Raw genomic sequence first — 135,240 nt, 5'->3', positions numbered from 1 at the left:
CTAACTAAAATTTGATTAGACTAAACTTTTATATCTAATTTGACTTGAAATCAAAAGCCTGATCATGTTAAAAAAAAAGCCTTATCCTAACTAGTAAAATAAAATCAAATTAAAAGAAGAAGATCATAGCAAAAACAAAAAATGCACCTACCACAAAAAAAAAAAAAAACACACTGTGATAAGGCTTACTGTCAAAATTCGTAAATTGTTTTATTCAAAAAAAAAAAGAGCATGCCGCCACACCTAAGCTACACTTGAGTTTTCTTTATGCAATATCACATTTGAGAAGAGAAAAATTACCTTGTGTAGATAGAATACCAAAGCCATTGTGTGCTCTTGCCAATTGAAACCCAATCCCAGGGAAGTTGAGCCGCAGCTTAGTTTTACTCTACACGGATAACTCAGTCCATTAACACCTTCATTCTTTCATCTTAACAAACCCTAAGATATATTATTACTAAATTCAAGAATTTATCTTTTTAGGTATCTCGATTTCATGAGTTAATTATTACTTTACATTCTATTAAAATATTACAATATTAAAAAATAAATATTAAGTAAATTGGCTTACTTTTTCCTCCATCAATACATACTAATCAGCACCCTATACCCCATTAAGGTACGCACTTTTTTTCTTTTTTAATGTTTTCAGATGTCTAGGATTTCTTATATATATAATTATTTTTGGCTTTACGTCTTGATAAGCTTTTCATTTCTGTAAATTCTTGAATCTTTTAGTAACCATAATTAAAGTACATTTCAATCGACTATATTGTGAATTTTTCAATAACCATCATTGAAGTATACTTCAATGACTGTATTGTGAATATTTTAGTAACCATCACTTCAATGATGGTATCATGAATTTTCAGTAACCATCGTTGAAGTATACTTAATGATTGTATTATGAATTTTTTAGTAACTTCTATGACTATCAACTTGACTATCAGTATTATTTTTATTTTTTATATTCTTCAAATTAGTATTTTTTATTAGCATTTCTTCAATTGTACTTCAATTGATTGTATTGTGAATTTTAAGGTTTAGAGTTTGTGAATTCTAAGGTTTTAGGATTTAGGGTTTGATTATATAAAAAATACTTATTTGACGAAAATAAAAAATAAAAATAATATTGATAGTGAACTTGATAATCATAGAAGTTACTAAAAGATTCATAATACAATTGTTGGAGTATACTTCAACGATGGTTACTGAAAATTCATAATACAATCATTAAAGTACACTTCAATGATGATTATTGAAATATTCACAATAAAGTCATTGAAGTATACTTCAATGATGGTTGCTAAAAAATTCACAATATAGTCAATTGAAATATACTTCAATTATGGTTATTAAAAAATTCAAAATGCAAAATTATGATACAACTAATGATGATAAAATTCAAAACAAATTGGGATGAAGAAGAATGCGTGAGATAAATAAACTTTTTGTAGAATAAGGAGATAATCAAGTTAAGTGAGCAAGAGCTAAGGACCGATGAGAACATATTGATTTTTTCATTTTATTTCAAACCAACTCTACTTATATATCTATGAACCTCAATCCCAAGATCCATATTAATTAAACAAGAGGTTGCCTTAAGGATACAAGCTACAGTGGAGTCATCATAGTCAAGAAACCTCCTCCACTAATAATCTAAAAGCCTCAAGAGTATCAAAGTAGAACATGTTATGAACATAAGAAATTAAATCTTCCTCGTACATCCCATCAATTACACGTCTCAATCCTTCCACATCCCCTCATTTTGCATAAAAATCTTTTAGACTATTCTCCTAAAATAAGTGATCCCCAAATCTCATCTTAACTGATGAACCTGTTGAATAAAATCCAAGTCCTCTAAGTTTGCACAACCAGTTATTGTAATGAACACATGCAAATCATCATGACAGTAAAAGAAACAAAAATTCTTCCTGTTTACAATGAAACTTCATGTCAACCCTGCAGCTGAAAGCGTTCAATGAACTTTCTTGTAGCTAGCTTGTAGTTTGGGGACCCTTTTGGTGGGAGGTAAGAGCTGTCGACCTCGAAGATAAACATTCTCAACTTATTTTTTGCTTGCAGCCAGTTAGAATGGAAACTATTGGTTGATAGGTGAGATCCTAGCCCACTCCAATTCAGTGAATCTTTCTCTACAAATTTCTTTACTCTCTTTGCAAGGGTCTTTGATGTACCATATTTATTTACTAGACATATAAGCATTCCTTTAAAACTTAGAAATGTATCTAATTTCAAATCCCTTTATATAAGCTTGACTGAAATGTTTTAGGATATCTTTTTCAGGACCTCCAATTGGATATCCGACCACAAATCCAACAGGTACATATTTTTCTTTCACTTTGTGCATCTTTTTTTCTATGCCTTCTTTGAGGAAGGTAGAATCAGTTTCGATAGCGTGATGCCAACTCCAGTAAATATCTCATTGACATACAGTGTAAGTTGTGTATTTGTTTATAACAAAAAAATCTTTCTTCAAAGCTCAATTTAAAGAACCACAATACTCTTATAGAGCAAAGGCGAATATTGTCCCATTTATAGCAGAGTAACCCCATCAAAGGCAGAAGTTTATTATCCAGTTGATTGGTATCGAACAGAGATCTGACGTTGTTCACCGATGAAAACAATCCAGCAAGGACAACCAGTGAATAATATGAATTAATTGAAATAAAAAAATTCAATAACTATAATTGAAGTACACTTCAATTGATTATATTGTGAATATTTTAATAACCATAATTGAAGTGTACTTTATTGATTGTATTATGAATTTTCAAAAACCATCATTGAAGTATACTTCAATTATTGTATTATGAATTAGTAACTTCGATGACTATCAAGTTCACTATCATTATTTTTTTTTTCTTAAGATTAGTATTTTTTATATAACCAAACCCTAAACCTTAAAACTCACAATACAGTCAATTCAAAAAAAAATTAACAAAAAATACTAATTTGAAAGAAATAAAAAATAAAAAAATATTGATAGTCAACATGATAGTCATTAAATTTACTAAAAGATTCATGATATAATCATTTAAGTATACTTCAACGATGGTTACTGAAAATTCATGATATAATCAATGAAGTACACTGCAATGATGGTTAATGAAATATTCACAATACTTGCACTGAAGTATACATTGAAGTATATGTCAAATATAGTCAATTAAAGTTTCCATTAATTATACTTCAGTGCAACTATTGTGAATATTTCAGTAACCATCATTGAAGTGTACTTTAATGATTGTATTATGAATTTTCAAAACCCCTTTTAATAACTTCGATGACTACCAAGTTGACTATCAATATTTTTTTATTTTCATTAAATTAGTATTTTTTATATAACCAAACCCTAAACCTTAAAATTCTAAAATTCAGAAAGCCTAAGCCTTAAAACTCACAGTACAATCAATTAAAGAAAAAAATAGTACAATCAACTAATTTGAACAAAATAAAAAAATATTGATAGTCGACTTCATAATCAATTTTTAGTACACTTCATACTTCAATGGTTGTTTTTGAAAATTCATAATATAGTCATTAAAGTACACTTCAATGATAGTTATTGAAATATTCACAACACTTGCACTGAAGTATACATTAAAGTATACGTCAACGATGGATACCGAAAAATCATAATATAGTCAATTGAAGTGTACTTCAATTATAGTTACTGATTTTTTTTATTTCAGTTAATTTATATTCTTCACTAGTTGTTTTTCATCAGTGAACAATGCCAGACCTCTATTGTATATTAATCAACTGTATATCAAACTCCTGTCTTTCATAGGGTTACAATGATTTAAACGGAAAATATACTCATTTGCTCTATAAAAGTATTGTGGTTCTTGAAATTGAATTTGGATTATTTTTGTTTTTGTTACAAGCAAGTACATGACTTGCACTAGATGTCAGTGAGATGTTTCTGGAGTTGGCATTATGGAATCGAAGCTGATTCTATCTTCTTCAAGAAGTTGATCCATCTTGTTAATTTTGTTTAAATATATTAACCCATAAATTGTTTTTCATACTACGTGTGAAAGTAACTAAAATAATTACCGTATGCTCTGGAAATTGTATCAACCATCACCAGTTGTTAGACTAGTATCTTGTCTTCATGATTAAGTAGACGGCCTGCAAAGTCCACTGCCTCATTTTGACCATGCGGATGATACATATATATTTCACTCGGCATCACATGATTCATGAGGCCAAGTGAATTTGTTCTCCGAGCGACTTCTGCTTTTAATTGATCTACGCGATCCACCAGTACACATGCTCCACATTACTTGGAGCCAATGCACAAACAAACTATTTTAACATGTTCTTCAACTTTAGGATCGTTTTGTAACATGCGCCTAAAACCTTTGTTCCCGATGATTTTGTCATGTCCTGTAACATTGACCACTCACCCTCTTTTGTCTCTTTGAAATCCAATGCATCCTTTCTAGTCACTAGATCAAACCCAAATCTTCTTCCAATTACACTGAGAAAAAAAAAATCAAATTGATTTCAAAATTAAAAAAAAAATTATGCTAATAACTCAATTCTTACATTTTTAATAATTGAGCATCAAATTTCCCATTCTCTTGGTCAAAGTCTGCTACAATACGTGTTATGATATCATCTCCAGAGGGTGCTGATGAACTAGACCCTGCATATGTAGAGTATGACCGCCGTGATGGTTCCAATGGAGTTGGTTGGCTTCTCGCCATTGACATGGTTCTTGTCAGCGATGGTACCTGGTATAATACACATTAATGCACTATGAATTTTTATAAATATATCATAAAACAAAAAATGAAAAATATTAACAACTTGTCGCGAGGCACCATCTTCCTTCTTTTTATTTCTAAATTTTTCTTTCAATAAATGACTTACTTTAGAGACAAAATGTTTCAAAAACATATTTCCTAGAAGCAAAAAAACGAGGTGAAAAAAAGGTAGTGTTGGTGAATGTAGAACTGAGGAGAAGAAAGCAAAATTTGTGGGGAATAAAAGCTGGGACAGAGAGGCCTCTCTGAAAATGGGTTTTGACGGCAAAGTTTCTATGGCAGCTAACTGTTAAAAACAAGTAAAGAAGGCTTGTCTAAAATAAATGCCGTTAAAATTATAAATACACCGCGGATTTTTTTTTTCTACTGTTGAAAATAAAAATCAATTTCTTTTTAATGGCGGACAAATAATAATTGTCATGGAAACAATTTTTGACGGAATATATACTACTGCCATTGGTTAGAAGTTTTTTAATGGCATAAATATATAGACCGTTAATTACACACCGATTACGGCATTTAGATTATGTGGTTAAAGGTAAATGTTAATTACTATTAAAATTAAATGTTAAGTAATTTCTTGGTGCCTACTGTTCATATTGTTAAGCCAAATCTCTCCGCTTATTTTACAACTTCTCCGCCTCTTTTGCCTTTTTTGATAACCATTAATTTGAGTAGTTCTTCATCTAATCATCCCCTAGCAAATTCTGCAACCTTCATCTCTCATTCCTAATTCTTTCTTTAATAAGGTATTAACTTTTCTTCTTAATTTTTATTTTTTATTTAATTTAATCAATGTAATTCGCTGTATAGATTCATTCGATGGATTTGTTCTTCGATTCAGGGTTGCTTTAGTTTCTATCATAACGATTATTATTATTTTTTTTGTTTTTTGAATTCATTATTTATTTATTCAATGCATAGAGTTTCAATAATCTATTCAGGTTTGTTTGTTTACTATAACATATCTAGTTTTGTTTGTTGCTATAAAACTTTAACGACGCACGATTTTTTTTTTTCACCTTTATCATGTTCTGCATAAGTTGCAACGGCCAATTTGCCCATACCAGTCCCATAGTAAATCTTACAGTAGTTTATTTCATACTTTTTTGATGTACAGTTTTAGTAATAACATCATGCTGCATCATCAATATATGTATCGTTTACTTTTTAATTCATAGCAGAGATTTCTAGCATATACATGAAAGCAACGAGTGATGTTCAGGAGCGACAAGAAATGTCTTTCCTTTCTTTTGATTGCTCGGCTGAATGCGTAAGATGTTGAGTGTCGTAGTTTGAGCGAATCATCATTCTCTTTTTTTATTATAAATTAACAGTTAATTCTAATGGGCCCCGCATTCACGTGACAATTGATTACATTTTCCTTATTGAGGTCATCTCCAATGTGACACCAAAACTAACACCAAACCACCTTTTACATCATTTTTGGTGTAATATGCTTCTCTAATGTAACACCAAAACCAACACCAAAATGGTGTTATGAATAGTATTGCACCAATCAGATATCCGACCACAAATCCAACAGGTACATATTTTTCTTTCGCTTTGGGCATCTCTTCTTCTATGCCTTCTTTGAAGAAGGTAGAATCAGTTTCGATGGCTTGACGCCAACTCCAGTAAATATATCATCGACATACAGTGTAAGTTGTGTAACAAAAGAATCTTTCTTTAAAGCTCAATTTCAAGAACCACAATACTCTTGTAGAGTAAAGGAGAATATTGTCCTATTTATAGCAGTGTAACCCCATCAAAGGCTGAAATTTGATATCCAGTTGATTGGTATCGAATAGAGATCTGACATTGTTCACTGATGAAAACAATCCTGCAAGGACAACCAATGAAGAATATGAATTAACTGAAATAAAAAAAAATCAATAACTATAATTGAAGTACACTTCAATTGACTATATTGTGAATATTTCAATAATCATAATTAAAGTGTACTTTAATGATTGTATTATGAATTTTCAAAAATCATCGTTGAAGTATACTTCAATTACTGTTTTATGAATCAATAACTTCGATGACTATCAAGTTGACTATCAATATTATTTATATTTTCAAATTTTCTTAAAATTAGTATTTTTTATATAACCAAATTCTAAACCTTAAACCTCTAAAATTCAGAAAGCCTAAACCTTAAAACTCACAGTACAGTCAATTAAAAAAAAATTAACAAAAAATATTAATTTGAAGAAAATAAAAAATAAAAATAATATTAATAGTCAACTTAATAGTCATTAAATTTACTAAAAGATTCATAATATAATCATTGAAGTATACGTCAACGATGGTTACGGAAAATTTATGATATAATTAATGAAGTACACTTCAATGATGGTTACTGAAATATTCACAATACTTGCACTGAAGTATACATTGAAGTATACATCAACGATGGATACTGAAAAAATCACAATATAGTCAATTTAAGTGTACTTCAATTATAGTTACTGAATATTTTTTAAAGCTTGATAATTTATATTCTTCACTGGTTATCCTTACTGTATTGTTTTTATCAGTGAACAGTGAACAATGCCAGACCTCTATTGGATACCAATCGACTGGATATCAAACTCCAGCCTTTGAAAGAGTTACAGTGATTTAAACGGGAAAATATTCTCCTTTGCTCTATTAAAGTATTGTGGTTCTTGATATTGAGTTTGGAAGAAAATTTTTTTGTTACAAACAACTACATGACTTGCACTAGATGTCAGTGAGATGTTTACTGGAGTTGGCATCAGGGCATCGAAGCTGATTTTCCCTTCTTCAAGGAAAACATAGAAGAAGAGATGCCCAAAATCAAAGCAAAATATGAACCTGTTGGATTTGTGGTCGAATATCCTGAAGAAGATACCCAAAACATTTCAGTCAAGCTCATGTAAAGGGATTCTTTTATAAATTAGATACGTTTCCAAATTTTAAATATGTTTGGTTAATGATTTTTTTTTTTAGCAAGAGCTAGAATTTTTAAAATTTGTGTCACCCTAGAATTGAGTGATTTTATTTTTATTATAAAGCACCATAAGGTTAGATGAAACACCCTTATTTGCATATTAAAGTAAAAATGAAAATCAAAACATTTGAATGAAGATATAGACCAAAACCTCCAAGCTAAAAAAAGAAATAGCCAATAAGAGAAAAATAGCAAGCAAATAAAAGAAACGAAATATAAACAAAAGAACACCATAAGACAAAGTCTAACAAAAAAAACCATATGAAAATAAACTAATGCCTAAAGTGTCGCTTGTGATACTTTTATCTAATGACTAATTTGAAGTCCTACTTTGAGCCAAAGGCACGTAGGTTAGCAACACCAAAGTTGGGGCTAAGATCATGCCCCCTAGTACCCTCAGGCTCAGAAAAAAAATATTTATCAACTATAGCATTCCCTCTAGAACTAAAATCCTCATTAGAATGAGAAGAAATCTTCATAGAGTAGGAATTGAAACTCATAACCATTTTATTAATATCATACCACAGAACCCATGGATACCCTATGAACTGAGTGAGGTTGAACCAAAGAATTCGCGTGCTTCACATGTCTCATTACTGTTCATTAGCAATGATGTCATCTAGGGATGGCAAAAATCCCCACAGGGACGGATACCCTCGGGGATTTTCCCCATTTGGGGAGGGTATGGGGATAATTTCATACCCAATTTCTTATTCGGGGAGGGGACGGGGATGAGGTGGAATCCTCATCCCCTACCCATTTCCCCATTTTAATTTTTAATTTTATTTTAATTTTTTAAAATTACTAGTAAATAAATTATAAATTATAAATTATAAAATTATAAATATTGGTAAAAATAAAAAACATCAAAATATTTATATTATTAAACTTTGAGGCCTAATTAATTAATTAAAGTCCTAAATTTTTATTTAGGACATTAAAAAGACCGAGTAGATTCTATTAGCCCAAATTTTTTTTAATTTTAATATTCTTTAAATATTTTAAACTTAAATCTATTTTTTATTTATTTTTAGATGTTATAATTGCCCACAGTGAATCACAATTTTAATATCTAATCTAATCTAATCTAATATTTGCTCTTGATTTGCTCCGATTTAACTATTGTGTTTATAGTCCACATTTATAAAGTGCCCATGCCACCATTGAAAAAGTTAATTTTGAATCTAAATTAGATTTTATTTGTAACAATTTTGTATTAGACTATTAATTTGTTCATGATAGTTTGTGAAAGAAATTTGTATCCCTTGCATGCTGCGTTACTTACTAATTTAATGTATGTGACTTTTGTAATGGATATTAATGTAAGATATATTTCGAACTTTACTTTTATTTGAATTTTTTATTTGAATATGATTAACTCAAAATCGAAAATAAAAAAAATGTATTAGTTATTCGGGGATCGGGGACCCTCGGGGATCCCCTGTTATTATTCGGGGAGGGGATGGGGATTCTCTCAAGTAATTCTGACGGGGACGGGGAGGGGACGGGGACATACGCAAAATATCGGGGATGGGTACGGGGAGATTGGTCCCCTCCCCTCCCCTCCCCATTGCCATCCCTAATGTCATCTCTCTGATATTGCTTAATTATGAGAAATAAAAGATTTTCAAGTACTTTAGACACTTTTGAATGATATTAAAACTAGTATCTGTATAGGTTTCAACTTTGGACATTGATTCCAACTAACTAGCTTGGAGCTTATAATGAATGTGCTACGGATCTTTTATATGGGATGCATATTGCTGATACTAATGACTTTACCCTTTAGTTGACACTTAAAAAATTAAAAAAAATTGTCAGGGTAGATTACAGTTTAACTCAATTTCATTCCGTGATATGATTCAATAATGTAGGGATGGTAAAGTTATGAAATGATCTCTCACACAACATTTTAATTTATATTTTTTTAGCCATCGCACTTTATCTTTAAATACATAATCAAATAGAGATTCCAAATATTAACAATGTAATAATTTTTATTTGAAATATTACAATCTAATAATTTTTATTATTAAAGAAGAATACAACATACCAGCAAAACTTATGAGACGGTTGTAACAAGATCAGTCCAAAGTAAGGAGCATCCATCGCAAAGCAGCCTTTCATTCCCTTGTTTCGTCGTGGCACACCCCCCCCCCCACAAGCACCCCGTCATTTAAGAATTTTGTTGTATCGTACATTACTCTCTGCTATTTTAGTTTAAAGGGAGGTTTAATGACGTGTTAGATGTGGTGGCCGTCATCGAAATATACAATGAAACCAGGAGAAATTCATTCAAAATAGAAGGAAACAATGTGGAAAAAAAAGTATTTTCATGGGGAACCCAATATTGAGTCTAACGTTTTGTTGTTGTGCATTAAACCACTTTAGAGAGTTGTCTTAAGTTTTTCTTTCATTTACACATTTTTTGATTCACCTACTTGTTGTTATATGTCATACAAACCCTGGCTTATTATGTAGAGGAGAATCCACTTAGTTTAGTTCTAATTCAGTGTTAATCAAATTTTTCGTCACGATCGAAGGACAGCGGGAGAGAAAGAAATCTAAGTGCAGTAGCATGTTATGTTTATTTATTTTATTTTATTTTTTCTTAATAATACACAACACTTTATCAATAGTTCAATTCTTTATTTTTAAATCTTTAATTTTTTCAATGAAATGGGCAAGTCAATAATAATAATAATTAGAGTTCAAATTAACCTTACTAAATTAGACTCACTAGGTGGTAATTTGGGTCAATGAGTGGAACTTGTGTCTTTAAATAAAGAGCGGAGATATTGGCACCACTCCAAACTCTCGATGAAACACCTTTTATTTGTGTTTACAGATTAAACCCAAAATTGAATTACATCCATTCCTCTTGTATCTTTTGCACTTTTCATTCGTATGGTGAAAACATAGTTGTTGGCTATTGGCTATTATAGATATCAAAATATTTTAAGGCTTTCACTTCCAATATTCAAATCAATATCAAACATTGGAAAATAATAAATAAAAGATTAGAACGAGAATTTAACAACGGAATGGAGATACTATTAACAAAGTTGAGGACTATTCAAATTGAAAGATAAGTTTGAAAGGAGAAAGAGAAGTTAAAATTAAGAAACCATGGTTGCATTACCATTCCATCTTTTTTAGGAGACTGTTAATCCAACTTGTGATGATTATAAAAATATTTTGTTATGAGAAGGGTTAATTGTGGAATAAAAAAGGACATTTTGGAAGTGATCGATATTTTCAATTAGTTCTATTGGTGTATTTAAAAAAGATGTTTTGTAAGGATTATGAAGGGGTGCCAATAGCTCCTCTCTTAAATAATTGGAGTCAAAATTTGATAAATTTATGTTCGACCTTTTTATTAAACGAATCATAATAATAAACTCATTTAGTAAATAAACAAACAAGTCAATTTATTTAACTTAAATTTTATTTTTAATTTAACTTAAAACAATATATAATATCGCTTGAATATTATATAATATTTATTATTACTTTTCTTCTTTTTTTTTTATCAATCAATTACAAAATTACCTTTAGAGGTAAATAAAAATAATTTTGATTTTGAAATTATAAAACTAAATAAGTGATTTCTTAAACGAATCATTGAACTCGAATAATCCATTTATTAAATGAGACTCATTTATTAATTGAATCAATATTTTCATACCCGTATCTATTTATTTCTAATCAAATCATGTGCCAATTCAGACCTAAATTACTATCACTAAGGCCCGGGCCCGAAGAAGTCAAATCTATGTAGCCCTCACTTAATGTAAAATAGGATCATACCGGAGATTATAAAATTACTAATGTACATCATCACTTTACATTAAAATTACTAGCTATGGGGCCCGCGCACGAAGAAGTTAGGTTTGTATAGCTATCACTTTACATTATAAAAAATTTTGGGAGACTATAAAATTATTAATGTTCATCATCACTTTACTTTATAATTATTAATAAAAATACGAATGTTAAATGTCAATCACCATCAGAGAAATTGACGACCATCATGGTCCCCTCCCTGTGACAATCACTTCTGAGTAATCGCCAAGACATTTGGAGTAAGGAACATTTTTAAAGTTTACAAAAATAATCATGTATTTTCTCACAATTTTAATAAAAGACACTAATTTTTTTAAACTATAATATCTTTAATAAATGGCAATTAAAAATTAAAAATTGAGTTTAAAACTTTTAGTAAATATAAATATAATTTAAGTAGTTTAATTTGTCTAGTAAACCAATAATATTAAAATATTTTTAATATATAAAATAAATTTTAAAATATAAATTATTATATTTATTTTAATAATATATTTTTAATTATTATAAAAATTTTAAATAAATATTTGGGTTAAATAGATTTTATAATTAATAAAATATATCCCATGTATTAATAATATTAAAATTATTTTATATGATATTGAAAATAATTTAAATTTTATGCATTTATTTTAATATTATGTTTCTGTTTCTTATAAAATTTAATTTAATATAATATAAGATTGTAAAGTGTTAAAATATTTTTCTAAATATTGAAATTATTTTAAAATATATGTTACATTTATTTTAATATTATATTTTTATTTATTATAAAATTTTAGAGTCAATTTTTTTTAAGTTAGTAGAATCAAAGAGTATTATGGTTAAAAATAAGATCTTAATGTCTTTTATTAAAAACTTGGGGTCCACACGTGACTATTTTTCTAAATTTTGAGAATGTATGTCTCTTTTTCTCTTAGAATTATTGGGCATAAATACAACAATAATTGAAAGTTTCATTCACCAAAAAAATAATAATTGAAGTTTCTGCCTCAACAAAATGCTAAGTTTTACCATCCATTCACTATTTATTATATGATGATGTATATTCTTAGGTTATGTTTGGGAGGTAGGATAAAGTATAGGATTGGATTAATTTTGGAACTAATTATTTATCTTATCTTTGGCAAGCTCCACTTTGGATTAGATCATGGGACTAAATTTGAATTTAATCATAAGATCATGGGATTAGTAATCTCAATTAAAACATGGGTTTAGTTAGGATTAACTTAAAAATAATTGTCTATTTAATTAATTATTACTTGAAAATCTAATGAATATTTAATTTAATAATCACTATACTAAAATTAATCATGAAAATTAATAAATCAGTAATTGGTTGCTCTTATATAATTTGCTAACTTTGTGATAAAATAAAATCTATTTAAAATATTGAATAAAAATTAAATCAAATGTTTAAATAATTTTTAATTTAATTTAATTTAATGTAACATAATTTAATTTATATATTTTTTATTATAATTATGATTACCCAATAACTAATTTTCTGCATATTTAATCTTAATTAATTGTCATTTAAATTAATATTAATAATTATTTTATTATTAAATATTCACAAATAGTTCATATTTATATTTAAATGTCAAATTAAATGCTATTTAATTTCATTAAAAAATAATTTAATATAATCCAATCCAATATTGTACCAAACATAAGACAGTATTATATAATCCAATCTAATCCAATTAAATTTAATCCAGTCCAATCTTGATAATTAATCTAATCCAATCATGCGTGCCAAACGTAACCATATAATTAGTTGATAAAGAGTGAATTACAAAAAAAAAAAGTAGCACTCCAGGAGCACCCATAACATTTCTTAAATTAGAAGACGGTTGATATAAGCTCTATGATCTACATTAGAGAATGGTTGGTTATACACACCAAGAAGACACGAACATACATAAGCCGTTCAAATCATATGGGCAGTATTGTTGTTTGGAAACTGTGCTTTTCCTAATAAAATTATAAGCTAAGCCCTAACTAGATACCTTGACAAGCTACATCAACTTTTCTACCACATTGATCGCTTTACCATCTCCTTTCTTCTTCATGCTCTCACTCAGTTCTTTAGGTTTTCTTCTTATTTGTTGCCCTTCTTCTTGCACTACAACTTGTTTAATAACCCTTGCCAACTCCTATTTTCTAACCATTTGATCGATCTCCTCTCTTGGCACCTCCATGCCCACACCTATATCTGCAACTATCTTGGCATTTAATAGCTGATCAAGCACCATCGGCACCACTATGATTGGTACCCCATACACTATTCCCTCAACAGTAGAACCCCAACCACAGTGACTCACAAATCCCCCATGCTTCCATGCCCTAAATTTTTAGCCTGCGGAGCACAACCTTGCACTACCATCTCCTTAATATAATCAACCTGCATTGTCTGGAAAAGTCCTAGTGCCTTAGCATACCACCCATTCAAAGAAAACCCATAAATCACCAAGATCACGAAGACCCATCTTCTTGAAGCCCATTCTTCATGTACACTTAACAATGAGCTCCCAGCAACCAAATCCAGCCACTTAACCCCATCAAGAAACAACAGCATCACCAAGATTCCCGCAACGCATACATATTCACCAATGCTCACAACCTCATCAATCACATCTTGTCTTTTCAAAACAAGTGCACAAATTCCACACCCAAAACTCAAATCTTTCGCCTCACCTCAATTCACACACGCAAAATAATAGAGTAAACAAACGTAACAGGCCGCACAAACACATTATATAACATATCAATAAACAACATCAATGTCACATGAATTAGAGTATGGCACATACAAGCAAATATTCTCAACAATCAGTAAATCTAAAATCATGATTAAAATTGGTAATTTGATGTCAAATATCGCTAAAACCTTATATTAAACAAAGTTGCGAATGTAAGAAAACTGCTATCTGCTAGAAAATACAAGTGATTTAACAATATAATTGATTTATTAGAATCACTATTTGCTTTATTCGAAGCTAGCATTCTTGTTCAGCAAGGTCCCAACAAAAGCATAGAAGAACGTTGCGGCAATGAACACATACAAAGAAATATAAATAATTCCTATTTATAGTGAAACTTTATGTCAACCCTGCAGCTCGAAGATGTTCTTGAGGATGCAAATGTCTCCTTGCTTCAAGTATGAGATTCTTCATCGTTAAGTGTTGGATAGTCAGTGCTATCAAATACGAGAACTTGGAAAATTGAATTGTTCTCATATTCGAAAACTAGGAAATTACAAAGGGAGATTGAATTATCCGCTACAAAATCCAGCCAGCCATTATCAAACCAAACCGGTCTCCCTTCTTTTTTCAAGCTCACTTGCCAAACACAGCAATTAGGAAGTTTAATTTAAGCCACAGCAGAAAGTTCTCTAATCTTTCTCACAATCTTTTTTAAAATTCTCTACAGTTATAAAAAATGAAGTCAGAGAAGAAAGCTTAAGAAAAAAAATGAAGTATACCAGTTTCTTCTGTCAAAGTCATGGTTGGCACTATCTTTCTAGACGTGCGGTGACAAACCATTAACATTTTTCAAAATGGCCACCCAAATTAAAGTCCAAATAGGTGTCGCCCAAGGAAAGAAAAAAAAGGGAAACTTTGACAAATAAGAATGAATAATGAAGAAGATGATGCAAATGGTGGTTGGCACGCCAAAATGGAAGAAAGAAAATATTAAAATAATAGCCAATTTTGGCTATATAAACGAAGCTCCCCATTTTCGTTTCTGCATCTAATTTTGTGAGAAAGAAATGAGAGAGCTTGAGTGATTATTTTTAAGAACTTAAAATTATAAAGTTCTTGTGAGTAATTAGTGAGTGAGAGAATTGGGTGTATTGGGATATTGAGTTATGAGACAAAATATTTCAATATTTGTATACTCCACATCACTAGTAAAATATTTTCCTTCTATCTTCGCCCGTGGACGTAGGCTAAAAGCCGAACCACGTAATTTTCTGGTGTCCTCTTTTGTGCTTGTTCTTTATTTTCTTCCAATTTCATTTTAGTTGTGGTCCTTCTTCATCCACCAATTTCCAAACAGTAGTATTAAAGCTATTGGTTGTATTTTTAGAGTCGGAATATTATTCAAGTATACGGTACTGTTCACGTATATGATACTATTCACATATACTGAACTATTCATATATAAGGCACTGTTCACGAGAAACGGTGGGAGCAATCTAAGAATTTTGTGGTGCAAAGCAGGAAATAGTGGTGTGAGTAGAGTAACTATGTGGTTTTGTACATGTCTAGGAAAGTTCTGTCACAAAGGCGATAAGAGCCTAAGGAGTCTGAGTTTTAAGTGGAACCATTGTGACCCCTCCAGTCTTTCCTGAAAACTTTCCTGGTGTGCATATTCACACATACTCGCAACTATTTGAGGTGATACACTAGTTTGTGTACAATTTTTATCAACAAAATGGCGGCAAAGTATGAAATTGAGAAGTTTAATGGAAATCATTTTTTGTTGTGGAAAATGAATATGACAGTTATATTGAGGAAAAATAATTGCTTTGCAGCAATTGAAGAAAGGCCCATGAAGATAGCTTATGACAAGTGGAACGAGATACATGGCAATGCCATTTCTGATCTACACTTAGCACTTGCGGATGAAGTATTATCTAGTGTGGCAGAGAAAAATATAGCAAAGGAAATATAGGATACTCTCACAAAATTGTACGAGGCCAAGTCGCTGCACAACAAGATTTTCTTAAAAATGAGACTCTATACTCTTCGAATAACGGAATCTACATCGATGACCGACCACATCAACACCTTGAAAATTTTATTTTCACAACTCACAATGTTATGTCATAATATAGAGGAAAATGAACGTGCAGAGCTTCAACTTCAAAGTCTACCAGATTCGTATGATCAACTCATCATCAACCTGATGAACAACAATATAGCGGACAGTCTGGTTTTTGACGATGTTGCAACCTCTGTATTAAATGAGGAAAGCAGGCGAAAAAATAAGGAAAACAGACAAGCAAGTTCGCAGCAAGCGGAGGCGCTATTGGTGACGAGAGGGAGATCAATGGAACGTGGCCCTAGTGGGAGTCACAATCATGGTAGATCAAAATTCAGAAGTAAGAAGAATGTTAAATACTACAACTGTGGCAAGAAAGAGCATGTCAAGCAAGAGTGTTGGAGTAACTAGAAGAGAAAAGAGGGCAAAGAACCTGAGTCATCAAATGCTCAGGGGTGTGTAGCAAGTACCTCGAATGATGGCGACATTCTCTACAGCGAGGCAATAATTGTTTCAAAAGACAGAAAACAATTATCTGATGTCTGGCTTATAGACTCAGGAGCTATTTGGCACATGACATCTCGGAGAGAATGGTTCTACACATATGAACCTATCTCAGGAGGATTTGTATATATAGGAGATGATCATGCCTTGGAAATCACTGATATTGGTACTATCAAAATAAAAATGTTTAATGGTACAATTCGCACAATTGAGGAGGCACGGCATGTCAAAGGCCTGAAGAAGAATCTATTGTCTTTAGGACAAATAGATAGTCATGGGTACAAAACTCATGTAGAGTATAGAATTATGAAGATTGTTAAAGGCGTGTTTGTATTGATGAAGGGAGAAAAGATCGGTACTAATCTATTCATGCTTAAATGAAAAACACTACAGGAGGCTGATGCGTGTGTCGCATCAAATGGAGAAGAGTCAACAATTATGTGGCATCTCAAACTTGGTCACATGTTAGAACAAGGTTTGAAGATTCTCTCTGAGCGAAAATTGCTTCCGAGGCTCAAATCGGTAAGCTCACCATTTTACGAGCATTGTGTTACAAGTAAACAACATAGATTAAAGTTTAGTAGACCTATTGTTAGAAGTAAATGCATTCTAGACTTGGTTCACTCTGATGTTTGGGAATCACCAGACATATCCATGGGAGGTGCAAAGTACATGGTGACTTTCATTGATGATTATTCCAGGAGATGTTGGGTGTATCCAATCAAGAAAAAGTCATATGTATTTTCAGTGTTTAAAGAATACAAAGCGCGAGTGGAACTTGAATCCGACAAGAGAATCAAGTGCTTGAGGACATATAATGATGGAGAGTTTCTTACTTTTTGTAAGCAAGAATGTATTCAGAGGCAATTCACGATGGCATACACTACTCAATAAAATGGAGTGGCAAAGCGGATGAACATGACTCTTACAGAAAGGATAAGAGTTATGTTGATTACTACTGGTCTACTCAATTCATTCTAGGCAGAAACAACCAAAACTGCATGTTATATAGGAAATCGATTGCCATCCACAGCAATTAGGTTGAAGACAGCGATGGAGATGTGGACTGAAAAGCCAGCTGATTACTCCTACCTACATGCATTTGGATGTCTTGTGTACGTGATGTACAATGCCCAAGAAAGAGCAAAGTTATATCCAAAATCTAGAAAATGTATCTTCTTGGGATCTGATGATGGAGTAAAGAGGTATCGTTTGTGGGACCCCACTGCCCATAAGATCATCATCAGCAGATATGTTATCTTTGTAGAAGATCAACTGCAAAAAAGAGATATGGATGATAGCACTGTAAAAGAAAAATCAGAGACTGTACCGATATATGTGAAAAATAATCTGGAAAAAGAAGATTCAGATTCTTCTTAAGCAACACTAGAGCACGAGGAACAAGAACCAATCGAGTCCGAGGCTCTAGAAGTTCGTCGGTCAACTCGTAAGAGACGACGGCCAACGTGGCACTCAGAGTATGTCATAGAGATCAATATTGCATACTGTCTTCTAACAGAGGATAGAGAGCCATCAACTCTCCATGAAGCTTTAAATAGCTCAGATGTTGCTTTGTAGATGACAGCAATGCATGAAGAAATTAAAGCTTTACACAAGAACAAGACATGGAAACTTGCACCACTACCACATGGAAGAAAAGTCATTGGAAATAAATGGGTCTACAAGATCAAACGTAATGGCAATAACCAAGTGGAGCAGTATCGTGCAAGATGGTGGTCAAATGATATGCTCAGAAAGAAGGTATTGACTTCAACGAAATATTTTCTCCGGTAGTTCGACTCATAATAATCAGAATAGTCTTGTTAATGTGTGCTACATTTGACCCACATCTAGAGCAGCTAGATGTGAAAACTGTACTTTTTCATTGAGAACTTGAATAAGAAATTTATATGCTCCAATCAGAAGGTTTTGCCAAAAAAGGAAAGGAGAATTTGGTTTGCAGGTTGAACAAATCTCTATATGGTCTCAAATAGGCGCCAATGTGTTGGTATAAGAGATTTGATTCCTTCATCATGAGTCTTGGATACAACAGACTCAATTTAGACCATTGAGCACATTACAAGAGGTTTAAGGATAATGATTTCATTATTTTGTTTTTGTAAGTGGATGACATGTTGGTAGCAGGCCCCAATAAAGATCGAGTCCAAGAATTAAAGGCACAGTTGGCTAGGAAGTTTGAAATAAAGGACTTGGGACCAACAAACAAGATTCTAGGGATGCAAATTCACCGAGACAGAAATAATAGAAAGATTTGGCTTTCTCAGAAGAACTACTTGAAGAAAATCTTACGACGCTTGAACATGCACGATTGTAAGTCAATTTCTACCCCACTTCTTATTAATTTCAAATTATCCTCAAGTATGTGTCCTAGCAATGAAACAGAGAGGAAGAAGATGTCTCGAGTACTGTATGCATCAATCAGCAGTGGGAAGTTTGATGTTCGTTATGATATGTACTAGATCGGACATTGCACAAGTAGTGGGAGCAGTCAGTCGATACATGGTGATTCCTAGTGGAGAGCATTGGATAGATGTAAAGAGGATTCTGAGATATATCAGAGGAACTTTAGATGTTGCATTATGTTATGGAGGATCAGAATTTATTGTCAGGGGTTATGTGGATTCAGATTTTGCAGAAGATCTTAATAAAATGAAATCCACTACTGACTATATGTTTACACTTGCAGGAGAGTTGTAAGCTGGGTTTCAAAATGGCAGACCGTTGTGGCCTTATCTACAACAGAAGCAGAGTACATGGCAACTACACAAGCTTGCAAGGAAGCTATTTGGATACAAAGGTTATTGGAGGAGCTTGGGCACAAACAACAGAAAATTCATGTGTTTTGTGACAGTCAAATGTCTTGCATATTGCAAAGAATCTAGCTTTTCATTCCAGGACAAAGCATATAAGGGTACAATATTACTTTGTTCGTGAAGTAGTGGAAGACGGAAATATGGATTTGTCGAAAATCCATACTAAGGAGAACTTAGCAGACGTTTTGACCAAGCCAATCAATACTGACAAGTTTGTTTGGAGTAGATCATCTTGTGGCCTAACAGAAACATAGGCAACATGATTATGGCAAAGTAGAAATGATGGTGTGGAGATTGATTGATTCTCAATCTAATATCCAAGTGGGAGAATGTTAAAGTCATGGTTAGCACCACCTTTTTAGATGAGCGGTGCCAAACCATTAACATTTTTCAAAATGACCACCCAAATTGAAGTCCAAGTAGGTGCCGCCCAAGGAAAGAAAAAAAAAAAGGGAAACTTTGACAAATAAGAATAAAGAATGAAGAAAATGCTGCAAATGGTGGTTGGCACGCCAAAATGGAAGAAATAAAATATTAAAATAATAGTTAATTTTGGCTATATAAAGGAAGCTTCCCATTTTGGTTTCTACATCTAATTTTGTGAGAAAGAAATGAGAGAGCTTGAGCCATTTTTTTTAAGAACTCAAAATTATAAAGTTCTTGTGAGTAATTAGTGAGTGAAAGAATTGGGTGTATTGGGATATTGGGTTGTGAGAAAAATATTTCAATACTTGTATACTCCACATCACTAGTAAAATATTTTTCTTCTGTCTTCGCCCGTGGACATAGGCTAAAAGCCGAACCACGTAATTTTCTGTTGTCCTCTTTTGTACATATTCTTTATTTTTTTTTAATTTCATTTTAGTTGTGCCCCTACTTCACCCACTAATTTCCTAACATCTTCTCTGTAGACGGGGAAGAGTGCGTGGAATCTTGGAGGAGTCTCTGGCGAAGAACTTGGCGAAATGGCCTGACATCTACTGCAAGAATCCATTGATTCCCTTAGTTATCTAAGCTATAGGAGCATCTAAAGTTTTGTTTCAAGTTATGTAAGCCTGCATGGGGTTTTCTTCTTTTTAAAAGCAAGAGTTAATACAATCAACAACCAGCATTTTGAGTTCCCATAAGTCAAACTGTAGAAGTGCAGTTGCGACAGCTTTGGGTAATGGTTCTGCAGTTCTGCTTCTAAACTCTGTTTCCATTTCGTCTACTCCGCTGATACCCTTTCGTCCGATATTTCTCTCCTGTCGTGCCGTGTTTCCTTTTTCTTCTTTAAAGCTTTGCCTTTTGAAAAAGAAGCCAACTTTCAATTTACCTCAATTGGTGAAAAAAGAGATGTACGTGTCATATTACACCAGCTGTCTCTCTTGTTAATTTGTTAACGCAAGTGTTTGGAGATCAATCATCAAACTCACCACCCACTAGCAGACACAATTAGTTCATTAATTAAAAAATAATAATTAAATATTAGTTCCAAGTTCTTCATTTGTGGGAATAATTGCAGTTCCAATTCTAAATTAATTGAACTTCCGTAAATTAATTATTTACCTAGAGGCTAGCTTGAGCATATGTTTCATCAACCACTTTGTAAAGGATGTTTATTTTATTTTTGCCATCAAGGGATTTGAAGTTCCAATTCTAAACTTCTGCAAATTAATTAATTAGTCTAAGAAAATTTCAAATAAATTTTTAGGTCAATAAAAAATATGACACATGATAACACGTTGACATAGAATAACTTTATGTAGATCAATTTATATTAAGTTAGGAGAAAGAAAAATCAATCCTTGCCTTTTGGGGTGCGACAGGTTGGTTGTAACTTCATTACATAGATGATATGTCATACCGTTAGTTATATAGGATTTGTGTGATTTGCAAGTTATATTTGCCATATCCTATGATTTTTACCCTGAGTAAAATTTATATGGTACGTCGTTTGTAAAGTTATTATATATATGACATTTCATACAATTTTATATGACACCGTTTAAGGCAGTAGATAATTTATCCTATGTCATCTTAGGAGATGGTTTTGTGGTGAGACTGTGTTACGAAGAGAAGGGGATTTTGGTCTTCGCAAAGAAACACTTTGAACAATAATACTCATAAATTTGACAATCTACTGCTTTCTCCCACCAACATGCACTTGCACTACTAGTGTCTGTTTCAAGTTTATGAGCAAAAGTAATATTTTACCATCTAAACACGACTGATTAAAGCTATTTCTCATTCGGCAAGAAACTTGACTCGTGCATCACTCAAGCATCAACAAATTATGAACCAACGCTTTCTTTTTAGAACTCGTGCGAGAAGAAAAAGAAAATTGCAAACTAGCTAAAAGTGCTTCTTGTCTGCTTTAATTTTTAGGCTCTCTGAAAGTAATAAGCACTTTGTGCAAATAGAGATAGATCAAAATCAGATCAAAATCCTAGAAGATGGATTAATTTGATCATAGCATCACAAAAACATTACGGAACACTCACAAACAAACAATAAGATGCCAAAGAAAATTGATAAAGTGTAACTCTATCAAATAATCAGTAATAGATATATATAGCTCAAGAAGTAGTCATCTACAAGAAACTATAAAAAAAATAAGAAATAAAGAAAAATTCATAAATGGTATAAAACTAAATCTATAATAGCATAAATGTTAAGACCATAACGAATGCTAAGATCCCAAGCGAGGGGCTTGAAGAATAAGAGGAGAATAAGAGGAAGAGTGAGAAGAATAGCTGGGATCTAATTGAATGATAAAACTGCATCACCCTTGTGAAAGATTCTGCCTAGTAACCTCGCCCAAACCTTGGTAGCCACAGGCCAAGTCATCCTGATTCTTTATATGGTAGTACATATTAAACGCATACGAAGCATTCCCATTAGCATCCAAGTTATTACAAGAAGAGCTGCATCCAATTGCTGTGCAATCTGACCAGGTGCAAGCATAATTTATGTTATCGACAACTTTGCTCATATCCTTGGCACCCGGAATAAGCACACACCATTGGCTTGGCATATACTTCACACCACTTACACCTATAAGCATTTTGTTTTCACCCTGACTGAAGATCCATCGCGCATTTTGTTCTCAACCAAGTGTCCTGAGAATAAGAACAACTATTGCAACTGTGATATCAATCAAGCATGTTCCTTGTAAAGTAAACTAGAAGTACAACCATAATACAGCATTTCTATCTTATAATAATAAGCACTTTCAAAGACAAGCCTGGAATCTTGTTCCTTTCACCACTGACAAGAAAGGTTTTCTTAAACAATAAAAAGTTCCAAGTCCATTCTTCAACAATCGTTTCTTATGATAACACTGTGAAACAAGAATCGGATACTTCATTCAACCTTAGAGTAAGGAGTATCTAGTTAACAACATTCCTTTTACTTATGTGTAACATTTCACAACACATAGAAAATTTCCTGGTTACTGTTTAACACACAAAACAGAATAACAACCTTTCCCGTTCGCATTCAGTTTTCCCTTAAAAAAGCATAGATAAACCCTTGGTTGAGGTCTAGCAAATCAGTCAGAGATGACAAGTCACAATATGAAAAGGACATAAGCAAAATAACCAGACGGCTGAGTAAAGAAACTCCTCATGTATTTCACTCTTTTACATCACTCCAACAGCCAGCAAATCGGCTTGGCGAGAAGAGTTAAACCTTCAACAATCCATCAAAAATACCCCTAAATTTAATGAAAAAATAAATCTCAAACAAAGGTACTCAGTTATTTTTATTTAATATAGATTTTGCAAAATTTTAATAATTATTTTTATTAAAAATTATAATTTTACAAATTTTTAATAAAAATGACTGAATTTATTTATTAAAAATTATAAATTTGTAAAATTTTATTAAAACAACTGAATTTATTTATTAAAAAATAAATCCCAAAATTTTAATAATTTAGGGGGTTTTATTAAATCCCAAAATTTTGTAATTATTTTTATAATTATAATTTTTATTTAGATAAAAATGACTGACTTTATTTATTAAAAATTATAATTTTGCAAAATGTTATTAAAATAACTGAATTTATTTATTAAAAAATAAATCCCAAAATTTTAATAATTTAGGGGATTTTTATTAAATTCCAAAATTTTGTAATTATTTTTATAATTATAATTTTTATTTAGATTTTTATTAAAAATAAAATTTCTAATTTTGAGATTTATTTTTTTATTAAATTTAGAGGTATTTTTATAATTATAATTTTCTTATTTTTCAAAGTTTTTGTAAAATAAAATGATCTTTTAATTTATTTAGGGGTAAAATTATCATTTCATTTAAATTATTTAACGGTATTAGTTAAAAAGTGTCTAGTTGATACAAAATTTAAAAAAAAATAGTATAAGAAATATTTTAAAATTTTTTAATAATTGGATGAATATAAGGTAAAAAAGAGATGGTACAGTGATAATTTCTAAAAACAAGAAACACAGGATAGAAAGGGCATCAGTACAGCATGGAGATAGAGTGTAGAAGCAGCGCTACAGCACCATTATCAAAGTTGTCGCAGCAGGAGGTTTGACTCCTGGGGACTCGAAATGATGGTAGTTAGTTGGATTGAGTCCTGTTTTTATAAAGAAGAAAATCTCGGCTTTCATAACTTGTTTAAATAAGGCTTTAGATGCTTCAATGGCTTCTAGACCGGAGAATCCTCCGAGTTCTACAATTAGAGACAACAGACTGGTATTCGATATATTTAAACAAGTTATAAACCTTATCCATTTTTCTTTATTTAGGGAAAATCGCTATTTCGATCAGTTTCACCAAATGATCGTGTACTTGGCTTAAGTTCATGGAAATTTTAGTGACCACTCCTATAATTTCAATTATTCTCACAATTTCACTTGAATATCATATTTCATTTAATTACACAAAATTTATAGGAATGTTTTCATAATTTTATTAAGTAGTAATTTCAAGCCAAACAGGAAACAATTTCAATATCTAATTAATTTAAAAACTCAATGTGAAACTCAAAATTACTAAAATAATACTTAAATTATATCCTTAATGTTATAAGATAATTCGATTATCATGTAATCAAACTAATTTCAAAATTTATTTTGAAAGCATGCGATCAGATATAGTCTCTACTGTGAGATTGCTTTATTGTAATGTATGATCATAGAAGAGTACCAAAAGATATATAATTCTCCATGGTAAAATATAAATAACAGCCTTCAATTTCTCATGATATATTTTGTTGTCTTATTAGCTTGTAAAACCATATGCAAATGCTGAAAATTGAACTATTATATGAAATATCACATGATATATCTCATTTGACCTTAGATTAATGGTGAAAAGAGAGATGTCATGTGGGCTACACCAGCTTTCTCTCTTGTTAATTTATTGTGTCAAGATCTCGGATCTATCATGAGAAATTGAAGACTATTATTTATATTTTACCATGGAGAATTATATATCTTCTGGTACTCTTCTATGACCATACATTACAATAAAGCAATCTCGTATCTATCATGTGGGCTACACCAACTTTCTCTCTTGTTAATTTATTACGTCAAGATCTTGTATCTATTAGTTAACTTTTCTTGGAACAATCTCCCAACCAAACCTATTATTATTGATTTGTTCCTGTGGGAAGGCACACCTTAATGATTATGATGAGGTATTTAGCATAAATCTTTTGGTTCATTGCACCCCGCACAGTCTCCAGACCATCAGTCATTCCTAGTTCCATGGATAGGCACAGGCACATTACAAGGGGTTATAAGGTAGGACTGCACTGGAGGCAATGTTGACCTTTGAATCCCTTTAAAAAGTTTGAGCTACGTTGGACAGTGTTCATAAAAATATAAGGATTGATTGGATAAATGCCCAAATTTTAGGGAACAAAAGAAAATTATTTCCCAACGCAATGTTAATAAACAAGTACCACTCAAGCTAGCAAATTGAAAAATGAAAATAATGTGACACGATGTTGTGTCAAATTATTAATGAATCTTTATGAGGCTCGATCTACAACTACAAGATGCCCAATTCAATTTTGAGTTGTCATAAGTTGGCCACGTCTTTAGCCTTATCTTTCACCTCTAATGTGTTTGGATTATCTTTCTTCTTTAACGAAAATAGAAACTATTGCAATCGGGCTTCTAGTTCAACAACCTACATTGACAGACATATGTATTTATGTGCGGTGGATTTCATTGACACACGCAAATTCAATTAATGTTATGCTTCCGTTTTCTCTTTTTGTGATGATAATAAGGAAAATGAAATACATTTCATCAATTAAGCAAGTACTGAACTTTCATAATCTGAATATTGAACAAACCTGGTGACGATGACATACTAATTTATGAGTATTTTGTTTGATCCTAAATCAACAAACTCTGCATATATCAAAATTAAAGACCAACAAAAGTACATAAAGAAAGAAGATCACAACATGTACCAAAACATACAACAAAATTCTAATTACATCACACAAGTAAATCATCATATTAGCACAATTTACTGTAGGAGTTCGACATTTTTGCTGAGTTCCTCCAGCTTCTTCATCCTCATTTTCTCACTTTCACTCACCAGCTGTTCATTCAAAGAGCAAAAAAGGCGGAAAAAAAAAATCGTAAAAGGACTTTTTATCAGAAATAAGAAACTGTAGTGTTGATATAAGATTAAGTGACTAATTACCTCCATTAATTTGCTGACCCATTGAGCCTTTTCCTTATTTTTGTCATTAAAAGCTTCAAGAGCTTCTTTGTATTCCCTCTCCTATATACAATGATAAGAGAAAATAAAAATAAAAATTGGGTCAACAGCTAATTAAAGAATAAAAAAATAACCACACTAATACATTTACATAAACACTCTCAAGTGCGGACATCTATACATTGTAAAATTTGAATTTTAGCTATTAAATAATTAAATATACTATATATGGACAATGTTTTGCTTGGTTAAATAATAAATATTGAAGAAGAGACAAGTTATGATAGTAAAATTATACAAGGAAACTGTGAATTTTCTGATTTTAAGAGGCCTTTAATGAGATAGACAACATAAAACTCCACCCATAAACATAAACAAAAACAAATTAACAGCATATTCTAACTTTTTTATGGTATACTTGAATCTTGAATCACAATTAATGGAATTGTTCAATTAATAATAATTGTCGTGATGCAAACAATGTTATATAAAGAAAAATAAGCTGTAAAATTTTCACCTTTCTTTGGCAGGTGAGACCCAGTGGCTTTAACTCTTTATTAAGTGTATCGATCTTCTTTCTTACAACTGAAACATCCTTTCTCAATGGATCAGCCAAAGTTTCAAGCTCCTGATGAAAATCAAAATATTTTCTTAATTATATTTCAAGAAACAAAGAAACATATACATGAATAATAGATCGACGAAGAAACAAATCAATCAAATTACTTCTCTAATCTCAGACAGGCGCCTGGTAGCTTCTTCGACGCGGCCAAGCTGAGCAAAAACTTTGTCTCTAACTTCAACCTTCTTCTTCTCAATCTCCTCTTCCTTAGCCCTAAACAAAGCCAATGCTGATCTTGACATGTCTTCTTCTTTTTCATCCTTAGTTGGACTCCCATTGCAGCTAACAAGCCCCGGGTTCTTCACTTTTTGCACTTGTAATTGTTGCTGTGTAGCCATTGCTGCCATAGCTAGCTCAATGCTTCAAACAAAATTAAAGAAGCCCTTTGATTAATTCTCTTTTGTGTTTATAGATTATCAATCTAGCTAGCTTTCTTTCTTTAGTTTGCAACTTTTTCTTTTAGAACTAGAATGATGGCTCTCTTTCTCCAATATGGTAGGTGGAATTTATAAAAACCAAAACTGGCTTTAAAGGTATGAAAACAAACTTCCTTACGGTTTACAACCCAACAAATGCTAATTATAATTAAAATAAAGCGAATTGTTGAAACTACTAAAGTGCCCTTGTCGCTTTATCATCATGAAAGTTAGGAGATGATTTCTCCTTTACTGAATGAATTAGACTTATTGCCAGGAATCCTAATGATCTTTTTTTTTTTTTGGGCCAACTTTTACTTTAATTGACACCATTATACTTTTTTGTATTGAAATTTAAGTTTAGCTCTGCTTAGTTAGCAGTACATAGAATTTAATTATTACTAATTCTTCTATGTAGGATCTCCTTTACTTTTTAGTATAGTTTATTGATCTTTTGGTGAGGTTGATATTTTCTTAAGTTGGTACATTGACAAATTCTTCTAACTACTGCACTATGCAACTCACTTTAGTTGGGTATTATTTCCTTGTGATACAAAATTAATGGCATATGGTATAAAATATAACATAACTTTATACATCACTCAATAAATAAACTTTAGTGTACTTGTAAAGAATTGTGTGTTTGCATATATTTATATAATTTCCTTTATAGTGGGTTGCAGTACAATTTGATTTCAGTTATTGGTAGCAGAGTCCTGAATAGTATTGGTAACTTTTCTTTTTCTATTAAGAGAGTGGTGCTTGGGGCAGAAGTTTTGTTTATGTGGAGTGGATGATGGTAAGGGCTCACCTACACTACACATGACATGAATTAATGGGAGCCTTAGTGGGCAAGATAGAGTTGGAGACTCGGTGGCTCTATTACATTTATAATATCATTACTCTTCCAGCTTGGCCTTGTAACAAAGAATCTTCACTTTTAATCTTTCGAGTTGTTTTATCCTCTCTTTTTTTCCAATATCTTGTTTTAGTAGTCAATTATTGCTTCTATTCTGTGATAACCCACTCGTTTGTTTGTTTGGTCATAAAATACCCTATCTGCAATTGTTTTTTTTTTCTCATATTATTGGGTTTCTATATTTTATTGTTTGGATTTTTTTCCCTTTTCTGAATTCTGAATATTTGTCCAAGGTATAATTTTATCTTATATTTGACTATTTGTTTCATGAATTGGAAACATGATCTTTGTTTTGATGTTCCCATACAAAGTACTATATATACTTCTGATATTTAAATCCTATAATTATATTTGAGATATAATAATAAGAAACTTTTATGATTAATCCAATCCTTTTGTTTCTCAATTCAATTGCTTGTGGACCATATGACAGATTTGTCACTAGCTAGCCCCCACATTGATTCTGTATTCACAAAATCTTTTAAAAGCTACCCAAACTTGCAATTCTCATAGTGACATGCAGTTCTTTAAATAAAACTCAACAGAGTATGATCAGAATACAAATTGCAATAAGCTTTTAAATATGAATGGGCAAAAGGGTTGCCAGTTATATAGATGCATGTAGAAGAAAATTTTGAATGTTAGCTTTTGTTTGGCTGGGGTATCATGGAATCTGGACAGTTCAAGCCAGCAAGCTCTTCATGTGTGTTTCAATTGCACTAAGTATCTAGAAAGATTAATTATGATTAATTCTTTGTAGTAGAATAAATTTTATAACGAGTAAGACTCGTTACGTCTTCCTCGAGTTCCATAATCAACTTTATTTTATTTTAATAAATCTTTGTATAATTAAGTTTTGTAAAGTATAAATAAAAAATAGAAACCATCCTGCTGATGATGCTGTTCTAAGGTGGAATGCGGTCAAGCCAGCAGCCTAAATTTGCGTTAAAATTGGGCCCCTTTTATTTCTTTTTCTCTCCCTGATAAGCTATAGGAGCAGATTCCATTTTACTTTCTGTCTATGCCCTGAACAATTACATATATATATATATATATATATATATATATATATATATATATATATATAGATGTATGTTTCCCACATTTGGCCTTCCCAAAAAACACATCATGACACTAATTACTTGGCAAGTGAATTATTAAAGTTACTCGAAGTCTTAACAACTTTATTAAGTATGAGCTAGCAGTTTTATATCATCATCTGTATTCTATAATAAGAGAAATTTTAAAATATATCAGAGGTATTATGTCAGTTATCTCATAATAATACTCATGAAAGTAACTTTCAAAACCCTATCTCATAAAACCATATTACCATCTCTTACTTTATCCTTAATTAAAACTAAAAAGATGGCCAATAGCGACCACCTACTTTTAATTTTTTTTTTTATCAACACTATAATGAGGGATCTTTAATCTACATTGCACTCATTTTAACAGTTGCAACACACTTGCATAGACACAGTTACTTCTTGCTTCTTCTCTACTCTCAGAATGATATAATTTTACTATTTAACTAAATTGGATAAACTCATTTCACACATTTTAAAATACAGATTTTATATTTTAAATTGCAGCATTATATTTAGACAATAACGTGCAAAATCTTTACAAGAGAAAAAGTTAGATAATAACGTACAAATCTTCACAAGAGAAGAAGTCTCTACATATAAAGTGAGTTTATGATGCAAATAAGATTGATGAAGATACATAACAAGGATATTATTTTGATTTTAGCTCCAAAAGAATAATTATACGATTTAATGATTGGTTCATAGTTTTTTTAAAGAAGGCAAATTTGACTCGTTTAGAGATTTAATTTACTTCTTAATTAATGTAATTGCTAATTAATAAGAGAATCGATAATGTGATATCATGGAATATTATATTCCATTTTTTATTTTATTTTTAATCTGGTCATTATTTCAAAATTAATTATTTCTTCTGGAAAATAAAATTTTCAATTTTACTTTTCAAGCACATAATTTATACGTAATTATCCTTTAAATTCGGATGACATTTCCCTTTCAAAAATAATTTTAAAAACGACTAACGAACCATTTTGTCCTACCTTCGCGCTTACCGGGTAACGGACACATCGTCACAAGGACAAGTTACTCGTATAAAATTACTCGGATGAAAATTCTCTGTCTCAGATCAAAAAATCCAATGACGTGTCGATATGTTATTTATAATAAAAACAAAAACTATGCATTCACCCACATACGAGATGCCACGTTTCAAGGAATTCGAGGCTCGGCTGCATTTAACTATACACAATCTCTAAACATACTAAAGCGTGCAGAAGAAGCGAAGCCCAAGCCCTAAAGGCTAAAACCCTACAAGAACAAAAGAAAGCCGTTTCCATTTTCTTGCACAAACAATCAAACATTCAAAACTCCGAGATATAAATTTTAATTTCCTTAAGCACTTTTTTTTTTTTAATTTTTTTGAACTGCTTTTTAAATTTTTTATAACAGAGAAAACACTCTCACAAGCGTGGTTATGAGAGAGCAAAGGCCGAGAAATCGGGACCGAGAAACTGAAGAAAATCGGACACAACGATATTTCCGTCCGGTTCGGAATGAACCGGAACGACATAGACCAGCTAATACGACCCGGTATTATGACGACGGTAAATTTCGGTACGTGGGGAAACTGTCACGGTTGAATGAGACGTGGGCGAGAAAAGAGTCAGCTTCCATGAAGTTCGAGTGGGCCAATCTCTTGCCCGATAGACCCGATATATCGGATTTCGGTTTTACTCCCGATAAAGACCGTTGTAGAATCAATAGGGAAAATTACAATGTGGGTTTTGGCAGAAACCCATATTCAATGTGCCCCGCTGGGCCTAATGGCGCTGTGGCATCAGCAAAAGGATTATATAAACAAGAAGAAGAAGAGAAGTTTGCTTTCGAATCAAAGGCTTGTGTTACAACTGAGCCTCTGGTCAGTTTAAAGAATGATCATAATGTGATGTACAATGATGGGTACTCAGTTTCGAAATCCTCTGCAATGATGAACTGTAACTCTAGGCGGGCTTATTATCATGGTGAGTATGATATTGTTAGTACCAATGTTGCTAGTAATCAAGATAATTATAGGCTTCAAAAGAAGTTTAGAGCTAGCATTGTAGATTCTATTGTGGAGAAACTTGAAGGGAGTTATAGTTCTCGCAAGGGATTGGACCATGGCGATGGTTTAGATGATCAGTATGATAGTTTTTGTAGAAATAATGCTAGTGATCAAGATTGTTATATGCCTCGAAATAGTTTTAAAGCTAGCATTTCAGATCCGATTGTGGAGAAAATTGAAGGTAGTTATAGTTCACACAAGGTATTGGACCATTATGGTGGTTTAGATAATCAGAAACTTGATGTTGGTAATGAATTGCGTGTAATGGAGCAATATAGGGAATGTTCTGATTCTAGGAGTTCGTATGTTAGCAGAGGGTCACAAGCAATGGAGCAAGATGGAGAATGCTCAGGGTCTAGAGGCTTGCATGTTGAATGTGGATCAGAAGTGAATTTGGATTGTGGAGGTTTGCAAGTGGAAAAAGATCACGGTTTTGGAAGAGATGGTTTCCTAAGGTTGGAAATGTCAAGTCATGATAATGTCGTGCATGAGAATGTAGATAGATCAAAGCAGATGTTGATAGAAGAGGTTTCAAGCATTGAGGAGTCATCGAGAAATTTGCTTGAAAGAGGACGTATTGTGGATTTGTCAATGATTACTCATAATTCAGGACATCAAAACATTTTGTACGAGAATGAAGATAGATTTCAACCAATGTTGGTAGCCACTGAGGAGCCATCAAAAAGTATATTTCAAAAAGGACGTGTTGTAGATTTGTCAATGATTACTCAAAGGGCAAAACAAAATATATCATTCGGTTGGATTTCCTCTGATAAGGTTCATAATTCCAGAAATGTAGATGAACAATGGACTTCTGAAGATGCTGGAAAATTGGGGGATACAAAAAGTTTGGGATTCAGGAAAACAGTTGATGAGACTGCAAGTCAAGACCCGTTGCCATCTCCGTTCTTGCCAGGATATATGCTAGAGCATTTAAGTGAAGAACCTGTAAGATCTTCTAAAATTGATATTAAGAAGCGTCTAGGGCCTCGTCCAAACATAAAAGAGAGATTAGGTCCTGTCCGAAGTGTAAAGAAGCGTTTGGGGCATTCAAGTTTGTCAACCAAACCTTCTTGTCAAATGACTGAGAAGCTTTTGAGAACTGCTCAGAACAGTCATATGTTGATGCCTCAGATTAAAGGTCAAAAAGAAAACAAGCTCCGTAGAAGTTATTTGGATGATTTGCATGGAAGTGATTCATTTGAAGTTAAGATGAAAAGTTACAAGGACTCACTTGCACACTCAGATGAGCAGTTTGAACAACTTGTCCATAATGCATTTATGAAGTTTGTTAAAGAATTGAATGAGAACCAAGCTCAAAAAAGGAAATTCACAGAGCTAGGAACAAGTACTTTAAAATGCAGCGTTTGTGGCAGGTCTGTGATATACTTTTATGCTTCAAAGAGGGGTAGCTAAATCTATCCCCATTTTTCAATTCCAACTTAGTTTTTTCACTTTCTTCTGCAATCAATACATAGATTATGCTGTAGCTTGATGGGCAATTTACTTTTGGTTGGAATTTTAATCAGTCAAGACGAAGCTATGATCATAGGGTAAAATGCAACTAAAACCCTACCATGCATATTTTAGAAGAGATAGAGAATGAGAAGCATATGGAAGTGGAAAAGAGAATACCTGGGTTCATCTTGTAATTTAGGAGTGAAGCATAGTATTTGTCACCTGTCAGTGTTCATCAGTTTATTATTGTATCTGTTCCTGCTTAACACTATTAGGAATAAATCCATCGACTATAAGAATGCTTTCTTCTGCCAAGTCTTGGCACTGGTCTTCCATTTGTCTGCTCACACTCTAGAAACCTTTCTACGTATGTTTTGATTTTTTTCTCATTAAATATAGGATTAGAAAGACTCCTCAGTAACTGATATGCCAGATAAATCTCTGTAGAGATCGGTAGTGATTATTGGTTCAGAGATATGTTTCTAGTTTCTAAATAACTAATGGAATATGGAGCAGATCATTGTCCATTCTCATTGCAAATTAGTTGAATTGATGCTACTGCAGCTTTCCCTGATTTGGTGTAATTGTTTAATAATTGGTTCTTTTACATATTGAATCAGCTTCTCAGAAGAGTTTGTGGACACATTGAGTTTGGCAAACCATGCCTTCATGACTAAGACAGCAGACCTGAGAGCAGAGCACTTGGGTTTTCACAGAGCACTTTGTGTTCTAATGGGATGGAATTATGCAGCAAACCCCAAAGGTGGATGGAATCAACAGATATTGCCTGATTCTGAAGCCTGGGCTCTGAAGCAGGATCTCATTATATGGCCACCAGTCGTTTTCATCCATAACAGTTCCACAGGGAATCCTAATCCACATAAGCGAAAGATTGTAAGCATTGAAGAGCTCATGTCTATCATCAGAGGTAAGTTATCCTTTACACTAGTGATCATTCCCTCTGTGTTCTGATAATTTATGAAGCACTCTGATTCTGTTTCATCATCTAAACATGTTTTCTAATCAAAATTTTAGTCTTCAATGAGTATTCTCTTGCTGAATTAAATGATTTCACCTGTTTTTGACATTTCTGGCATCAAGAAATTTTGAAACTCTTTTTAACTTTTTAGAACTTGGAAGGACAAGTATCCAGGGTTCCTTTCTAAAGGGAGTGGACTTCTCGTTTGGCAGGTTTCTCAAAAATCTGTTGTTTCAGAATGACTTGATGCACTTATATCTGACCTGACAAAGCTCCTTCTTTGATTCCTTTTGTTGTCGTCTACAAGATGTTCTTGCAATACACAATCTGCTTTCTATGTCCTTCGTTCTTTTTTTCCATTTAACCGGTCCAATTCTCATTTTAGGTATGGGATTTGGTCAAACAATCACCAAGGTGTGCCGTGGGAAAGCTACAAATCAAAGTATAATGGTGGTGAACTTCCATGGAACATTTTCTGGGTTACAAGAAGCAGAGAATCTCCACAAGCTTTATGCTGAGAACAAGCAGGGGAGAGCTGAGATCCAGAAAATCACTTCCCAAAGCAACTATAGTATTTACAAATCATGGCAAGCAGATAAGTTTCAAAGTGTTCTGTATGGCTACTTAGGGATTGCAGAGGACCTGGATAAACTTGATTTTGAGGCCAAGGGTCGATGTTTTGTAAAGAGCAAGAAGGAGATTCACGCCATTGCAAATGCCGTTTAGATAGTGACTGTTGAGAGTAGCACCTCTTCATACTAGGAATATTAATAAAATGGCCCAAAAGCTAGATTTCCCAGATTTTTCAGTCCAAATCCCAGAGGCCGAACTTCACATTTTGTAAACGCCTCTTTTGTGAGCGAATGAAATGGTAGACTTGCTCATCTTTTGGAATGTTAGCAAATACTTCTAAATGTTTATTCTAATTTTTGTTATCATAATTGGACAAACGAGCATTTCCCTCCTTGCAAATAAGAATTACATGACACCCTGGAGAAGCCTAAATGACAATCAAAGTACTTGATTTTGTAGATGGCTTGCAAAATGATTCCAAATCGACTTCAAAGTGTCAGTATTCTTCGAGGATGAACAAGCTGTTTGATACGAGGGAAAGAAAAAGCAGCCGCAGATTTACAAGATTTAAAATTTGAAGTATTATTAGTGGTGGATATCTTTTTCAAAACGTCCTAAAGTTAGCTGGCGAGTAAGTTAAGGACAGCGACCTTAAGTGTGAGCCATAAATGCAATTAAGATTATAAATAACAAGATTATACTATCATCTAAGCTGCAAATTTAATGATGTTTGCAAGTTAGAAAGTCACGCATGCTCAACTGATTGTCGATACTATCAGTCCTCCAAGAGTTAAGCTACATCGAATGCAAAAAAGAAAGCTAGACAAAGTACTCAAATTAATCCCCACTTGCGCAGCCCTTACAGCCACAATGCACACACTCAACATGTTTCTCTTCCCTCAGGTGCTTAGGAACTCTGCACACACATGTTGTGCCAAAGTTGTGATCCCTTGGCTGTATGCATCGTAGGCAGCAGAGTCGTTCATATCCGGGCTGCATTTCAAATGAAGTATATCAGGGAGAAATATATTTCTATTGAAATAGATTAAAGAGGCTTCACTAAAGGTAATTCAACTAGATGGTATCTAATTAGTATATTCACAAATCATTGAGGTCTAAAGCTATATATATGTTAAGAACTGAATAATATATTTGTTAAAACCCATGTCCCAGAAAAGCTAAAAAGTGCACTAGCAGAGTGAGTTACGCAGATGAACAAGTCAGATATCAGGACTGTTTAATTTTGGATTTCAACATTGTCCCAATCATGGATAAGCTTGAAATTCTGAACCAAAGAAGAAAGAAAATCACTAAACGGTGAATAAGTAAGAAACTCCTTTGCATAATTTATTCATAAAAGAACTGCAAGTATGAACCTTTTTCCACTTAGCGATTAAGTTGCTGTCACCATATCCTTGATCCAAGCAGAACTCGTACAATTCCTTGGAAATCTCATTCCTTTTGTAATAAAGCTCAAATATGTACTGGCTCCTCTGATGCGCAATTTTGAAGATGGGCCACAGTGTTTCACACTTTCTCTTGCCATCATGTGGATCATTTTCAGCTGACAAGCAGAAATCAGAAAATTCTTAATTTTTTTTTTCAAAGTGAGATAAAAAATGAGTAGGGGTCACTGCAGTGTTAGTTTCTGCTTCTCTGAACTAACAAAACATAAAAATTTACTTATGTTATAGATGAATTGAGAGGTCCGGCCAGCCACACATTGGAAGGGTTATTAAAATTTAAAAACAGAAAGAAATCTTTCTTTTCAAGAGCAATGGTGGTCAAATAACAAAGTCAATGGAAAGGGAGAAACAAACAATGCATGAATTTCACTTCCAGTTGAAACCAACCCACAAAAAAATAGCTTAGTTTATTAAACTTCTCTTCTGGATGGGAATCAACATAATATTTAGATAAAGATTAGCACAGTTGGAAGGCCTCTTGTAAACAAAAATTTAAAGACAAAAACAGCAGTTAGATTAATTAAGAACCAAACTCATATGTAATATGTTTAGATTATTTACATTTACTCTTTTAAAAACATAGCCAGAAGAAAGTATTATGAGAGAGTTTAATAAAAGAAAGAGGACATTTCATCAGAATCAGTACCCAACCTTCTCTCATCTTAGCCTCCATCTCACGAAGCGTAGGCGCAATCAACTCCCACCCATCTGGATACTTGGTACGGTTTGTCCTCACTTTAGGCATTTTGCAACCTGTAGCTTGATCAAATCAACCGACTGAATCTGCAGGCTAAAAGGCACAGAGTTTCAAGAGCCTCCTCCAACCTACACATCCAAGTGACCTAACTTATAAATAGATCTGCACGCAACTCAGCAATGGAAATGCAAGTGTTACATCAATCTGGTTCGACAAGAACATTCATTCTCACCAAATGCGGGCACATGGGTAGCAAAAGAAAACAAACAACATAGTTTTGGCCAGACAATTTGGCAGACAAGGACTTCATTTCACTAAATATGTGAATGTTATTTGCTTTTACGGCTTTTTCTAAGGAACTTCCATAAAAAGATTTTCCAAATAAATGCATTTAAAGCCATTAGTCAAAGTAGGTATCAAAAGAATAGGTGACTTCATCATCACTTGTTCAAATGTACAGCACCTTATTGTTCTAAAGATTGAGTCTACAAACTAATGTGACATAGTTCATTACAAAGCAGATGAAACTAACTAGGGCACAGAATCGATTAATGTCATTATAAATCTTCCCTTAACTGACTGCTCCTCCATATCCTTCCGTTCTGCAATTATAAGACAAACCTAACTTAAATTGAAGGAAAAAGAAAAATCTCTTCATTGAACCAACCTAGTTGATAGTTGGGTCTAGTGATCGTATGAATTTAACGGCATCCCTAAAATAGCTTATTACAACTTCAAAACTTCAAAAAAAAAAAAACAGAAAGAAAAAAGCTGAGAGGAAGAAGCATAATGCATACCGATTTGTTGCTCGATTTGCCCTTTTGCTTCTTGCTAGTGTCGATGTGAAGAATGAGCTGCAACTTACACGCGGTGGGCTAATTTACTCATTTTATAAGGGGCTGTATCCTGTAAAGCTAGCAAAATCCTTAATTATGCTACAGCTGCAACAGCCCAACGTACACCTTTTGCTTTTGCTTTTGCCGTTATGGGTACAGTTTTCGGGTTGGAGTGGCAAATTAAGGGCTTGGCTTTTTCAAGCCCATGCCTCAGGCCGTTAGATAAGCAGTGTAAAGGCTGAGCTTAGACCAGGTTCACTATAGGTTTGGGTTGGATTTGAACGAGTTTAGACTTTTACTTATTTTTTTAATTTTTTTAAAATTATTGTAAACTAAAAAAAAATTAAAAATAATCCAGTTGTTATAATTAATAATGAATTAAAATAAATAAATATTTTAAAATAAAATAATAAATAAAGTGAATAAAAATTTAGAGATTTAATTTTTTAGTATTGGATTCTCTAATTCAAACACTCTCAACTAATTAATACTTAAAAGAGAGTTTAGTATTATAATTAAGTTTTTTTATTCATTATTGATATATAAATTAAGAATTTGAGCTTACTTTTTTATATTTTTTATTATTTTTAAATTTGAATTTATTATTCTAATTTATAATTTTTTTTAAATAGAGGACTTGGACTTACACCAAGCTTTTTTTTCCTAAGCCCTTGTCCAGACCCTCATGCGCAAAACTTGAGCCAAAGTTCGTGGGAATGGACCGAGCTGGCTCGGACTTTTTGTCATCCCTATTTCGAGTTCAACTATGGTTATTATTATTTTTATTTTTTATAACTCTATTTAAAGTTTTTGATAAAATATTTATTAGAACTGTGCTCACCCCTTCACCTTTAAACAAAATAAAGTATATAAGCCCATGAGAGGAAATTGAGCATGGTGGTAGTTTGATTTTGAAAATTACTCATTTGCGCATTGAATTACACCTTTGTTGCTTACGACCAAGACAGCTTTTTGCTTATGGAACATATCGAGAGTGAGATTACATGGGGTCATAAGGACGTTCGTTTCATATTAATTTTAATTTTCACCCACAAGTCTCACACATTCTATAGAGTTGAATGCTTGATAGGAATCTTTCAATGACCTTCCGCAAGTCGTTTAACTAGAGAAGCAAATCTTGATTTATAACAATTCTATTGACTATGATACTTCAAGGGCAAGGCCAACAGACGTGCCTATCACACTACATATTGTCAATGATTATTCATTTGAATGGCCATCAAATGATCAAACAGAAACTACAGAATCATACTTCTATGAACATTATTTTCTTCAAATTAGGACTTCTCCAAAACTTTTACAGTTTCCTGGAGACAGCCGCGTGAGGCTAGTTACATTAAGTAGACCCTTACGGTGGTTTAAAAGACTTCAAGCAAGCATAATAAAAAATTAGGAAGAAAGCAAATTAAGTAAACTAAGAGAGCTAGCTCAAACCAAGACTTCCTTTCCCAGTATCAGAAACCAGTCTGAAAAACAATGCACCAATCATAAGGTTTCAACTTCCATTTCGTTGCAATTATTAAAACATAGTAGAGATCAATTTCAGAAGACACTTGTCCAAAGTATAAGGCCGTTGAATTCTTTGAAATATGAGCAGGAAATACCAAAATCCCATTAACAGAAAAAAAAAAAAAAAAAAAAAGACAGCAAGCTTCCTCATTCTTTCTTCCCAATCCCGTGCGACATGTTATAGATCCCTCGTCCCTGAATAACACAATATGTAAATTCAGTTACATCACTACAGATAGAGAGAAAGTAATTCCATTCAAATTTTCTTGATATATTATAGCACAAAGAAGCACACTCACAATTAGATACAATGCACTGGCAGCCAAAGCAATTGGAATGGCGACAGAGGTGATCTTGTCCATTGGCCCTTTCAAGTAGGTGTGTTTATGGATGCTTTGAAAATGCTTCTGCTTCTCCAAGAGCTTCTCCCGTGGCCTAAAGGGTACCTCAGTCTCCGACATTCTACAATAAAGAGTAAGATACCAATAAATATTGTCTGGCCAAAGCAAATTCCTGAATCTCTCTAACAAACCAATTAATCATGCTCTTTCTAACTGAAAAGGCAAGCATGTGATCCTTTTTTTTTTTTTGGAGGGGGGGGTGGGGCACATAGAACAGCATCCCCCAAAAAAAAAAAAAAGTATATATAACCCAATAAGATATATCAAGAAAAATGGTAAAGAACTGCTATCTGTACAAGGCTGAGAAAGAGACGCCCCTTTCATGCAAGCCTCAGTATAAAGGATACAATTTAATAAAAACTACCGAATTCTGATCTCAATTACGTGCGTGTACATTGAAGTTTCAACAAAATGATACTGTACTCCAAAATGATCCAATAAGTACAATTTCCAATTCAAAAAAAAAAAAAAATTGTGATCCCATTGAAAATAAAATAAAATTCTACATCTGTCGTCTACATCCCAGGCTTGCAACAAGTCAATTTTTTCTGAATAGCCTAAATCACAAGAACTTCTCACAAGTCTAGCCCTAATTTTTCTACATTCAAAAATATATTAACGTGAGGACTATGAACCCTAATTTTACGATTCAACCGTTGAACAAAATGAAAAGAGTAGTAATCAAAGGATTATCACACCCTAATTTTGATGAATTTCGAAACAAGCTTTTATCTTAAGCTGAAAACTCAGCAATCACCTTATCACGACCGAATCAAAAAGAAAAAAAAAAAAAGATTTAAATCGCTTCAACAAATATAATTAAAAAAAATATAATCAATTCCACTAGATCTAAGATGCTTAAACGGGGGAGAAGAAGGACTTACGTGAAAAAATGGAAGATTTCGGGCGATAAAATGTACGAACGAGATATCGGTAGCCGAGTCTATCAGCGAGAAGAAACTACCAGAATGTGCAAATGAAGAAGAGTTGAGGAGGCTTGAAATTTCTCTACGGATTTTGTTTCTCTACGGTTTCTAGGTTTACAGTTCACTACGGTGAACGTTAATTACTTGCCACGTGGTGCGGTCAGAGAATATTTTGATCGGTCCATGGGCTGTGGCTAAACACACCGGCCCAGTCTATCTTCGAACGACATCGTAAATAAAAGAAGTGATTCAGTACGGACGAGCGTATGCACACCTCTCCATCCCTCTCTCCTCTGCAAATTCAAGTGTTCAACAATGGCGCAATTTTCAACGTCGTAGCCATATTATCCACTTATCCTCTATTGGCCGATCGCTAGAATGCGCTCCAAGGACAAAATCTCCTACTTTTACGACGGTACCATTCTGTTAATCTTTTTCGTGTATATTAATTAATTTAATTTCCGTTTCTTTTTCTTTTTTTTTTGATAGAATTACAACCGCTGCTATATTCTATTTAGCGCAATTAATCACTGAACCAAAATTCGGCTCATCTCACTACTGAAACTAAAGGCCTAGCTTAGTTCAAGTTCAGCTTTTTTAACTATTCAGGTCCTTTGCCTCCCCCCCCACCCCCCACAACAACACCTTTCTCTAACCAAATACTAGTTAATAAAGTTGTTTAATTTAATTTTCTTTTTCTTTATGATAATTGAATAATTTGAATGTAAAGCGTGGTAGCTGGTAACTGGCATGTAAAAAGAAAAAAGAACCAAAAAAAAAAAACTTGGGTTGCATTGATGTGTGCCTTTAGGTCACGCACTAAATAATTATTCAAGTAAATAATCTAATATCTTTTAAAAACATTAGATTTAATCATGTCGAGTATTATTTGCAAATCTAGAGATTAGTGTTCTTTCTTAATGTGTGCTCCGCTCCCAGGCACACGATAGCACCATCCAATTTAATATGAGTCACTATTCAGTAGTCTTCTATTAAGAACAAGGTGCTAAGGAAGATGTTCTGGATAAGACATACCAATTTTTCTTGTTTATGGATGTTAAGTATGGCAATTAGTTACTTATTGTTCTTTTTTTTTTTTTCTCTTTTTTGGTTGAATTTTAATAGATTCTTGCTTATATTTAAGTGTGGATGTTGCAGGAGATGTGGGCAGTGTGTATTTTGGGCCTAACCATCCAATGAAACCGCATCGGCTCTGTATGACACACCATCTGGTTCTCTCCTATGATCTTCACAAGAAGATGGAAATATATGTTAGTTAGTTGTTTAGTTTTGTTTCATTAGCATAACTTGTAATTATGCAAGACATAAAAAAAAAATTTTTTGGGACTTTGTTGTATAATGCAGCGGCCACATAAGGCATACCCAGTGGAGCTTGCACAGTTCCATTCGGCTGATTATGTTGAATTTTTACATCGGATTACACCGGACACTCAACATCTATTCCGACAAGAATTAACTAAATGTATGGCCTATTTAGCCAAATCTTACCTTATTTTCTTTTTCATTCTTTTTAATCATTTATTGCTACTTCTAATATTGTAATGAATATTTTCCTCTTGAAGGGAATAACCTACTCTCAATGTAAAATCAAGTATTCTATTAGATGGAAAATCTTGAAAAAATTTGCTCCGTTCTTTAGAAATTGGCTGCCCATCTACTTTGGAGCCAATATTTACTTGTTTAAGGTGGTGTGAGCGGAATGAAAGGAAGATAGTTACTTGATCAGATGTTTATTGTTTGATAGTTATCATAGCTTTGCCATGGTCTGTTACTGAAGTTAATTTGATGGTGTGTGATTTGCTTTTTCAATCTAGTTCACAATCATTAACTTTTCCTTGTAGCTGCCTCTTTTTAGCACAATTAATTGAATTGGTTAAAATAAGAAATAAATTTGATATGACATCAGTCTATGATCTGTTTGGTTTAGTGCTTTTCTTTTATAGCTGAACTTATTTAGTCTTGAGTTTTGTTTTCCAACTTATGCTTGAGTTCTTTTGGTTGTAAATTTAACTGAGCGATGCTTGAGTTCTTTTGGTTGCAACTTTAACTCATCTATTTTTACTTTCCTCAGATAATCTTGGAGAAGATTGCCCAGTCTTTGAAAACTTGTTTGAATTTTGTCAAATTTATGCTGGTGGAACAATAGGTAATTTAAAAGGTTCATAGAGCTGCTGTTGAGTTTGGCTTTTCGTCTCCATTCTCCATTAATTTTGGCTTTTCGTCTTCATTCTCCATTCTTAACTACTGGTTTTCCTTTGCATACAGATGCTGCACGTAGATTAAACAATCAGCTCTGTGATATTGCTATAAATTGGGCTGGTGGCTTACACCATGCTAAGAAGTGCGAAGCATCCGGTTTTTGTTACATTAATGACTTGGTTTTGGGGATCCTGGAGCTCTTGAAATATCATGCTCGTGTGTTGTATATTGATATCGACGTGCATCACGGTGATGGAGTTGAAGAAGCCTTTTATTTCACTGACAGGTAGTATAATTTTTTTATCGTTCAATGAATTATAACTACTATGGGATGTAAAGTGATGAGATACCCAATTATTTAAAGCAATCAAGATAAATACTATCTGCAGCTCACTGCTGATTGCATTAGGCTACTTCAAACTTGCAGATACAACCTGACAAAATATTTTATTCTGGTGACATACCCAGATGTAAAGTATGTTTCTCATGATAGATAACTGAACATGTTATGGAGTTAATATAAATTAAATGTATGTGGAGTTCTAATGATAATGTAAATAGTTTCTGTAAGTTTAATTTAAGTTGGTATTTGCAGCTTATGATCAGCTGTTGGGATGTTCTGACTATAGCTTCAAACAAAAAATGTCCTAGATACATGAGTCAAGTTTTTGCTATTTTTGAAATTTATTATTCAAACATGCTAATTAACAAATCAAGCCAGATTTTTCAAACCATGAAGTACTCTTAAAAGCCTATCTTCTTTATCGGTTGAATAGGTTTTCCCCGTGGCACAATATTGTTTTAATCGTATTTTGCTGTTGCTTTTGAAAGAACCTCTTATATATTTCTAAATTTTTTAGGTCTCTAGAAGGCTGGCTGTGGTAATTCCATTAAATGGACTGATAATTACATAGTGCTGACCAAATAGATTAAAGAAACACAGCTGACATTCTGAAAATGGTCGTAGAAATGCATAGATTATGCTACTCAATATGGTTGTTGTTCTATTCAACTCAAATTAACGTGGTGAATTTCAAAATGCAGGGTGATGACTGTTAGTTTTCACAAGTTCGGGGATCTGTTCTTTCCTGGAACTGGTGATGTTAAGGTACTTATTAATGTCTTCCTTTGTTTTCTGTATTTGTATCTTTTAGATGCCAATACCACTGACCTCAGTCCAGGTGCATTGGTAATTATTTTGCTTTTTATGTCAATTTTCAGTGAACTGCTGAATGTATGAATACTTCTTTTGTCTGTTACTGCTTTGCAGTATTCAATGTTTTGTCACATTGTTTATGTCTTTTACTTTAAATTTCTATTGCTCAAGGTTTTTTCAGTAACATGAATATGTCTACATTTATTTTCTTTGTTGTTTGGGAACATCTTTATTAGTTATTGCCATTTTCTTGCCAAAGTTGAAATTGGATTGATAAATAAGAATCATTCTCAATTTCTCATTGAAGGAAATAGGAGAAAGAGAAGGCAAGTTTTACGCTATAAATGTCCCGCTCAAGGATGGAATTGATGACACTAGCTTCACTCGACTTTTCAAGACAGTAAGTTCTGGTCCCAAACATCTAATGGCTGGATAACTTTCTTTTTTGGCTTAATGGTGTCTAAGTGTAAACTTTTCCCTTGGAAATATCTGTTTTGTAGATTATTTCCAAGGTTGTTGAAACATATGCACCAGGTGCCATAGTTCTTCAATGCGGGGCAGATTCTCTTGCTGGGGATCGCTTGGGCTGCTTCAATCTCTCCATTGATGGTGCATAATCTTTGTAGTTGAGACTTTTGTTCTCCCCCTTAATTTAATGCATTTTTTGGAGCTTGTTTGGTGTTCTTTTGTTGAAGACTTGAAGATATCTGCTTGGTCTTGAGTTATTGGCTATGCGTAAATCATTGATGTTAAATTGTTGATATTAGTGTTTCCTTTCTTATGATTTTGCGAGGCTTTCACAGGTCATGCTGAATGTGTTCGATTTGTCAAGAAATTCAATCTCCCCTTACTGGTATGTTTTTATTTGTTCAAGTTGTACATGCAGTTCATTAGTGTCACAAATTTAATGTAGAGAGGAACATTTCCCTGCAGGTCACTGGAGGTGGCGGATACACTAAAGAAAATGTTGCTCGGTGTTGGACTGTTGAAACAGGAATTCTTTTAGATACAGAGCTTCCCAATGGTATGCCAATTTAATCTTTTGCCTCAATTGAATATTTCAGTTTCATTTATTCTGAATTACATTTTCTAACTTTTACGTTAATTTGATGTTTCTTGCAGAAATTCCAGAAAATGAATATATCAAGTATTTTGCCCCCGAGTGTTCATTGAGAATTCCAAATGGACACATAGTATGTAGTTTCAAAGAAATTGATAAATTTATTCTCTTCAATAAACAAATTCTTTATTTTATTTTTTACATTTAATCAGCTAGGTTAGATACATTCAAGTTAAGCCTAGCAAGAGCTAATCAACATGGTCTATCATGTGAAATTTATGGTCTTTATGATATTGACCCTACAACCTTCCTGCGGATGGTCTGCAACCTTCCTGATGATGTACTTCCATTTTCTTTGATTGAGCAGGAGAATTTGAATAGCAAATCATATCTTAGCACGATTAAAATGCAAGTACTAGAAAATCTTCGTTCCATACAACATGCTCCAAGTGTTCAGATGCAAGAGGTTAGTAATATGACAATAGTTGTCAAACAAATCCAGTAATCAGTGAGCCTAATAATGTTTGTAATAGCTGACTGATTATTTATATATTGTTACTTTTGCTTGGTTTTTCTACACATCTTGCGAAGTTCCTTTCCTCTTGTACAAATTACAGAATTTTTGTGTTACATCCTTGCTAACCATCTAGCATTCACATCACTCATGGCTCATTCAATTGCTTTTTACTCATCATTGAATTTTTGTGTTACATTCTTGCTAACGATCTGGCATTCACATCACTCATGACTCATTCAGTTGCTTTTTACTCATCATTCATCAATTTGTTGGCTGTCTTCTGATTAGCTGTGACCCAGCAATAAGTTTTCCTGGTTATGGATTACTTTCTGTCTTTTGTTGCATCTGAAATGATGATCCATTCTTCACAAAATTTATGATGGGGTAAAGTTGTATTCAATTAACAGCAATTTTATATCCTTAAGATCCAGTTGTTATTATGGATTACTCATGTTAAATTATATGAGATGTCTAGAATAATGAAACATCTATGTTTGATCAGGATGGCCTAAAACTTTGAACTCCTCTTGATTTGGATGGCAACTTAGAGGTTATTACATGCCTGCTAATATGTGGTTTTCAGTTTATCATTCTCTGGCTGCTGATAGCAGTAATTTATGAGTTTCAGGTTCCACCCGACTTCTATATTCCTGAATTTGATGAAGATGAGCAGAACCCTGATGAACGAATGGATCGTAAGTTGAATCCCTGAATTTTGCTCTGTTGTGCCTGTTGCCTACACACTAACTCTTTCTCATATGATCTTTAAAATTTCTTTTTCATCATGTGATTCTTTGTTTTCCTAACTCAAGTAATTGTCTTTTCAGAGCACACTCAAGACAAGCAAATCCAGCGTGATGATGAATTCTACGAAGGAGACAATGATAATGATCACATGGACGTTGGGTAACGCAACGGAGCAATTTTTTTCCCCTTTGGAGGGCAGATTCGAGTTAAGTGTTGTAATTAAATTTGAATTAATGGCTAGCACCTGGATAATTAGGAAAAAGTTATCTATGATGCATCTGTTCATATTGTTTCACCTTAAAATCTTTTGTTTTTGACTGAATTGTAGAAGTATTTTGTATTCTACCCATTGTTTTAGGCAGGATAACGATGCAAGTTCAACAAAATTGAGCATGTTGCCATCTTGATATTGAAAAGAATTGGTTAAATTATCTACTAGGAATCTGCAACCATTGAATTCAATTATCCTCGTGGCTTCTTGTGTTTCCGTGCAATATCTATTTTCGAAAGCACAACAATGGAGTAGTTATTCTGTGATTATTGACATGGAAAACTTTATTTTCCTTTTTGAACTTTTGTACACCCATGTAAAAGCAAATGCTTTATAAGCATCTACTTGCTTTTATTTATTAGTTCCTAATTCTGTTTTACAACAGTTATGTATTACAAGTATTGCTATACAAAGCGCATGTTTATACTTTACAATCTGATCAAACTTTCAGAAGTGTAGCTGGGAGTTTCAATGGAGCGGGAGGGCATTGTACAGTACCGTGGTTGGATGATTGATATGTCCTTATTCATTAGCCCACATATGGAGTCACTATCATGAATTAGTAAAATTACTTATTTAACCATCTCGCCATTCAATAAATGAGTGTCATAGTCCTTGACAATGAACTTTCTTAAGAAATTATAAGGGAGGCTGATGCTACAATATTTACTCTTCAACAGTGGCAAACAAGTAGTAGCCTCCGCTGATTCGTTTGCTCTCCATGTAAAAGTGATAATGATGTGCGGCAACTGGTATCAACGGACATGATGAGCAAAGCTTGTTCTAGATCTTTAGCGGCTGGCTGTTCAATCAACATGATTATGTACTCCAGTCTCCATAAATGATGCATGACAAGGCAGTGTGATAGGCCCATCAACCTGTAACCCAAACTCCTCTTCAGACTAACTGCAATAGTTGTCTTAAAATCACTTTTTGAAGATACACCGTTTAATTGTGATTTGAATGAAAATAATTAAGAAAATATAAAAAAATTATAGGGATACAAAAGTTATTTTAAGGAATGGGAATCCTCATTTCTAACTCCCCATGAAATTATATTCTTATTACTTATTCTCAAATTGTGTGGGACTCATATGTTTTATTTTCATTTTAAATTATATTTTATTAAATAAACATATGTTTTATTCATATTTCTTCATTCTCATTCCCTAAACTCTCAAGTAAACACACCATAAAAGAATCATGAAGCGCTTTTGATCAGCCGTGAACACTACAAAATGGCCCTCACGGTCACGGGCTTCATTTCTGGTTACTGAAACTGAACTTCCCATCCTTTTCATCACAGCAAAATTTTCCCATTTCCTATAACATATCATGCTGGAAAAGCAGGACTTTCGCGCAAAATAAAATGAAAAGGGATATATACACACATATATATAACAGTTTGAGGCCTGCGGACACTTCATTGTTGTAGTTGTTTCTAGGGAATCACTTGCAATTACATTAACTAAGCACTTTTGTCTTATGACCAATCAATGTTGCACTTGCTGTCTCATGGCAGCCATTAATTGTCCTACTGAAGAGTAAAACAAAAAGGTAGAGGTGAAAAAACAACAAGGAAACAACCAAGTTACACGATTAGAATGATGAAAGTGATTCAAGTGACTATGCTCTGTAGCAAGATCAAACACTTTGAATACAACTATGAGAACACTTACAGTACATTGCAACTTAGTACTAATAGTACCAGCTTGAAAATGACAGCATATCTAGTTTAATCAAGGTGGGTTTTAGAGAATCCATGAACTAACATAAGCATATTGTTGGAGACTTAAATTCAACATAAAGAATATCTTTTGAATTTCGCCGCTTCTTCTCAGTCCATCCACAGACATATTTAATTTGTTGCAGAATTGACATTACTTAACATTTGCTTTTGTAGTACTACATCAAAATTGTAACATCTTTACACCATGTCTAGAGTTGATATCTTCAAACTTCAATAGGTATAAACCAGTGTTTGTACTTTGTAACTTGTAAGCAACAAAGTGACAGAAATGTCAACCAAATTGCAACTCTTATATCTGCCCATTTCTTTCTGAGAGACCAATCTTTCAATAAGGGACGCTGATCAGGTGGACACTGTCACCTGTGCCTCAATTTTGGACCTACAAAAAATAGGAGAATCAATTCTATCTTTAAATGTAAATTAGTTAAATGTATGGGGCCAAATGTTAGTAACCCTACATCTAATAACCCAAGATTGGGCATACAGTTTGTGGCCCCAATTGCAAAATCCATTATGCTTAGCCCAATCGTGAATCTTCGCTTGTTTGGATCCCGAGAAATGTCTTTATACTACAAAGCCCTCCAAATTTTCTAGGAGAGGAAAAGATAAACGAAACCTCCAAATCATTAACTAATTGAAAAAAGGTGAGTACTATAGCTATTCAACATCTTAGTTAGTAGTTTGACTTTCATCTTGCGTGACTTTTATCTTGTGTGACTTTCATCTAATTTCTTTTGAAGAAAAAAAGATTGATTTTTTGTTTAATTTACTGAAAACAGTTTCATTAACAGCATCTGGGTTTGTTTAGTGTGATTAAGTGAAATTGTTTCGATGGTTTCTGGATGTTTTGCAATTGATTGATTACTGTCAAGCAATTTATTTGTGTGTTTGTGTATGTGTTTGTGTTTGTGCTTTACTAGGTTGGGAGGTTATCATCTTTGGAGGTGCAAGTTGAAGTTTTTTTTTCACCGAAATTTAATTTTAATAAGACGAATGACGGCTGCTGGGGAAGCAGTTCTTCAGGTTTTATGGGGGGCTTCACCATGTGTGAATTCATTTGATCGGTGTCTCAACATTTCGAGTTCAGGTGTTTCATTTAAGTTTAATGTAAAGTATGCAAAGAATAAAGGGACTGGCTACGCAGAGTTGCATAATGGTCTAAAAAGCCGCTGGAGGGTCTGTGCGTTTCATGGTGTAGATCGTGATTCACATGGAAAGACGGGTTGTAACAGGTTGAAGTCTGGCTGTTGCAAATGCCGACGAATTGAAAGTATTGATGGTTTAACTGTTGATAATGGAAGACAACCATCATTTCCAAATAAAAGTGAATCTAATGAGCCGAATGTTCAAGATTTCAAGTTGGATCGGCAACTGAAAAATGGAAAAGCAGGTATTTCATCGAATGATAAGTTGAATGCTTCGGGGTCAATAACAAATACAGTCCATAAGGTTTGGGCAAAGTCAGTTGAGGACGAAGCATGGGATTTACTTAGAGAGTCTATTGTGTACTATTGTGGAAATCCTGTTGGAACAATTGCTGCCAATGACCCAAATGATTCTACCATTCTAAATTATGATCAAGTCTTTATCCGTGATTTCATACCTTCTGGGATAGCTTTCCTTTTGAAGGGAGAATATGATATTGTACGGAATTTCATCCTTCACACCCTCCAGTTGCAGGTAATATACAGCTTAGATGTCAAATTACCATTTCAACCAGTTGCCTGATACATTTAGATAAGTATGAATGATTATATTTTTCCTCTTCGCCTTTGTTTCCATAAATTCAGGTTTAGGACTGGAAGTTCTTTCTCGTAATGAAAACCGCTCATCCTGATCAGTTACTGTGTTATACTAGAAAATGCCTATATGCCGTGTTCTAGAAATATTTGTACTGATAGAATTGATCTTTTGATATATTAGGTTCTGAGCCCATTCTTAAAGCGTCATTTGAGATATATTTATGAAACCTTTTAGGTGGACGTTTGTCCCAAATAGATATTATAAAATAGATATGTTGATTTGTCTCAAATAGTTATTATATACATTGGTGTTTAAGGGATTTGGTTTAGGATTTCACCTGACTTATCTGCTCACATTGATTGGTACAAATGCTGGTGCATCCTGTCCTCGAATTCAAATTCATGTTTATGCTTCCATGGATCTTACTACCTGAGATTTATGTTGGAAGCAAGAATTTCATTTCTTGTATCACTTTGTTGCATTCATACTACCTTGGCTCTTATTCTTCCATGTAATTAAATAACATGTATTGCAAGGATAGAGCTGGGAGAAAACCATGGATTGCCACAGTCCTGGTCAAGGACTGATGCCTGCGAGTTTCAAGGTGCGCACTGTTCCACTTGATGGTGATGATTCTGCAACTGAAGAAGTTTTAGATCCGGATTTTGGTGAAGCTGCAATTGGCCGTGTTGCACCTGTCGATTCTGGTTAGGAATTTTTAATAGTAAATGAATTTACAACTATTTTTATTGGAATTGCTGTTGCACCAAGGAGTTTCTGTACAATTTCTGATTTTACTTCCAGGACTGTGGTGGATTATATTGTTGCGAGCATATGGAAAATGCTCTGGGGATCTTTCAGTACAAGAGAGAGTTGATGTACAAACTGGGATTAAAATGATTTTGAAGCTTTGCCTTGCCGATGGTTTTGATATGTTTCCAACTTTATTGGTAACGGATGGTTCATGCATGATAGATCGTCGCATGGGAATTCATGGCCATCCTTTGGAGATTCAGGTTAAACTTCTTTATGTTTTGAACTGTTTAGTGGCTCGTTTCATTATGCTTTCTCAGTTCCTTAGTTCCTTTCTGCTACAAGTTTCTGGTGCATGGATAGTGGCAACCTTCTTCCTTCATTTTATGAAAAGTTATGCCACTAATTCTTGTGATATCTTGTAGGCACTTTTTTATTCAGCATTACTCTCTGCACGTGAGATGCTTACACCAGAGGATGGATCAGCTGACCTTATTAGAGCTCTGAACAACCGTTTAGTTGCTTTGTCATTCCATATCAGGGAATATTATTGGATTGATATGAAAAAACTTAATGAAATCTACCGGTACAAGACAGAGGAATACTCATATGATGCAGTTAATAAGTTCAATATCTATCCAGATCAAATTCCTCCATGGCTGGTGGAATTTATGCCACATATAGGAGGCTATTTGATTGGGAATCTGCAGCCAGCCCACATGGATTTTCGTTTCTTTTCTCTGGGAAACCTGTGGTCTGTCGTAAGCAGTCTTGCAACGGTGGATCAGTCACATGCCATATTGGATCTTATTGAAGCAAAATGGGCAGAGTTAGTAGCAGATATGCCCCTCAAAATATGTTATCCTGCTCTTGAAGGCCAGGAATGGAGAATTATTACAGGCAGTGATCCCAAGAACACGTACTGTCACTATTTTAATTGTCATGATGTTATTTTTATTTTTTTGACTTCTGCATTTTCTAATTACCTGATCCTGCCACCTAATCTTGACTTCATATTTTGTTACAGTCCCTGGTCTTATCACAATGGAGGTTCTTGGCCAACTTTGCTCTGGCAGGTTAGTTACTATGGTATTTATGAGTTTCACTAAAAAAAAATTCATTAAGCTTCCTTTGGGATTTCAAAATTGTTTTACTAAATTAACATCGATATCATGGTGTTGTCCTCAGCTCACTGTGGCTTGCATAAAGATGAATAGAGTAGAGATTGCTGAAAAAGCTGTCAAACTTGCTGAGAGACATATATCTGGAGACAAGTGGCCCGAATATTACGATACCAAGCGAGGAAGATTCATTGGGAAACAGTCGCGGTTATATCAGACTTGGTCAATTGCAGGGTATCTTGTGGCAAAGCTCCTGCTGGACAACCCTGCTGCAGCAAAGGTCCTTGTAACTGAGGAAGATTCAGAGCTTGTAAACGCCTTCTCTTGCATGATCAGTGCCAGTCCACGGAGGAGGAAACGTGGTCGGAAAAAGCAGACCTTCATAGTATGAGTTTAGACTGTGAAGCTATGATGGGTCCGGCTGAGAATTTTGTTCTTGCTGCATTTTGGAATTGGGAGAGTAGGCCTGTCTTACTTTGGGAGACATAGTCCGCGGCAGTATATGTCCCTTTGGTAAACAAAGTCCACGGCAGTATATGTCCATATGGTTGGTTGTAAAATAGTTATCTTTTGGCGAATACTATTTCTGTGAAATTGATATAGTTACTGTGTGTTACCTGAAAGTAGCATGGCTTCACCAACTTACAATTTTCCTTTTGGATTTAAAACTTGTTTTTATCTATTTCCTCCTGTAAATTGTTGTATGGACCTTATTAACGACAAAACATTCATAACGATGATCCTTTACATTCTTCATTTTAACAAATAAAAGCACATCTATATTCCAAATTCATAAGATGCAAAATGATCGCACACTGCAATAATTTAAGACACAAAATGACATCTATATTCCAAATTCATGAGAAGCAAAATGATGTCCAAAAATGAAATGCCGACTTAGAGAGGGCAAGAATTTCACAGCAAAGCTATGAAGGCTATTGAGAGTTAAGACGATGATAAAAGGTGGATGTACTGTACATGATACACTTTACATAGAATAAGACAAAATGTCTTGCCCCCAACCCCAGGAATAGACGCCATCTCTTAACCAGGAGTTAAGAATTAACAATGTCATTGTTCTCTGCTAAGATGCTGTCCAACAGTGACTCACAGGCATCTTCAAGTAAATCTAAAACCTGTCGCAGAAAGAGATGGTGTCAATAATGGATACTGCATCTCACATATGCTTTTATGCTGGTTAAATCACAGAAAATGTTGAGCAGACCCAAAGAAAATAATTATGGAGGATAAATGCATCTCTCATTAGCAATAAATAAATCACATCGTGAATTCCCGTGCCAACGTTGGTGAACCAAACATGTCCTGAAAATGTCTTCAGAAAAAAGCTTCAAGCATCTTTAAAAAGTAAATTTAGTTAAGCAATTAGAAGAAACAAGTATTTGTCCTACAATCACTAATTGATTGCATCACAATTATGAAACATATCATCATAATCAATCTTATGGTGATATGTAAGTTCTTCTGCTCCTTAATATGGACAAAAAGGAACACAAAGAAACTGTTTGTGTATTCTCACTTTTCATGTTTTCACTATCAAAATACACTTATATTACCTTCTCAAAACCTTGAGGTCCACCATAGTAAGGATCTGGGACTTCGGTTTCATCATGTTTCTTACAATAAGAGCACATTAATCTGACCTGCATTACTCATACAGACACGTAAGATTAAAGATTTGATAACACAAACCACAGTCTACCAAACTCCACAAGTATATTAAGAAACCTTTTTATGTGCTTCTTCCGGGAGCTGCTCTCTAAATTTCCACCTATTAAAAGCCTCCAATATATCCTCTACACAACGTAAATAAACAGAGAACCATCCAAATCAAATAAGCCAAAAATGTTCAAAAAGAAAAGACAACTGAGAAACATAACGCACGAATAAAATCTCAATACTGTTATACGTCTGTTTTGCTTGTCCATTGCAAGTATAAGATCAAAATCTTTAAAATCAGAAGGCCTGATTGGTCTCGAAATAGATGTAATCTCAATCCCACGCCTCTTAGAGGCTGCCCTCATTCTTGAGTCTGCCGGATTTCCCTTCAATAACAACAGAAACAATAAATCAGGGAGAAAGATTCGTTGTGTTTGTAACTGTTGTGCTTTTACTGAATATTTTAAGAGCACTGCAGCTAAAATATTCAGTAAGCATCCACGTTTGCTTAGCAGCTAACGCTAAGCCAAGATACCGACTAACACTGTATACTCATTTATAATTCAACAGCCACTGAAATCAAAAGCCACGACACTTCAATCCCAAGCATTCCCGTCATTGTCTTGAAACTATTTATCCTAAAAGTTTAAACTTTAACATAGGCTCTTAAATATAAGACCTCTTGATCACCGTACACTAATAAAAATATTTTTCCAGAAAAGAACTATAAAACATAGAGATACCTCATGATAATCAATGGTGCCAGCAGAGTCAATATTGAACTTGGAATCAATGCCTCTCTTTTTGACAATATCTCTAAACACGCCCTCGGCAGCTGGGCTTCTACAGATGTTACCTAAGCACACAAACAAAACAGAGAAGGGTTTGGTGGTCGCTGCAGAAGAAGCCATCGATGCTTTTATCAAACACCCAGATGAAGAAACGCTAATGGGCTTGTAAATTTGGTGAAGGTCTGTGAGAAATTTTGTGTTATGCAGAGATGGCCAGTTTCGGGTTGGCCGAAGAAGAGTGAGAATTTGGGATTTTAGAGAGAGACGATGCGAGTAATGGCAAATTCGTAATTTTCCGAGAGATGGCAGTGCGGCGCTTGTAGCGTGCGGTGACGCCCGCATCCTTAGGTATGCGTGGAGGCAGTTTTGGGCTTTGGACCAAAAAGTGTGAACGTTTTTGGGTTTGTAGTTTAATATATTTGGCTTAAACTTCAAACCTCCCCCTCATTTTCTAAAAAATATTAATGTACCGTCAAAATTTCAAATATTATCATTAAAGCCCATCAATACTATGCACACACTGATACACATCTGGTAAAAGGCAAAAGCTTTAAAACTCCACAAGGATGGTGAATAGCAGCAAGACAAAACAGAATGAACTCCAGATTTTGGGACTAATCTAGTATATATATGATACTCTTAACTTGCCGTGAATTCTCTTACATTTACACTATACGCTATGTATCATCAGTTACAACAACAATGACAAATCTCACTATCTGAAAAGGAAAAGCAAACTTCTGCCTTTACCATATATCATGCGAGTTTTAGCTAAAACATCTCAAACTCCACATGCTCATCTGCCGCACCTTTCGACTCCTCACATTTGGTGCTCTCTTTTTTCTGTGAACCAATTACAGCATCACAGGACCTAGGCAGTTCTGGCGGTACTGCACAACGTATGAGAGCCCAGTTAAGGCCTTCAAAGAAAGGGTGTTGTTTGATCTCAGCAGCTCCTTTCACAGCTCCAAGTCGATTGTCAGGCTCCTTTACTAACAGCCCTCTGATCAAATCTCTTGCATGAAAACTAACTACTGGGTAACCTGGAAATCTAAGGCTCTGTGATACCACATTGGATAGTGTTTCGTCGTTTCCAGATCCCTTGAAAGGGGTCCTACCATATAATAGCTCAAACAGAAAGATACCAAATGTCCACCAATCAACAGAACTCCCATGACCTTCACCCTTGATGATTTCTGGAGCCAGGTACTCATGCGTTCCAACAAAAGAATTCGACCGGGCACCGGTTGGTTCCACTACAAGCTGCGGCATTGGGCTAACCTGAGCAGCTAGATCTGATTTAATCTTCCGAGATTTTGCAGCAACTGAAAGTAGCCTAGGTGTAAAGCATGAGACTTGCCATGATGGATGGAGGCAAAAAGGCTCAATGCAGCTAGCTTCTGAGCATGGACTAGAAGCCTTTTTTGGTGGTGGCTCCTCAACAGGTGAAGATGATTTCACAACCATGGGATTAACGGCACATCGGAGTGACAAGTCAAAATCTGAAAGCATGATGTGACCATCTTCCCGAACAAGGATATTTTCTGGTTTTAGATCTCGATATACTACTCCAAGCATGTGTAAGTATTCCAATGCTAGGAGGACTTCAGCAACATAAAACCTGCAGATATAGAACACAAAATTATAACTGAAAAGATCATTAATGAATGACGATGCAATGAAAATTTGGGAGGATCAATCAAGAGCGGATCCTCCAAGTTGTTATAATCAGATGCAATAGCTTGGTTGGTTCATTTATACAGGTCTCATCATCTCAGGCTCAGGGACAAAGAATCGAAGGATCACTTCCTAAATAAACTATGCAATGTCCACCATAAGTTATGGCTGTTAAGCCTCATAACAGAGCCATAGATTGAGAGCTGACATTACATGTACCTCAAGAATAGGACAGAAAAACATGCAAATGAATAGGTTACTTCAGGACCAAAAACAGTACTAGTTAAGAAGACAGAAGAAGAGTGGTTATAGCTAACTTATAAAATAACCTGAAATAAGATATATTATAGGAAAATGGTATGGATGCATCTATTTGTCAAGAATGTTGTATAAAATTTCCAGAAGGCAAAGCCTAAAAAATATATACATGCCTGGCTGCTTGTTCAGAGAAAAATCTGCTGGGTTGCTTCTGCCTTAGCACATGTAAATCTCCACCTGGACAATACTCCATAACCAAGCACGAGAATTTCTCTGTTGTGAAATGAGCAAATAGCGTAGGAAGAAAGGGATGATCCAACATTTGCATTATCTCTCTTTCAGTTTGGGCCCTGGGCATTTTCTTTCTGCCCACCAAAAAGTCATTGTCCATCACTTTCAAAGCAAATAAGCAGCTCGTACCAATTAGCTCAGCAAGATAAACTGTCCCAATGTCCCCACAGCCAAGCTTCTTGTGGAGTTTAAAATGCCTCATACCCATGCATCCATGCTGCTTCTGAACACAGCGAATGGCATCCCACCTCAAGTCATTAGACATGTGAGGCCTACTGCCACCACGACTAGACCCACTAAGAATGCTATCCTCACTAATGCTTGTGCTGCTACTATATTCGCCGATGCTACTCTTTGAGCTTTGCGAGAATTCACCCTTTTCTCTTGATCTTGATCTCTCATCAACTTTTGTAACTATAGCTTTATTTCTGTTACCACAATTCAAACTAAAACCTGGTTTGCTTGAACTTGAGTCTCCAACACTAGAATTAACATCAGTGCTCATATTTGTACCGCTGGGAGCCGGAGTAGTTTTCATATTTTCTTTCCTTTCATTGTTCACAGTACAGTTGTGCATATGGACATCCAAATAGCTTGTACTAGGACCTGGATCATTACTAGCACTTACATCACATGGAGTACAACTGCTGGAGGCAGAAGTTGAATCCTGCTTTACCTTTCTCCTGACAAAGCCCTTGCTTCGGAAAACTGGTTTGACTAGACGCTGACTATTGCTGCCACATTTGGTCAGTCTGCTACCATTGCTGGAACTGGACAAAGAAGAACCAGGGTGCAACTTGCTTTTTTGCCCCTTATCTGACACGGGAGAATTGACAAGAACCTCCACGGAGGAAGGAGCTATTATTTCCACCTCCTCGACCTCACGAGTAAAGGGAACTGATGAAGACTCAGGAGAATTTAGATTGTGATGTTCTGCCTTTGGTTTCTCCTCAAACTCTGTAACCAAAGGAACAACCTGATCCAATGACGGTAATTTGCTTGGTATTGCCTTTGGTTTTGTCACAATATCCAAGGGGGGAGAATGGTGAGCAGCATGCCTTGAAGACTCTGCCCTCGGCACTTGCTGGGACTCGTGCACCTTCTCAGAAGAATTCGATGTTATATTTTCTGGTACAAGAGATATTTCAACTAAATTCCCTTTACCTTCATTTAAGGGAATGCCAGATTCATTGGCCTCAACTACCACAGCCCTGTACAGACGTTTGATAGTTCCTGCTTCTGACGACCTTGAAGAACCTGATGGCTTTGATAACCGCTTCATAGCAGCCATCTCTGCTGCCTGAGATATGCATAATCCTCTCAATGCCTGCTTCAAATTCACAGGTTCTGAGATTCCAATCCCTAAAGCTTGAGATGAACTGACTCTAATTGGTCTTTTCAAAGCACTCTTTCGCAAAGCATCCAAATTCTTAGCTGAGGTTTTAACATCAATCGCCTCAAAAAGACGATTGATATCATCCTCTATAGAATACTTATTCCCTGATTTTGGCAAAGAATGCTTTTTAGCTTTCTCATTTCTTTTCGATGCAAATTCTAATTCTTCAATTGATTCGACAATTTCACAAGTACTGGAAGGTCCATCCATCTTCAATAAATTCAATCAAACACTACAAAAGAGAAATGTGGCTGGGCAAACTTGGACTATCCCATCTCTGAAGAAGCAATTCAAGATAGAGGAGCACAGAATAGAGAGGGAAAGCTATATATCCAGTAAATTTCTCTTTAATCATACAAATTCCAAAATCTGAATGGCCCGTGAGTATTGCTTTACCAATTTCAAACTCAAGCATTCCAATCCAGCCATGGTTGCTGCAATTTCAGATAGATAACTGTAAGCAATGAAACAAACTCATCTATAATAACGCAGATACTAACTCAATAATGCTGTAAAGAGAATTATACAAATCGTTCACTCATCTCCAAAAATCTTTCTAAAAATATTGAGGTTAAACATGGCTTTTACTAATTAGATTCAAACATGGGATAAAAAGTTTGAAAATATTTGATTCATTACCAAGTAGAAACCATAATGAGCATTAATTAGAACTCAACCGCTTACTTCATATTGATTAATTAAATATACAGTCCCAAGAAACAACTGAATTACGCCTTTTTCTTTTTAAACCCATTTTAAAATTTCCTCCAAAATTTTAATTTTCCCATGTTCTTCAAAGTCACAAATTTCACAAACATTTTTTTGTTTAGTTTAATAAGCAATATACTGAATTTAAAAACATACACATACAAAATTTCCTCCCGCCACCTGGTCTTTCTATACAATATATATCTCAGAACCATCCAGATCTATCTAAACAATCAAACAAATGCTCAAATGGAAAGAAATTTTTTTCCAAAAATTATTTATTTAGATCAAAAAAAGCAACCATCCTATCTTAAATCAGCTAAAATAAATGATCCATCAGGGCAACTCTATTCTTTGAAGAATTATTACTTTTTATAGCTAATTTCAAAACTATAATATTTTTAGCAGGATAATTTAAATTTCACTCAAATGACCAATTGCTTACACAGACGAAAAGGCAAGATATTCCTTTTCCTACGATTAAAAACATAAAGAATAGAGAATTAAGACCACAAATACTAAAGTTGAGCAAAATCATAAAAACTTGTAACTTGCACCAAAAAATAACTTTTTTTTTTTTGGGGTTACGTGAATCATCTAAACAAATTACAGAACATAAAACAAAAAGCTCAACTCTTTAAAGCGAACAAAGGGTACCTGCAGCAACAGGATCAACTGAGAGCCGTTGGAAAAAGCTGAACCAAAGATGATTATCAAATACCCAGAAAGCCAATTAAGAAATTACTGTTGGTGAAGAAAGAAAGAGAGAATTTTTTTCAGAAACAAAAAATAAAAAATTATAATATTAGGTTTTAGGGTTAGGCCACGAGAGAGGAGAGGTTGAAGAGTGAATGAAGAAAGAGAGAGAGCGCAAAGCAAACTAAACTGAGATGAAAAATCACGAGAAGTATGAGGTATTCAACCCTCTGCTAAGTGCTAGTACTAGTAGTTGTATGCAAATGCAAGTAAAGCAAAGCAAAGCAAAGCAAAAGCAAAATTTCCAAGTTTCTTTTTTTTTTTTTTAATTTATTTTTAAGCTTTCACTGAAATGGCGGAAAAATTATGAAAAAGAGATCGCTTTGCAATTAATGTACAAACAATACAGTACAGTTTGATTCTTGTGTTCTAAGTATCAAACCGGATTTTGTATTTTATAACTTCTTCCTTTTTCTTTCAAAATTCCTTTTTCCTTTTTTTTTAATTCTCCCCTCAACCTAAGGGAAATTAAAGTACTAACAACACTTACTTGATTTCCATCATTTCACACAATTTTTTTATTATATCATTAATGTTCTATAAATAAAACAATTACAGTTATATAAAAAATCTGCCAAAACTTATTTTCATATATCTCATTTGATGTTGACAATTTATTTTAAGATATAATATGTGTACTTTTAAATAAGGAGAAATTCTAATTTTTATAACTCTTGAAGCTTACAAATTAACTTCTATCTAAACACATTTTAGATTTAATTTGTAAAACGTGGAACATACACAAACAAGCTTTTTTTGGCGCAACTTAATTAAATGAAACTATAGACTCAATCATCTAATTTGATTGGGATCACTTTGAATTGATATTGGCTTAGTAGAGGGAATTAACAGTTACTTGTCCCAATAATTCTTGTTTTTTATTGACTTAGATGTATTAAACGACAGTGTTAGTAGATGAGGAGGATAATCAATCTTTCAAATCATCATTCATTAACCCACCTCCCCATACGCCACACCAACAAAAAGTGAAAAAGAAATAAAGTGGTTTGTTGAAAGATCACATGAACACTTTATTTCTTTGGGATTTTAATCTCACCTCAAAAAATTTAAGTTATTTTGCTTCCGATCCAAACTTGGATACCTTTTCCTTGCATGTTTTTTTTAATTATTTGTTCATGCAAAATTTGGTCTACCTAGCTGGGGCCTACTAGGAATATCTATGAAGGAATTATAATCTTCCCGTCAAAAACACCCACTAAATCTGTAGCTTCTTCCATTGATGTAAAAGAAGACTAGGGGGCCAACTTGATTAGCCTTTTTCTAGTCAATTGGGGTTGCATTACATGTTATGTTGATTTAAAAAAAAAAAAAATTAAAGGGTTTTAAAGTGCATTTTATTATACATTTATCATGAGACAACAAATAATTTTACTACAACAACAACAACAACAAAACACTTATTTTGAGGGATAAAAACTGAGATCCATTTCGTTCGGTTTAACTCTCGAATAAATTAATTGATTCTCAAGAATTTAAACTGGATACTATAAGATAAATTACAACACACCGGCTAATCATGTAACTTCTGTTCCAACCCTAATTTCATCTCATATAAATAATCTAAGTTTTTGAGTGAAACAAGTCATTAATTGACATGATATGAGAACAAAAATCTTGTGTTTCATGTCCTACGCGTTGGATTTATTAATTGATGTACTAAGAAAGGTTGGTTGTTTGCGGAACAACATATCACGTCCTGCCTCTAAACAAAGCAAAGAAAGTACATGTCATTTGCCAAAAAAAAAAAAAAAAAAAAACCATGTTGATTGCCCAATCTCCTTAACTACTTATCCTAGGTAGGCCATTATTTCAAATGGAGTTACATCAAACCTAAATTAATTGCCTTTATAAGCACAAATTTATGACTGTTTGTTAAGATATTGTTTGCTAGTTTGGGCCAAACAAATTAAATTAAATCATCTCTAGCTAGTAATTTAGGATTTTGTCAATCTTGGGTTTCTAATTTTTCTAAATATTACCTTTTAGGTCCTTAATTTTTTTTTTTCATCCATGGGATTTGAGTGTCGTTTTTATCAATTCTTATTAAAAATTATGATTTTCTTTTTGTTCCCATTAAATTTCTGGTTAAATAATAAAAAAAATACACCCGGTACTTAATTTTCCAAAAATGATTAGATAAGTGTATATGGCATTGATTCCACTAATTGAAAAATTATGTCTTATTTACAAGATATGATCACTTATAATTTGTTTAAAAATTAGAAATAAGTTTCGCTTTCCACTAAAAGTTCCTCCCTTATTATAAACATTACGAAGTTGACAAACAAAAGTTAAAGACATGAGAAAAAAAAAAGCTTAGAATGTTAGTAAAAATAAAACAAAACAAAATAAAATAAATTTTAAAGTACAAAAGAAATTGGCATAATGTCCTTAACCCACCCTCCACTTGTTGCTAAACAAATAAATTGAAATTTAAGTCATGATACCTCAACAAGAAAGAGACTTTGATTTTACTTGTAACAATGATAACAAACAAGAAAATACTACTAATAAAGGGGGAGAGATGTGTGCTTTATGGGTTAAATTAGAATGTTGAATGTGCAAAATTTTGTTACTTTTACTTTGTTAGGTGGGGAGTCTTGTTGTTTTAACCATCATCATGATTAGTTCTTTGACGATTCATTTTAGGGTTTGAACGAGGAGCCAGCGGCAAATTTTTTAATGAAAAATCGTTATCACTTTTTGTCCTTTTGGATGGTGACTAATTACAACCATCAATCTTGTGATGATCCTACAGAGTAAAGGACGGGAACAATAAAAGAAATTAATTTATTAAGTAAAAGAACAAAAGAAAAAAGTTTAGAGTTCATAAAATTATCATTGGAAACAATTTTGTAAATCATATATAAGAGTTTAATATTGAAATTCTAACCAAACAATGTAACAACTCAAGAAGAGAGGTGAATTAAGGTTTTAAAAAGTTTTAATAACAACGCCGACAATTATAACAAGAAGTATGTTGGGAAAAAAAAAGGTGAAGGAAAGGGAGAAAACAAGCATGATAAATTATTTATATGGTTCAACAAATCGGCTCACGCCCACGTCTTCAAGTAATTGAAGCACAACTTATCTTTTAAGTGGTTCAATAGATATGTGGTTGGTTAATTAACGTGTCAAGCAGGTGTAAAAAGTAATTGATGTGGTTCAATAAGTAGTTGAAGCACAACTTATTTATTCATTGATATTAATTTGTCTTTAATGGTTAATTACATAGTGGTGTGTTTTAATATGATCAAGTGTTAGTAAAATATTTGTGTTCATAACAAATTTTATGTTACAAATAGCTACCCACCCTTTTCAAAATGATATTGAATCTGCTCTTATGTATTCTTAACCACACTAGTTGCAAAAGTATATAAACTGATTTTGATGCTTCATTTTCTTTTTCTTTTTTTTTTTCCTTTTTTTCCTTGCAAATAAACTATTATAGCTAGAATCTGCAGAAACAAATTAAACTGATAAAATGAAACTCATGATACCTAAAAGGCTAAAATAGAAATCAACAAATTGAATTACTATAGCTTTTTATGAGCCAAATATAAATTAATGTCTATGTGAACACGACACTACGTGAAGGGCAATAATTATATCTAACATCATTTTGGCTCCAATTTGTAAGTCAATAAATGTCACTATTATCTCTAGTAGCTAGTGCCACAACTTTGAGATGGATCTAATTTTTATACAAAGTGTTTTTTTTTTTTTAATATCATTTGTGGTAACTAATATTATAATTGCTTTTATTTCATTTCACAATCACAATATCTAGCTGGCTGAACGAAAAGTTAGACTAGCTAACATAAACAAAATAATTATTTTAACTGTTACAGTCTTGCTGATAGAGCATGCCTATTTACTTTAATTTAAAAGTGTTCTTGGTTAATTTTCCAGAAAGATTAGTGATTATATATAAATCCAAGTAACTAAGAAACATTCAACTTTTGGTTCACAACTGATGGGCATTTTGAGAGCAAGTAGATGGGCTTGAGAAATTGGACTATGAACATACCATTTGACTTTTTTTTTTTTTTTTTTTTTCCACCCAAATGCTTACAAGTGTGTTTGAAATTTGGACCTGTCTATGGTACAGATTCTGTAACAAACATCTCCCGTCATCCCACCATCCGATTTTCTATTGTTTAGTTTCTCACTCCACATCCAACGGCTGATGCTGCAGTCTGTACCTTACAGATTCTGTAAGCTAGTCGAGTCCTTGAAATTTACAGAATTTCAGCCACAAAGGTTACATCACATTCAATTATCTACTTAATATTCAACTGTCTTTTTTCTTAATTAATTATTTGTTCCGCACAAGAAAAAAATTATTTTACATATTCTACACTGCTACTTGACTCAACTGATAAACTCTCATGAAACAGTAGATGAAGTCTAGAGTCCATAACTCACTCACATGAAATGAGAAGGAATGTTTAGTTTGTTAGACCCTTAATTCAACATTAGATTTATATGTGAATAATTATGTGTTGTAAATTATAATATAAGGTTAAACTCAATTAAAAATGATATATTAAGATTTTCGATTAATATATCTCATAGAGTGTGAGTCTTTAATGTGTATAAAATTAAAGGGTAATTATTACTTTTAAGATAAATTGAAATAGAATTACCAAATAATAATATGAAAATTATTTATATAAATGGTTATGATCCACAAGTCACACGTAACATTTTATTCTCTTTTGACATTTAATTATTAGAGAAAATAATTGTATACATAAAAAGTTAAAAGATTTTTTAGAATAATATTTTAATTTAGACGACAAACCACGTGATTTTAGAAAGTAATTTAATATTATAAATTTAAAGATACTTTTACATATTCAATTATTAATTTTAAGTAATACAATATAAATGTTTCTATAATGATTTTCACCAACCAATTATTTTCTAACATAGTTTCATTTCGTCCACACAATCTTGCAAAACCGAACATAATTGAAGATTTGTGTGTGGATATTGTTAATGCAATTTTTTGAAAACAAAAGCTATATTCTTTTTGTCCTTGATAGACCTTCCGAAAATGTTAACACGTCGTGAATGCCATGAATGCACGTCATGGCTAAAAATATTTTCTCTGAGGCTATAAAACAGTACATGCACTGAAGCTGAGTGCATGGCTGACAGCAAATCTATTATAGCTACGTGACAATTTTTGTGTCTTTGTTGTAATAGCCATTAACCACCCGAAAGTGATTCACATGATCAAATTTACTACAAACTTGAATGCACAATTATGTGTCATTTTCATTGACATATGTGATGTATAAATGAAATATGAAAGCAATGTGAAAAGAAAATATTAAAAAAAAGTAGGCAGACAAATGGGTTTTTGTCTCTTAGCTTGCGTGTTTAACTAGCGTGGACAAATTGATGCACAAAATGATGGTAAAATGAGCCCAGTCCAAGTGACCAAATTAAATGGGATGAGATCGACTTGTTTATTTGACATGGACTCGTCTCGTTCTCTAATCCACAATTGGATTTTTGGTCTCTTTGTGTATGTTTTGCATCGTTGTATTTATTATTCAATCAACGAAATTGACGCGAACCCATGCGTGACACGATGTCGTTTGATTGGACTGGCGGTGGTACTGGTGGTGTCGAATATGGTGGCTGGTTCGACATAGTAGCGGTGGTGGTGTTTGCGGTTGTTTTATCTTGTTAGCAACATTCCCCCCCCCGGCGGCATTTCTAGGAACAGTTATAAATAAATAAATAATCATTGTTTCAATTAAGTGAAGGTTTTCTTAGTTCTTACCAGTGTACCGATCAAGGTTTACTTTTAAAATTAAGAAAATTATCAATTGTATATCTTTAGTATACTTTGTTATTAAATTTATTATAACACTTTCAGGGTATATTAGTCATCCACACTAATTTGACAAAATGTATATGTCGTCCACTAAACCGTTAGTTGCTGTTAAAATATGATGGCATTAGAGGGGTAATATGGTCTTTTCATATGATACAAGTAATAATTTAAGGGTATATAATTGATAATAAGAGATTTTAAGGGTATACAAGTGATAATTTTCGAGGGTAAATCGTCAATCCGCTATAGTTTCGTTAACTTTCAAACGGCAGCTAACGGTTTAGTGGTCGGCAGATAACTTTTGTCAATTGAGGGTGAACGATTAATACATCCTTAAAGTGTTGTAGTATTTTTTATAAAAGCACAAATTTAGGATATAAGAATGATGATTTCCCTTAAAATTATAAGATTATTTGCTCCCGCACTAGAAAGATTTGAACCGTGAAAACGATAATTGAGGATGTATATTTTTGAGTTTGATTCACACGTGCTGAAAAACCGATTCAAAGCTGTAGAATGGAACAAAATCAATTTTACTAATCAATTTTCATTTTCAGTTTTTAGTTTTTGTACTTTGTAAGATCAATATTGAAACCGATCAATTTATAAAACTTTAAACCAAATCGAACCAATTCGGACAAAATGCCACCTCCTACCTATCGATAACCCCAACTAATGAGTGGTTTTCTCTTCTATTTCTGTTTTTATTTAAAACAAAAAAAAAATGTTATATATGCAAAACTGGGATGCAAAAATCTGTGCTCTTACCTAGTCTAATTATATTGCTATATAATTCTTGATCTTGATTGGCAAGTAAAGTGCTTTCGTTGATTACCTTAAAGAATGGGATTAACATAAGATAGGCCTCTTAAACGCGTTGTGTTTGCTACTTTGCTTCAAAAATGGTCCCATTTTAACGCGTCAATCAGCAAGCATTAGGCAACAAGCATCTCCTTTCACTCGTGACTCGTATCGTTCCAAATCCTCCAAGACAAATATTTGCCATTCAATTTCATGAAAAAAAAAAATATCTTCTAGAATCTCAATCAACTTTATTCTTCCTTTGTCCGTAAAATGTGATGAAAGTTCTTATTTATTTATCATTTAGTAGTCTTACAAATAGATTAATTATTATTCACCCCCCCCCCCCCCCCCCCAAAAAAAAAAAGAGATTGTTGAGTGATGATAACATAATAATAGCAGTTGTTAGAATCTCACAATTATTGTGTTAATTTTCTAAAATAAAAGATAAAATGACGTCACTCATTCTCCTAAATTGTTAGCACGAATATCGTTATCGAATAGGAGAAGTTGCAATAACATCGGAATCCAATATTTTTTGTTTTCTCAACGCAGGGTATGATTTCTCTACTTGTTTCAAATAAGTCCTTGATTCCAACTTAAATCACCAAATTACTCTTGCTATATTGCGTTTATACTAAAATAAAAGATACTACGAGTTAAGAGCTATATTCACTTCATAATTACTATTCTAGTTTAAGGCGATACTGTTCCTCTTTTATTTAATAGATCAATACTATCACATTACTTGATATGAATAAAATTTAAGAATAGAGATAACAAATAGTTAGTTTATTCTTTATAAACAAAATAAATATTTTACTACTCATAAATATAGTAATGGAAAATTGGCATGCCAAAGATTTTCATCCGAGGACTGATTTGACAGTAAATAATAAATAAATAAAAAATTTAGTGTCTGATTAATTTTTTTAGTATAAATTAAATTAATTTCAATAGAAGGAACTCTTATCTCTAAGATTCGTGCAATAATGAAAAGAATCCGGCCATTCCGACTAAAAGAGTGTAATATTAAATGTACGGTGTAATAAAATTATTGGTAATCCAACCGCTTCAATCCGCGTTAGAGACAATTTGATACGAATAGACAAACTATGTCCTTATTTGAAATAAATATAAATCATTATGGATCCGTGTGTGAATAAGAAATAAATGGCCATGTTCACCTATCAACGTAAAACGGCCCACCGCCTCATCAAAATTCCCTGATCGAACCTTTTATCTGACCCATACCCGGCCCATCACGTCCCCTTCAAAAACCAAAACACTCTCGCTTGCTCTTTACCTTCACGTAACTCTCTCTGGCTCTTCACTCTCTTTCTCTCTCTGCAGTTCAATGGAGCCATGGCTCGACGACTTATCCGACGATTTACAGAGCGTGAGTTTCACGTCCACGAACACGACCGCCACAACGATCAACCGCAGCACAAGCTCGGGCTCCTTCGACGCCACCGCCTCACTCACCCCGGCTCCCTCCGCTCACAGCTCCTTCTCCTCCAAACCCAAATCCACCACTACAACAACTCACTCTCTCTCCTTCTCCGACATCCGCTTCTCCCTCCGCATCGGCTCCGGCGACATCGGCTCCGTCTACTTAACCGAGCTCAAAAACCAAGACAGCAAAAGCATTAACAACAACTCTCTCTTCGCCGCTAAAGTGATGGACAAAAAAGAACTCGCTTCGAGAAGCAAAGAAGGCAGAGCAAGGACTGAGCGGGAAATTCTGGAACTGTTGGACCATCCATTTTTGCCCACGCTTTACGCCAGTATAGACTCGCAGAGGTGGCTCTGTTTGTTAACGGAGTTCTGCCCCGGCGGTGACCTCCACGTCCTCCGTCAACGCCAGCGTAATAAACGGTTCGATGAAGCCGCCGTCAGGTGCGTTGTCCGCACGTTCGATATTAATTAATTAATTTTCTTCTTTATTTACTTGTTTGATTTGCATTATAGTTCAATTCAAAATAAATAAATAAATAACTGTAAATAGGAAACAGTAATAAATAATTGATTGACTATTAAGTGACGACGGTGATGGATCGGGTAACCACTTGGCTAGTGTCAGATGCGGGGCCCACTAACTTGGTTTGAACGTGTGTACCTTGTGTTTGAACTTTCAAGTACATCGGATCATTTCGCTTCGGTAGATTTCGCCATTTCGGGTGTTGTACTGTATCTATGTATAGTTAGCGAAATGGTCAGCTGCGAGTGAGCCCTTCTTTTAAGCTCGTTTAGGTTTTAAGTCAAAACTCTTACACTCTTAGGATTGTTTTTGACTTTTTTTTTTTTTTTTTGTTTAGAAAGAACAGAGGAGGAGTGTTCGTCCCAAAAAAAAAAAAAAGAGGACAGTGTAAAATGACATTTTTGCCATTTTGCGAATGCTTAATACAGATTTAGGAAAATCGGGCTCAAACTATGTACTGGCAATTCATAATGTAGGAAAATCTGTTAAGGAGTGCCAGCTTACTAGATCGTATATTGCGTAATCGACAATGTACAATAATATGTTGCTAATATATATTAATGGAAATGAATTAATATCATCTGATTTTAGTCCTAGATAGTGTATTGTTGATGGGCGATGTGGTTGGAAGTGTAGGAAATGTGTCAATAATTGTTGTTGATTTGGCGGACCCATGGATAGATGAAATCGTTCATGCGGCGCCATAAAAAAAGTTGGTTCTGATTTTAAATTGGGGGATGCTATTGTTCATGATTAAGAAAAATGATTGATACTAGTTTTAGTTATTATGTAGAGGATCATCATTAGTGAGTGGTATCTAGTATGAATACATTAATTTGAACAAAGATTATTCGTAAACTGCAGAAGTAGCTTCTCTTTCAACTAATGTTTTTAAGTTTTTAAAGAGAACAGACCCTACTCTGTCTTTGGCTCTTTGCTTTAAATTGTTGGGTTGTTGATTGCAAGGAACCGTGAGACTTGACAATTATGATCTGATGTAAGTATATTAATGTTATAAATATTATAACAAATACGAATCCTGTAGTAGTTTAATACCTTTGTATGATATTTCTCACATCACCTTTTATTACCACAACATCACTATAGTATATTTTTATATCATGTGTGATGTAGGATTCTTTAGCTTCACCTTCTTAAGTTTAACTATAAGCAAATTAGCAGAACTAAAAAAAAAATGATCTTGATTAATTAGGTGGTAGATCTAGTTGGTGTTTTTGATGCCACTCCATATGGTCCAAATATCTAAAGTCAAATATTTTGGGTTCTGTTATCTTTCGCTGGATTTATGGGTGGATTTAAGGTCAATTTGCCTCTCAATGGTGGCCCCTATTTTCATTTGTTGGCCCACTTTTCCATATTTTAAAGTCTAACCCACCTATATACCATAAAAAACATTTAATCCTTGGGGACACAAACTCTGATCCTTTACCCCTAAAGTTATTTTATGTCACATTTTTTCTTCCCAAGCAAATTTTAAAATAGAGATACATGGAAAGTTCCATGGTTACCTCACGTGTCAACATACCCAGCACATACATGCAAAACAATTAAAAAGAAAACAAGAAAAGAGGAAGGAAACCTTGATCATGTGAATCCCATTTGTGAACGAGACTTCGGGAGGAATTATAACATAATCATATGTAACAGAGTTGACAAGAGAACCTTTAGCTTTGTTAAGTAATATATGAAAAAAATAATTAACTGATATCAGTCTAGATATGATTGGCACAGTGTCTTATACTGTTATATATTTATATATCTCATGTCTTGTTGTGGTACCTTCTCACATTGAATGTATTGGTTATTTTGATAGTGGTAACAATATTACGTGGCCGAGTCTAGGCTATTCTTGAGTTCACAAGTGCTCCATTTAAGTATGAATGTTTCTTTATTTCGACCTAATTGTGGGGTATTTGGAATAATAGGTAGACAAGAGATTAAGCAATGGAAATATGCTCCAATGTAAGGACACAGGGGACGAAAGTTTAATTCATTTACTTCTGTAGTCCTAAGCTGAGAATATTTCTTTTCTTTTCTATATTGTTTATTATTGCATACGCAGATACTAAGGAAGTAAGACATCTTAGCAGAAGTAAGGCAAGTCAAGACACGTAGGTCCGCTAGCTGCGTGCATTATGTTGTAGGAACTAGAAGCAAAATAATTTATTGTGTTAAACATCTTTTAAGGATGTGAAAAATTATAAATTTAGCTCTTTCAATAATTGATAATCTTAGTAGGTCCACATAATATAGTCTCACTCATTGTGATATCATAATATTTTTTGCTACACACTCAATTGAACTAATCAATTTTATAATGGATGGGTCACTTGTTCATTTATAATGTATAATAGAAGTGTTCATCTCTTGTTTCCAGATTCTACGCATCGGAGGTGGTGATAGCGCTAGAATACCTTCACATGTTGGGAATTGTCTACCGTGATCTGAAGCCAGAAAATGTGCTCGTTCGATCAGACGGACACATTATGCTAACGGACTTTGATCTGTCGTTAAAATGTGATGATTCTGCATCAAATGCTCAGATTATTTCTGATCAAAACCCACCAATTGTGGTCCTACAAAATGAGTATCTAGTTGATCATCCTCCATTCACATCCGCTTCATGCATTATTCCAAATTGCATTGTCCCTGCCGTGTCATGTTTTCGACCAAAGCGCAAGCGGAAAAAGAAGACGGGCCAGCATAGTGGGCCTGAATTTGTAGTCGAACCTGTTGATGTCCGGTCCATGTCATTTGTTGGGACCCACGAGTATTTGGCGCCGGAGATTGTGTCCGGTGAGGGTCATGGAAGTCCTGTGGATTGGTGGACACTAGGGATATTTTTATTCGAACTATTTTATGGGGTGACACCCTTTAGGGGTGTGGACCACGAGCTAACTCTAGCTAACATCGTCGCTCGAGCCCTCGAGTTCCCAAAGGAGCCGGCCGTGCCAGCCACGGCTAAGGACCTGATCTCACAATTATTGGCCAAGGATCCAGAAAGGCGATTAGGGTCCACAAAGGGTGCGTCGGCAATCAAGCACCATCCATTTTTTCAAGGGGTCAATTGGGCATTGTTGAGATGCACGACCCCACCATTTGTTCCCCCTCCATTCAATAGAGAACTTGTATCGGATGAAAGCTGTCCTGAGACCCCAGTTGAATATTATTAATGAAGTAAAAAGAACGGAAAAATGGTTGTTAATAAAGAAGTTCCACCAAGATATTTTTGAAGATCATAAAGTTTGTTTTCCCTACAAAATATCTATACCTCATTCAAGTGCTTTGAAATAGCAAGAGCACTCTCCGTATATAACAAAATTTTTTTTAATTTTTTATGATGAAAATGTTACAATTCTCGTTTCAACCATCTCTCAAAATGTCATAGCAGGATCAATGTTAAAACTTAGTAATCAAGATAATATCAAGGTCGATGACAGCGTCGGGTAAGGCGGCGGTGGCTGCTGTTGTTTGTTTCTGGCCTGGCTTCTATTTTTGTGTTGGCTCGAGAAGGTCCTAGCTTGCAACCCCCACCATGTGAATTGGGCTCGAGAAGGTGCTAGCTTGCAACCCCCACCATGTGAATTGTTTAGCATGTAGGGAAAATGTGGGGCTGGCAATGAGGTTTCTTTAGTTGTTCTTCTGCCCTTTTTTTCCTTTCGTTGAGAATGTCACATGATATAGTGCTTGCAATTGTTATCTTGTATTTTTGTGATCATTTACCAAAATGTGTACCAATTCTCATTCTCTCCACACAAATAGCTAGCTGTATTGCCATGCCCTAAGGGACTATTTGAGTGGTTTTCCTAAGAAAGTAGAGGCTAAAAAATTAATTTAGTGAATAACTTGGTTATTGACACAGCCCAGCATAAAAGAGAATTTAGGGGTTGATGGGACAAATTTAGGGGTAAAAATAGCATTTAAAAGAAATTGAGCCCAAACCTTTAACTTGGGCCTGAAAATGGGTCCGTCATACGCTTTTCCTCGCCAGAAGCTGCGGTTGAAAAAAGAGCAGACTTTCAGAGGGTTTTTTTATTTAAATATGCACATTTGTCTTTAAATACTAAATTTATACCCCATTGTATATATATATATCTCATGAAAGTATAAAAAGTCAAAAATAATTTAAAAAAATCATCTATTTATGTTTTTTTCCTCTCTCATAATTTTTACATAATAACACGATCAAGTCGAGTATACTCGATTTTTTACCTGACTTAATCAAAAAGAAAATTTTCATTACAATTTAAGTCGAATATTCTCAACCAGTTACCGAACTTCAATAAAATATTGAGAATTTTTACTGAATGAATATTGGACAAAGTTAAATTAAAGTCGAATATTCTCGACTCTTTACTCAATTTACTTGAAAAAGTTAAGAATTTTTTAGATAATTTTTTTATTTCAATTGAAGTTGAGTATTCTCGATTATTTATCCGATTAACATAAAAAAATCGAGAATTTATGTTGAATTACTAATTGCGTATGGTTTGGTTGAAGTTAAGTATTCTTGATTATTTATCCGACTTTAAGGAGTTGAGTTTAGTTTTATGTGAATTTAGTTATGGTTATGTTTGTATTTTCACTAATTTTTTTAGAGTATATATGTGTAAAATTTAAGAGTGTTATAATTTTAGGTATATATCGGGTGTTTCGAAGGAAATGGGATATATCCCACGCAATTCTCCCCTTTCAAAACTAGGACGCCGTGGGGTGAGTGAAGGACTTTCAAGTTTCTAAGTTTACAAAGCTTCAAGCTCCACTTTCTTATCGGAAACCCTAGACTTTGACGACCATAATGGAGGAGCAGCCTCAAAACGGCAACGCAAACGCCATTGCAGAAGCAGCGGACGACGACGTAGAGCCAATAGTCGGGCCCACGCCCGCCCCTCGGGCCCGGGCCAAGCGCCCGCTCCAGTTCGAGAAAGCCTATCTCGAAGCGCTCCCGTCCGCTAACATGTATGCTCATACGGCTTCATAATAATAATAATAATTCCTTTTGTGTCATGTGTTTCGGGGTTTAGGGTTTCTATGTGATGAAACATTTATTGTTCATGATATATTGTTTTACAGGTACGAGAAAAGTTATATGCATCGTGATGTAGTCACACATGTTGCTGTCTCCGCTGCTGAATTTTTTATTACTGGAAGTGTTGATGGTAAAACTTTTACATATTGTTTCTCTTTTTTTTCTTGCTATTATGGCTTTGTTGTTTTCTTCTTTTGCATGTAAGGGTGATCTAAAGCTACTTCAACAAGTTAGTAATATGAGATTGGGATAACTAATGTTATATCCGTATATTGTTGAGCTTCACTTAACTGGATGTTGTAAGATACTCGAATTTGAAGGAGTTGTTCAATCTGGTGTTATAGAGATCGACTGTCAAAGCTAGTCGTCCAGGAACTGTAAATTGTGACACTGTCAGTTGCTAATTTTCTGTGATGCCAAATAGTGATAAGTTTCCATTTCTTTACCATGATGTTGATGCTTGCAAATGATCGAAAAATTTTGACACTGAAACCTGTCTATTGTGTTCTCTCAATTAGATTCGATAGATGATTAAATTAATCATCATATTTAGGTTCACTTAATTACTTTTTGTTTCTTGTCTATTCTTTTTTAAACCAGGGCATTTGAAATTTTGGAAAAAAAAGGCGATTGGCATTGAGTTTGCAAAGCATTTTAAAGCCCACGTCGGTCCTATTGAAGGCCTAGCGGTGAGCTTTCCAACCTTATATGCATACATGCATACCATTTTATATTTTTCGAGTTGGTCCTTAATTTAATTGTTATTGGCATTGGTATATAATGATTGTGTTAGACTTTGTATATTACTGAATTAATGATCTATTGTTGTGGGCTTGTTGGTCTCTTTGGGTTTTGCCACTCGATAGAAGTTAAGAACAAATTTTTGGTAGTTTAGTTGGAATTCATACAATGTTGCCCAATGTCCCTCCTAGATTAGAAGTGTGAAACCTAATTTTGCCGCTTAGGCATCCCCAATAAAAGTGAAGTCTTATAGCAAATTGGAAATACGACAATATATACCAGTTTCGATTTTCCAAGTATGTGCACATTCTCCAACATCTACAACGTGGGTGATGGTGCTCTCCTCTGCAGTGTTTTTTTCCTAAAAAAATGAATAGAGAAAGAAACTAAGAATTTACTTTTAGAAACTGTGTCCTATCAAAGAAATGCATCTGCATTGTAAGGTCCTTTCTTCAGGAAGTTGCAGAAATGGTTTAGTCATATTATTGTTTTCCACTTAGTTTATACCAAGTGTGTTATCTACTAATGATGTGTCCATCACTATTGGAATATATGAAAGCCGTTGCCATCAGTATTACCGCCACCACTCTGTGTACTGCAATTACTTTTACATTCATGAAGGGTGGGATTGCAATTGTTGGTACTGCTTAATCATCATTGCTGCCGTGAATTGTCTACTTAGAATACTCATTGCCAGCACGGTCAGCTTTGCTTTATCCTAAATGTTTCTGTGATGCTATCAAGTTGCCGGAACCTTAACTGGCACTCTGCTCTAGGTAGTATTGCAACGCTGCCTGAGACTGCTAGCTGTATTTGTTCTTCTATAATTTCTATGCCTTTTCATGTCCTCCATAGTGCAATCATTTGCAATGACGCCATTATTGTTATCTTTTCTCTATGTTTTCCACCTTTCCTACCATTGACATAGCCTTTGCCAAATTTGTGGTTAGGCATCTGCTTCAGTTTTTGTGTATTACGTAGTTAAGGCAACTTTTGCATTAGTTTGTTGAGTTTTCATGGTATTTTATGCTATTCTGTATTGCTACCTTTTTTTTTTTTAAACTTGTTATTGCTGTCATCAACCATGACTTGGATTCAGTAATGCAGGTTAGTGTTGATGGTTTGCTTTGCTGTTCAATTTCAAATGATAAGTCTGTGAAGATATATGATGTCGTTAACTATGACATGATGCTTATGATTCGTCTGCCATTTATTCCTGGTGCTGTTGAATGGGTCTACAAACAAGGGGATGTCAAAGCTGGGCTTGCCATTAGTGATAGGAACTCCTCATTTGTCCATATTTATGATGCTAGAGCCGACTCGAATGAACCTCTCATCTCCAAGAAGGTACCTTAGCCACTTTGGGAGTTGCATGCTTATGAAAGTTTTTCCAGATTTTTATGTTCTTTTTTTCTTATTCACAGGCTAATATGTTGTCCTGTCTCTCTCTCTTTTAATCTTATTAATGTTTTTTCTGTTGTTACCTTGTGTTTTCCAGGTACACATGGGGCCCATAAAAGTTATGAGGTACAACCCTGTTTTTGACACTGTGATATCTGCTGATGACAAGGGCATCATCGAGTATTGGAGCCCTCATACCCTGCAGTTCCCAGAAAGCGAGTATGTGCTAGTGGACATGCCAAGTAATCATTACTATGATAATTTACCAGAGATCTATAGAATTTTGATAAGTATTTAATTTTTTTCATTGGCATCCGTTGATTTAGTTTCCTGGTCAGTGCATGTTCACCTACACTCAATTTATTACCTTTTTGTTTTTTTTTGGTTCGGAAAGCAACCATTTTTATCAAATATTTTGTAGCCATTTGATGCCTTATACTATTGTTTTTTCATGTGTGTTTGTTATGTAACATGGCTAAAGATCCTGTACATCACTTTGGAATTAGTTTGGCATTGTTATGTTGACTGTTTCAACGTTGGATGTTCTTTATTTTGCTTTAAGTTTTTAATTCCTATGGTTTTCTGGTACATGCAGGGTGAGCTTCAGATTAAAAAGTGATACTAATCTCTTCGAAATTCTCAAATCTAAAACTACTGTTTCTGCTATTGAGGTACTATATATCTCTGAGAAGATTATGTTAGCTGTTAATTCTATAACTAATTTGTCTTGACACTAATGAATATTATCCTAGTGTTAATGTGCTATGCTCAATCATTTTTGTGAGTTTGAGGGTTTTGTGGTTGTTAAAGGTTTAATACTGAAAATTGCTGTATATTTTTCAGGTGAGCCCAGATGGTAAGCAGTTTTCCATTACATCACCTGATCGTAGAATACGTGTATTTTGGTTCAGAACTGGTAAACTAAGACGAGTTTATGACGAATCACTTGAGGTAAAATCAGTTTTATATGAAATCTTATTTTTAACATTTTATCTTTTGAACTCCATGAAGGTGATGAACTAATAGCTTGTTCTGATTAGGTGGCCCAAGATCTTCAAAGAAGTGATGCCCCCTTATACCGGCTGGAAGCTATTGATTTTGGGCGAAGAATGGCTGTTGAGAAGGAAATTGAGAAAACAGAAACTGCCCCACCATCAAATGCAATTTTTGACGAAAGCTCTAATTTCCTTATATATGCAACTCTCCTAGGGATAAAGGTAATATATCACGTTGTTATTTTTCGATTGTAAGATTCTTTCTGTTTGAAAATTCATTGTCTTAGCATCTTTAAGCATTTTTTTACCCCTTTTCTTTTTGTTTTCTGTGATATTCTTACTTTTTTCCTGTCCTTTTATTCTTCTTATAGATTGTAAATTTGCACACGAATAAAGTGTCTCGAATCCTTGGGAAAGTGGAAAACAATGATAGATTTTTGAGAATCGCTCTGTATCAAGGTGATCGAAGCAGTAAAAAGGTTAGAAAAATTCCAGCAGCTGCAGCAAATGCCAATGAGAGCAAAGAGCCATTTTCAGATCCTACTCTACTTTGTTGTGCTTTCAAGAGGCATAGGATCTATTTATTCAGGTAACAAAATAGTCTACTGAACTTTACTATTAATTTCTTTGTTGTTTTAATTATTGTAATTAATATTTCTTCTTCTTGCATGTGTATACTAGTGATGGCCTTTAATATTGCTGTTCAACTGCATGATTTTCCATGATTAACTAGGGTTTGTTAGCCGGGAATTGAAAGAGAGATTATTAAGAATTTTAGGAATTAAAAGAGAAATTCTGAAGGATTATTCGAAATGTGTTGCATTTGACTAACTATGTATGCTCCCTATAGTCGGAGAGAACCGGAGGAGCCTGAAGATGCTACGAAGGGAAGGGACGTCTTCAATGAAAAGCCACCTCCTGATGAACTTTTGGCTGTGTCGGATATAGGAAATTCAGTGACAACATCTCTTCCTGACAATGTGGTGAGTTTTCTTTTTATACATCTATTTTTGTGGGGCAATCACGGACAATTTGTCTTGTCACTAGCACAAACATTTAGTTCTCCATCCTAGACTACAGTTCCATGCTTACAAAGTTGGGATAAAATCTATTATCTATGGGATAAATGATTTTGGGTGTCACCTCAGGGCATAATGTTGGAATTTAAGATTGGTCTGATGCTTCCCAAGGTATTTGAACCCAAGCTGCCACTCAAGCTAATTCTGGGTTCCATCCTTTCTTTCTGGTTCAGGATCTTTTTATCTTGTTTTGCTGAACAGGCTAGATCCCCTTGCATGCTATTGCATTCTGAAATACTTGCTCTTGCATGCCTATTGTAATAAGTTGATTGTCAGTTTTCATATATAACTATTTCTTTCTTCAACCTTTTGATTTGTTGTTTCTTTTATGGATCTGGTCCTCAAAATCGTTTGTTATACGGATAGAATATCTACTGCTGTTTAGTGTATTCTACAGCACTGCTCTTTTTAGGCTATGGCAGACCAAATGTGTTTCTTATTTCCTTTCTTGTAGGGGTCTCCTTAGCTTGCAACACATTTACTCATACTTTTTTTTATTATCCATCTGTTTTACCAGATTTTGCATACGACAATGGGTGACATTCATATGAAACTTTATCCAGAAGAATGTCCGAAAACTGTGGAGAACTTTACAACACACTGCCGGAATGAGTATTACAATAATCTCATTTTTCACCGGGTCATTAAAGGCTTCATGATTCAGACTGGAGATCCTTTGGGAGATGGCACTGGTGGACAATCTATCTGGGGAAGGGAATTTGAGGATGAGTTTCACAAAAGGTAATAATTTTTGTTTATTAAAATGCTGAAGCATGGTATTATTGGCTCGCACATCTTTATTTTTTTTCTTAGTGCTTCTGTCAATGCTTTGAAAAAGCTTCTTTCTGTAACTAATAATAATATATTCAAAATTGTTAGAGGCACTCATGAATTTGCTGCAAGACAAGTGGAGAAACATGTTCTTTGCTTGACAATTTTAATATGTTCTTTGCTCTAAGACTACTGCTAAACTACAATCTGGCATGTTTCACTTGCTATTATATCTTGCTTGACAAACTGCTGCTTGTGATTGGCTGGTTGGCTATTAATGTACATGACTCACTTTAAATTGTAAAACTTCTGTATCTGCAGTTTAAGACATGACAGGCCTTTCACAGTTTCAATGGCAAATGCTGGCCCAAATACAAATGGGTCTCAGTTCTTTATCACCACTGTTGCAACTCCGTGGCTGGACAACAAGCACACAGTTTTTGGTAGAGTTATAAAAGGAATGGATGTTGTCCAGGTATTTTTTGTGTACTTTCTTGAGGGGCTTTTATAATAGTATGCTGCAAGGCATTGGCTTTACTGACTAGGACATTAGTATTGGGCAACAACCTTCTGTATAAGTCCTTGTAGTTGGATTTGGCGCATGTCCAACAATTCTTTGGGTTTTGATCCTGCAAGTCTAGAGCAATTGCAGACAATGCCTTTACATGATATTTATACAGGTGCCAACATTTATTTATTTCTTTTTATCTTTTGACATTGCTGACAGGCTATTGAGAAAGTGAAGACGGACAAGAATGACAAGCCATATCAAGACGTAAAGATTCTAAATGTGACCGTCCCCAAGTCTTAGACACTCCCAGAGGCGTACAAATGGTTCAGAAATTGATTGGAATTCCTCATTAATAAGTATTGATGGCAAAATCATTTTTCAGGCAAGTCTTTTTGTTTGTTTTCACTAGACAATCAACGTTATCCTCCTAGAAACTAATTGGGGTGAAAGAGAAATGGAACAGATTCTCTCGAACAGCTAGAAGAAAGAAAGAGAAAACAGCAGCATTTGCAGTGTAAAGTGTAGACATCGTTCAGGAGTGATAACAGTTCAAAAGTGAGTTCTCAAGACATTTCTAAAACTCTGCTCTTATTAGGTATATGTACCATAGCCACTGCAATTTAACTTTCTGCCTTCTGTAGTTGGTGACACCTTATATCACATTCTATTGCTGGAGCAATATGTTGTTTTCGTTAAAATAGATTTTTTGAGTCAAGTTTGTGTTTATAATTTTGCAATTCCTTGCCCGAGAAGATGAGAAAACATGGGCATTAGCTAACGCACTTCCAGGAAATGAGCCTGGGGTGGAACCAAGATCGGGATTCAACGAGGGATAGAATGAAAAGGCTATAAGCTTAAGGAGGACATTATCGGATATCTATAAACTAAGAGGGCAAAGTGTAAGATTTGAAAGATAGCCAAATTTAATCAGGACGCTTATTTTCTCCGAATTTTTTCATCTTGGCCCCCAAGTCACAACTTAGGTGATGTTTGTTTTTTAGTTTGAAGTCTGAATTTAATTTTTTTTCAGACAATTATTTATTTTAAGCTTTTTTTTTTAACTTATTACTTATTGTCAGATAATTTTATCTGAATAGAAAAAGTAAAAAAAAGTCTACTTTTATCTAAAGTTTAAATAAAAAATTTTAATTTCAAATATTAAAAATACCCTTAACAATTCATGTATTTCTAATATTATGTATAAACTTTATATTTTTATATTATTTTTGAAGTTATTTTTTTAATTGCTTTAAATTTTTATTCATATGATAACATTAATTAAATTGAAATACTGAACAAATCAAGTTATGTCAATTGTAATGAATCAAAAATAAAATAATAGTGTTGACTTTATAATAAAATTTAATGTTATAATTACATCTATCATTAAAAAATTAAATTAAGATCAACAATGATATTATTTTTTTTAATGTTACTAAACTAATCAACTTGTGAAAATTATAAATTGTGAAAAATAAAAATATGTGCACCACTTAAAAGGATATTTATGTCAAACTATTAGTTTTTAAGTTTTTCTCTTTAGATGTTGAAATAGAAAAAACAAACATGTCATTCAGACATTTTCATTCAGACATATTCAGACTTTAGCTAAATTCATACATATTCATATTTCAGATAAAAAAACAAACGCAACCTTAATTTTGACTCTTACTTATGACAGTCGATCGCTGGATCAATTAACAGAAAGTTAAAGTTGAAGAGCAGAAAGTTCAAGTCAAATAAATTATTGGTGACAAAATATAAGTTGAAATACAACTTATGTATTCCAATTGCACATTTCAATCTTTTCGTTTTCACCTTTAGCTTTTCACAGTAGTGTTTTACATGTTTCAATTTTAGGGTTATTTTATAATGTTGTTATGTTATGATTTTAATATTGTAATTAAAAATAAATTGTGTAAATAAAACATACGACATGTAAATATAACATGAAATTTGTAAATCAAATATTACACAACATAAAATTTTTAAGTGGAATATAAAACTTGTAAATAGAAAATAAAATGAGTAAATTAACACAAGAGTAATAAATTGATGTATTTTAATAAACAAAACAAAAATTTATAGATGTAATATAAAACTTGTAGATTAATAATATGTATAAAATAAAACATAAATTGTGTAAATAATATAAATGGAAAGTAAAATAAGTTAATCAACAAATAAAATATAAATGATATAAATGGAATATAAGACTTGTAAATGAAAGGTAAAATAAATAAATTAATATAAGAGTGGTAAATAAAACAAAAATTGATCAATGTAACACAAAACTTATGAATCAATATTAAATGTAAAATAAAATATAAATTAAGTAAATAAAACAAAAAATTTGTAAATAGAAGGTAAAATAAGTAAATTAACATAGGAGTGGTAAAATGATATATTATTACTAAGCAAAATAAAAACTTATAGATGTCACATAAAACTTGTAAATTAACATTAAGTGTAGAATAAAAAATAAATTATATTCATGAAACAGAAAACTTGTAAATATAATGTAAAATAAGTAAATATTATAAAAATTATTGAAAAAACTAAAAACTTACAAACATAAAGTAAAACTCATTATAAGAATGATTACATTATATATTTATTGTTTTTATTTCTAAATTGAATAATGATAATTTTTTTTTTGATTTATGTAACACATATGATAAAATATGTGAATTTTTATTGAGAATAAAACTTATTCTCAAAATCGAATTTTGAAAAACTTTTTTCTTCGTATTTTTTAAAATTATCTGTAAAATAAGTGATTTTGCATCATTCTAAACCTCATCGATAGTAACTCCAAATAGTATTTTAATATAAGTAAGAAGCGAATTTTGAAGCTACATAAAGTATGTATAAAACTAAAAAGTATATTCAATTTTATTAACATTTCAATATGTCTAGTAATATAAGAATATCTTTGTATCTTGATTTGGCTTTGATCTGCACAAAAAAATAAATAAAAATAATAATAACAATAATAATAATTTTGCTTAATTGACCTTTATAGTAAATAAATACTACGATAGAAAATGGATTAAAAAAAAGAAGTTTATAAATCTCTATTATGAATATAGAATTTATGGTTAAATCAATTCAATAAAACTTATTCCATTTGTTTTCGTTGCAAATTTTTTTTTGTTTTTAATTGATGAGTAATTTTTTTTCTTTACTTAAATAGATTAAATAAATAAAGTATTTTTTAAACTAAATTTAATATTGATTAACATGTTTTATGTTATTTTTGTGATTGTTTGTTTTGTTTGTAATTTTAAAACACTAATTTACTACTCTTATATTAATTTACTTGTTTTACCTTTCATTTACTTATCTCGTGTGTAATTTACAAAATTTATATTTATCATAGCATTGATACCATAATTTTAATCATGGTATCATAAATTTTTTCTTTAATTTTAATTAAACAATAAGTAATGCGGCATCTTTTATTGAGCGGTTGGTGATTTCTGTATTAGTTATCATTCATCATTTTACCTTCCATTTTCATATTTTGGAAACCACATCAATTTAGATTTTCCTTTTAATTAAACTTTAAAGCAAATATGGTAATAACAAATATTATTGAGGTTTCTTTTCCTTTTAATTTCTTTCAACCTAAATAGTTAGTTAATAAGGTAATCATTTTTGTTAAACTTAGGATTAGAGACCATCCATCCAAATCATCAAGTGGCAAAACCTTTTGGCGCTAGAGCGCGTGTATAAGCACGCATCACACTGCGCGTGGAATTTGCTTTTGCCCTACGTGTAAAATGTAACTGCCGTTTTAAAACCTTTCCACGTATAAGGCAAAATGCAACTCTCACGCCAAACTGAGACGAGGGTGCCAGAGGGGATTTGATTATCCCAATAATACAAAACAAAATAAAACTTGCAACTTTAACGCTCACTCTTTTACTTGCTGACAAAATATTTTTCAAAAGCACTTATTATTCTTTGCCACCTCAGTCTCACATACACGTCATTCAGTTGCCAGATGTTGCGTATGCATGCATGAGTTACACTCCTGAGCCTTTCCTTTCTTCTTTATAAGAAGCTCTCCCTGTGATTTCCATTTCCTCATCACCGATAATTTCTCTTTGAAACAAGAAAAAGACAATGGTGGGTACCAGCCTTCAGCAAGAGTTGAACAACTTTGTTCGCTCCCTGCGTGAGCAGGTGAAACTCTTGCTCTTGTTCTTGGATGTGCATGTTGGGTTGTTACTTGTTGATTAAGATACTTGATTGTGTATCTTAGGATACACGTTAAGCAACAAGACTCTCGACCCAAGAAAAAGGGGCAAAAAAAATGCATGACAAAAATAATATTTGTTCTTATTTTGATTTTGGTCATGTACGATTTATATTAACTAGATTTTTCATATAATTTTTAAATTTTTGTTGAAAAGAGTCTTTCTCAACGTGTGTACTTTAACGAATATTTTTTAATAAATATTGTTGTGTAGGTGTCTCAGTGTCATTTTGAGATATTTTTTATAGTGATTTTATGGTGTTAATTATAACATGCATATATTTGTAAGGACGATGTATAACAAATTTGATTTTTTTTTTTTTTTATATTGTTAATGTATCTGTTGAAGCCTTGATGATCATATTGCATGTCCTTTTTATGCGGTCATTAAGTTTGTAATTGGACTTCTGATGCTTATCAAGTACAAGCTATATAGTTTCTCTTGATTCTGATCATCTGTTTGGGTGATGATGATTTGTATAAGTCATGGTTAATGTAGTTCATCTGAAGAGGAAAACTAATAAAACTAACTATGATTTTGTAAGTGATATTTCTTGCATTTGAAACTTGGATAGAAGAAATCTCTTGGATTAATTACTTTCTTTCAGCGGTAAAAGTTAAGTACTGTTTGTAAAGCATAAATCAATCCTATACACTGTCAAAGAATCATCATTCTCATTATTTCTTGCTGCTTGTAGGGTATACTGGACCATAATTTCGATACCTTAAGCAGAATTCAAAACGATCAGAGTCCTCTGTTTGTTACAGAAGTGATCAATTTGTTCACAAGGGATGCTGAAAATGCCATAACACAAGCTCGTGATTCCCTGTATTTTTCAGACCTCATTCTACTTCAGTCAGAATCTTAATCAATTTTAGAAAATATTTCCATAGATTTTCTCAATAATTTGTGTGTTTGATGTATCATCATCAGGCAAGAACCTTCAGTGGACTATGACAAGTTGATAGCTGCGGTCCATCAACTCAGGGGAGCCAGCTCGAGGTAAGATTTTCTGTTTGCCATCTGAACTTGTATAAGAATCTAATATGTGTCCATACCAAGTTTGCTTGCAATTACTTAAGAAATTTACGCTCTAGCTATACGTGCATGGCATTTGATATAAATCCGGAAAAGTAGGAAGTGATCATGATTTTCCACACATGGTATGTGCTAATGCATCCGGAACACTTGGAAGCAACCGTTGGCTGAGCTAAAAGTTTGTATTTGTACGTATATGCATGGAACTAATTATTACCTGGAACGTTCATTACGACAGCATCAGCATTTTGTCAAGATATTTATTATTGATTGACGCGCATTCTTGTGGCGCGTGGTATGCATTCACTCATTTGAAGTAATTATTTATAATTAGATCTCTTGAAATGCATTTTGTTTGAGATCTTTTTGCTTTAATGATCCTCTGGCTTTAATTAATATTGATCAGCTTCACTAAACCTTTGTTTGTCTGCCTCTAGACAGTGTTCTTTAATACTGATTTGTGGGCGTGCGTGTGGCATGTGGTGTAAATTCACAACTGTCCGGAGCAATTACTTATAACTAGTCCTCTTGATAGTCAATTAGTTTCAGATCTTTTTGCTTTAACTTGATCTTCTGAAGTTAGTTTACTTGACATCACTTGTAAATAGTCTTTTGTTCTTTGGCTCTATCCAGAGCAGTATTCTTTGATGAATTGAGTTAGCTAAAGATATAAGCATCTCTCAGTAAGCAATTAATGGTTTTCTGGTGTTTCATTTCTTATTGTTATGTCTTGAACAAGTTTTATTACTTCATTCCTCATAAGCAAAATTATTGTTTGGAAATTTTGGCTCAACATTGGTTGATTGCAAATAAGGATGCCATTTAATAACTGTGATTAAAAGAAATATTATTTCCTGAAAGTGCTCAGCATAAAGATTCATGAATACAGGTTACAATATAAACTGAAATGATAAGATCTTTGGCAAGAAGGAAACTTAGTCTAGCTTTAAAAGTAGAGTAGACTCTTCAAACAGATTCTCTTTATAGAAACCTCAAATTGATAGGTCATGTCTCATCCATAAAGAATAATTACTGATTATCGTTTCATTCTGATGCACTGGATATGATTATATATACTCTTCTGCCATTTTGCCACTCAATTTTTGCTCATCTCATGGATGCTTTTCTGTTTAGTCCCATTATCTTAACCAAGAATAAATTGAACCTCCTAAATGATTGTTGCATTTGAAACTACAGCATTGGTGGTTGTCGCGTGGCCCTTGCTTGCCGTGAACTTCGCTCTGCCATTGATGACAAGGACAAGGAAAGGTAGGAAGTGCCCTTCTCTCATTGCCAAGAAAATAAGTTACATTAGCATGTGCTTTCATAATATACTGTCTGTCTTTGTGTATGAATGTATGTTTTGTGACTTTTCACTTTGGTATGTGAACTTTTGATTTTGTCTCTTTTTTTATTCTCTTAAGAGTTCAAAGTGTTACTAATATATATTGTGCATTGTTTTTCCTGAACCTAATCTGTTCAAAGTTTCATTTCCTTGGACAAAAACCATCTTTATTAAGTTTCATTTAAATCAGTGGAATCAGTACTCACAAAGGATCTGTCCTTGCAATAAATGAATTGCCATGTAATGTCAGTTACATCAGTAATGATACTATATATGTGCGAAGATGTGCCTTGTTAATACCTTTAACTGTACTAGGCCAAGTGTTAGTCATGTTTTACACATTAAATTTTTTACAATTTTTGATAATTTGGTGTCAAAACAAAAAGACTGACCTTAGTTCAGTATCTGAGTCCTGTCAATCTTCATAGTGTGTCATATCCAGATTTAACAGTTTGTTATGGTTTATAATTTTTTGCTCAAATTTGGAAACCATTCCTGAATTTCTTCTACGAATATGTAGTTGAAAATCCAATGTTCAGTAGAATGAATGAAGAAAAATAATTGCACATCAAACCATAAATACTTTATGGAATAAGAGTGCATCACAAAATGATGAAAAGAGACTAAACTCTATGCACCAGTAGATAGAAACTCACAAACATGGAAGAAGCAAAACATGTACAGTGAACAGTGATATTTTTGTCGATGAGATGGATCTATTTATTTCTTAATCTTTGTAGAACATTCAAGAAGGGAGGCATAAAGTCCCGGGTATAATGTACAAAATCCTAGCAATAAGAAAAGAGAGGAAAAATCAAAATTAGTTTCATAGTTTGCAAGGAGTGGAAGTGTAACCAAAATGTTGTTTTGTGATTCTCAATAAAGTTACCATTATCTTGATTGGTCCTTGGCTATATTTCCTTGGTACCAAATGTATTAAAATCCAGATGGGCGGCTGCTTTGTTCTTGGCAAAGCCCTTAGGTCTCTAGGAAGGTCATGAAGCATTGGTATGTGCATCTTCAGGTTTCTTGGTACATGGAGTATTCTACTGCATTGTCTTAATCTAAAGTTTTGCCTCTTACACATAATATGTACACACACATTAATGCATGTATACATGTATTTTATTGTTTATGTATTTTTGTATGATGTATCACTTGTTTCATTAAATCTGGATATGCAAATTTGCATATGCATATGAGGGCCACTTCTGTTCTCGGGTAAGCAGATATAATCAAGAAAATTTTCTGTAACTAAATATCTTAATTCCAGAATGATTGCCTCGTGTATTTCTTTATCTTAATTCCATAATGATTGCCTCATGTATTTCTTTCTTCCTTAGCCCTATTAATGACATCTTTTGAGAGATTAATAATGGCATTAGTCTTGAATTTAGCTGTATTAATCTATTTTCCTCTGTCTTCCCGTTTCTCTTCAAACTTACCCTTTTTTCCATTTTTTTTTTTTCACAAACTGCTGAGTACCTTTTGAGTGTCAAGTACTCTTTCCGTAGCTCACAAAATTTTTCTCACAATCGTTTTCTACTGGATGTGTATTCTTCTAGGTGTAATGAAATTCTCCAAAGGATTGTGGAGGAGTACCAAACTTTGCATGTGAATCTTGCACACATTCTCAATGTAATATTTATTCTCTCTCTCTCTCTCTCTCTCCTCATTTTGCTACTTGATTTCACCTTCATCATTGAAGTAACCATATACACAGTCTTACAATTTCATTTCATCGTATTTGAACCCAGCTTGGGAGGCAAATCCTGGCACTTCAGAGGGGACAACACCAAGCATAGAGAGCTGGCTTGGTGTCTTTGCTGCTGGTGGTTCCTCAGCCGAACATCTAAATGGCTGCTTATCATATAGCTTGTGTTAAATAAAGTTCACCAGAAACTAAACTTGGTGCTCGTTTGAAACTATTTCGAGTTGGTGTCCTGTTTTATGTTGTGTTTGAACATCCGTGTTGCTTTCTTGTTTGTTGTTTTTGAACCTAATAACCTGTTTTATGTTGTGTTTGAACACCAGTGTCGCTTCTTATTTGCTGTTTTTGAACTTAATGAATAATTGTTGTTTGTTCTATGGTTGCATGCTTGGGATTTTATAGAATTGGATGTCATTCCTTTATAATGTGCCTTATCTTGCATTATGCATACATCATAATGCAAGGTTGCATTTGTGCCATAACATCTAGCTAGGTGAGTTAAGTAATACAATATTTTATATATGCATGCAAAATTGCTAAAATTCCTTCAAGTTAGATTAGATTAAGCCAGTTTTCAGTTATATTATTACTGAATGGCCTGAATGATAAGTTGCCAGTGGTCAAGCGCGAACAGAGTTAGTCCTTCATTCATATCTGTCTGTGTAGTAAGTCCACATGCTGCGACATAAAAGGTGTCACTAATTACATGGGCATCAACGTTAAGCTCAATTTATGCAAGAGCCTCTTCCTTTGTAAGTGAAGACTGGCTTAGCTCATTGCTTAGCTCTGTGGCTTGGATGACTCACTTTAAAAGACTTGTCATAGCTCCAAGGCATATTTGCTGGTTACGTGATTTGTTTAGGCTTTTTAGCATCAATGATGCTTGATCCACTTGCTTGAGGAGCTAGTCTTGATTCACACAGTAATTAAGGAACAATAAGATTTTGTTTATAAACAGTACACAGAATTCATTGACCATTTACAGTTTTTATAGGCATGAGATCGAGCAATAGCAGAGCAATTTCACACGACTAGCAACAGGTGCCTGGCGGCCAAGGCCTCCATTTAGTATTATCACGCACAATGCAAAGCCTAACCACAAACACAAATAACATTTACCATCCACATTTAGGATGCATTCCGCTACGCATCAATCCTCCATCCACATTTGCCTGGCGGCCAAGGCCTCCGTTTAGTATTATCACGCACAATGCAAAGCCTAACCACAAGCACAAATAATCTAGACATTATCCACATTTATGATGCATTCCGCTACGCATCAATCCTCCATCCACATTTGCAGTATTTAGGGTAAACTTTTACTTTTAAAATTTCTAGTTACCGACCTAAAAAGGAAGAAAATTTTCTGAGAGATAGGATGCATAGTAGAGCTCCGGGTAAATGAAGAAACAAAAACAAAACAAAATGGTAAAAATCTCCTTGTGGCCTGAATGAAATCAACTGTCTCCTTCATTGTATGACAGCTTGCATAATCTAAGCAATATTTGCCCCTAAAAGTACGTGTTAGGTAGAATAAATACCAAATTAGCACTTTGTGTGGTCAAATTTCAACACTCCTAACATTTAATCCTCTTTAAGAGAACTCTTTAGGAAGATTTCAAAATTTAAACTATAGCTGTAATCATTACAAGTACACCAATATAAGTCTCAGGAAAACAGAGACACAGACCTAACTTCAGCAGTAGTTGAATCAAACCCCAAAAAACCATTCACAAATATATGGATAATCAAAAGAAAATTAAGCAATAAAAGAACTACATAATTTCTTAAATAGATTGACTACCAAAATGATTCCAACATAGTATAGATCATTAAGATTTTAGGATAATAAAAGTGAATTTTAACAGAAATGTTGATTTCACCTCATTAACTAAACAAAACTTCCAAGAGTTCAAACAATCTCTAAAATGGGAAAACCATATCCAACTACAAACCAAAAACTTGTAACAATCAAATAAAAACACTAATGACCAAATATAATAATCCTTCATACAGAAAAAGCAACATTGAGAGCTTAGTCGAAAAGGCTGAAACCCATGTCCTGCAGAAAAATCAAAGTACAAGTCAGCCAAAATACTCAAAACAAAACGATAGCATACATTTGGATATAATTTCACAACACAAAACTTACATCATCAGATTCTTCCTTCTCCTCGACCTTCTCCTCTTTCTTAGCCTCAGCAGCAGGAGCAGCAGCAGCACCTGCAGCAGGTGCTGCTGCAGCAACAGCAACACCACCACCTGATGGCACTGATGCCAACTTCTCCCTTCCGGATGCAATTAGCTCGGTAATATCCTTGCCCTTGACTTCTGATAAGAGAAACTCTATTCTCTCATCATCAGCTTCAGCTCCAACTGCAAAACCAAACACCCAAGAAAACATTTAACACCACATCAAGCCCCCCTCACTACCCCTTCCACAAATAAACCAAACTCCAATTTGTTTTCAATGGCTCAAGCCTCAACATTTTAAGTTTTACAGCTTAGTGTTCTCATAAACAAAATAAAAAACTCAAGAGTAAAAAATTTGAAATTGCCTCTTTTTTCCCTTCATGATTTACAAATATGTCAACATTGTTTTGTCAGTAAAATCATGAACTACAAAGAATACAACATTTTAACTATCTCTATCCAATAACGTGCTTACAACTCATTATTGAAGCTTCCATTAGCAACAAATTCACTAATGCTAATTTAAGACTACAAACACATTAATCTCATGCTTCAGAACATAAAATTATCAATGCCTGATTAAATTAAAAAAGAATAATCTTTTTGAAAAATATTAAAAATTAACGATCCGGGTTGTACGGACAAGGACAGAATACCTGATCCAAGAATGTTCTGCAAGTCATCGGCCGATGGGTTGGCGTTGCCACCCAAAACGGCGAGCAAATAAGCAGCGATCACCTTCATTTCTGATAAAACGACACAACACAAAACAATCACGTCAAATCAGTGTTAATGAATGAAATTGATAGGAAGAGAGAAACAGAGAAGGGCAATTTACTTGCTTATAGCAGAGAGGTGAGACGATAAAGATCGACTTTTTGAACAATAAGAGTGTGTGAGAGTTCCTCCTAGGATTTGCTTAAAGAGATTTTGGCGATGCAAAAAGGGTTATAAATAGCTAGGGTTTTTGGTTTGTGAGAGTAGGGCGGAACTGAATTAATCCTGGCCGTTGGTTAGTATTTTACTATTTTCTCCCTCTGCTAAGTTGTTTTGGTGTTTGGTTGCAAGGGTATTTATGAAAGCCGCTTTTTGTTCAAGAACCCTTCGCAGTTGCATTAGTACAAGGGGCGTTTGGTGCAGGGATATTAATTGTAATCGCAAACTAATATCTGCTCGTTGCGAGTAATTTTACAATTGCGGACAAGTTTGATATCATAAATTAAAATCTATTAAGTTGTGGGTGGATTTAGTATATGCTAAATATTTGACGGATACCCATATGAATATCCGTCAATCAATATTTTTTTAAATTTTTAATTAAAAAAATTAAACCTAAAAATATATCAAGCAATAAATTTAAATGTATAAATTAGTATTCTTTAACTTAATGGATGGATTATTATAATTTTGTATGCATTAAGTTTATATAACTTAATGCACGTATTATTATAATTTTGTTTTTCAGATTAGTGTTTAGATATAAATATTAATCTTAGTTATTATTGTAGGAATCGTGTTGGATGAGTGCTACTAGTGGCAAATGAAATGAAGATCTAATTGCCTATTTGGTTTGTCTTATTTAGTGGTTATAAGTGCTTATTTAATCCCAAAAGCTTTTATCATAATTTTTATTGTTGTTTTGTTGTTTTTTTAATAGAGATTTTAAAGATTAAGTAAGTTATTTTGCCTCTACTAGTAAAAGCTCAAGTTTTGAGTTTTTGGGAGTAGAGATTGAATTTTTTTTAAATTTTAAAATATTTAAAATATCTTCTACTTATTTGACAGTCTTATTTTATTCTTTTCATAACATAATTTTAAAAAACTTACCTATTAAAATAATTTTATAAATTTTTTATAAAAGTTCTCATCAACAACAAAACAATATTTATTGGGTAAAAGCTTTATTTATAAAAGTTTTACTAACAAAATCTCTACTTGAAAAGCTCTATCAAACGGAGCTTAACTCTTGGAGCTTGCGTTGAATGAGAATATGAGATGATATTGTTGCTGGTGCAGTGGTGCTACTTTTGCATAATTGTGTTGATACCTTTGTATGCTAGTTTGTGAATTTTTTCTTTTTTTTTCTTTTTTAAAATCAAAAGCACTTTTGAGTTTTGATGGACTTGTATATTTCATACTTAAATTTGAAAGTTAATGTTGGATTGATATTGAAATTTTAATTTTCTATTTACTTTAATTAAATTTAGAATCAAGTATTTTATGTGGAACTTTAGGTTATTGTTATAAATTGACATATTCAATATTTGTGGTTCTAAATATGAGAACTGCAAAATATCCGTTGGGTACCATTGCATGTTTAGTAATCATCAAAACCCCTAGCGGGCTAGTTTTCTTGAAAAAAAAATAAAACTCACAACAGGTTTCGGGTGGATTTAGTAATTCAAATTTTGTGTGGGTGCGAGTGCGGGTTTGGTATTGGCAACTTGCAGCGGGCAATGCCTATTGCCATCTCTAGTTTGGTGCAACAAAATGTTGTACAAAATTATAAGATAATAGGGCATGTCGTTTATAATTTCAGCATATGGATGACATTTAGTACATGTTTTTATTTTGGAGTAAGACTTATTTGACATGTCTTTTATAAATTCATCATATGGAGAATATGTTGTTTGTACTTTTAACACATATGATATTTCATACATGTTTTAGAGTACAACTTGTGTGAGTTGTTATTTATAATTTAATTTTTATAACTAATTTTAAAATTATATAAGCTTATAAATAATAGCGTAACTATTTTAACTTAAATTATTGATATAAATTTGTATACCTTCATGCATCTAAGTTTAAGTCCAATCCATAAAATATGAAATCAAATAAATTAATAAATAAATAGTAGGGATGGCAAAAATCCTCACGGGGACGGGTACCCTCGGGGATTTTCCCCATTCGGGGAGGGTATGAGGATAATTTCATACCCAATTTCTTATTCGGGGAGGGGACGGGGATGAGGTGGAATCCCCATCCCCTACCCATTTCCCCATTTTAATTTTTAATTTTATTTTAATTTTTTAAAATTACTAGTAAATAAATAATAAAATTTAAATTATAAAATTATAAATATTGGAAAAAATAAAAAATATCAAAATATTTATATTATTAAACTTTTAGGCCTAATTAACTAATTAAAGTCCTAAATTTTTATTTAGGACATTAAAAAGACCGAGTAGATTCTATTAGCCCAAAAGTTTTTTTTTTATTTTTAATATTCTTTAAATATTTTAAACTTAAATCTATTTTTTATTTATTTTTAGATGTTATAATTGCCCACAGCGAATCACAATTTTAATATCTAATCTAATTTAATCTAATCTAATCTAATATTTACTCTTGATTTGCTTCGATTTAACTATTGTGTTGTAAAGGGAATAGTCCACATTTATAAAGTGCCAACGCCACCATTGAAAAAGTTAATTTTGAATCTAAATTCGATTTTATTTGTAACAATTTTGTATTAGACTATTAATTTGTTCATGATAGTTTGTAAAAGAAGTTTGTATCTCTTGCATGCTGCGTTACTTACTAATTTAATGTATGTGACTTTTGTAATGGATATTAATGTAAAATATATTTCGAACTTTACTTTTATTTGAATTTTTTATTTTAATATGATTAACTCAAAATCGAAAAAAAAATGTATTAGTTATTCGGGGATCGGGGACCCTCGGGGATCCCCTGTTATTATTTAGGGAGGGGATGTTGATTTTCTCAAGTAATTCTGACGGGGACGGGGACATACGCAAAATATTGGGGATGGGTACGGGGAGATTGGTCCCCTCCCCTCCCCTCCCCATTGCCATCCCTAATAAATAGGCTCCTAACATTCACAGAGAGACTTAGACTATTAACCTCAAAGATGAAGCAAAAAGAATGTTTAAATGACTTAGCTGAGAAAATATTGATAATTATGATGATTATTAATTAATATAGTCATATTAATTACATGCAAATTACATCTCAAGATATATATATATATATATATATACTATTACTTTCACATTTTCTTTTAGTAGACCTTTTGACACCCCTCAAAATTCTTTTTTTTAATTGAAATTACTTAAACAACCTAACATAAATAAATTCGTTTATTGTTTCAATGGAAATTCAATTAAACACTTAGATAAATTATTCTTTTAACAAACTTTTTGCATCAACCCCATTTCATTATTTATATTTATATTTTAAAATTTAATTGTAAAATATTTTTATTTTGAGAAAATTACAAGAGTTTACAGTTATGAATACATAAATTATATAATAAGAAGAAAAAATTTAAAATAAATCTAATATTTAATAGGACTAGCTCAGACTTATTGAGCTTTCGGCCCATCCCTCCACATTAGGGTTTGACAAGAGCTTAAGAAAAAAAATCAGGCCAGGTCCGACTCTCGAACTTAAAAAAAAATTATAAGTTAGAATAATAAATTAAAATTTAAAAAATAATAGAAATAGAAAGAGAAAACTTAGATTCCTACTTCATAGATCAATAATAATTCAAAAAAAAACTAAAATTATAATATTAAACTTTCTGTTAAGCGTTAATGAATTAAGATGTTGTTAATTATAATAATTTATTAATTATTAACTCATTTTAAATTTATAATAACTAAAAAAATTAAAAACATAATGAAAGCCCGCATCCAGACCAAACCCATAATGAGCCTGACCTTTATGCTTTCTTTATAATGTGTTTAGATTTGGGCTTAAAAAAGCGCGGCCGAAACGCGCATTCCTAACTTAATATATGTTGCCAATTGGTTGAGGGTACCTTAAGAAATAACATTCACAAGGGCTGTTTAAAGCTACACTCGGCGGGAACTTAAAATTGGGCCAAAGTCAGTATTGATAAGCCAATGGCCCGTTTCTCCAGAAAAGTGAAAGGGGTAATTATGTCATCAAATCCTTCTAAAAACATAAAGAAAAAAAAAAGCGCGGGAAAATGCCCTATCTCTCCACCCAGTAAGGCGGCAACAGTCTTGAGTATCATCAGATCACAAAAGGGTTTTCTGAAAACCCATTTTCTGAAATCAGAAACCAAGCCCCAAAATTACAACAATGGACAGGCGAAGATGGGATCGTCAAGACGGGAGACGCACGAAGAAGCAGAAGCTAATACGCAGCGCCGAAGAGGAGCTAGAGGCGAAGCTTGGTTATGATCTATTCTCCGAAGGCGACAAACGACTTGGCTGGCTTCTCACTTTCGCTTCGGTAACTCAATTTCTCATTTTCCTTAATATATTGGATTTGATTTTTATTTTTAAATTTTTTTTTGTAAATATATGGTATAACGTATAAGAAATCTCAATAAATGCGTTCGGTTGGGCTCTTAAACTATTAGCTCCTCATTTCACTCAATTTCATTTTCGTTTTCAATCGAGCTCATTTAATTATTCATTGGGGTGTCAATTATGATCTGTTAGATGTAGAAATGTGTAAGGGATTGGAAATCTGAACTTCATGGTATGTTTTATATAATATGTCAAAATATCATTTGCTTACGAATGAAGTTCAAGTGCCATTATTTCCAATTGTTAATTTTGGATTATGTTTTGCAGTCTTCTTTGGAGGATGAAGACACCCGCAAAGTGTATAGTTGCATTGATCTTTATTTTGTTTCTCAGGTGAACTCTTATTGTTACACTGGAAAGCAACAATTGTTTGATGAAACTTTTTGAAATTTTCTATTCAGTCTTTAATAGATATGGAATCATTTAAATAAATTATTTAATTATTGCAGGATGGTTCAACTTTCAAGTCAAAGTACAAGTTCCGTCCTTATTTTTATGCAGCCACAAAGGTCTAGTCATGTATTTATATGTTTTTATTTTGACTGGCTCCAGTTTCAAAAATGGTACTGATAAGTCCATGAATGATCTAATCATTACAGGAAAAAATGGAAATGGATGTTGAGGCATATTTGAGGAGACGATATGAAAGCCAGATTGCTGATATTGAAATCTTGGAGAAAGAGGACCTTGATCTGGTGAGTGACTTTATGTTGAACGGTTCAACTTCGCAAGCTTTATCCCTCTTTCATTGTTTGAAGTCTCAGCATGGTGCACTTTGGTTTTAGAATGTTTGTACTTTGGGGTTGGGTGGGAAGGAGAGGGGGTCTTTGGCATCTCGGTATTAGTTGTGAAGCTTCAATATGCCACAGCTAGGTTTTCAAACTTTCGGAGGCTTTCTAGTCGTGAATTCTCTATTTTTCTTTTCTAACTTTAGCATTGACCTTAGTGAACATATTGTTCTTTTTGCTCTTTTCTTTTAGGAAAAGACTGAATAGACTATAATGTTTGTTATAAAATAGTCCTTTCCAATTGTCCTTTTCATTTTGGGTTTGTCTAGATTGTTTAATCAAGTGTCCTTGCATTCACTGGAATAATATGTTTTCTCATGCTTTATACATGAGCTGCTTTGAATGAATGTGTCTGATTGTTTTGCTTGTTCATGGACAGAAAAATCATTTATCTGGTTTGCACAAATCCTACCTAAAAATATCTTTTGATACTGTTCAACAATTAATGGATGTCAAGAAAGATCTATTGCACGTTGTTGAAAGAAACCAGGCAAAGTTTGATGCTGCAGAAGCATATGAGTCCATTTTGACAGGAAAACGGTAAAGCTTTGTAGTCCAGTTTTGTGTATGGTTTGCACAAGCAGTATGTCATCTGGAAAACATTTTTCCCCCCTTTTAGTTATTTAGCATAGCATTGACTGTTGGCATCTCATTTCAAATGGTAATCACTTCTGCAGTTCTGAGTCTATTTTTGATGTTTTGAATTACAGAGAACAAAGACCTCAAGACTTTTTAGATTGCATTGTTGATCTCCGGGAGTATGACGTTCCTTACCATATCCGCTTTGCCATTGACAATGGTAACTTCTCAATTTTTCCTGTGGGTTTTGTTGTTATAATGTTGTTACGGTTGAAGTCAAGCATAAACTTGCATTCTTTTTTGACGCAAAGAATTTATGCATTTTAGATGTGCGCTGTGGGCAATGGTATGATGTTAGTATATCTAGTACTGGTCCTCTGCTTGAGAAGAGGGTTGATCTTCTGCAACGTGCTGAAGTTCATGTTTGTGCTTTTGATATTGAGACCACAAAGCTTCCTTTGAAATTTCCGGATGCAGATTATGATATAATAATGATGATATCGTACATGCTTGATGGACAAGGTTACTTGATCATTAACAGAGAGGTACATGTAGTTTACCTTTTTCAAGAGTAGCACTCTGGTTTTCTCTGTTCTTAGTACTTTTTTGGGCCTGCTTTATCCTGCCGTTGCATTGCGTTGGTTGAGCACTTCCAATAAGTGAAAAAGATCTATGTATTTGTTATGTTTCATGGATTTCTTTTGTTGAATGTTTCCAGTTACAAGTTCCGCTTGTTGGAGATATATGTGATTTAGTTGCTTTAGAATTGCCAATTAGTAAACTAAAATTATCTGGTCTTAGTGAGAACAAGGGGAGAGACGACTAGCTAGAAGGCAATCTTAATGGTGAAAGAACTGGGCCTGAGGATAGAATCGTTTGTACAGAAAAGACTTCTAACCAAAGTTTTAGACTGCTCTTTTTCTTCACAAAATTCCTTCATTTTTTTAAGGAAAGAAATTGGTTCATAATAATTGATGGAAGGCAGTACTTTTGAGTCACACTTTTTCCCATCTTTCTGAAGCAGTAATTTGTGATTAATGTTTTTGTTTGGCAAATCTGCAAGTATCGGAATTAAGTACTGTGACAAGATGGTGTTAGTAGACTTCATTCTCTCCTATGGCATTTTGTGTTCTTGCATTACTCTTATTTGTAACTGCAATTTGTGTATTGATAGATTTATTTACCCATTAACTTAAGTTGTCGCTGACTTATCTCTAATTCAATTATCTTCAGTGTGTGGGGGAGGATATAGAGGATTTAGAGTATACTCCGAAACCTGAATTTGAAGGGTATTTCAAAGTGACAAATGTGAACAATGAGGTAATTTAAGATTCTTCAATTTCGTTGCATGTAGTATTTTCAGGATGCTAAGGCACATGCTTTCTCACATCATATGATCTGGTGTTTCTTGCAGATAGAACTTCTTAGACTGTGGTTTGCCCACATGCAAGAGGTGAAGCCCGGTATTTATGTTACTTATAATGGTGATTACTTTGACTGGCCATTCCTGGAAACTAGAGCAGCACATCATGGGTTTAAAATGAGTGAAGTATGTAGCCTATCCTTATTATTCACGTTTACTTGAACAATGTAATGACATTGACTATTTGCTTATTTTCATTATTGAAACTGGAAGCAGTTTATATGTCTGCATGAGTTTGTTCTTTGTCTCAGTTTACGGCTTTCTTACTTGACAGTGTATCTCATTTTATGCTTTTTAATTAAATAGGTCTACAAATAGGTTACACAGAATTTCTCCTGAGTTAACATAGAACAAGCTTGAAATGCCCATGATTGTTATGATTTTACCCACCAGTTGATCAACCCTGTTTGGTATTTGATGCACTGGTATCCATATATGAAAGTTAATTTCTCATTTAGTTAAACTTTTCTTGCTATAAAATAGTTTCAAAGTTATTATCCATTTTATGCATTAAATTGTTCTCAATAACTAGTTACTTATGATACATGATGTAATATAATATGCCACATTGATGGTGAATAGTTCAAAGTTTAAGAAAATCCTGGTCTTCCAACTAAAGCTTTATGAACTTCTTTCTTTTTTGTTTGGTTGCTGGACACACAGGTAATAAACTTCCAACTTCTGGGCTATGGTGTTTGTTTTCATCTGTGTTTATAGCTTATTAAGAAACAGAAAAATCCAGCTCTTTATAACCCTGGATGATTTTCGGCAGTTGACAATCTTGGCTTCTTGATATTGGAAGCATTCTTATTTTGGTGCCAGTTAAGAATTTATTCATTTTTTAGTTGATATTACATATTTAACTTTTGTTGCTCAAATATTCTTTCCTCCTTCATTTTGTTCTTTCAGGAACTAGGTTTTCAATGTGATAAAAACCAGGGTGAATGTCGTGCAAAATTTGCTTGTCATCTGGACTGTTTTGCATGGGTCAAACGTGATAGTTATCTTCCTCAGGGGAGCCAAGGCCTCAAGGTAATAACCATCAATTTGGGTTCATTTTTAGTTCTTGGTTGAGTTTGTGTTTATTGGAAATCACTGTTATAAATTCTTTGGTTTTCCATGAGTGAGCTTGCAACTGTTTTACATGTTTACCTTTGAGTATTGGTTTTCATTTTTCCCATTGTCTTGGAATCTTTTACTTTTCATTTTCTGAGGGTCGAGGCTTTTGAAGGATTTAATAGTAATTGATATAAACACTCATTTTTTTAAGGCTACGCTTGTTTTATTATGAATGCAAGTAACTTGAGCCTTTTTTTAATTTTTGATGGAAAAGTTGACATGATACTTTCTTTTGATTATATGTCAGGCTGTTACAAAGGCAAAGTTGGGTTATGATCCCTTGGAGGTGAATCCGGAGGATATGGTTCGCTTTGCAAAGGAAAAACCTCAGGTACATGGCATCTAAAATGACCTACTTGATGTTTACCTATTTCTTTCTACTTGTCATAAGTAGCAGACACAAGTGTAGATCTTAGAGAATGTCTTTAACACGATCTTAATATGGTAGGGCAGGATAAAGGATGTTTTGCTTGTATTAATTGCCACTATTTGTTTGTAGGAACTTGAAAAATGTGTAGTATTTATGCTGGGTTCTTTAATATTAAAGGATCTTATAAAGTTCTAATTATAAACTTGCAGTGCTAAATTCATGTATATTTTCCTTTTCTCTTGGGAGTTGCCACCACCCTCCTCCATTTTGTTTTTCATTTTTTTGTTTTTGGTTGGGGGTCGGGGGGAGTGGTTTGTGATGGTGGTGGTTGTATTTCCTGTCTGCACTTTTGTCAAGCAAAAAGGTTCTCAGTAATTTATTGGTTTTGGTAATTTCTAATGTTCAATATTGCTATCTTAGGGAGGCTGTTCCTGAAGGCATTAGTATTTTGCGTACTTTTCAGGCTTTCTGAAGGAGGTTGTGCCTGGAGACATTTGTATGTGCTTACTCTCTAGGCTATAAAAAGCATTGACGAATCATCAATGCCAAAATTCTAAGCTTACATACAGGCTTAGAATATAATAGTATTTAAACTCTAATGAGCCCCTTCAGGTTGGAGAATTTAAACTAATTGACATTTCGCATGCACCTGAAGACACAATGTCACAAATGGATCCACAACATATCAATAACTCTGTGCCATATCTTAATGAATTGACTGAAGGATTCCAATTCAAGTTCTTTTGCTCATCTTGCTGTCATAATATGTTGAAGCACCACTATATTCATAATTTTAAACTTATGGGAAGGACATAATATTACTATTTGAATTCTAACCATGAAAAATTGATGATTTATTCCTGTCAATATAAAGCATCACCATTAGATTAAATATTAGTTTTTTTTTACAATTGTCTATTGTTGTATTCTGTATGTGAAAACATTTCTGATGCTGTTTTTATTTTGTTGACAGATGATGGCCTCCTATTCTGTTTCTGATGCTGTAGCAACTTATTACTTGTATATGACCTATGTTCATCCCTTCATTTTCTCTCTTGCAACTATAATTCCCATGTCTCCAGATGAGGTTTTGCGCAAAGGTAGTGGGACCCTTTGTGAAATGCTTCTTATGGTCCAGGTGTGTTATTGTGCTCAATTACACTGAAGCTTTTGGGAAGCTTGCTTCCATTTGTGGGTTACTTCAATTTTGCATTTGCTACAGGCATACAAGGCAAATGTCATCTGCCCTAACAAACATCAATCTGATCCAGAGAAGTTCTACAGGAATCACCTTCTTGAAAGTGAAACATATATAGGTGGTCATGTGGAATGCCTTGAAAGTGGTGTTTTTAGATCAGATCTTCCGACTAGCTTTAAGCTTGATCCATCTGCCTATGAGGCAAGTCATCTCCATCGGTCTTATTTCTTACTACTTTGTCTAAATATTTCATTCCATCTGTCTTATGAACCATTCTCAGAGCTGGACAGTTGGTGCAATAGTTAATGTGGCCTGATATTATGTATTGGATGAATTGACCTATGAAAAGTTGAAATTTTCTCTTTTTGTTATGGAATTTAATGGGTCACACAGTTTGTCCAGAAGATTTATTCTGTTTCAATCTGTTTATCTTGACATCAACCAACATATAAGAATCAAAATTGGTCATTTTCCTGAGAATTTGTTCTTTATAATATGATGAACCTGTCCATCAGATAAAATGTCAAGTGATGGAAAGTAAAAGTTTCTTTCTTTTACTAAGATTAATTATTCATTGATCAAAATACTTAATTTTCTTTCATAAACTCTAATGTTAGATTGGAAACCAAGTGGAGGGCTTCTTTCATTACAACCTCAATATTCCATATAACTTGGTCAGATTCTAGAGTGTTCTGAACTAAATTTAGTACAGGCAAAACAGATTGCTGGAATGATAGCTCAATAGGCTCAATTTATGAGCTCTTCTATTGATTTGAGTTACTTAGGTTGATTACCCCATATCTTCAAGTATCTTAAAATATCTTTCATTTGTATCAAAAGTAACACAGGGATGCATCACAAAGTATTAGCCTGTGCGGACCTTGCCTATTCATTAAGTTCAAGGCAATGCTTTGTCACTGTCAAAGAGAATATTATGCGTGCAGTGTGGAAATTTCATCAATTCTCTTCGTATGTCATAATTGACTTGTTTCAGCTAAAGATTAGTCTTAAGTGATTCTGCTAGATCATGTAAAGCAAACAAATTTTTTTTTTTCATCATCAAGTCTAACAAGATTGACAGCTTACAAATACATTTGACAATAGGGATAAATCTTAATTCTGGAAAAGAGTTGTCTTCCTTAGAAAATTAATTTTACTGTCTGAAAGCTATTCATTTAATATCACTTTCTGATAGAAATACAAGTTCAGATTTATGAGATAAAATTGTGATTTTAGAGATTTTTAAGGTCAAAACTGAAAGCATCAGATTGTGTTTAAAGTTATTGCCCAACTATTGGCGTGCATGTAACACTTAAGACCAATGAATGGGACATAATGAATACCAACCACATTTTTACCAACTGTATTTCTGTTAGCATTTAGTCACATGAAGTTTTAGAAATGAAAGGTCAAAATTCATGAAGAAACTTCAAATTTGTAATGTGATTCATCATTTGCGAAGCAACCGCAAAAACTTTATCATTTGTTTCAAAAGGTAACTTTCCATCTCTTGTAGGTGGAAAGATCTTGAGATAAATTTTGATGTTAGTTTCTCATATTTGTCAGTGATGCCTACCTACATCTTACATTAATTTTACTGTTATTCAGGTGTGTTATGTCCAGTTTTGGATCTATTGCATTGTTACTGGAATACGAATCATTTCATGTCGACTTTTTAGTTTTGTCAATGTATTTGACTGACTTTTGAGTACTTTTAATTTCCAGCAATTACTCAACAACCTTGATCGAGATTTGCAATATGCTATAAAAGTAGAGGGTAAGATGGACCTGGAATCAGTCTCCAACTACGATGAAGTGAAGAATGCTATCATGGAAAAGGTGCTGGTATTCAGTTCAAGTCAATAAATTGTTACCATTCTAATGCCTTGATCAGTCTCAAGGAAGTTCTCTCAAATATATATATGCATCCATTATATGACTTGTTTCTGTATATTAAATGTTAATTTTCTTGATTGTTTGCATTGTGAAGGTGAAGAAACAGATTTTAACTATGATTCTGTTTTTGTGGTCTTGTATTTATGGGTGATTTAAGCCATAGGGTGTTTTCTACCAGGATCTTCATTATCTGTCATGCAAATTTTTGTACTTTTATGTTTCCAGACATTCTGCAAACACTTCTGTTTGATGGTTTTCAAACATTCTTCAGAGCTTGCATTAGTTGCTTGGTATTTTTGATATGCTATTTAATTATTTATTTACCTGGATTTTAATACTGAAGTATGAACATTCTGTGACATTTGTTGGAAATAATAGTTCTTTTTGTAATAAAAAATAATATGTGTGCAGCTTCTGAGGTTGCAAGAAGAACCTATACGTGAAGAATGCCCCCTCATTTATCATCTGGATGTGGCTGCAATGTACCCAAACATTATTTTGACGAACCGGCTCCAGGTATGCTGTTTCTTCACTTTCTCTTAGTGCTTTTGGTGCACTGAAAATCATGATTTCTACTTTTCCGGAGATCTATTATTTTCTCTATGATTTATGGTTGCAATTCACTTTTACCATGATAACTTGTTTCTTCATTCAAGTGTAGCTCACAGTTTCTAAAGCAATAATCAATTTCTTACCCTTTCATGAAGTAATTTTTCAATTAATATTTACTGACATTTCTTGCTCAATTCCAGCCACCATCAATAGTTACAGATGAGGTCTGCACTGCATGTGATTTTAACCGTCCAGGCAAAACTTGTCTTCGAAAGCTTGAATGGGTTTGGCGCGGAGAGATATTTATGGGAAAAAGAAGGTTCGTTTATTTCCTTAAGAAACTCTCTCTGGTTCGCTTTTATTGAAGCAAAAATCTAATTAAGAATAGTGCATTCAAATCTATTGCAAAATCTCAGTGATTATTATCATCTGAAGAAGCAAATTGAATCTGAGTTTGTTGATGGCACCAACGGTCATTTGTCAAAATCCTTCCTTGATCTGCCTAAGATGGAGCAACAATCAAGACTTAAAGATCGGCTAAAGAAATACTGTCAGAAGGTATGTTATATCTGCTATTGAATCTTTGCCTAATTGATACTTTTAATACTAAAGTTTTCCTTCTGTAGGCATATAAGCGAGTGCTTGACAAGCCAGTAACTGAACTTCGAGAAGCAGGGATCTGCATGCGTGAAAACTCGTTTTATGTGGACACTGTTCGCAGGTGAGAAGTTTAAATTTAGGTAATAGTATATTTTACAAGCTAAATTATCTTTTTTCCATGAAGCCGAAAGTAAAGCTAGCAAATGAAGTCTACCCCATAAACAGTTAACACCTTACCCTGCTAAGCTTTTAAAAATGCTGCTTTCTTTTGGGGGAAATTTGTCAGGTCAGAATATACTGTTAGTCTTGGCATTGAGTTTAAGGATCTGCCCAGCCTCTTCCACCCAACCCCCCCCCCCCCCCCCCCCCCTCTCTCTTTTTAATAAATCTGTTCTTGTGGATGGGTTGTTCACTTTTTGTCAATCTCCCAGTTTAGCAGGGGGGAAAAAGGAATAGTTAAGCATCTATTCCTTTTTAAAATGATTGGTTTTATAATGATGTTTTCTGATCTTAGCTGCAGACAATGTATGCTTGTTTAAAATGCCAACCTGGATATTAATTTAATGAGAATTGACAGGGGAATTTTGATTATTTTATTTTTAGTTTCTTTTCTATTCTAAATGGCTAATCTTTCTTTTTGCTTGGTTCAAGCTTCCGCGATAGAAGGTATGAATACAAAGGACTAAATAAGGTTTGGAAGGGGAAGTTATCAGAAGCAAAGGCAAGCGGAAATTCCATTAAGATCCAGGAAGCACAAGTATGACAGCACTTTTTTTTCCTTTTGAATACATGCAAGTATTTCAGAATTATTTTTCTATATCTTTTTGGTTTTGCCTCTGAAACATGCAGGATATGGTAGTGCTATATGATTCCCTACAACTTGCCCACAAGTGTATCCTTAATTCCTTCTATGGATATGTTATGCGCAAGTGAGTTAGTGACCCTCATTTGGTTCTGAAACCTTAAATTATGATGGTTCTGTTGTTTGCTTAGCAGTTAGTAGTATGTTCAAACTGGTCTTTTTACATGTTCTTTAACCAGGGGTGCTAGATGGTACTCTATGGAAATGGCTGGTGTAGTTACATATACTGGCGCAAAAATCATTCAAAATGCTCGCTTGCTCATTGAAAAGATTGGAAAACCTCTTGAACTAGATACAGATGGGATCTGGTGCGTGCTCCCTGGATCCTTTCCTGAGAACTTTACCTTCAAAACAAAGTAAGCTTTTGCTATTTGCTATCTACATATTGATTATGGTCGGTACTGAATTGTGTATGTTAATGCAGTCATTTGTATTATTATATGATATATTTATGGGCATTACTTCCAAGATATTCTGTTCTGGTTATGGCCTACTTTTCTTACAATATCTGAATATATCGACCATTATTTGTGACTATCTGTATCAGAGACTTGAAGAAGAAGCTGACTATTTCATATCCATGTGTAATGCTTAATGTTGATGTTGCAAGAAACAACACAAATGATCAATATCAGGTAAGCTTGGACCTTCTCTTATTTCTCTATATATAATTTATTTATTTCTGGATTTATTTTGAACCATTTTGATGCTGAAATTTTAAAATTCTGAGAAGACTTTGTTTGGCTATGCAACTGCTGCAGTGCTGAGTTTTTAACCCATTAATTTTGAACAGACACTTGTAGATCCTGTCAGTAAAACTTATGAAACTCATAGTGAATGCTCAATTGAATTTGAAGTGGATGGACCGTACAAGGTACAATAAGTTGTTGATTTGAACTTTTGGTTTGCTTTTCGTGCTATTCAGATTTATTGATTATTATGTCATGCAGGCAATGATCCTTCCTGCTTCTAAGGAAGAGGGAATTTTGATTAAGAAGCGATATGCTGTTTTTAATGATGATGGAACCCTTGCTGAACTAAAAGGTTTTGAAATTAAGCGCAGAGGTGAGCTGAAGCTCATTAAAGTTTTCCAGGTATCTTTTTCAGTCTAACATGCCATGTCTGGTAATATGTAGATGTTTTCCTGATTGTTTGAGTTGTTATGTGGTACATGAAATATTTCTTATGACTGCAGGCTGAACTTTTCGATAAGTTTCTCCACGGGTCAACCATAGAGGAGTGCTACTCAGCTGTTGCTGCTGTGGCAAATCGTTGGCTTGATCTTCTTGACGTATGTGAAGCATATAATTGCGTTTCATCATCAGAATCTCTTTCTTTGAAGTATTGCATTGATGTTCCTTAAGGATTTTTCTTATTTTCACTGTTTCCATACTTTCCTTTTTAGTTAGTAATGTTGATGGTTGCATGGTTGATTGAAGAATTAAAAATGGGGATGATGGAGCTATCTTTTGTTGTTTTTCAAACTTTCAGAATCAGGGAAAGGATATTGCAGATAGTGAGTTGATTGATTACATATCAGAGTCGAGCACAATGAGCAAATCCTTGGCAGACTATGGTGAACAGAAGTCGTGTGCAGTGACAACTGCAAGACGTCTCTCTGATTTTCTTGGTGATACAATGGTTAAAGATAAAGGACTGCGTTGTCAATATATAGTTGCATGCGAACCACAGGTATGCCCTCCCTTTTTGCTCAGGGAATTCATGAATCATGAACATCTTCATACTTGGAATGTGTACCAGTCTTTCAAGTCATAATCGATGTGAGATCGAGTTAATAATGTGAAAGGAAGCAAATTAATAGAATAAATTTTATACAAAATGATATTGAAGAAATAAAAGACTATGGCGCATAAATTAGTCTTTGAGTTGAAAAATGTCAACTTCCAAAATTTTTTTCGCTGAACTGGTCACAATCTTAATTTTGGTTTAAAGTATTTTAGATATTGATTATGTTCCTTGACAATTCTTGACATAAGATCACCAGTAGTACTGCATCAGGGAAGGGAGATTGTCTGTAGTTGCTATGTCCATAGTCATAGTACTTGCACAGACTGTAGGTTTTGTTTTATGCGCCATACAGTGGAGCTACCTGGTGATGATGCAGTTGGCAATGTTAAATTGGCGTATCTTTGTGAATTATTTGGTGGTCAAATATGAATAACTTGTGAATAAGTGTAGCGCCTTCTATTTCCTTTCTCTGATCCTCCTGAACTTCAGGCACTGTCGGCCACTTTGTCAAGAATCGCTGCCCTTGTTTCATCAGAAACATGATTAAAATGCAACCAATTCCCTTTCTGATGGCGTTAGATTTGTCGTCAAATCATTTACTACCATAACAGTTAGTGTATTGTTCTACTTTCCTAGTTAAAACTAAGTTGTCTGTTGCCACTCCACCTGCTCTTGTTTTTCTATCATATTCTTAGCCACCTTGCCTTTATCCTCTCAAGGTCAACCAGTTGATTGAGGAAGCTCTTCTGTTTATCAATGATCAAAGCAAATAGGTGCTTTCAGAATTAATTTTTCCCACCATTCCCAAAAAAAAAAAAAAAGAATTACTTTTCCCAAAATATTTTTCCAGGGAATTTTTACATAGATTTTATTTTTATTTCCAATGAGGAAGGAGTACAAGTTTAATTGGGAAAAAAAAAAGCAAAACACATGCCAATTCTTATGCGTTATATCATAAGTATGGGCCATGTAGTAGTGAAATTGCTTTGTATTCTTGTTACAATAGTTGATAATGTCCTTTAAAATTGTTGACGTTTCATCATTACCAAATCCACCACCTTCCTAGTTGAACCAGAAAGTTGCCATGCCTTTGTTTCAAATGTCATTTTGCTTGATTTTCTTTCATTTGAGGCTGCTATTATATGTTCCAAGTTCCCCAAAACTGTGTTTTTAGAGGTAAGAGACTCCCTTTTCCTTATTCTTTTTATTTTTATTTTTACTTTTTGTTTTTCCAGTTAAGGATGAGCTGGTTTTCAGATATAATGCCTTACTGTTATTGGTTTTACTTGTCATTTAACAAAGAGAGGTGGTGTTCTACAGGACCTTTCACTGTCTTTCTGTTGTTGTCATAACGCACTTGGTATCTTATGCATAATTTTCAAAAATATTTTGTCTCTCATGGTTGTTGTGGTAACAATGTTGTTTCAATTTCAATGTGATCAGGGAACACCTGTGAGTGAGCGTGCTGTTCCTGTTGCAATATTTGAAACTGATGCTGGTAAATTTTGTTATTGATTATTTGGATTGCTTATTGTGCTCCTGTTATACTGAGGAGATACTATATTTAATTTTGCAGAGATAATGAAGTTTTATTTACGTAAGTGGTGCAAGACTTCATCAGATGTTGGTATCCGATCCATTGTTGACTGGTCCTATTATAAACAACGCCTTAGCTCAGCAATTCAAAAAATTATTACTATTCCTGCTGCTATGCAAAAGGTTCTTATGCTTCTTTAATGATGTTTTCTGCTAATCTATCCCCTTTTCAACCATTTTCAGCCATCTGAAATTGATTTGGATTTTTCAGGTTTCAAATCCTGTTCCTAGGGTAGTTCACCCTGATTGGCTGTATAAAAAGGTTCGTGAGAAGGAAGACAAATTTCGTCAAAGGAAATTAGTTGATATATTCAGTTCTTTGAAGAAGGATGATTTTTTAAACAAGACTTGTAATGCTGAAACCAATTTGATGGATGAGAATGTTGAAGATTTGGAAGACTTTCCAAAAAAGAGAAGAAATTCTGTAAATGGACCTAGGCCAATTGTTCGTTGTTTTGAAGTCAATAATGAGCAAAAGACAGTCAAGACAACGGATCAAGTAGATTCTTTGCGACAACAACTTGAACCTAGTGAAGTTTCGGATCAGCAACCTTCATCACAAAATGCCATTGATACTGAAAATATTGACAGAATTGTAGATTATAAAGGTTGGCTTGAGTTAAAGAAACGAAAATGGAAAGACAATCTTGATAGAAGGAAGAAGCAAAAGTACATTTTCTGCTTAACCTACAACGAATATCACTTTTTGGTGTTAAAGAGTACCGTACTTAGGAAAAAATGTTATTCACTCTTGCAGGTTGGGCAGTCTGAGGGCTTCACACCAAGCTAATGGTGTTTCTGAGTCGCTGGGTGACATGATAAACCATAAGGAAGCTCAGAGAAGAACTGGTGTCGGTTCATATTTTAGAAGACAAGAAATAGCCATGACCCGCTGCCATTGGCAGGTATTGAAGCTTCCTTTCTTTCTGTATATCTAGCTTGACTGATTAGTTTGTGACCACTTAATATTATCTTTTTATGGTTCAGATAATACAGCTAGTTCCAAGTTCACAGAGTGGTGTATTTCTTGCCTGGGTAGTTGTTGAAGGAATCATGGTTAGGATTCCTATAACTGTTCCACGATTGTTTTACCTCAGCTCTAAAGATCCTATAGTAGAAAAGTTTCCTGGTAGGCGTGTCAACAAGACCCTTCCCCATGGAAGGCGTAGCTTTAACTTAATTGAGGTAAATCTAGTGCTTTTTCTCTTTAAGTTATAGTTGTGTGTCCCTTTACACCTTTGCTCATGGGAAAGTTCTTTTTGAGATTTCACTTATCCTTTTGTACTGAATTTTGATTAGGTTATGATTGATGAAGATCAGTTTAGGAAAGAAAGCAAGAAACTCGCTGCTCTCCTCGCAGACCCTGAAGTGGAGGTCAGCATACTGAAATATATATTTTTATTCTATTGTTGACTTATGCTGATTTGTAACGTGACCAGTTGTTATTTGCTCCATGAACTTCCCAATACAATGATATGGGCTTGTATGGCTGCATGGCGTCAGACTTTGCTATAATTACAGAATAAATACAAATACCAGTTCTTTTTTTTTGATATCCAAGCAGTTAGTTTGTGTTGATATCTGATTGATCAGAATGCTACTTTTTGATCAGGGGATATACGAAACGAAGGTGCCGCCAGAGTTTAACGCTATACTTCAGATTGGTTGCGTCTGTAAAGTGGATAAATCAACTAAGAAACGAAATACTCAGGATGGCTGGAACCTGAGTGAGCTGCATATGAAGACTACAGCAGAGTGTCCTTATCTAGAGCAATCAGTCTCTTTCTTTTACCTTTATCATAGGTAATCATCATACCATGTGAGGATGTGACTTCATGATTCATAGGGGTTGCTTCGGTTGTTCAAAACCACAGCTTTCATAAAAAACTTTGCATATTGGATCTGTTTGACTTTTCAAATGTTATCTTTCCAGTTATAGCACTATGATAACCTTTTGACCTTTTCCATCAAATATTTTCCATGAAGATTTGAAATATAAAATGAAGCAACTCAGATTACATCTTTTTAAGTTAGTGGAAGGGACCCAACAATAGTTTTTAATCTCTAATAGACCTTTTCACATGCAGTGTACATGGATACACAACTCCAAACATAGCAGAAACAACTTATAATAGGGTTCAATTGGAAAAATAGGTGATTGGAATGCAAAACCACTTGGTTAAAATTGGCTTTGATTCCAGTTTACGTTACCCTTCACCCAATAGTTTAAGGTTATAGGTAAAAGTCTAATGATAGTATGTAGGAACAATCCATAATTGTGAGATGATTCAAATAGGTAACAATAGTTACCAGCTTTGTGATGTTTTAGCATTCTTAGATTACTATTATACATCTTTGTGATATACTATCATTAAAACATAGAGAAAAAGCAGCTGTTAATGCTGCTTTATGAAAGAGATGGTGTTATTTGACTCTGTACATACATTCATAAGTTCTCTTTCTCTTCTGTTTATTAGCTTTCTTGTCTTCATTACAAACAACTTCAATACTTTTTTTTTCTTTTTTTGTTTCTTCAGCATTTCTGATGTACGTGCAATATACATTGGATATTTTCCTGCATCAAGAACAGTAACTGTTGTGGTGGTTAGTCCTCATCAGCATAGGGAATTATCACCTTCTATCCTTGAAAAACAATTTCGAGAAGCTTGTCGGACTTTGTCCACTGAACTTCCTCCAGGCGTCCGCATTACTTTCAAGGTCAATTTTTAATTTTAACTGGATATAGGCTTACCATTTTCTTTTCTACTTGGGTTTCCTATCTTTGTTCTTTTTAAAAAATGGATAATTTCAGGTGGAGTACGTAGGATATGTCAAGGATGCTGAAAAGATTCTACAAAGAGCTATAAGCGAATACAGGTTTTACATTGGATCACTTCTTTACGGAAAATTAGGTTTTTAAGGTGTAATTTTATTTTATTCCATAGCTTTTAAGAGTTTAGTTTCAAAGGTTCCAAAATATAATTTCAGAAGTATACAGGTACAATAAATGTATGTAGTATATAATATTTGTGCCTTCATTCTTGGAGAGAATTTGTGAGGGTGTCCAACATTGTCGTGCTACACCCAAAGAAAGAAACCAGTTAATGCCTTTATTATGTGCTTGTTTTTGGAGACTTAGGATATGATCTAGCGGTTATGATTCTGTGTTCAGTTTTCATTTTTTCATTTTTTCATTTTGCTGTTATATTAGCATGGTTCGCTGTTGACCAGTGGTTTTCAGGATGGATTATGTCATTTGTTTGGGATTCTTGAACTGCTAGGAAGTTGTAATGTATTCATGTATCCTTGACTTCAAGTGCCATTTTGAGCCTTCCAACTCCTGGCCTTTTCAATTTTCTTATTAATTGAGATGTTAGACAACATTTTCTGTAATCGTCTTCTGGTTATATTTCAATCTTATTTATTTTCACAAGAGCTACTGAATTTGCTTAAAATATTATATTTGATGACAGACATGAACATTATGGACCTACAGTTGCTGTTATTGAATGCCCAAACTCTCATTCATTGAGGTTAGGTCTACGTGTTCTCAATGATTTTCCATGTGTAAGCATCCCTCCCAATGCTCGTGACAGTAAATATCAGGTAGAAAAATTGTGGACTAAACTTTACTTTGCATGCATATGCTGATTATGAATATTGTCTTTATCCATGCATCTGGAAATTAAATTTTATTCTCTATACAGGTACTTGGGTGGCAGCAAAATGCTGCAAAAATTGGAATGCAACGTTGTGCTGCATCATCACAGTGGTTCAATGAGAGAATTTCCCTAGCGAGATATGCTCATGTAATAATCTTTATATTCCCTGGGACAATGACTGTATAACAAAGTGTTTGTTAATATGAATATAAGCTTATTAAATTTGTTGGTTCAGGTACCATTGGGAAATTTCGAACCTGACTGGCTTATGTTTACAGCAGATGTGTTCTTTTCTAGAGCATTACGCGATCAGCAACAGGTTTTTCTATGAGAATGTTTCGTATGATTTAATCTAATATCTACAGTTTGAAATTATTGGTACAAATGTGGCTTTAAAGATCTTTGAATGTTTACCTTCTTTTTCTATTTGGTTACTGGTTGAGACTACTATTTGAATTTTTTTTTTCCCAAAGCCTTCTATTTTCTCTTCTCCAAGTTCTTTTAAGGATTTTTTTTGCTATTATTCCCATAATTCCTTCCTAAGAACATGAAATTCGATTCTCACAGATTCTTTGGATATCTGATGATGGCGTTCCAGATTTAGGAGGCACTAGTGAAGAAGATGAATGTTTTGCTGACGAGGTTGTTTTAAACAAATGTCTGTGTATATTTGTTTTTGGATGTACTTGGTGGTTGAACTTTTATAAAGTCCTCATATTAGATTGTGCTGTCCCCAGGAATAAAATTTCTTTGTTCTGGGCTGTCACTCTGTGTCATTTTTAAATTGAAAACTTTTGTCCTCCTGGAACTTTACTTGGTGAACTAATTAGTATTTGCTTTGAAATAGGTCCATCAACCTGTTCTTACATATCCTGGAGCATATAGAAAAGTTTCTGTGGAGCTGAAGGTTGACAAATATTTTTTTTCCTTCTTTTCCTTCCCTTTTTCTTTTGTTCTTCTGGGTCAGTGGTAGTGGTTTTATACTGGTAATGTGGTTTGTTTAATTGAGCTGTTGAACAGAAGCATTGGTTAATATGTCTCTTTTGTTTTGACAGATTCATCATCTCTCTGTCAATGCACTTCTCAAAAGCAACCAAGTGAATGAAATGGAAGGAGGTGGTTTGTTTGGATTTGACCAGGATATGAATTCTGGACCTTACAATAACGAACTTTGTGGCTTTGATGAGACTACCTCATCTGCACCTGCATTTCGTGTCGTGAAACAACTCATCCAGAGGTGCCTAACGGATGCAGTTACTTCTGGAAACGTATTTGCTGATGCCATACTGCAACATCTATATCGTTGGCTTTGCAGGTTAGCGTTTCTTAAAATGTTGTATGGGACCCTTGTTCTTCATTTGCATGTGTAATTCGAGGTTTCCCTTCTACTTTGCAGCCCCCATTCAAAACTTCATGATCCAGTACTTCACCGCATACTTCACAAGGTAAATGTTGTATGGGTGCCTGAAGTCTAACGTCATGAAAAATGTTCAATAATTTAAAGAAATGTACTGTTTCTGAAATGGGTTCTTTGTTTAATTTCTTGTTTAAACCATTTTAATCCTTGCGTGATGTTTTTTTTTTTGGTTGGTTGAGCAACTTATCGTAATAAATAAGGTTCTTTACTCAAAAATAGTTCATCAAAATTATGTTATTATTATATTGCCACATGATTTCATAACTTAAAATATTACTTTCTGTTTTCCCTTTTGAATTCTTTTATTAACCATCATAGGTCATGCAAAAGGTGTTTGCAATGTTGTTGGCTGAGTTTCGCAAATTAGGTGCCACAATAATATTTGCAAATTTCTCGAAGGTAATTATAGACACAGGAAAATTCGATCTGTCTGCTGCTAAAGCTTATTGTGATAGCTTGCTGAAAGCTCTGCAAACTAGGTAGATCTTGTACCAGAATTTGTTAGATCGTTTCAATTTTTTTTTTCTTTTCTGTAATTTCATTTTTGCCTCTTTGCAGAGAACTGTTCGAGTGGATTGAGCTTGAGCCAGTGCACTTCTGGCATTCCTTGCTTTTTATGGATCAGGTTTGATCACTAGTTCCTCCTATATAATTATTCTCTGCCCTGCAGGGTAGTTGTAATCATTTATTTTTTCTTGCTAACCTGTTGTTTCTTTTGCTGGTGGTTAGTTCGTAGACGTTTTTTGAACTTTCAATTAATGATTATTTGCTTTTCCCATGATAGTATAACTATGGTGGAATCCCTGCTCGAGCTGACGAAAGTTTAGATGATGACTCACAAGTGGATATTGTTTCAAGTTGGAATATTGCTGAATACTTGCCCAAGGAAATTCAAGTGAGTCGCCCTTTCACAGTTTGTCTCGGACGATAGACATGCCGAGCTTCATTACTATTGTCGTGTCATCAATTATTTTACAATGTTACTGTATGAATTTTTGTGGGTATTCATCTTCTTCAATGTTACTGTTAACATATTGCACTGTGTGAATTTTTTTCTCTTTTCAACAATCCTTTTGGCTTTTTGCAGGATCATTTTGTTTTAGTTGTCTCTGAGTTTATGTATATTCCTTGGAAGCATGCACAAAAGCTAGCAGCAAGTAGAGCATCTTTGCAAGAGGGCAGCTCATGCACTCCTTCAATCACTGTTGCAGCTGCAGAGAACTTTGAGTCACACATAGTGCAATATGTTAAAGGGGAGGTATAAATAAGGGATCCAGTTACTAAACGTTGCATGACTTTTTGGTTCCTAAATCCCTCGTTCTAAATTTGATTGATCTGAATTTTGAATATGTTTTACAGATCAGCTCTTATTTCACTGGAAAACTTCTAAGTATTGTTCGTGATGCTATTCATCATATGAAGAAAATGAACAATGATCAGCATAACTCACCTGGGGTTATGCAAACTGCTGCAAACATCCACAAAGTTGATGCTCCATTGGAGTTCATTAAGCATGTTTGTGCTGCTTTTGCTCTCGACCAAAATGTTCAGCATGATGTTCTGGTAGTACTTGCACATCATTTACACATAGATACTACCTCCTAGTCATTGCACAATAACTAAGTTCGCATAAGCAAAGAAATTCTATGGATAGGTCTATTATCCAGTAATTTGTGTGTTACAGTTTCTATTTGTTTTTCCTTTTTTTTTTCTCCCTTCCGATCCTATCAGATCTTTTATATCTCTGTCTAACTCCCTTTTGTGTTTTATTCTCCTCTAAAGGAAATTTTACCTGTTGTCTAGCTAATAACTCTTTTCTTAGAATTATTTTTCCCTTCAAAATATTTATCTTCTTTCAATCCATGAGTACTTTTATGGATTCTTATCATCTGTAAAATTTGTTTTCTACGAATGTGCTCAACTTATGGTGACTGGAAATGTCACATAGCCTTGTCTTGTTAATTGACTCCTTTAACTCTACTAACAAGGCGCTACATAATTGTGCCACATGTGCATGTGTACTGACTGGATTCTCTTCTGCCATCTTGAATCTGTATTTGATGATATTCTGGACTTCCATGATTTTTGTTGCAAGACGCATGTGCATTTGTTAATTAATTTGACTAAAAGAATTTTGTTTTCCTTTGTTTCAGATATCCAGTCTATACCGTAAATTATGTTTTATTTGTGAGCTTCACAAACTTATAGCTGTTTTTACTGGGTTACAGGTGATGAGAAAGAACCTCTTGAAATATGTTCGTGTAAGGGAGTTTGCTCCAGAAGCTGAGTTTCGTGATCCCTGCCCTTCTTTTATCTTACCGAACGTCATTTGCAGGTTTTGGCAACCGATATCCTATATTTTGACAGAGCATAAGTATTTGATACTTACAATAATTCTTATTAGAACTTATATTTCTTAAATAGACCAACACTAGGGCTAGTGGCAATTGCATGAGTATAGGCTTTGAGAGGAATGTTGTTGGTTAATAGCAATTGTTTAGGTAGAATAGGTATTTGTTAGATCCAATGGTTTGAATATTCATTTTTGGACATGAAATAAAGAAATTTATGCTAAAGAGAAGAGATATACAAAAAGGTAAATAAGAAGTCCACTTAAAAGATGCCCTAGAAGATCAGAAAAAAGATTTACAGAATTGTGTACTGATCAGCTATCCTACGTGAAAGTGTTGGGTCTATGAGACTATCATTTGAAAACAAGTAAAATGCAACTGAGAATTTCACTTGGTTGACCCAAAACGCCCCCCAAATTTAGATGTATGGAGAGGAAGAATCTTGAAGCTTCTTAGTAACAGAGATACTAGTTGGATTTAGACTACCTTGGGAAACAATTACAGGATGTCTTACCAAGGCTGATTCTTTTAGCTACTATGGAATGCTGATTCCTAGGTATTCTTACCATCATTTACAATACAAGCTAGTGAAACTAATATTTTCTTCACTTGAATTTGAGTTCTTTGATCCAAATATTAGGTTTAACTGTTCTTTGGCAAACTTATTTTGATTCCCAGTTTTTTTTTTTTTTGCCAGCTACTGCAATGACTGTCGAGACTTGGACTTGTGCCGTGACATGGCTTTACTGGCTCAGGATTGGCATTGTGCCATGCCACAGTGTGGCCAGCCTTATGACCGTGAGGTGATGGAGAATGCTCTTCTTCAAATTGTTCGTCAGAGAGAGCGGCTCTACCATCTACAGGATCTGGTATGCATTAGGTGCAACCAGGTGAAAGCTGCTCATTTAGCTGAACAATGTGCGTGTGCTGGTTCATTTAGGTGCAAGGAAGACGCGTCTGATTTCCGCAGCAAAATGCAGATTTTCTTAAACATAGCTAATCGACAGGGGTTTCAACTCCTCCAGGAATGTACCTCATGGATTTTAGAAGTTCAGTAGCCGTTGACCTGTGGCTCTTCACATTCATAAATCTGACAATGTTACACTTTCCTGACTAATTTCAACCCTGCTGTCTTGAGCTCCAGCACTGTACATAACGGTAAGAACGTAACACCAAACAGATTTAGATGGAGAATGATGACAAGCATTCAGAGAAGGGGGCAAATTCAGGGAGGTGGTTAAAGAAAAAATCACAGTTGAATGTTACCCAGGGGAATTTGGTGATCGATCAAGATTACTAGGTCCCATTACACCCTTTCACCTTCAGTGGCTGTAGAAGATAAGAATAGCCTACTGCCTGGGATTTTATGCTATTTCAACAATCACATTTTTGGTTCAAAAAATCCAGTAGTGGCCAATATATTATTCTATACTGTGTATATAGCTCTCATTTTTTCTTTCATGATCAATAATTTTTAATTAAATTGCATCATTGTGTATAAATACCTTAAATACACCCCATTTGCATCATGCACCTAAGCTTTGACAACACAAAAATCTTAGCCGGCTGTACCCTCCCAATTGGTCTTTGTAATCGAATTTGTAAAGTACAATTGTCTACATAACCTACTAAGCATTTATGAAAATTTTTAAGTGTACTTTTGCTATGGATACCAACCACATGGTAAAATGCCAGGGATATTGTTACAATTTAAGAACAAAAGATTGAAACTACATGCAAAACAGAGGCGTCAATTCCAACTGGCTATATCCAGTAATATTGAATGCTTGGTATATCATCTTCTTCCAGGCAGGTGCTGGAGTTATTTTTAATTTTAACCAAAAATGAAGCCATATAATGCAGTAACTATATTCACCAAAAGAACCACTTTTTTGCAGTTGAAGAAGCTTTTACTGGTTCATCTTTTTTTCTTTTGTCAATTCCGTCCTTTAAGGATTCCAGCCTTCGCCTGTGTAAAAGAAAAAAAATGCAATTCGTACATGGTTGAGTAGGTTAGTCTATGAATGGCGAGAACCTAAGCATTATCAATTGTTCAACAATTAGAAGAGCCATCAAGAAGAAATAGCAGCTATGATTTATATGAACATTACTTTATATCAGTAAGACGACCATGTAAAGTCCATCTCTGACGAAATCCTTCAATTCCTTCAATTCCACTAGCAAGAATCAAACGCCTACAAGTGATTAGAGGAAATGATAGGAGTCATTTCCAGAGGTGAACCGTAATTAGACCACCATTAAGGACACTTAAATGAGTCAAGAAATGACCTCTCCAATGATGTGACTTCTGATTCAAGTTGAGTAGCTCTTTCCTTTGCTTGATCTAAAGGCATTGATAATCCCAACTTGCGCTCACTATCTTGAAGCCGTTGCCGCAGTTCCTTATCCTGCAACTCATTTGAGCAGAAGATATTGATACTTCAATAGCAAATACCGACATACACGTCAAATAAATTTAAGCAATTGAAGGAAAGAAACACAAAAAATCTAAATAGCTAACCCTCTTTTCGGAACATTCTCGATACAAAGCAATCTCTTCCTGACAGAATGGCTCAATATCATTGACTTGCAAGCCTGCAACATAAAAAAAAGTCTCACTTTCAAAAGTGTACTTTAAATTAATTTATATGGAACCTGAATGTTGAACCCCTGAGGTGTTAGCTGTACATCTCATACGCTTCACAGCATTCAATGGCTATGTGACTGATTGTTCAATCTTTAACTATATTCCATCATCACACACACCCAAATCAGGCATATTAGTTTGCAGTCATTGAAATCTCATGTAAATTGTTCACCTTCTGCATAAAACTTACAAGAATCTGGTAATTATCGATACAGTTTTTTTGGGGCCTAATAGAAAAGGAACTTGGTTTTTTCCAATTTGAATTTTGTAAACAGTAGTATGGCTCGAACCACTACAAGAATGACTCTCTCCCAACACTAATAAACACAATACAATTTGAAAGCTAAATTTGATAAGAGTAAAATCTACAGACAATGAAAAAAAAAAAAAGAGGGACTTACACAAGAATAGATTTCTCAAAATCCCATCACATAAATCAACACCTTCAAGCACATGAGAAGCAATTTCTGATGGGATGAGAGGAGATGGTGGCCCCATCATTAGATCATCACCCACAAGTATAGTTTCTTCCATAGTTGGCTGCGAATCAACTGAAGTTCACAAAAGGCAACCACAAAATCATGAATAAAATTAAAGTATAGCCTCAAAACGTTGCTTTCACATGCAATGTACATAAGGATGGACATAAGGGAATATAGACCGAGGCATAAACTTCAAGGCATAAACTCATAAGATCTTGAAAACTATAATTGAAGCCAAATTCATTGAACAAGAAAATTACAATTTTTTCATTGATAACTATAAAAGAAATGTAGCAGTTTCCACATACCATCCATGACTGCTTCTGCTTAATAAAACTCTTTACCGGTGACTGAGTCAAAAGCTTTAATCTGCAACAAAGAACGTAGTAGAATAAGTACGAATGAACTGGAAACATCCAAGTTCATGACATCAATTCAAAACAAGCATCACTACAAAAACGCGAAGCAAGTAACTACAATGCGTTTTGATTGACCAAACAGAAAGACACTTGTTTTTGAGGCATTTCATCGAACAGGCTATAGACATCGTTAAAATTGCTACGGTTGCACCACCCCTAAATGTGTTCTTTTTTTTTTTTTATCGTTCATAATTTAGATAAAGCAAAAGAATGGCATTATAAGCTGCGAATGAGAGATAAAACCAAATTTTAATTGCTAAATTGATTGAAGAGAGGTTACCAAGTGCAGGGGCGTTTGTACCAGTGAATGATCGGTGGGACACAGTAGATAGAGCTCTCCCTCTATATATGATAATTCCAATTAAGTCAGTTAACAATTTTAAAATAGAACATAAAATTATTTAGTTAACACTTTTAACTATAGTTGCTTTTTTTTTTCTCCTTTTTTATGCATGTCTTTCGTCAATTTTTTTGTTGTTGACTTATACAATCATTTGACAGTTTTTATGGCGGTAATGTATTGCTAAAATAGCCCTAGTGCCCACTCAGCCAAATGACGGGTTTTTTTTTTTTTTTTTTTAATTTATATATGACAAAATCATGTACACTTTATATAAATATGATAATTTTTACTCAATTAAATTTGTATAATATTTTGCTGATCTTTAATCTAAAATGCTCTTATCATCTCCAACAAAAGTATGTACCCAACATTATAATGCGCCCAGCACTCTAAGTTGTTATCAAACACTTACTAAAATCATCACATTCTCTCAATAAATTCAAACATTTCCAAAAAATTCTTCAACACATTCTTTACACATCAAATTTGCTGTTGTAGGAAGTTGCATGCTCTTGAAAGAAGCTCCATTGTCTTAAATATTTATCATAAGGATTAATTTTGATGTTTACTTAAAATTACAAGTATTGGTTGTTGTTATTTAGCCTTTCTTTGGTAAAATGTGATCGATTATACTTAAACATACATGTTGTTTATCATTCTCTCGAACACATTTGTGGCGTTTGATCTGTAATAGTTGAGTTCGTTTATCATGGTTATCGTTTTCGTGACTTCTTTACTTCTAGGCTTATGGACCTGTAGGTAAGTCTATAAATCTAGAAGTCTAGAATTGAAGCACATAAGTTTAGAAGAACTTTTAACAACTTATTTTTGTTAATATTCTTACTCTGTCATCACATGATTTTTAGGTAAATGGATATGGTACGAGTTATTGTCTTGTATAATGGTGAATGGATTAATCAAAGCAATGAATACAAGTTCAATGCCTTAGCCACAAAAGGAATAATGGTGCTTCATTCCTCTACATATTCGCAATTGCTTGAAAAGGTTGCTTAGACTATTGGAATTGGCATTTCAGAGTATGAAATTATTATGAAGTTCAAATGCAATTCAACAGATCCGGTGCCACCTGTGGAAATTATCTTAAATGATGATGTGCAATTCTTTTTGCATGAGAATCTTAGTGGTATTGCAGACAGAACACCTCTTTGCGTCACATATCAATGTAGATTAATTACTCCAATATTGCAAGCAAATTTGAGTGAAGAGGATAACCAATATTTGAACAATTCATGGGAGGAAAGTCAAGCCTATCCAACATATAGGCCATCAACATATTCTAATGAAGCTGTAGAAATTAATAAAGAATGTGAGATCAGCCATAAACATTTTTCTCCTAGATTTAATTTACCACAAAAAAATGTACCTAATACAGAGCTCGTGGATGAGCATGAGATTAAACCAACCGCTAACAATACTTATATACCTAGAAGCAAAATCAGTTTACTTGCAAGCAGCAACACCGCAAGACTAATGATGCATATCAATGTATCGACAACATTATGAGTAATGAAGTTGTTAGTGACAATGATGGTTTTATGGTAAATGAGGTGTTTGCATCAAAAGAGGAGTTGCAAGCAAGGCTCTGTAAGTTTGCTTTATAAAACCACTTTTAGTTTAAAACAGTTAAGTCTGGGAAGAATTTTTTTATTGGTACTTGTGTTGATAACATCTATCATTGGGGCATTCACGCTACAAAAATGAAAGATTTAAGTTACTTTTAAATTCGGAAGTATCAGAATATGCATAAATGTTCTTTTAGTGTAGATCAAAGAGATCATCAACAAGCATCTGCAAAATTGATTGTGCATACAATTCAATATAAATTTGAAGGTACCTCATCAGCATACAAAGCAGAGGAGATCATAAGAGACTTTCAAAAACATTTCGGTTATGATATTAGTTATCACAAAACATAAAGGGCAAGAGAGCATGCAATGACACTTGCAAGGGTTTCACCAACAACATCGTACAAGTTACTTCCAGCATATTTGAAGATGGTTGAAAAGAAAAATGTTGGTTCTCGTACTTTCATTGAGTCTGATGGTTCAAATCACTTTAAGTATCTATTTATGGCTATTGGTAGTTGCCTAAGAGGGTTCAGTTCAGCTATTAGACTAGTAATTGCAATCGATGACACATTTTTAAAAGGAAAATATAAAGGAACCATGTTTGTGGCTTCATGTATGAATGGTAACAATCAAATATATCCACTTGTATTTGGTATTGGTGATAGCGAGAATGATGCATCATGAGAGTGATTTTTAACAAAACTTAGAGATTCAATTGGCAATGTTACAAATTTGGTTTTATTTCATATCGTAATGGAAGCATAAAAAAGGGTGTGACCACGGTATTTCCAGATGCAAGCCACAATATTTGTATGTATCATCTCGACTAAAATCACAGCTACAAAACTCACAAAGTGGGCTGAAAGCGAACTTCTTTTGAAGCAAGATAACTCTTGCACATACCAGGTTTTGTCTCTAAATTTGCATGAATTTATTGTGAAATGTGGTAAATTTAAGGCCCATGTTGATATACTTGCCAAAACTTGTAGTTGTCGAGCATTCCAACTCGACTATATATTGTGTGAATATGCTGTTACAGTGTGCAGGCATCGATCTTTTGAATATCACTTATTTTGTTCTCCATACTATACTACCGATGCATGGATTATGACATATGCAGAGACAATTTATCCTTTAGGTCCAATAAATGAATTAGATGTTCTTATTGAGTCGTTTACCACAGATATGCAACCTCCAATATTTAAGCCAAAGAAGGGCGTCGTAAAATAAATAGGATTCCATCTGTGGGTGAGGAAATTATTACTCGAAAATGTGGGTGTTGTGGAAAAGTAGGTCACAATCGATTGACTTGCACAACATCAATACCATTACATGAGCAAAACTCAACGTATGTCAACAATACAGTTTGAAGTGAGTTCTTTGTGTTTATGCATTGTCTTTCCACTTACAAACTTATTTATTGCATGCTTTGTACTAATGCGTACTACCAATAATACTTGCAAATGTTGCTGGGTGAAGAACACCACTAAAACTTGCAGTAGTTTCGTTGTTTGCCTTGTATTAGTGATAATTTTCGAACTATCACTATAATGAATATATCTTTATGAAGTAATTGATGAACATGTGATTTTGTAATCAGAGATTGTACTTTTATGAGCTACTATAAATGATTTATGATATATGTTTGGTTATATTATATTGTCATTACAGTTAAAATTTACATTCTGCAAATATATCTAGACAACCAGACTGGTCTATAGGTCAAGAACTTGACATCTAAACTAGTCTATCAGTCTAGAATATAAACAAGTTGTGCAAAGTACTCAATTTGTTAGAGATTTTTATATTTTAATTCTATTAAATTAAAATGTGATAGATTTGTATGATTTCATTGTAATTGAGGTAAATTAATTTGTTGAACATGTGATATATTTGTATAAACATATTTCCTTGTAACTCACACACCACGTGTTCTTAATTCAGTTAAATTATATACCACAATACTGGTGTATCAGTCAAGAGCTTAACATCTAGAATAACCTGTCAGTCTATAATATAAACAAGTTTGTGTGAAGTACATATGTCCAATGTCAATTTGTTTAAAGATTTGTATATATTTTAAATGCATTTCCTTATTTGTAACACATGCACCATGTCATCAATTCTATTAAATTATAGACCACAAGATGGGTCTATCGGTCAAGAACTTAACATCCAAACTAATCTGTTAATCTAGAATATAAACCCATATTACTAATATAAGAAAATACAAGCATCAGTTGACAATAGAACTACAAGCAATCAAATCATGCTATAGTTTACACCCATATTACTAAGCTGTACATTCACAACAATTCCCAACTTCTATCTTTAAACAAGTCTACTGCGATTTTCTTCATACAGTAATTGATATCCTCTTGGTTGCAATGAGCTTGAACATATAGTTCATACACCAATATCTTCATGAATCGTAGAACGAATACACCGCAATCACCCCTATAATGATAATTAAATAATTATTTGGCAAATAAAAGAAATTAAAAAACAAAAGGTCTTTAAGGTTATAACAAATACCTAATAATCTGTTGCGGTGCATTACATATCCAGTGTATAGGCCAAGGATCCGTTGATTCGAATGTGGAACATGAAGGTCGTGAGTCCTGTATTGATATCTTATTAATATCTTTAAACCATCATAGCATATGGTTTCATTTCATTATTAAACTCGCTGTCAGAGGTGAAACATATGGCTGAGTCATAAACATGAGTTGTTCTACTCAATACGTCGACGACCCCTAGAACCCATTGCTCTCTACGCAAGTTTATCAGAATGTAAACCGTCCAGTGCAAGGAATAGCAACATTAAAATTTGATAGTGTAAATATTTGTATGAAATATATATTAAAATCGTACCTTAAGTGCTTCAAACCATGGTATTGCAAGGGTAATTTTATTTCCGCTTGCATATTGGATAAGTAAATCATTTTAAGCAAAAAATTATCTGGATTCTTCAAATAAGCATTAAATCTCTCCTTGAGCTGTTGCTATACAATAACAATAATACTATTTGTTAAAAAAATTATAGAAACAAAACAAATCATATCATTTATATTATTTTTTCATTCTCTACCTGGAAATGAGAGTTCATAACAGCACAAGGTTGCATGTGGGGAGTTGTGTATTTGTTCATAGCCAATCTTAGCTTATAGTAAAAGACATCTATGTGCTATTCACCATATATGGAGAAAAAATAATAATCAAGTGATGAGTGGCTAATTTCATGAGTTGTTTATTGATGTATTTTTAAACAAAATTCAGAAAAATACCAAGTTGCTCAGCCACTCCCCTGAGTTGCATAGATCTCGGAAGAAACTTCTATCACCATCGCCAACGGGCCATTTCACAAAATTTCTACATAAACCACCATACGATATTAGTTTATAATTTTATAAATTATAAAAATTATATACTAATAATTATAAGATTTTTCAATTAATAAATAGTGAAATCTTACGGTTCAATAATATCTACTTGTGCCATCCATCTCTTCAGTGCAAGTGTATCATTTAGTTCAATCGATGGTTTAACTTTAAAGGCAACTAGCATCCGAGACTTCTTTATTGGGTCAATATATGGAGAACGCAAGTAAATGGATTCTTTTCTAACTCTCTTCTTTCTAACATAAACTTTAAGAGTTGAGTTCGTTACTTGTTGCACACTTAGAGTTTGTGTAGATGGTATAATAATCAGATCATCACCTTTTCTGTATGGAGTAGGGATTGGTGTCGTTTCTATGGTGGGTCTTGCAGGAGTACATCCAAAATTGTCATTGAAGCTGTAAGTTGCTTGCAATGAAAACGTATAAAGATTTGGTAAATTATGTTCCTTTGTTATATCAATCTTGCCTCCAATAGGAGAAGCCTCAACTTACATTTTCTGCACATCTACTTCTAACTTATCCAGGCGATTGTTATAATGTATGTCAAAATTATGTTTGCCTAGACTTGCAGAAGACACACCATCCTATAAGGAAATTGATATATTAAAAAAAAATTATTAAAGTTGTATTGACATTAAGAGGCAACATTCTTATCTTTTTACTATTTTTGTTGTCCACTTTGGTTCTCATATTTTGTTTATCTACACTACTAAGAGAGGCTAAGCTCGATCTAAAATTATCCATTGCTTCATTATTGCCAGACTTTGACTGGATGTCACCAAAATCATTACTTGATTTGTCACCATTTTCAATTTCGAATTCACCAACCTCTTCATGCCAATCACTGTTGTAAAACCAGCTTAATTAATCTTATTCATTCTCACCAGGTAGGCTAGCATGCAATTCTTCAAATACAGTAATCTATGTAAAAAAATGATAAATTAGTACAATAAAATAATTTCAAAACAATATATATGTATTAATATTTCACTCTTACAATACACACATTTTCATTATTAAAAATGTACTTTGGGAGGTCATTATATTTAACATTGCACGATGCGGTCCAATTAAGAATTTGAGGAATCATATTTTTATTATGCATGACAAACTCTCCGTGAAAATCAGGCATTGTCTCAGAAGTCCATATCTATATAGTTAACATAATAATAAACTGTCAAGAAAATAATGATTTACTATTTAATTAAATGATAAAGTTTAAAATTAGTTGATTACCTGAAATGCCATCGAAAATCCAGCAAGGGTGTACGCCTCGTTCTTGTGTTTGGGGTCTTTTGTAATCTTCTTCTTATGTATTCCCACACGATCTACTAAAGATTTTTTCAAACTTTCTAAAGCCTTCATAAAACAAACACGACCCCAAGAATAACTATTAAAGTCCTTAAAATTGTACATGTGTCGCACATGTTCAGCTTGAACCTTAGTTTTCGGATCCTTCCCAAGGAGAACAACTTCTAAAAAGTACAACATAGCAAGCCTTACAATTTTTCTATCGTCGGTTGATGTGGAATTCATGAACAATTGCTCTAACTTAGAGGTAACTATGGCCAATGGCACGGCACGGCCCATCAACAGTCGGCCCACATCGTGCCGTGCCGTGCCCAAAAAAAGCCCACCAAATTTTTTTTTCCTCCCTTAAGCCCACATGTCCAGCGTGTTTAAAAAAGCCCACGTGCTTGGCGTGCTTTTTTAAGCCCATCAGCCTACTAAAAAAAAAAAATTCATAATCATATTATTTTTTATTAAAAGACCAATTAACATTTTATTATCAATTTATTATAATTTCACAACTATATATTTAATTTCAAAATAACCAATAATTCATAACACAACAATACATAAATTTAATTAAATTTAATTCCATAGATCATAAATTCATAATAATGATGAATTAAATTTAAAAATACAATCCTCAAATAACAATTACAATAAGTCATAACTCATAACTACGAGATATCAATTTAACAAATCACATGTCACAACTTACAAGTTACAACTACGAAACACGAACTACGACCAATTGACGAATAACAAGCACGAAACAACATTTATTAATCACAACTATGGATACGGTAAACGAGCAATGTCTCAGCTAAGGTGGTGAGCTAAACAATTTGACACGTGCCGATGTAAACCCAAGGTGCCATTGCTTTCTGAATAAATAACTTCTCGATGACAATAGTTGCACGTCAAGATCATCCGTTTGTAAGGATGATGCAAACCATTATCTATTATTTCCTCCCTTATTGTAGAAAATTTTGAAAAAGCTCATTTAAACAACGGCTTCTGGACTAATTTAGCCTAGCGTTTTGTTGAGGTCTAACTACATCAACACCGTGTTCTTGAGGGTGTTGAGGTTCTTCTGCATTCATATTATGCACTTGCGGATTCATGATGATTTTGGCTTTTAGAATATTGGAAAGTTTGAGAGGAAAAAGAAGAAGAATAAGAATTGTGAAGCATCATAGCATATTGGCGTGTATATATAATATTAGATAGTAATAAAAAGACTAATTTTATTTACTTTGTCGGTGGGAGTAATTAAGAAGAGCAAGTAAAAAAATATTTAGTGAAATATAAATATTTGTGAATGAATGAATCTTGAGATTTTAATTTTTGTGGAGCCGTGAGGCAAGTGCTTGGTTGGCAGGTAGGAAAAAGATATTAAATTATTTAAAAAATAAATGAAAATATTAAAAGAAATGAAGATCATTTCCAAAAGGACCAAAATTAAAAAAGAAAAAAAGAAAATCGCATTGTTACCTTGTTGAGTTGTTGGCACTTGGCACAACCCCAAAATGTTGAACTACGATTGGACATGTCACATTACTCTCATAGACTCATACTCACATGTTGAGTGTTGACTATAAGTGTCTGTAATCTATAGACTACGCATAAACTCACGAGCACAAATGCACACAATGATCCCAATTTTTTATTATTTAAGCATCATTGTCGGTAACTTTCACAAATTTTCAAATTTTTAATTGATTGCACTGCACTCTGCACATAATTTTAAAATTTTACAGTCACAAGACTCACAACAATAAAATTGACATGACTACTCAATTTTACAGCAGGCTTGCAACTTTCCCAATTTTCAAATCCTGAAACTTGAATTGACTGCACTGCACGTCTGCACGTTTGGATAGAATGACAAAATTTTCAAATTTCACAAGTGTAACAAAAAAATTGACATGAGTATAGTAGTATATTGTATGACTACTCAATTCAGCATGTCTGCATGTGCACGGTGCACCTAGAAATTAATTTTTTCTAATTATTAAATAACTAAAAAAATTCTAAATTAATTTTATTACTCACCCAACGGACAATTTTTTTTTGAATTAACAGTAAAATTGATATGACTACTCAATTTTACAGCATGGGCAGTTGGGCACCGCCGATTAGTAAATAGCAATTAACTTTTTCTGATTTTTAATAACAAAAAAATTCTAAATTAATTTTATTACTCACCTAACGAACAAAAAAATTCTGAATTAATAGTAAAATTAATATGACTAGTTGACTACTCAATTTTACAACATGGGCACTGATTAGCAATTAACTATTTCTGATTTTTAATAAAAAACAAAAATTCTAAATTAATTTTATTACTCACCCAACGCCCAACGGACAAATAAATGATTAAACGCAACGGTTTAATTTGCTGCAGCCTTGCAGGAAGCTTTGCATGTTTGCTCTGTTTTGACCGTTAAAATTTTTACTTTTTTATTCTATTTAAACAATTAATTTTTTTTCGAACTTATCTCAATTCTCAATATCTATCTCCTCGTTACTGCTCGTGTCTCATCTAGTCATCTCTACACTCTACTCTCTGCTCTGCACCTCTGCCCAGTCTCCTCGAAACTTTGCTACAATTCCAGCAACAATTCTAGCGACTTCCCTTTGTTACTCAAATCTCAAACAAAAGTGATACATCATTCAACACCATTTAACACACGAATCTCCATTCTCTTGCTCAATAAACTTTTCTTTTTTTCACCTGCACAAATACATTCAGCCGCTTTTATTTACCAAAACACTAATTATATAAAATGTCTCATTCTCATTTCGAGTTAGATGGGAATTTTAATTTTATTGAAGAGGTAGAGGAAGTTGCAAAAATGAAGAAATTGATGCACCAGAATTTGATCCAATAATATATTTATTGTCCGACCTGAGCAATCTCATCCTTCTTCTCAAGTAAACCAGAGTGGTTCTACTTCTTCAACTGTCGATCCTATTACTAACTCCAAACAACAAAGAACATCGATTGTTTGGTCAGGTTTTAGTTTGGAAAAACGTCAAAACAAAAAAAAAAAGGTGAAATGGTGGATACAGCAGTGTGCAAATTTTGTAAAAATACTTTAAGTGCCAAAAGTAAAGGTGGTACTGGACATCTTAGACGACATATGGAAACTTGTCTGACAAAACACGGGCCACAAGACCCAACACAAACCCAACTCTCACGATATGGTTCTGGATCTTCCGGTATAACATCATTCAGATATTCACAACAGAACATGCGAGAAGGATTGGCTTGGTATATTGCTACAGTAGAACAACCTTTAACATTTGCAGAAGATGAACGTCTGATAAATTTTCTGCAAAGGTATGTTCAGCCTCAACTTAAGAAAGTGCCTAGAAATACATTAAAACATGATTTAACTAAAATTTTTCATGACATGAAAAAACTATTAATTAATAATTTTATCAATTTTAATGGTGTTATTTCAATTTCTTGTGATTGTTGGATTGATATTAATATGGTTGGTTATTTTTGTGTGACTTCGCACTTTATACTTGAGATTAATGGTAAATAGAGGATGGAAAAAAATTGCTTGCATTTCATGAATTAGAATATCCTCACATTGGTTCAGTAATTTACGCAGTTATAATGTCTGTTTTAAGATAATATGAAATTACTGATAAATTGTTTAGCATATCATTTGATAATGCATCTGCCAATACAACTGCAATTGATATGTTTTTGCGGAATATTTCTACTCTCACACCTGCACGTGGTTCAAAATTTTTTCATGTGAGATGTGTGTGTCATATTATTAATTTAATTGTTCAATCTGGTATGACTCATATAATTCATTATTTAGAAAATATTAGAGCAGCCGTTTTATATATTAGAACACCTTCAACACATCAACAATTTATTTCTACATTGAAAATTTTTGGATTGAAAAAGAGGAAATTCAACATTGACATGAAAGTTCGTTGGAATTCTACGTATTTGATGTTGCTTTCTTGTCAAAATTATTCTGAAGCAATTTCTAGTTTTTACAATGATAGAATGAATGATGAAGATTATCATATCACTGATTATGATTGGAATGTTGCATTTAAATTTATGGATTTTTTAAAGGTATTTTATGATGCTACTCTTGCATGTTCTATTGTTTGTGAGACTACTTCATGTAGAGTGTTAATGCACTTGTATAATATGAGTTATGCTTTTAAGACTTGTCGAGAGAATATTATGTTTAAAAATATTTGTGATGTCATGGAGGAAAAATTCCAAAAATGTTGGAAATATATTCCCCACCTATTTATTTTTGCAGCAGTGTTGGATCCTACAATCAAGGAAGTTGGTGTAAAACTTTTAGTTGAGGGTATTAGTGAAAATTTGCAAACAGGGCTTAATACAAATTTTGATACAATTATGTTCTCTATGCATGAACTTTTTAATTTTTATCAAAATAAATTCGGATCAAGCAATACATATTCTAATGTTCAACAAGCATCAACTTCTTATAAAAATCCAGCTCACTTTTTGTTACTCAAAGGTAAGGGTGTTGCCTCTAGTATTGATAATAATCGTAATGAATTACGAAGGTATTGTTATGCCAATCTTGAAGATTTAGCAACTCCTTCACAATTGCAAAATTTTGATATTGTAGAATTTTGGATGGGTAAGACATCTTTTTTTCCTATATTATTCATTATAGCCCGTGATCTACTAACCCCTCCAGCTTTAACTGTAGCATCAAAGTAAGCTTTTAGTACAGATGACATAATTCTAGATGAACGTCAGTCAAGATTGTCATCAGAGACATTGGACTCTTTGATGTGTTTGAAAGATTGGGAAGATGTTGAACGCCGAGTGTAACAAGATTGGCAAAATGCTTTAATGAAACAAATTGAGAATTTGGAAGTTGATCAAGATGAAGTGGATCTAGATTATGCAAAGTACTGAACATTGAAGTCACTTCCAAAGACTAGATACCTTTTTTTTCTTGTAAGTTTTTGTAACAAATTTTATTAGTGAAATTGTTGTAAATTTGCAAATCATAAATGATTCAGTAGGTGCCAACCTAGTTGGGATGTACTGTTAACTGTAGTGATGCAAATTACACCTAATTTTATTTGAACTATTAATATTATAATTGTACTTAAACTACATTTAATGAAAGTGTAATTTTTAATTTATCATAAATATATTTCGTTCATAATATTTTTTTTTGTATAAATATGAAAAATATTTCATTCACAAATGAAACATATCTCTATTAAATATTAGCTAAGTTATGATTTAATATTAATATGAAAAATATTTCATATGAATAATTTTTTATTATTAAAGTTGTAAAATCTTTTATTTATCATTTATAAATTTATGATATTTATAATTTTATTTATTAAAATCATGATATTTACTTATTCATTTAATAAATTATAAACATAAAAAATTAATTAAATAAATATCATAAATAAAATTATTCATTTAATAATATCATAAATAAAATTATTCAAATAAAATTATTCATTTAATAATATCATAAATAAAATTATGATTTTATTTATTAAAATCATGATATTTACTTATTCATTTAATAAATTATAAACATAAAAAATTAGAATATTTATTTAAACTAAGATTTAAATTAATTTTTAAAAGTCTATGCTTAAAAATATATTAAAAATTTAATTTCAAGATATTTTACTTTAATTTCATAACATTTTATATTTATTTTTTATGAAAAAATTTACTTTGATATATTTTGGCCCACGGGCCGCGTGCTAGCCCATCAATGAAGCGTCCTTATTACGTGCCTTTTCGCGTGCTGTGCTTTGGCCCATCTCTAATCGTGCCGTGCTTTTAAAGCTCGCATGCCTAAATTCTAGGCCCGACACGGCCCACGTGCGTGCCGTGTTGTGCCGTGTGCCTTGCCGAAGTGTGCTCGTGCCCGTGCTGTGCCATGTGCCGCCCGGCCCATTGGCCATCTCTACTTAGAGGTGGTACATCTTTCAAGACCATCCATTAACTCTTTAAACAATCTAGCACAACCAGCACCATCCATATTGTCTGTGTTGGGTTTATAGAGAGGTTTACAATTCAACCCAGTAACTAGTGCAAACTCCTCTATAGAGAATCTACATATTTTGTTCCCCACCTTAAACCACATAGAGAAATCATTGGAATACACATCTCTAAGCAAAAGGCTATTCATAATGGTACCAAAAAATTGTAAATATTGGATATTAATAAGATGTCCAAAGCATGAGGCCTTAAACATATCCATCTGATTTTGATTCTTGCTAAGACGTTCTTAGATATTCTTAATTGCTTTTATTTGGGAGAGTATTGACACTCTCTTTGACCTTGAAATGATCGGCTTCGTTTATTTTTGTTTTCAATAGAGGTGCCATCTTAAAAAGAAATATACATTTTGTTATCAAAATAATATAGCCCAATCAATTCTATAAATTCTCAACTTCTAAACCAAACAAGTCTAGAAGTTAGGCAATCTATTTTACAGGATTCAAATAATTCTAATGGCAACTAGCAACATAATATAAGTTATCCAAAACAAGACACCATTTTTATAATCCTAAAATAGCATCGTCAACTACGAATTCTAAAAGCTCTACATCTATGTTAAATTCAAAAGTAATAAATCTTAGATTGTCAAAACTAATACATGTTCTATGGTTAACTAACCTTCAATTTTTTGTTGTGATGCCTAATTTTGTCTATTCCGACGAGACACACATGAATGACTGATACAAATAGTGGTTGACGGTGAAAGAACTCGATTCGCATACTGTTTGACTTCTATACCTCACGAGAACATATTCTTAAACTTCGTAACTCAAGTTTTCTTTTAGTTTTTTAACTTAGTTACTGATAAGGGTATTTGTGTATTGATTAGTATTAAAAATTGTTTAATTATCAAGCGATAATAATGTTATTTTGTGCTTATGTTATAATTTATATTTGTGTTTATGCAATATATTAGGAGTTATTAGTTATGTATTAAATATATCTAATTTTGTGTATTTTTGTGTGTTTATTAGGTAAAATATTAATTTTACGTAATTCGAGGCTCCAAATAGATAAACAGATGTCAAATTTGGATTCCAGAGGTTCGTTCGAAAACCTTAAGATGAGTCAAGATCGGCTAAAATTGGACTTGTGTAAAACAAATTGACTTTTTCTATTGACCGAGCATTGATGGAATGATAAAATGAGCTTGCAATAGATATGAATGCATGTGATAGCTGGCAATTTTGACTAAATCTCAACCGTTCATGATTCAAGGGCCATGATTGTGCCACGTGGCAATGGTAGGTGAAGTAAGTTGTAGGATCCGAATCTTTGTATTCGGGTCGACCCGATCCAACCATTAACCCGCCAAATCTCAACCGTTCTTTGACCAAATCGGACGCTTCACAAGATGCCACATGTAATGTTGACTTTTGAAGTTTGACCAGTTGTTGGATCTTGATCTAATGGTTGTGAGGAGCGCATGCATGAAGCTTATGATGGACCGCAAAACGCTGGATTATGAATTTATTTTTCTATAAATAGAGCCTCATTTTTATGTTTTTGATCATCTCTCCACATCTCTCTTCTTCTCAATTTCTCTCAATCTCCCTGTAATCTTGTTTTTTAGGTGTGTTTTTAATATTTTGCTTAATTATTTTTATAAATAAATTTAGTTTTATTTTTAATTTTAGTTGTTTTTATTCATTTTAATTATGAGTAATTTAATTTTAATAATCACTTTATTTCAATTATGCTTAATTAAATAATAATAGTTAGGGTAAGGTGAATCTCTTAGGAAATAAATATGATTTAATCAAATTCTATTTTTAATTTTATAAATTAAATTATTTTCTATTTAATTTTATACATATTTTATATTTTGAAATTTTGATTTATTGTAGACAAATAAGGGAGTTTGACACAATAAATTCTTAATATTTTAATATAAGGTATGGTAAAATGGTATTTTGACTTATTGTAGATAAATTAAACTTTTGTACAATAAATACTTAATCCATAATAAAATTAATGAGAAAATAATAATAATAATTTATATAATTAATCTTTTGGGCAATAATTCTAAGAAAAAATGGTAAAAAGAATTTATTAAATTTTATTTAAATTTAATTTTATAGTTTCACTTAAATTAAGTTGTTTATATTCAAGTTTTTTTAAAAATAAATTAAATCTTTTGCCTGTGGATCAACCTCAGATTCATTGAATTATAATATAACAAGACACTCTTATACTTAGGAGTTAGAAATTACTTTTAAATTGTGTCAAGTTTTTGGCGTCGTTGTCTGGGAAAAATTTTTATTTTGCTTTATTTTTCTGTTTTTATTTTTCTCTTTGTGTAAAGTTTCAGTTGTACCCCTTTTCTTTTTCCCAAATTTTGTTCTCACCTTGAAACCTTTCAGAATATTCACTTTCATCCCACATGACTAGGGATGGCAAATAAACCCGGATCCGGATGAACCGGATGATCCGGACCGGGTTTAACCCGTACCGGATTTATGAAATATCCGGATCCGGATGCATTTTTCCTAACCCGGATGAATCTGGGTCCGATTCTGGGTTTACCTAAACCCGGATTTTCAGAACCCGGACCTGTATTTAATGTTTTTAATTATTTAAATAAATAATTTTTAATTGTTAGTTATAAATATAAGAGCAAAAAGTAAGTGAAATAACAAAAGCAGCCCTAAAAATCTAAGCCTCACGGGGTCAAACCAGCCGCATCTTTCATCTTCCTCATCCCCCATCATCAAGGCAGCCACCTCTTCTAACCACACCAGCTCTGCAATCTCTAGATGTTTGAAGCTTCTCTGCTTCATCGTCTCTCTTCTCTACTCCAGTTTTTTGTTCGGTAATGGCAGGAGGTACTGTGGTAATTGAGGCTTTGTGGGTCACTTAAGAATGGGAAATTCTTCTTCTGTTTGTTATGAATGTTTTTGTGACTTGTTTTCTTTACTGTTTTAAAAAGGTTGCTTAGTTACTTGAACTGTAGTATGATTGTTGATTTAATGGACTGGTCTTTGCATTTTATTTTTACCAAGATGCAACGTGCTGAAGATATTGATTTTGGGGAAAAAATCCGGGTTTAGAACCCGCAATTCGGAAACCTGGACTTTTCCGCGTTTAACCTGGATGGGACCCGGATTAAAAAAATACGGGTTTTACCCGGGTCCGATATAATGAATTGGTCGTCTGGGTCCGGAACCGGGAAGGCCAAACCCGGACCCGGACCCGGATTTTGCCATCCCTACACATGACTCAATTCTAAACTTCTAAAACTTGCAGTGTGGCCATAAAATTATAAAGAATTTGCAATACAATCCCTGGACGAAATTTCTCACAATAATCAGACTTGAACTTCCATCTTGGATTTATTTGGACTCAATTTGGACTTAATTTGGACCAAGCAAACTAAGTATTAACTCTTTTTTTTTTAATTTTAGTTATTTATTTTAATTTATTTTATTTTACGGCTGGTTTGACCATGTATTGTTATTTAATTTTAAGTTATTTTATTATTTCGCATTTTTTTTGCTTTATTTTATTTTGTTGATTTATATGGTGGGTTCAACCACCAAAATTGTTATTTAATTTTAATTTTAATTTTTTTAATTTTTTGTACACTTATATTATTTGCATATTTAATTTTCATTTTTTTGTGTGCAATTTTCATTTAGTTCTTTTGTTACTAATTTGTTTGAATATTACCTTTGTGATATAATTATTGCATGAGACGTTAGTCTCGAACTTCAAGTTGCAAGTTAATTCGTAGATCTCAATCACCACCACCAACCATGGACGAGATCCAAGATGAAAACTGTTTTAGCGAACCTAATCCTCAGATTGATCAGGGAGACAATCATTCTTAACATAGACATGATCAAAATCAACCAAGAACCTTGAGAGGCTACATGAATCCAATCAAAACTGGAGCACCGTCGTGTATAGTATTTCCTTTAGAAATATCTCGATCAACTTCAAACCAGGTATTATCCAACTTTTACCAACATTTCATGGTTTATAATATGAGAATCCATACTTATATCTAAGAGATTTTGAGGAAGTTTGTAATACATACATAGACCAAAATTATAGTATGAACATAATTAGATTAAAGCTTTTCCTTTTTCATTAAAAGATAAAACTAAAATTTGGCTACAAAACCTTAGATCTGGATCAATAAGAACTTGGAATAACATGCAAGAACAGTTTTTGAAAAGAACAAGCTTGACACCCCAAAGTAGAAATAAGTGACATGTTAATTGAGTGCATCTTCAGGATTTTTATCTCTAAATTCACCATTACACTTCATTTCAATAACTTGTCTACTTTGGGGTGTTAAGCCCTCGTAGAAATAAGTGACCAATCGCCAAGTTTCAAAACTATGGTGTGGACATATGTTAAGCAATTCTTTGAATCTATTCCAATATTGGTATAATGTTTCTCCAATTTTTTTGAGTGAAAGAAGTGATTTGTCTTTTAAAAGAAATTGATCCAGATCTAAGGTTTTGTAGCCAAGT

The 135,240-nt window shown here is 33.5% G+C and overlaps 15 protein-coding genes across 28 annotated transcripts in view; 8 read left to right on the top strand and 7 right to left on the bottom strand.

Moving 5' to 3' along the window:
- Positions 1-26,140: 26,140 nt before the first annotated feature.
- Positions 26,141-27,572, bottom strand: LOC18033677 (probable DNA double-strand break repair Rad50 ATPase). Its single transcript, XM_006424248.2, has 4 exons — positions 27,150-27,572; positions 26,941-27,051; positions 26,406-26,486; positions 26,141-26,300 (listed from the first exon to the last, which is right to left on the bottom strand). Exons 1-4 carry the CDS (start codon positions 27,390-27,392, stop codon positions 26,226-26,228), a joined length of 510 nt encoding a protein of 169 aa, XP_006424311.1. The 5' UTR covers positions 27,393-27,572; the 3' UTR covers positions 26,141-26,225.
- Positions 27,573-30,863: 3,291 nt separating this feature from the next.
- LOC112095799 lies at positions 30,864-34,819 on the top strand. Of its 2 annotated transcripts, none has more exons than XM_024178114.1 (3): positions 30,864-32,909; positions 33,612-33,919; positions 34,356-34,819. In XM_024178114.1, exons 1-3 carry the CDS (start codon positions 30,904-30,906, stop codon positions 34,694-34,696), a joined length of 2,655 nt encoding a protein of 884 aa, XP_024033882.1. In that variant the 5' UTR covers positions 30,864-30,903; the 3' UTR covers positions 34,697-34,819. The 2 variants fall into 2 exon arrangements, with proteins under 2 accessions (XP_024033882.1, XP_024033887.1); XM_024178119.1 differs by lacking the exon at positions 34,356-34,819 and adding an exon at positions 34,183-34,240.
- A 319-nt stretch (positions 34,820-35,138) lies between these two features.
- Positions 35,139-37,663, bottom strand: LOC18034419 (protein BUD31 homolog 2). 3 transcript variants are annotated; one of them, XM_006424246.2, is made up of 4 exons: positions 37,504-37,663; positions 36,661-36,868; positions 35,920-36,107; positions 35,139-35,536 (listed from the first exon to the last, which is right to left on the bottom strand). In XM_006424246.2, the coding sequence occupies exons 2-4, from the start codon at positions 36,752-36,754 to the stop codon at positions 35,381-35,383; spliced, it is 438 nt and encodes a 145-aa protein (XP_006424309.1). In that variant the 5' UTR covers positions 36,755-36,868; positions 37,504-37,663; the 3' UTR covers positions 35,139-35,380. The 3 variants fall into 3 exon arrangements, with proteins under 3 accessions (XP_006424309.1, XP_024033738.1, XP_006424308.1); XM_024177970.1 differs by having other exon boundaries at positions 36,661-36,799; XM_006424245.2 differs by having other exon boundaries at positions 35,296-35,536; positions 36,661-36,834.
- A 1,383-nt stretch (positions 37,664-39,046) lies between these two features.
- LOC18035102 lies at positions 39,047-40,503 on the bottom strand. Its single transcript, XM_006424244.2, has 3 exons — positions 40,358-40,503; positions 39,372-39,534; positions 39,047-39,267 (listed from the first exon to the last, which is right to left on the bottom strand). The coding sequence occupies exons 2-3, from the start codon at positions 39,531-39,533 to the stop codon at positions 39,220-39,222; spliced, it is 210 nt and encodes a 69-aa protein (XP_006424307.1). The 5' UTR covers position 39,534; positions 40,358-40,503; the 3' UTR covers positions 39,047-39,219.
- Positions 40,504-40,620: 117 nt separating this feature from the next.
- Positions 40,621-47,335, top strand: LOC18034716 (histone deacetylase 9). 6 transcript variants are annotated; one of them, XR_002904351.1, is made up of 16 exons: positions 40,621-40,814; positions 41,558-41,670; positions 41,765-41,882; positions 42,492-42,566; positions 42,686-42,905; positions 43,664-43,727; positions 44,083-44,175; positions 44,276-44,384; positions 44,579-44,628; positions 44,709-44,799; positions 44,898-44,968; positions 45,203-45,301; positions 45,981-46,047; positions 46,180-46,304; positions 46,822-46,932; positions 47,051-47,335. XR_002904351.1 is itself a non-coding variant. In XM_024179567.1 (15 exons), exons 1-14 carry the CDS (start codon positions 40,778-40,780, stop codon positions 46,260-46,262), a joined length of 1,290 nt encoding a protein of 429 aa, XP_024035335.1. In that variant the 5' UTR covers positions 40,621-40,777; the 3' UTR covers positions 46,263-46,304; positions 47,051-47,334. The 6 variants fall into 6 exon arrangements, 5 of the variants coding, with proteins under 5 accessions (XP_024035335.1, XP_024035334.1, XP_024035336.1 ...); XM_024179567.1 differs by lacking the exon at positions 46,822-46,932 and having other exon boundaries at positions 47,051-47,334; XM_024179566.1 differs by lacking the exon at positions 47,051-47,335 and having other exon boundaries at positions 46,822-47,033.
- Positions 47,336-48,605: 1,270 nt separating this feature from the next.
- On the top strand, positions 48,606-52,419 carry LOC18033608 (alkaline/neutral invertase E, chloroplastic). The gene is made up of 7 exons (XM_006424241.2): positions 48,606-48,764; positions 49,041-49,800; positions 50,405-50,570; positions 50,668-50,879; positions 51,042-51,535; positions 51,644-51,692; positions 51,805-52,419. The coding sequence occupies exons 2-7, from the start codon at positions 49,114-49,116 to the stop codon at positions 52,126-52,128; spliced, it is 1,932 nt and encodes a 643-aa protein (XP_006424304.1). The 5' UTR covers positions 48,606-48,764; positions 49,041-49,113; the 3' UTR covers positions 52,129-52,419.
- Positions 52,420-52,566: 147 nt separating this feature from the next.
- Positions 52,567-54,601, bottom strand: LOC18035328 (putative low molecular weight protein-tyrosine-phosphatase slr0328). The gene is made up of 5 exons (XM_024179138.1): positions 54,158-54,601; positions 53,665-53,800; positions 53,484-53,551; positions 53,312-53,398; positions 52,567-52,873 (listed from the first exon to the last, which is right to left on the bottom strand). The coding sequence occupies exons 1-5, from the start codon at positions 54,545-54,547 to the stop codon at positions 52,793-52,795; spliced, it is 762 nt and encodes a 253-aa protein (XP_024034906.1). The 5' UTR covers positions 54,548-54,601; the 3' UTR covers positions 52,567-52,792.
- A 216-nt stretch (positions 54,602-54,817) lies between these two features.
- Positions 54,818-59,542, bottom strand: LOC112095415 (serine/threonine-protein kinase D6PKL1-like). The gene is made up of 3 exons (XM_024179083.1): positions 59,193-59,542; positions 56,314-58,261; positions 54,818-55,826 (listed from the first exon to the last, which is right to left on the bottom strand). Exons 2-3 carry the CDS (start codon positions 58,035-58,037, stop codon positions 54,977-54,979), a joined length of 2,574 nt encoding a protein of 857 aa, XP_024034851.1. The 5' UTR covers positions 58,038-58,261; positions 59,193-59,542; the 3' UTR covers positions 54,818-54,976.
- A 7,699-nt stretch (positions 59,543-67,241) lies between these two features.
- Positions 67,242-71,208, top strand: LOC18034102 (protein kinase G11A). The gene is made up of 2 exons (XM_006424238.2): positions 67,242-67,866; positions 70,347-71,208. Exons 1-2 carry the CDS (start codon positions 67,325-67,327, stop codon positions 71,140-71,142), a joined length of 1,338 nt encoding a protein of 445 aa, XP_006424301.1. The 5' UTR covers positions 67,242-67,324; the 3' UTR covers positions 71,143-71,208.
- A 1,410-nt stretch (positions 71,209-72,618) lies between these two features.
- LOC18034028 (peptidyl-prolyl cis-trans isomerase CYP71) lies at positions 72,619-80,194 on the top strand. Of its 3 annotated transcripts, XR_002904242.1 has the most exons (14): positions 72,619-72,928; positions 73,043-73,128; positions 73,599-73,687; positions 74,847-75,086; positions 75,238-75,359; positions 75,736-75,811; positions 75,984-76,091; positions 76,181-76,357; positions 76,507-76,724; positions 76,986-77,118; positions 77,732-77,955; positions 78,307-78,460; positions 78,713-79,051; positions 80,178-80,194. XR_002904242.1 is itself a non-coding variant. In XM_006424236.2 (13 exons), the coding sequence occupies exons 1-13, from the start codon at positions 72,768-72,770 to the stop codon at positions 78,794-78,796; spliced, it is 1,872 nt and encodes a 623-aa protein (XP_006424299.1). In that variant the 5' UTR covers positions 72,619-72,767; the 3' UTR covers positions 78,797-79,211. The 3 variants fall into 3 exon arrangements, 2 of the variants coding, with proteins under 2 accessions (XP_006424299.1, XP_024034607.1); XM_006424236.2 differs by lacking the exon at positions 80,178-80,194 and having other exon boundaries at positions 78,713-79,211; XM_024178839.1 differs by lacking the exons at positions 72,619-72,928; positions 73,043-73,128; positions 80,178-80,194 and having other exon boundaries at positions 73,598-73,687; positions 74,839-75,086; positions 78,713-79,211.
- Positions 80,195-82,587: 2,393 nt separating this feature from the next.
- On the top strand, positions 82,588-87,228 carry LOC18033751 (histidine-containing phosphotransfer protein 5). The gene is made up of 6 exons (XM_006424235.2): positions 82,588-82,687; positions 83,459-83,589; positions 83,695-83,763; positions 84,997-85,068; positions 86,710-86,782; positions 86,902-87,228. The coding sequence occupies exons 1-6, from the start codon at positions 82,628-82,630 to the stop codon at positions 86,947-86,949; spliced, it is 453 nt and encodes a 150-aa protein (XP_006424298.1). The 5' UTR covers positions 82,588-82,627; the 3' UTR covers positions 86,950-87,228.
- A 1,439-nt stretch (positions 87,229-88,667) lies between these two features.
- On the bottom strand, positions 88,668-90,025 carry LOC18034960 (60S acidic ribosomal protein P2A). Of its 3 annotated transcripts, none has more exons than XM_006424233.2 (4): positions 89,887-90,023; positions 89,705-89,794; positions 89,008-89,231; positions 88,668-88,917 (listed from the first exon to the last, which is right to left on the bottom strand). In XM_006424233.2, the coding sequence occupies exons 2-4, from the start codon at positions 89,790-89,792 to the stop codon at positions 88,891-88,893; spliced, it is 339 nt and encodes a 112-aa protein (XP_006424296.1). In that variant the 5' UTR covers positions 89,793-89,794; positions 89,887-90,023; the 3' UTR covers positions 88,668-88,890. The 3 variants fall into 3 exon arrangements, with proteins under 3 accessions (XP_006424296.1, XP_024034905.1, XP_006424297.1); XM_024179137.1 differs by having other exon boundaries at positions 88,702-88,917; positions 89,705-89,797; positions 89,891-90,025; XM_006424234.2 differs by having other exon boundaries at positions 88,702-88,917; positions 89,891-90,024.
- Positions 90,026-94,007: 3,982 nt separating this feature from the next.
- On the top strand, positions 94,008-115,961 carry LOC18034019 (DNA polymerase epsilon catalytic subunit A). Of its 2 annotated transcripts, XM_006424232.2 has the most exons (49): positions 94,008-94,277; positions 94,625-94,690; positions 94,807-94,866; positions 94,957-95,052; positions 95,525-95,685; positions 95,856-95,944; positions 96,052-96,269; positions 96,958-97,044; positions 97,139-97,273; positions 98,057-98,179; positions 98,514-98,597; positions 99,610-99,774; positions 99,859-100,035; positions 101,560-101,673; positions 102,142-102,246; positions 102,483-102,601; positions 102,699-102,840; positions 102,909-103,003; positions 103,534-103,639; positions 103,732-103,811; positions 103,924-104,100; positions 104,292-104,379; positions 104,538-104,618; positions 104,695-104,838; positions 104,940-105,035; positions 105,236-105,436; positions 106,937-106,991; positions 107,070-107,212; positions 107,301-107,758; positions 107,847-107,994; positions 108,077-108,274; positions 108,389-108,463; positions 108,702-108,892; positions 109,627-109,807; positions 109,902-109,966; positions 110,563-110,695; positions 110,797-110,898; positions 110,987-111,070; positions 111,319-111,393; positions 111,599-111,658; positions 111,807-112,066; positions 112,148-112,196; positions 112,487-112,647; positions 112,727-112,793; positions 112,953-113,063; positions 113,256-113,426; positions 113,528-113,731; positions 114,397-114,503; positions 115,217-115,961. In XM_006424232.2, exons 1-49 carry the CDS (start codon positions 94,125-94,127, stop codon positions 115,575-115,577), a joined length of 6,621 nt encoding a protein of 2,206 aa, XP_006424295.1. In that variant the 5' UTR covers positions 94,008-94,124; the 3' UTR covers positions 115,578-115,961. The 2 variants fall into 2 exon arrangements, with proteins under 2 accessions (XP_006424295.1, XP_024034635.1); XM_024178867.1 differs by lacking the exons at positions 112,953-113,063; positions 113,256-113,426; positions 113,528-113,731; positions 114,397-114,503; positions 115,217-115,961 and having other exon boundaries at positions 112,578-112,647.
- Positions 115,577-118,464, bottom strand: LOC18034747. The gene is made up of 7 exons (XM_024178869.1): positions 118,348-118,464; positions 117,957-118,017; positions 117,568-117,717; positions 117,041-117,114; positions 116,809-116,927; positions 116,631-116,714; positions 115,577-116,488 (listed from the first exon to the last, which is right to left on the bottom strand). Exons 2-7 carry the CDS (start codon positions 117,961-117,963, stop codon positions 116,392-116,394), a joined length of 531 nt encoding a protein of 176 aa, XP_024034637.1. The 5' UTR covers positions 117,964-118,017; positions 118,348-118,464; the 3' UTR covers positions 115,577-116,391.
- Positions 118,465-127,751: 9,287 nt separating this feature from the next.
- LOC112096454 (pentatricopeptide repeat-containing protein At4g14820-like) overlaps positions 127,752-135,240 on the top strand; it is a 15,027-nt gene continuing 7,538 nt past the window's right edge. The window contains exon 1 of the mRNA XM_024179897.1: positions 127,752-128,035. Coding sequence (XP_024035665.1) covers positions 127,752-128,035 — 284 coding nt within the window. The remainder of the gene's footprint in view (positions 128,036-135,240) is intronic.

This window comes from Citrus clementina, unplaced genomic scaffold (genome assembly GCF_000493195.1).
Source record: "Citrus clementina cultivar Clemenules unplaced genomic scaffold, Citrus_clementina_v1.0 scaffold_8, whole genome shotgun sequence".
Lineage (NCBI taxonomy): Eukaryota > Viridiplantae > Streptophyta > Magnoliopsida > Sapindales > Rutaceae > Citrus > Citrus x clementina.
This window is presented reverse-complemented; position numbering and strand designations above follow the sequence as displayed.

What these genes read in the sequence shown, in the direction of transcription:
- LOC18034419 (XM_006424246.2), bottom strand. Translation starts at nt 36,754, where the DNA reads ATGCCTAAAGTGAGGACAAACCGTACCAAGTATCCAGATGGGTGGGAG. An exon ending in GGAGGCTAAGATGAGAGAAG is followed by an intron (nt 36,108 to 36,660) that starts GTTGGGTACTGA and finishes TCTGCTTGTCAG; the next exon opens with CTGAAAATGATCCACATGAT. An exon ending in TAATCGCTAAGTGGAAAAAG is followed by an intron (nt 35,537 to 35,919) that starts GTTCATACTTGC and finishes TTTGAAATGCAG; the next exon opens with CCCGGATATGAACGACTCTG.
- LOC112095799 (XM_024178114.1), top strand. Translation starts at nt 30,904, where the DNA reads ATGAGAGAGCAAAGGCCGAGAAATCGGGACCGAGAAACTGAAGAAAAT. An exon ending in AAATGCAGCGTTTGTGGCAG is followed by an intron (nt 32,910 to 33,611) that starts GTCTGTGATATA and finishes ATATTGAATCAG; the next exon opens with CTTCTCAGAAGAGTTTGTGG. An exon ending in GCTCATGTCTATCATCAGAG is followed by an intron (nt 33,920 to 34,355) that starts GTAAGTTATCCT and finishes TTCTCATTTTAG; the next exon opens with GTATGGGATTTGGTCAAACA.
- LOC18035102 (XM_006424244.2), bottom strand. Translation starts at nt 39,533, where the DNA reads ATGTCGGAGACTGAGGTACCCTTTAGGCCACGGGAGAAGCTCTTGGAG. An exon ending in CCAGTGCATTGTATCTAATT is followed by an intron (nt 39,268 to 39,371) that starts GTGAGTGTGCTT and finishes TGTGTTATTCAG; the next exon opens with GGACGAGGGATCTATAACAT.
- LOC18034102 (XM_006424238.2), top strand. Translation starts at nt 67,325, where the DNA reads ATGGAGCCATGGCTCGACGACTTATCCGACGATTTACAGAGCGTGAGT. An exon ending in TTCGATGAAGCCGCCGTCAG is followed by an intron (nt 67,867 to 70,346) that starts GTGCGTTGTCCG and finishes TCTTGTTTCCAG; the next exon opens with ATTCTACGCATCGGAGGTGG.
- LOC18034716 (XM_024179567.1), top strand. Translation starts at nt 40,778, where the DNA reads ATGCGCTCCAAGGACAAAATCTCCTACTTTTACGACG. An exon ending in TCACTCGACTTTTCAAGACA is followed by an intron (nt 44,176 to 44,275) that starts GTAAGTTCTGGT and finishes TCTGTTTTGTAG; the next exon opens with ATTATTTCCAAGGTTGTTGA. An exon ending in CAAGTGTTCAGATGCAAGAG is followed by an intron (nt 45,302 to 45,980) that starts GTTAGTAATATG and finishes TATGAGTTTCAG; the next exon opens with GTTCCACCCGACTTCTATAT.
- LOC18033608 (XM_006424241.2), top strand. Translation starts at nt 49,114, where the DNA reads ATGACGGCTGCTGGGGAAGCAGTTCTTCAGGTTTTATGGGGGGCTTCA. An exon ending in GCCATCCTTTGGAGATTCAG is followed by an intron (nt 50,880 to 51,041) that starts GTTAAACTTCTT and finishes GATATCTTGTAG; the next exon opens with GCACTTTTTTATTCAGCATT. An exon ending in GGCAGTGATCCCAAGAACAC is followed by an intron (nt 51,536 to 51,643) that starts GTACTGTCACTA and finishes ATTTTGTTACAG; the next exon opens with TCCCTGGTCTTATCACAATG.
- LOC18033751 (XM_006424235.2), top strand. Translation starts at nt 82,628, where the DNA reads ATGGTGGGTACCAGCCTTCAGCAAGAGTTGAACAACTTTGTTCGCTCC. An exon ending in TTCGCTCCCTGCGTGAGCAG is followed by an intron (nt 82,688 to 83,458) that starts GTGAAACTCTTG and finishes TGCTGCTTGTAG; the next exon opens with GGTATACTGGACCATAATTT. An exon ending in ACACAAGCTCGTGATTCCCT is followed by an intron (nt 83,590 to 83,694) that starts GTATTTTTCAGA and finishes TATCATCATCAG; the next exon opens with GCAAGAACCTTCAGTGGACT.
- LOC18034028 (XM_006424236.2), top strand. Translation starts at nt 72,768, where the DNA reads ATGGAGGAGCAGCCTCAAAACGGCAACGCAAACGCCATTGCAGAAGCA. An exon ending in AACCTCTCATCTCCAAGAAG is followed by an intron (nt 75,087 to 75,237) that starts GTACCTTAGCCA and finishes TGTGTTTTCCAG; the next exon opens with GTACACATGGGGCCCATAAA. An exon ending in CTGCAGTTCCCAGAAAGCGA is followed by an intron (nt 75,360 to 75,735) that starts GTATGTGCTAGT and finishes TGGTACATGCAG; the next exon opens with GGTGAGCTTCAGATTAAAAA.
- LOC18033677 (XM_006424248.2), bottom strand. Translation starts at nt 27,392, where the DNA reads ATGGCAGCAATGGCTACACAGCAACAATTACAAGTGCAAAAAGTGAAG. An exon ending in GTCTCACCTGCCAAAGAAAG is followed by an intron (nt 26,487 to 26,940) that starts GTGAAAATTTTA and finishes CATTGTATATAG; the next exon opens with GAGAGGGAATACAAAGAAGC. An exon ending in GGGTCAGCAAATTAATGGAG is followed by an intron (nt 26,301 to 26,405) that starts GTAATTAGTCAC and finishes TTGAATGAACAG; the next exon opens with CTGGTGAGTGAAAGTGAGAA.
- LOC18034019 (XM_006424232.2), top strand. Translation starts at nt 94,125, where the DNA reads ATGGACAGGCGAAGATGGGATCGTCAAGACGGGAGACGCACGAAGAAG. An exon ending in AACTTTACCTTCAAAACAAA is followed by an intron (nt 104,101 to 104,291) that starts GTAAGCTTTTGC and finishes TATCTGTATCAG; the next exon opens with AGACTTGAAGAAGAAGCTGA. An exon ending in GATAGAAGGAAGAAGCAAAA is followed by an intron (nt 107,759 to 107,846) that starts GTACATTTTCTG and finishes TCACTCTTGCAG; the next exon opens with GTTGGGCAGTCTGAGGGCTT.
- LOC18034747 (XM_024178869.1), bottom strand. An exon ending in GAAGTCACATCATTGGAGAG is followed by an intron (nt 116,715 to 116,808) that starts GTCATTTCTTGA and finishes AATCACTTGTAG; the next exon opens with GCGTTTGATTCTTGCTAGTG. An exon ending in GGTCGTCTTACTGATATAAA is followed by an intron (nt 116,489 to 116,630) that starts GTAATGTTCATA and finishes TCTTTTACACAG; the next exon opens with GCGAAGGCTGGAATCCTTAA.
- LOC18035328 (XM_024179138.1), bottom strand. Translation starts at nt 54,547, where the DNA reads ATGCGGGCGTCACCGCACGCTACAAGCGCCGCACTGCCATCTCTCGGA. An exon ending in GCACCATTGATTATCATGAG is followed by an intron (nt 53,801 to 54,157) that starts GTATCTCTATGT and finishes TTGTTATTGAAG; the next exon opens with GGAAATCCGGCAGACTCAAG. An exon ending in GACCTCAAGGTTTTGAGAAG is followed by an intron (nt 52,874 to 53,311) that starts GTAATATAAGTG and finishes TTTCTGCGACAG; the next exon opens with GTTTTAGATTTACTTGAAGA.
- LOC112095415 (XM_024179083.1), bottom strand. Translation starts at nt 58,037, where the DNA reads ATGGATGGACCTTCCAGTACTTGTGAAATTGTCGAATCAATTGAAGAA. An exon ending in TTCTCTGAACAAGCAGCCAG is followed by an intron (nt 55,827 to 56,313) that starts GCATGTATATAT and finishes CTATATCTGCAG; the next exon opens with GTTTTATGTTGCTGAAGTCC.
- LOC18034960 (XM_024179137.1), bottom strand. Translation starts at nt 89,792, where the DNA reads ATGAAGGTGATCGCTGCTTATTTGCTCGCCGTTTTGGGTGGCAACGCC. An exon ending in GCAGAACATTCTTGGATCAG is followed by an intron (nt 89,232 to 89,704) that starts GTATTCTGTCCT and finishes TTGGTTTTGCAG; the next exon opens with TTGGAGCTGAAGCTGATGAT. An exon ending in AGAAGGAAGAATCTGATGAT is followed by an intron (nt 88,918 to 89,007) that starts GTAAGTTTTGTG and finishes ATTTTTCTGCAG; the next exon opens with GACATGGGTTTCAGCCTTTT.